This window comes from Sinohyriopsis cumingii, chromosome 8 (assembly GCF_028554795.1).
Source record: "Sinohyriopsis cumingii isolate HCF-2022 chromosome 8, ASM2855479v2, whole genome shotgun sequence".
Taxonomy (NCBI): domain Eukaryota; kingdom Metazoa; phylum Mollusca; class Bivalvia; order Unionida; family Unionidae; genus Sinohyriopsis; species Sinohyriopsis cumingii.
In genome coordinates this window covers 58,054,338-58,198,516 of record NC_142968.1, presented here as the reverse complement: position 1 = coordinate 58,198,516, position 144,179 = coordinate 58,054,338, and the positions used below count along the sequence as shown (strand labels likewise).

Below are 144,179 nucleotides of genomic sequence, written 5' to 3'. Positions count from 1 at the left end.
AAACAATCAAATTAAATTGATCCATACATTTATCTGTTTTTTGCCCTGTACTCTTCAACCAGGGGCATGCCAGTTTACTTCATTGAATCGATGAATTAGCTTTAGCAAAACGTCATCACATTTTCAAGTTGAGTTATTTGCTTAAATATTTCCATATTTTGTGCTTCAAAGTTCTATTCTTCCTTTCCATTAAATTGGTTTGTTTACTTAGAGTAAGTTGAAAACAGATCAATTTGTTTCCAAAAAAAATTTCCTTTTTGCTTACAAAACTACTTTTTTCATGAGTCAGCTTCGTTTAATTCTCTTCGAAAACGTCGTGTCTCCTAGCAGACGTTTTTTGTTTTCCGTTTCCAACCGAGCTGTGTTTTCGGAAGACGTATTTCACTGTCAAAGTATATTGGTATTTATCATTGTATTTTTTAATAAACTTTAATGTAAATAATGTCTGCTTGTTAATGTCATCCATGAGACTTAACTATATCTTTGTGCATGTAAATGTGTTTTATATCTAGTTTATAGTATAGGTAAATTGCTCAATAAACTTTAATGTAAATAATGTCTGCTTGTTAATGTCATCCATGAGACTTAACTATATCTTTGTGCATGTAAATGTGTTTTATATCTAGTTTATAGTATAGGTAAATTGCTCACTCTTTTAAGTCATCGTATTTTGTATTCTATTTTCTTGGCCACCTTGTTTCTTTTTTCTCCATAGTTGATTCGCATTTTGTAGGATACTATTTTTTAAAGTGGTATACATCGAGAGAATATCTTACGCTCAACACATTTTGGTAAGGCATGATGAATATATCAAATGGAAATCTATTGACAAATCAAACTTTATTTTCAACAAATTACAGTGTTTCTCTAACCCTTTTACATGTATATTATATCTCAGATCTGTGTCAGATATTGATGATCATGTGATTGATTGAAAAACAGTTTATTTCATATAAGACAATATGTGCTGTTTTCCATTATTCAATTTATTGAAGTTTGTAATCTTTGTAGATTGATGATGTATTAGACTTTTGGATTTTAATTTGAATTAAGTAGGATATACATGTACATATTTAACTCACTTAAGATTTGTAATTTCTTTCTTCAAACCGTACTGTTCTAACAATTATGATATATAACCATCATTACTAAATTTGATACATAAATCTACAACAACGGTATATAAAGTTTGTCAAAAGCAATAACAATAAGCAAACAGGCTCATGTGTCATTGTATTCATTGCTCCTCCATTCGGGGTATTCGCATTTTGCATTTCGATTCAGATTATTATTATTATTATTATTATTTGTTTGAAAGCACCGGTTGACGGAAAATGCTCGAAGACATGTGGTAATGGAACTCAGACCAAAAGACCTCAGTGTGATAATCCACCACCATCCTATGGCGGAAGCAACTCTTCAGGGCCCAAAGTGCAAACACGGGAATTCTCAGTTTGGGATTGTCCTGGCACAAAACTTCACCCGTTTGAATTATTCCTTGGTTCCAACAAGACATTTAAAACTCCACACATCTCAAACATATTAAAATTTCATTTATATATACATTCATTCAGTTAAATAATAATACATGTCAATATGTAAAATCTGAAACATTCCTCGATTGCATGTAATTCAAGTATTGTTAAAATCGACGTTTGTGTTTGAAGATGAACATTGATTTCTATGTACGTTTTGTGCATCAGCGTTTCAGGATTGTATGATTTGGTTTGATTTTACAAGTCTCTAACCGAGTTCTGTCTTATATTATGAAAGATGTATACCTGACCTGATATTTTGTCTCATACTGTAATATGACGTGCCCTCCAGGCAGGCATGTTAAGAAACCCATGTGCGATGTCTGTATGTACTCAAATACCAACCTCTTCGGCACAGTGACTGATTAGACAAGGAGGCCTATAGAAAATTCAAGAATGTTTTTTCAGTCCAAGCAATCCGAACATGCAGCTGCGACAGACATTGAAGGCCGATATCAAATTAGAAATATATGCATGATGGGTGTGATGAATGAAGTTAAGAAGGATGGCTATTTGAGGTCACGTATGCAGACATCTCATGTAAATGCAAGTCATTGGACTGCTTCCTTCTCAATTAAACACACAAGTAAGTATTATACATAATACATGGCCATAAACAGAACGTTACAAAGTAGAAGTGTTCCACGGTTATTGAAAGCTTTATAAGACGATAAGATTCACTAAAAATATTCAGAAATGCAAATCTTGCCTATTTTTGTTTAGTACAATAACTTCTATGTCACTTGTCACTTGTTAGATTATCATAATGAGCGTTACGCAAATTTCATAATTTGTCAGAAAAGTTACGAAAGTATTTTTACATTCTATCAGTTAGGAGTTAGATTGACTATTTATTGCAAAAGGCAAAATTTCTGATCTATTTAGGAAACGAAATAACAAAAAAAAAAAGAAATTATTTACCCACTTATATCACATTTCGAATACTTGTGATTGTAAAAATGCAATTACATCAGATATTTCACTCTGGTGTAACATACCAAGTGACGATGACATATCTAAATAATACTGAACATTGTTTACACAATGCACTGGGAATACATAGTACTAAAGGTATCACTGAGAGGAAATACTGTTTGACAAAAATATATTTCTTGAACTCATTATCAATATCAAGTGCATTGTATCAAGAACTCTTTGCACGTATTCTTCCAACAATTTAGAAGAACATTATATGACCAGTGTAGCCAAAGAGTTCTTTCGACGGATTAAAAATGATATAATATAATGAGGATTTAACCATAAGCATTAAGTCATCCAATTAAGTCATGCGAATAAATATTCTCTCTAATTTCACACTTAAGCTTTTCCTTATCTATGTTTCTTTTACTTTAGTTCCTCCTGTATTTGTTACTCACTCACAAAGCAAAATCAGATTCGCTGGACAAATCGCCCCCATTTGTTGCAATGCCACTGGAGACCCACAACCCAATTCATATGCGTCGTAATTATATCCTTTTTCTTGACTATATAAGGTAAAGTTATCATTGTATAAACCAATAACAATATAGATATCGGATTGGTTACATATGTCATAACTGTGTTACGATATTGTTTGAAAGAACATTGTTTCTATTTATAATGATATTGGAATAACCGTATTCCTAAGATTCTGTATTTCATGGGTATCTTTTTAAATATATTTTCAAGTAAGAAAACCGGTATAATTTCACATTAGAAATGCTTCGTGACACTCTCTCACTTTAAGGATTGCATATTATGCTTTATCAAATATGTGTCTTAGGGTGCATTAGACATTATCTTTTTGAATAGATTTTAAAGTGAGAAAACCGGTGTAAGTGTCTTTGTCTTCCTAATAGGTTGAAAAATAATATTGTTCTGGAAATTATTGGTGAAAATTGAATATTGGAATTTGTATCATTACTAATGTCTGATGCTTGCACATAACAATATAGCGTAGAGACAGAAGCGGGTATTTCTCTTTCTAGCACTGCGGAGTTGAAAGTTGAAGGTATTTGATATATTTATTCTAATCTTACAATATATGTAGCGAGTGTTGTTGATATAAACTGAATTTCCTTCGAATCATACCCTTGAAATTCAATGCACATCATCATCACTGTCGATTCTGCGGTAACATGTCAACAACTTAGCTTGGACATCTGTATCAAATAATATAATGAACGTCTTCTTGCCCTGAATTTCTCGTAACATTTTCTCGACCATACGCTTAATATTAATACTTTTCAACATATAAAATTAAACAGCAAATCTCCGACCCTCAAAGTGTTTGGACCCGCTTTTATTCGTGTACGTCTTAATGTTGTTACGTTTTGACTTATGTACATGTTGACTTGAATACCTGTTTGCTTGAGTGCGTTCTGACCTGCTTCCCACTTCCATATATTATTTGTTGATTAAGGCGCCATGAATTTCTTAGGACTTAAATTACATCTCGATAAATTGCCTTCTTTATTTAAACTAATTACAGTGGTCTACAAGTTTTTAGAAGTCGTCTTCTTCATTGATAAAATGTGCTATGTATTATAGACTTTAATGTGCTGAATCCAAATATAACAATTCAAACAACTGATTTGCTACTGTTTCCAAGACTTTTAAGTTTTCATATTTTACGTCTATGTATAATTTGTAGACAATAGAGCTCCAATCATAAATTTTAAACTTAGGTCTTTTCGTGTGTTTATGGTTGCTTAACATGATAATATTTCGCCTGTCCTGTTTATGTAACACTTTAAAAAACAACAAAAGGGTTATATAAATAAAATTTATTATGACTCAAAGGCAAAAACTATTATGTATATGTCAGTACACAGTTTGGTCCTTATTCAGTGTCTAATCGGCACTTCTTGGCTCGTCTCTTGTATTCATTAAATGGAGTATCCCTTATCACTGGTCAGCAGTAGTCTGCAAGTATTAATGGTCTCCATTTGCCCTAATAGCGTTTTGTTTTTCAATGTTGGAATGTTCTGGTGTTCGCCGTGCTCGTTCGGTGGAAAATAATCTAGACGAGAGTGCAAAAATGTATCATTAGTGACAAGCTGCACCCAAGGCTTTTGAATGCCTTGAGTAGGTTTTCCACCAAATCCCTGTTAATCTCTGTCATGCTATTCCAGAGAAAATTTTTTGCCACTAACTGGAACACTTTCCATGCTGTATTTTCCTTGCCACGCATCGTCTCGAAGAAGTTCATGAATATGAAGACCAACAAAGACATCTTCCTTAGTTTAGATTCACTTAACCTTAGACATTTTCCATGGAGGTACTTGAAAACTGCTTGTGTTTTGTCCATGACCTTGACAAAGTTCTTCATCAGACCCAGCTTGATGTGCAAGGGTGCTAACAAACTCTTCCTTGAATTAAAAAATGGTGGATGCTGTACACTTTTCCTTCGAATCTCCTATGACTGTCGGAGTTGTCAATCCCTCTTAATGTAGCGATAATCGCTCTCACGACTATCCATATCACAGAGAAAACAGCAGCTCTTTGTGTATGCAGTCTGCAGACCAAGCAAGAGAGCAAGAACCTTCAAATCGCCACAGAGCTTTCACTGATGATGGTCATAGTGTTTGCACTTCAAATGTTGTTTCACGTTTTCATGTTTCCTTCGTGTGGACTGCATGACCAACAGGAATTGATCGTCAAACATTGACATCATGCAGCAAAACGGATTTAAGGTTCTGAATGATTTTGAGGGCTGACATCACACCATCGATGTTGTTGCAAGCTACAAGATCATCTTCCATGAAGAATAATGGGACAAGATCCTTTTGACGGTCACGGAACATAACAACCCTAACATTACATGGCAGGAGTTTCCAATGCTGTAGTCTGGAGTCCAAAAGCTGGTCCTTACTCTTGGATAGTTCCAAATGCCTGACAAGGTCATTCTGGTTACTTTGTGTTATGAGGTGTGGTTCATAGGAGGAGGATGTCATGTGACACTGATGGTTCAAGGCTAGAAGTTTCATCCTATTCCTCATTCTCGTTTAACTCAAGTGAGAATGATTCTGGTGCATCAGGAACCGTCTGTCCTTCTCCGTGTGGTACTGGGCGTATAGATGATGAAATGTTTGGATAATAGACAGTCAACCTTTTCTTCTTTTCTTCTTTGACTCATCTTTCCCATCTGGAGAGGCACATTTAGAAGAAACAATTGCTGATATGATCTGTTGGATGTCTCCAAATCATTGGCACTGAAAGGCATGGATTTCATTTTCCAGTTCAACTACTGGCAAAGATTTGTTGTACAAGTGTTGCAGCTTATGTGTGGGGGCCCACCTCTTCTCCTGATCTCCAATTTGGCAGCCAAACTAAAGGTGATAGGCTTTCTTACCCACAATGGTTATAATGCGCTTTTATGATGCAAGAGTCACTTCGCCACAATATTGCAGATGTTATCTGCATTGTTCATAGAAGTACGAAGCATCTCTGTTCACTTTGCTAAACAGAAATGTATCCTGTTGCAAATCAGACACTGACAAGTAAGAGACCACGACACTGTCTGATTTTTAGAGCTGATATTTGGCAATTTATTCAGCAGAGTGATGTAAGGTTAGTTATAATTGCATCATCCATAACTTCTAGGAATAACATGATGCAATTCATATAATGTATTATGCAATACCAGCTTCAGATTACACCATTCTTTGTTTTGCCTGAAAAGCAAGTACTGTCCAAACCTAGTCATAGAGTTATTCATACACCCAGTCAAAGATGTATTTTAGTCATTTCTGGTTTAAATTAATATAATATATTCTTTATTAATATGCATCATGGAAATAATAAAATACTAATCAGGTGTTAAAATGCATTGTTCTATGAGTTTCAAGGTTTTATTATATCACTGCATTGTGGAGTATACACTAGCAGCAGGGAGGGCGAATCCTACAACTTTTATAGGGTTCCAAATGACGAAATAAGAACTTTATGGAGGGCGAATCCTACAGGTTCCAAATGCCGAAATGACGCTTCGTTGTAAACACAATTGTCGACGTCGTGTTGTTGGCGCCCTCCCTGCTGCTTGCGTGAAAACCCGACCGAGGAAATAAATTAAAAATTACTTATACCAAATAATGGTACACTCAGAACCTTACACAGCTAGACTAGCTAGGGAGCGAGAAGAGGCGCTTAAAAATATATTCCTGTGAAGGAAAAGTTTAAAAAAGATGTGCAACCACAGCAAGAAGCACAAGCTGAGTACGCAGCTGAGGCAAAAGAGTTATTTAGACCTCTCACTGCGATTACTGAAAAAGTTTTAACTGCTATTAGGGAACCAGAGGAAGAAGGAAAAAGTCTTTTTCAAGTATTAAGAGAATCTGTTAAAAAAAACTCTTAAAAAAATATACAACTTAGAGAAAGATTTACTGAAGCGGGTATAGAAGCAATTAAAAACTATAACACAGAATCTGCTGTCGAAGCCGCTGACTTTGGTAAATTTGCCGCCATTAGTTATCAGTGCAGAGGTGATGTTTGAAAACCTGAATATTCTAAAAATATATCCCGTAGTGTTTGGAGTGATTGGTTGTATAAAATAAATAAGGATGTTGAAAAGATAGATAAAAAAGTATTAATTATCCATACTATTTGGTTGCCGTGAAAGGATTTAATACGGCACAACAAGAACAGCAAAAAGTGATGCGTCAGCAGCAACTGGCAGAAAAACAAGAACAGCAACAAAAAAAATACGGGAGAGAACAAAGGAAAGGAGAAGGAAGAAAAAAAACAACAAAGAAAGAAACATCAGAAAGACCCTTCGCCGTCGCCGTTGCAGGGAGACCTTTCACTTCCTGCGCCGTTGCAACAGACAGAACAAAACGACGAGGAAGGCCCAAAAAAGCACCAGAAGGAATAACAGTACCACACGTAGACGAAGATGATCTACTTCTGTCATCGACTTCACCATCGGATTTCTCACTTCTTGATACGGGCCCACAACAAGAACCTTCTTCGTCTCCGATTCTTTTGCCTCCCCTGCCTCCGTCTCCGACTCCTCCCATTGCTCCAACTCTGCCAAAACAGCTCAAAAATATTCCTGCAGACAAGTTTTTCACTAGTGACCTTCGTGAACGTGTTAATACACATAACAAATTAGTTGAAGCGGCTGCACGTGGTTATGACAAAAATCATCTAACCCATGAGTTTGCTGATACGATACCTCCTAATTCTCGGGTTGATATATTATATCTTGCGTCCAAGGAGTTAAGAGTAGTCGACCCCATAGGAAAAACTCCCGTGTATTTAAAATTTGTAGAGGATGTAAAAAACTATAAATCAGGTAGTGGATTTACTTGCCCTGATAATATTTTCAATGATGTGACGCGGTTAGAAGTTCTCATAGGAGGAAGTCGTGCTGGAAACAACTCGCCAGAAATAATTAATGAAGCTGCTGATATTTGTCGGCGATTATTTCAAGGTGGTGTTATGGATGCTAACATATATCAAGAACTTGTCGATGAGCGTGTTGATTATTACAGCGATTAGATACATGACAACAAATAACATAATATGGTTATGTACAACAGTCACTACACGCCTGTGCAGGTCAGAACAGTAAACTCACGATTACCAATTTATAACGCAACTTACGGAGATGGATTTGGCGATGTAACTCAAAAATTATTTGCGGGGTTAGCGCCAAGATTGGGCCCTCTTGCAAAACAATTATGAATGAAAGCCATTAATGTTGTTGGTGAAAAAGCTCCTGGTGCAATTGTTAGCGCTGCTGGCAAAGCGCTCTCGGCAATCAAAGAAAGATTAGCGCGACTAATGAGACGCAAACCGGTAAAATTGCCAAGTACCGAAACCATGCCGGCGGATTTCAGTAAAATAATAAATCAGGCTGCAAATCAAAAACTAGTGGCGCTGGAATCTGACGCGCAAAGAAATATCAAAGCAAATTTATTAGCAGGAAGCGGACTGTCATCCCTTTGAAATTACACGCAATAGTCTAAAATAATCAAATCCATATCCGACTCAGCATTTGATATAGATGCGCCGGTTCCTAGAGATAAATCAGTGCGTGATTATCAATTTTATTCCTACGATGCACGAGAGCCAAATCAGCGAGGGCGTATTGAACTTCAAGTTCACGATACAAGTAGATATTTTTTGCCATCTCAGGCGTTTATTGAAGTAGAAAGCGACCTTATAAAGGCAAGTGGTAATAACTACAATCCCAATGACCGAGTTGGTTTTGTCAACAACGGGATTATGGCATTGTTTAGCAGCGCCACATACATGATTGATGGAAAAAATATGGAATCAATTCAGAATGATGTCGAACTTGCTACAACAATAATTGGTCTAGCGAGATATTCTGACGACTTTACAAGATCATAGGGTCCATCAATGATGTTTGCCAAGGATACTACCGACAACGCCAATCATAGTCAGTATATTAAATTACTCACGCCAAGGAGTACTTCGATTGCTAATCAATTAGAAGCTGCCAACTCCGACCGCGAAGTTAGACCAGCCGGTGATTTTGAAGTTATAAAAGATGTTAGCGCGACTTACAACTTTGGATTTCCAACACGCCGAGCAATGCTGTCAGGAAATACCAGAAATTGTTATTGTGCGATTCCACTAAATCATATCTTTGGATTTTGTAGAGATGTTAGAAGGGTCATCTTTGGAGCTAAACACACAGTTGTGCTTCATAGAAAAGTCGATGACAATGATGCGATCTGGCGAGGAGCTGGTGTTGTTGGTGCCGATGCTGGTGATGATGCTGCTTTTGCGGGTATGGTAAGAATAACGAAACTTTCACTGTGGATACCGATATTAACCCCATCGGTCACAGAAGAACCGCGACTGCTCTCTTTTATGAATCAAGGCGGTAAATCATTGCTATCGTGGCTTACAGTAGCAACAGACGCCATCCAAAGTTCCGTCAGGGATCTGTTTACTTGGCATATAGCATCACAACAAGGGGTTTCTGCAACACGACATAGTTTTATTGCGCTGCAGGATATTAGTCAGACGGGTAATCAGCGACGGTCTCATATGATATCTGACAATTTTGACGTTACTGAGGTTTCGTTGAGAATAAACGGACAGCAAGAACCATCCGAAGATATATCATTAAGTTTTGCAAATAATCATGTGGAGCGCGCATATCATCGCTGGCTGACATTCTTGTCGTGTAACACAAATATAGATACTGGGGCGCAAATATCGCAGTTTGATTTTACAAATTTGTACCTAATTTATTACTTTTCGCTGGAGCATCTTGATTTATCCAAGCAGTCTGTTGTTGATATTCACTTTCGAGCTCGTGTCGGCGCCCTACCAGTTCCCGATCCTGCTCATGCAGATGTTCACGGTCCCTATAGAGCAATCGCGGTCATTCTCAGTGATAAAGCAATGTTACTTGAAGGCATTAGTGGTCGAATGAGAATCGTTGATGCATCAGTAGAAAACATGTAGCACTAAAGGTAATGCAATTAGATCAATCACGTTAATTATAAAAATGTCATACAGTCACGTTAATGTCACTCTGACTCCTCCTCAGGCTAAGAAATTACAATCGAAAAATGCAAGCACATGCGGGACAAAAATAACTTTAAAACATGATCAAATTACTGGCGGTCCAAACAAGTTATCGTTGACTAAAACACAACTTAATCATTTTAATAAAGCAAAGCTAGCAAAGACTGGGACTCAGCTTGATTTTTCTTCAGCCGCGGTCAAGAACATGGTTAAAACCGGCGGTATCTTTCCTCTTCTCGCAGCAATACCAGCACTGATAGCTGATGCTGCTGCCGCAGTCGCAAAAGCCGCCGCGTTAGGAGCTGTTGGAACCGCTGCTGGAATGGCACTGAAAAAGGCGACAGGGAAAGCATACAAAAAAGACACGCGGGCTAAGACTTCCAGGAACTCCGCCATCGTGGTACCCAGAACGGTTCTAGACATCACAGCGATGTCCAATTTTGATTTACTCGATGCTGTTAAACAATTAAATATAAAAAATTTCAGAGGTGTCTTTATGCGAGATCAATTGCCACAACAACCAAAAAATCCAGAAACAGGAATTATTAATCTCGATAACAGCGATGGTCCAGGAACTCAGTGGGTTGCTTACGCGATCGATCCACGTGGAATTATCTATTTTGATTCGCATGGGTTAGCACCGACAGTTGAATTTCTAAAATATACAAAAGACGTCCCCCTGTCAAAGACAGGGACAAAAGTTTGGTATTCAACGCTGCCAACACAAACACTGACCGATCCTTCGATATGTGGCCGTGAAGTATTAAATGTTCTTGATGCGATATCAGCGTCAACCAAACCACCTCACAAAGTTGTGCACGAGTATACCATAGGTCGATTTAAACAGTTTCCTATCAAATAATGGTTGATATTGACGGAAGATCTCTTCTCAACAGAAAAGTGAAGCGCGTCGACGTGGATTTATCAAAATATGCGACCAAAGATGAAATCGCTAATCTTTTAAGTCTGACCGGAATAGATCCATATGAGGTTGTTATTTTTCAGGACCGACACGGAAAATTAAAAACCAGCGATATCAAATGGCATGAAATAATTAGTAGGGGTATTGGAGCTACTTCGGGTAACATCCCTGTGTTCACTGATAGCGGAAAAATCAGAGATTCGCTGATATCAATCGCGGCGCTGAGAGATGATACGCAAAAAGATGCAAGGGAACGTGTAAAAAGACCGGTGATACAATGACAGGTGAACTCAGCATGAACGGTAACAAAATAGCGGTTTTAAGAGATCCAACATCCCCGGAAGATGCCGCAAACAAACAATATGTTGACGCGTTATTTACAACCGTCGGAGACATACTCAATACTCGTTTAAGAAATACCGGCGACACAATGACAGGTGAACTCAATCTCAACGGAAATAAAATAACCGTGTTAGCGGATCCAACGTCCCCGAAAGATGCCAAGACAAAAAGTTATGTTGACGCCACTGACGGTAAACTAACCACGTTGCGGGCCTAGTATGATGTTCATGTAAACGCGTTCACAAGACTTCGAAGAAACTTTCAAATAAACGATGATGCCACGGATAAGTTCTTTGGAACTCCTCCCGTCATCGACATGAAACTTTCTGATATCAAGACCAACATTGACACGATCAAACAAACACAGCAGGATATCGTAGCGGGGATTCCTGATATCGTTAACAAAACCAGTCTGATTAAAGTCCCCAGTGGAGTTACTCCCGGGCATATTGCCAACATAGTATACACGATATCATCTGGATTTGCGACATGGTCTAAACAAAATAATACTATCAAATATACCGCAACAGTCACTGGAGTGTATAGACTGTCTGTGTTCAGTGCCGCTAAATTTGAAATTTTTACAACATACCCCTGGCGTCATTCCACCGACAAGTTTTCCGGGATTGTGACTATCATATTAAACAAGGGAACCGAAGAAACATTTATACTGGAAGCAGCCGACAAGAAATTAACCGCAACATCTTACTGGTGGTGTTTAGAATTTGTAGCTGAAACACCTCAATTGTTTACTGCGTAAAATAATAAAATGGCGTTAAAAAATAAGTCAGGATCAACGACAACACTGGATGCGCAACAATACAGATATAATCAAGTACGCGAATGGCAGTCAGAGTTAAAAATACTATTACCGAATGCACAATAAAAGTAAAAAGATACAAGCGGCGTGTAATCATCCTAGACACAATAGTGTATTCAGTGTCCGCGTTAGTTGCATGTACGGGGGTATTATTATCAGCGCTAACACCAGTGACAACTGCAATCGCGGTCACAATTACAGTTTCAACATCAACGAGAATTGCAGGAGTTGCTAATATTATCGCGAAAAAAATATCCTCGTGCGCGCTAACAAAATTGCACGAATATGAAAAGTTAAATAATGCGGTCACGAGCGCCTACTCGAAATTGTCGTCGCTGATATCATCAATTCTCGACGATACAACAATATCAAATTCCGAATTCGCGCAAATAGCAAAGATGTATAAAGACTACACCGGTCATTTGAAGCGACAAAAGATAAATAACAACAATGACGGAATTACTTCAACAGAAAGTCGAAAATACAAGCCTGAAACGAACTTCTTTAATAACAGTAATCTCGACTAAACCAGAATTCAGTATTAATTTTCCAACTGCGATTCCAGTAAACGAGATCGCGTTAGCACAATTACGAGTATATCATAGTTGGTCCAATATCAGATCAAAATCGTTTGGTGGATTGCCAGCGAATAATTCGTTTGTGTTTGCATATAAAAATAAACCCGATGGTACACAAGACTGGAACGTCATTGGATTACCAACCGGGTCTTATCAAATCGAAGAAATCAATGAAGAATTACAACGTTGAAAAAAAAAATATTACAACAAAGGAATATAAGATAACAATAACTGTTCGTGAGCCAATGCTGTTTTCTGCCATCGAAATAAGCACCCCAGACTACGCCGTGGATATATATAATAGTCTGATCAGAACAGTGTTAGGATGGCCTGAAGTCGCTCCGCCGACGCCACCGATACTATCAGAACCTAAGAGACCTGACTATGTCACAGACAACCGATCAGATGATTTAGATTCTTTTACCAATTTTCATCCTAATCCAACATCTCGCTTGTCATTTTTAGGTCATCAATTCAGAACTATAGATTTTAACGCGATAAATAAATTTAGATTTTTTGACAATAATATGAACTGGGTTTTTCGAATTGCACTTTTAGTTGAAGATTCTGATTTTTCATACAAGGTTGCTACCTTTACAAGAGATAATGATACTTGGTTTAATTTATCCCACGTTACTGATTATTTTAATATCATTAGTCGAAATCATAAAGAAACTTTGGAGGCATTATGGCGGGCCTTTCAAGAATATCTACTTGATCTATCAGAATTTACACACTGGAATATTATCTCTCTCTCTCAGAAGATTTGAATATGATTGCATCACATATGGCATATGTTCGTGCTAATTTAATGGATATAATAGATAGCTTCGCTAACCATAATGATAAACAGAGAATTTTAAATAAATATTCATTAAAACAGAAGCTGATATTTTAACATTTAAACCTCCATGGTATATTTCCCCAGCCGAACTAAAACAATCTGTGGACAATGTCATTGATGAGTTTTTTTTCCACAAATACGATAAAAACATTAAAAAAAACACTGTCCGTGCCAACTATCCTCAGACACAACAATGACCCCGAAGGGCAAGGCCGACATGTATCTCCGGGCATCGTAAATATACCTGAAGTGGTCGCGGTCAATCTTGTGTGTGATGTCATTGATGGCAGTTACAGAACGGACACGACAGTATCAAATCAAGCCCAGCAAAGATTTGTTCTTTATTCATTTACTCCGAAAGATGTACCACCTGGATTTCTGATTGTGCAAGAGCCGATCAATCCAGTCTATCTACGATGTCATAATCCGTGGCTGACCAGAATAAATTTCGCGCTGATAGACCAGAGTGTCACCTTATTGATTTTCGAGGTGAAGCACGACATATTAATTTACTTGTGAAATCGTAGAAGTCAAAGACTTCCACGATTTTCGGTCTTACAGTAAAAATATTTTATTTTATATATATATATTGTACACACCGACCAATTTCTCAATTTGGAAAGGTAATTTACTAGTAAAAATCATGCGAATTTACTAAAAAGCAAAAATATATATATATTTTTTTTGCTGAGAAATCGTTTACGATTTCACAATTAATCAAGCGAGTATTATATATGTACCACCGTGTGAAATGTTTCATACATTACAAAGAACTTCTTGATGAAGCTATCAGTACCAGAAAAGTTACCCCGGAAAAAATAATTGTTGATGAATACGGCATTGACGATTTTATACTGACTGATACGCAACTACAGCAACTAAAAAAGATCATAATGTGATCGCACATTGCAGTATACATCAAATTTTAGAGTATATACGCGTATTTAGATCTTAGATTTATAAATCTATATGTACCACCACATAAATGTTTTCGTGCATGACAAACAAGCGCTCGAGCAAGCAGTTAGGGTTGCATTTACCCAAGAAGAAATTAACGTTAAATTCATTATTGACGAATACGGAGACGAAGATTTCTTACTAGCACAGCAACAGTTAGATAGTCTCAGACGCGAGCATATTATTTCAATTGTATGCGACCGAAATCAAATTTTCAATTATGCTCACTCTTGCATTAAATCCAGCCGACTGAGGAAAATATTAATGCGTTGATAAAATCAAGGAAGTAAAAAAATATATATCATTTTTTTAACTTTCAATTTCACTTCCAAGTACTTGACTTCATTTCTAGGTATCCTTGATGATCAAATCAAGGTGAGGTATTTACTTCCTCGTCATCAAGAGACATACAATTTTTTAACTTTCTTACAGGAGTATTTATTATCTTAGTTGTTTCATATTCTTGAGTTAATTCCAACCTAATCTTTTCAATTGCACGAGACAATGAAACAAATTCATTTATTTGTGCTTCTTCTACTGTAGCCAGCGATTTATATAAATTCGTCTGAATCCTCTTTATAAATCGGTACTGAGCAGGCAGAATATAACACCCTGCGCATTTAGCTTCATGTAGTGATTCAAAATCAGACATAATTGTTTCAGGATTTTATTTTAGTTTATCTGATATATTAAATCCGCGCTCTTCTAATTTTTTAATAGCAACAATCACATCATTGATATTTTCGTAATTCATATATATATAAATAATATATATTTAAAAGAAAAAATAAACAGTAGCCATTGATGAGCGGCTATCAATCATGAGTTTTGCATTGGCTTATGGGTCTCCACGAGGTCCTTTCAGACTTGAGATATTTTACTTCCTTGATTTTATCAAGGTGATTTTTTATCTTTGAAGATTTTTTTATATCTCAGTCTTACAAAGCTTTTCTGATAGCTTCTCGACGTCCTCGTGATCGGTTCTTTTGGCCACATTCTTTTTGACCCATGTGATGTAGAGCTTTATACATCCAAGGCTACTGTTTATTTTTGGGAGCTCCATGTACATACCGTCCAGATCGAAATCCCAGGGATGAAAAACACACCACCACGATTAGACGTGGTGGAGATATGTACATAAGGCCCCTGCTGGAGCCCCCATTTTATTATAAAACCCTATAAATTTGGACTGTCAACAGTATGTCCGTGACGAGATTCGAACATGGCATTTGATAAAGTCGGGACGAGAGTCAAACGCTTTACCACTGTACCACGGTCACATCTGATAATACAGGGTTTAAAAATTATCATATAGGTAACTACTGACAGACAGTTAACAAGTTCTGAACTGAATTTAAGTTCTGAACTGGAATTTAAGTTGGATCTAAATTTTAAACACTGAATTTAAGTTCTGAACTGGATTTGTGAAAATAACACTTACTGACAAACGCAGAACTGTTATAGACTGTGACGCACTGTGTATACAATTGGCTGTAAAAAAAAAATAATTGTATACCGCGCTGGATATGTCAAGGAGTGTTGAGCAACACTTCCTGATGAAATCACCTTGACAAGGGGGAGATAATTGGAGATGTTTTACTTCCGTGTTACCTGTACATTTGTTGCACAGGGAGAAAAATCCATAACTGACTTTTACACAGTCATTGCGGAGTTATCTGCATCTACATAACGAAATAAAATCCAGCTATTAAACTTGTATGAAAAAGACGATTTTGATATTTTATCTGCAACATGTTGAACCGAACGCGATTTAATACGGAAATACTTGCCAGCCGCTTTCATCGACTGAAATATTTTCTCTTCACGGGTACTTATATTGAAAGATCTAACAAATCTGGGAATTTTTACAAATTTACCAGTACCTCCTCCTGCAGAATTTTTGCTCTGTGTGATGCCCTGTAAATTTTGAAGAGAGTTATTAAGATTTTAACCATCAATGTGATCAATTACAAGATCGTCTTTGATCTTTCCAAAGAAACACTCGAACACGAAACGATGATTGAGATACTTCTTTTTTCAAGCAACAGTAAATCTAAGATAACCAGAATTACTAACAACACCAACTGTTTTTTTTCAGCCTACAATGCCTAACTATTCCCTCACGATTCGCTTCGTAATTCTTAATGATAGTGGGAAAAATTCTTGGCTCATTTATATAATAATGTATTTGTCTAATTTATAATTTGTCTGAAATCTTAGTTATATATTCGCGCTCACATTTTAGCGCAACATCGTTATTTTTTTTTCTTATAATATCTTTTAAGTTCACGGTATCTCTTTCCTCCGCTACTTGCGCATAACTGTGTTTTACCTCTGACCCCAACATCACATCGTAGGCAGTAAATTGGTCCTAAACTTCCCCTTCGGACGCTTTGGGAATATTTCCCGCAGAATTCTTTTCTGCAGGATTTATTACAAACAGTTACAGATCCAACTTGAAGCCACTTGCATTGATTCATTATATATATAATATTTCTTATTTAAATGTTTGCCTTAAATATAATATGGAGGAGTTAAAAGAATCAAGCCCAGTGCCATCGGCACCGGGAAAGCTTCTAGATTCGATCTTGACAGACTAACCCCTGACTTGCGGAAACGAGCCCTGACTGATCTGTTTGATATTATCAGAAATGCCAAAACAGAATTTCGTAACGACGGTGCATCTCACGTATGGTCTACATTTAAAATTATACACGACACCGACGAAGTCAAGGACGCTACAATGAATGATGCACGAGCATAACAATTATCGATTATCTCTTTGATATTCAGAAATATTTTTTCTAAATAAAATTTATTGTGCAAGCAGATTCCGATACGTGGATTATCCGTGATAACAATGACCCTGTCCTTGCTAATGGAAAAAACATTCTGTTAAGTAAAGATTCCAAACCAGGAATGTTGACTGGGATTGATAAACTATATTACGCTCGAGCGAATCCTGTCACCGCGGTCATTTACGGAATCTATCCGATAAAAACACCAAAAATCAATAAACTCACCCCAATGAGATTCTCAAAGCTGAATTGTGTAGCCGAGCGAGTAATGGAACATTTTAAAAATGCGATGCGCGGAAACGGTCTAACTGATTTAAGACGTTCCAAGATAGCAGCGTGGGTTGAAAAGGTCAAGGACACAGAAGCGTCAATAAACGATGTCGCCGAGCTAGAAAAAGCACTTAGATTCCCCATAACCGTAACAACGATAAGAGAAGAAGTATTATACAAATCGAAATATAATCGGAACGGAGCTCCAATAAATATCATTGATGATAACGCTCACGCTTGGACTAACGCAGTTACGAGATTTCCGCGGGATCGTGTTGTGAAATATTATTCGGGAAATATATTTGATTGTATTAAACAGATAAGCAAAAACGACCCTGTGGCGGTGTGGCTGTTTAAAAGTTCCGAAGATGGCGAGTATGATCAATTTGTAAGCTCTAACAGTGAATTATACCGGACGGAATATCTGCAACAGGAAATGAAAAAACTCGCAGAGAAATATTCAGAAAACACTGAACAGCTATTAACTAATTGATTTACAGTTCCATCAGTTACTGCCCATACTGCCAGAGAGAGAAATTCGTGGAGACCAACCCGAAGTGAGTTTCTCGAGGATATACAATTGTGTTGTGTCGAGTATGGACACGGCGGTTTGTGGAATACCAAGTATGACAACAGCGAGATGATATCAGTTGATATGGTTGCGTGTTATCCGGGAAGCTTTCTTGGGATGGGCAAGTGTAGTGGATATTTTAAAAGATTTGGACATCCTACGAACTCGATGACGCGAGTTGCTATAAACGGTCCTTTACCCGATTTTTCCCTGACAGGATTTGCTCGTGTGACGTCGTTTGCGCTAGCTGAAAAACTTCATCCGTGCTGCTATGTTTGGTTTGGCAGACACTTCTCAGAGAAACGCTGGGCACCAATAGTGTTGTTGCGATATATGCTCGACAGCCGAATACTGGTATCGTTGACTGTCAGTGAAGCAATTATATCATATCGACCGCAGACTTTGGTTTGGTTACCAACACCGGAGCGTATCAGTCTCGATGAAGTCATTGAAGAATATGCACGAGAGTGTCCCCATCAGACCATGGATGTCATTAACAATAACGCTCCAAATATTCTTAAGATTAAACTCAGCAATAGTGAAAAAACAGCAAAGGATCTCGGGAGAAGAATACTCGGTAAATTTACTTAAGGTGGTGCATATGATCATAAACGACATCACTCACGATTGATTATGGATGATGCTGAATTAAATTTTATAATTGCTGATGCCGCTGCGAGAAATATATTTTGTAATCAGGAGTACGCTTTCTTGTCCGACGGAACACGGTTAGGCACAATTGTAAGTTATATTAATGGAGAATCACCTCAATACAAACATTTAAGATCTTCGATGCTGGCTTATGTTTCTATAAATTTGCTATCGCAAGTAAATAGATTTCCCGACACTGCAGTTAGAGTTGCAACGGATTTATTTTATTTGAATAAAAGATATTCAGAATCACTGGCTGTAAGCAACGACGAATCATGGAGATCGTGGAGAATAAAAAAGGAAATGTTACATGGATATTGTGAATCCGCTGATGTTGAAATTAAGGATAATTATCGCAAATCAGAATTATCAGAAATGTCTTCTGCACCATCTGTGTATGATCCAATCACCAGACACAAAACAGTTTATTTGAACCGACCGGGTAGTTCTGGTAGGACAACTCGAACTATTGAATAATTTCGTGGAAAATCGAAGATTTTCGATTCAGATATGATTGTGCTAACACCTACACACAGACTAGCCAGGGTATGAAACAACGAGGAGTTAATTCTTGCACATATCACAGTTTTTTCAAATACAGCGGCGGTGTATGGACTCCAGATCGAATAGGAACAAAATATATTCCGCGGAAAATTATTTGGGATGAAATAGGCACAGTGTCGTTATATATATTAAAAACATTTCTGGATTGGCTACTAACAAAATATACAGCTGTGATAATGTGTGGTGATCACGGTCAGCCACCACCTTTTGTTGGTCCATCTCCGCATTTGTGGCTAAAAGATTTTGTAGATTATTATGAAGAAGTGTCTGATGATCATAGATCTCTTGATGCAACGTTGAAGGAATTTAAAACATTAATCAGATTACAACCGAATAAAATTCAATGTGAAATTATGCGCGAGTTGATTTCAGAGACTTCAATGAGCGATTTTTGGAAAACGTGGAGACTAAACGAGTTGATAGTGGCAAGTAGAAAGATAGTCAGAGACACACTTCAGATGAAATTGTTTTCACTGCAACGAGAAAAGTTTCCAATGTTGCCAGTGCCGTTGTGTTATAGACCAGTTGATACGCGGTTACAGAATATCAACGTTGATATTCCTGGGAAAACAGAGAAACAGAATTTAGTATCAAATGATATTGTCACAGTTGATGTTAATGTTGTTGAAGATGCACTCAAAATGAACAAATCCCCGTGGACGCTAGGATACGCAATGACGATACATTCATCTCAAGGACTAACTATTTCTGATACAGTTGTTTGGATTGTTGATGATCGAATCGAGTGGTCAAACTTAGTTTACTTATCTGTGTCTCGAGTCAGAAAAATATATAAATTGCGAAGAATTGTCTTGGAAGAGTCAATAGCTGATGATAATGAAAACAACAGTGATATGATCAGAAAAAAATTAGCCGGTTACAAACAGAGTGACAAAATAAAAATAATAGCGATTTCGACCTTGATGTTGAATTTATCATGACACTGAAACAACAACAGAATAATCACTGTGCGAGCTGTAATTGTATAATGTTGTGGCAGTATTTGAGTCCAAGACAATTCACCGTAGACAGAAAAGATAATAGTCGCGGTCATACACGACAAAATGTGATGCTGACCTGTCTTGAGTGTAATCGAAGTCGTGGTGCTAGTTAAGTGATTTGGTGGTAATTGTGTGTCCTCGGGAATTACTTGTAATTGTTCACGTGTAAACCCACGTTGAGGAGCAGTTGAATCCAGCCTGTAGATTGCTGGTCTACCAGTAGATCTAGTTATGTTAGATATCTTGTGTGCGGTGATGCTACAGATAGGATCAGTCGCTCTTTTTTTACCACCTTCAAGTTCACCTGGTTCATATAAATATCTCACAGTGACATTACCCAGCATTGGTTGCGCTGGAAATCACGTCGTACGGGTATATGTTTTTTGGATATTGCGTTAATAGGTTTCATGTTGGTTGTTCCAGTAATTTCATTATTTAATGCAGGTATCACGCTTGGTAATCTTGCAACCCATTCGCGAGATCTCGTATCCTGAATGAATTCCTTCGCTCAGCAATTGCCTGATCACGGTGAATTGCAGTATGCCCTCGTCTGATGGTGACATCATGTTGCTTCATCGTTGATGATACTGCACCCTGAAATTCTTTGCCAGGATCAACCTGTAATAGATGTAGCCATCGTAAACCACCTCATTGATAAATTCGTTCAAACGCAGAAGCAACCTCAGATGCTGTTTGAGTCGTTAACGGTTCTGCATCTTTGTATCTACTTGCAACATCAACTACAGTCAACGCGTACTTGTATGTACGTCTTCGGATAGTATCATGTGGCAGAAATAATATATCAGCCTGATGAACTTCATTAGGAACACTAACATTAAAATGTGCAAAATTAATTTTTCTAGGACGCGGTAGATAAATTTGCCACATTGCTTGTTTGGATAACCAATCTGCTGCAGTATCACGTGTGATTTTTGCTGCACTGGCAAGTTTACTAATTGCTGCGCTACCTCTCCAGTATCCTCTTGGGGAATAATAAATCGACTCCATTATAATTAATTACCAGCGCCTAATACAAGCTTACATTTCATTGCGGACTTTATTAACCAACTAGCTAACTTTTCTTTGAAAGATTTGTCAGTGATGGAATTTAACGCGTGAATTAATTTCACATCCGCGAGATGCCTATCTTGTAGATTTTTACTTGTATAAGCTACATCATGGACATGACATGCTTTATCGATAGCATTTATCGGATACTCACCTGGATTGGGCTGATCTAAGGCATCAAGTCTGATATCAAGTCGGGTTCCAGGACCACAGTAATTATATCCTGGGAGATGTCCTGGGAGATGTTTTTCTCCTGGGTATTTAGCCCACGGAGACCCTGGTAATTTTCCTAACTTGGCGGCAATATCACCTCCTTTTTTTTATAGCTGACTTTGGTTTTGGCGCTGACTTTGGTGCTGACTTGCCACCTGACGGAGTCAGGGGAATAAATTTAAACTTTTTTGTACCGCATCGCTCACACTTGCCTGTAACCGCAGATCTGTTATTTTTTGTTGTAATAGTTGTCAAATCACCTGTTGGAGTGCGTACTCTACATTTCACACAATATAAATCCATATTTATATTATATTATTCTAATGGAGATCACTGACTTTTCTGCTACAAGGAAACGAGAACCAGTTAAGCATCACGCAGAACTACCAAACTCTGTTCTTATGATTATAATTGGCCCATCTGGGAGTGGTAAGACGCAGTTGTTACTTAATTTAATAATGAAGTGGATGAAGTGGGACAAGTTGTATTTGGTAGCTCCATCTGTAGACGATCAACGATGCTACGAAGTGTTAAAAGATTTTTATGAAAGCGCAAAATCATTAAATGAAAACGGCGATGATGTTGTTGAATTTATAACTGACATTAATGAAGCACCATCTGTAGAAGATATTGATGGATTTATTAATAATTTAGTCGTGTATGATGATGTGATGTTGGATAAACAATCAAATCCTGCCAGGATATTTTCAGAGGCAGGCACAGAAACACATATGTGATTTATGTAACCCAACGATATACCCAAATTCCTAAAGTGATCTGGGATAACTGTAATATTCTTGTTGTGTTTAACGGAGTTGACACCCACACGTTACGAAATATACATCAGACTTGGTGCAGCGGTGATATGGATATAAATAAGTGTAGAAATGTATTTAGTCATGCTCAATCAACCCCGCATGGGTTTGTAACAATAAATTTACATAATCCTCGAACACGGTATCGAGTCGGGTTAGATACACAGTACAGTTATTGACAAAGCATATAATAAACAAATTTTAGTACGAATGAACTAATGCGCTCTGATACTCATATTGTTATTTTTATAAGCATATTATTTTAACATATTTGTAGTAAAATGAAATAAATTATATTTTATACATTATTTTTTCGTTTGCTTCATGGTCACCGAACATTGTCATTTTGTTCTCCAACAATGTCTGTAAACTAAATTATATCCTTTGTATCGTGTCTCTTTTCTTGTTGTATGAAAATACTTTTTGTGTAATCAAACTATACATAATACAATTTAAGTTTATATTCATTGGTTCCATTGACTTGCTGTATTCAGTTTCTGTGAAAGTTAATGATTTGTATCTGCTATATATTGTTTTTGCTTTATATTTATTCGGTTCATTTTTGCTAAGATTATATACTAGAATCCTATATGATGATGTTATCCTGCATTTTAATATTTGAGCTATTGAAGCTTTCCATGCTGGCCTGTTGTTGCCATCTGAATTTGTATATGACATCCCATGTGTGTTCTTTTGAAAAATACTCCATACAAATTTATGTCACAATGCCATTGATGCACGGCGGATCATACTAAGTTGCAGAATCATCAGAATGAGTATCATCATGAGTCGCATGATCTACAGTACTATCGTCTGCAGAAACAGCGTTGGAATGTTTATACAACGTATGTGCTCTCTCTCTCTCTCTCACTCACTCTTTCTATCTCTCTGATCAAACTTTGGGATTTTTGACATTACCATAAAGGATATTAAACAGACTACAAATGACTTGTCTGCTTTTGTACCTCTAAATCCCGATTGTGCTGATGTAAAGCATCCTTCAAAATGCTGATGTGCCGACAGTAGTGATGTATCAAAATTACATTGTCCAGAATATCTTAAAAAGAATGTATAATCGTGCCAAAACGTTGGTTTAGTCCAATAGAAATAATGCTTCTCAGTACTAACACAACATTATACACATCTGCAGACTGAACATAAAAAAGAACAAAATATAAATTAATAACTATGAATGAATTGTCCAGTTATCACCTTATGTATATATATATATATATATATATATATATATATATATATATATATATATATATATATATATATATATATATATATATATATATATATATATATATATATATATAGTTGCAATTTAACCCACGTAACAAACTCCACTAATTAATCGCATTTTCACAATACATTTCTGAACCACCGAACTGTATTAGTCAACTAGAATTGGCTTTAAACTCCTAAAAGTCTGATTTTTAACATTGAAATTAAATTTTACATCAAACTTATTTGCAACTCTACCAAAAATATATTTACGTGTCAGAAGTGAAACTCGCGAAATACATGTACATAACACCTCCTATCATAAGAAACAAATTAATTATACAATACATCTTTCTTTTGTATATTAGTGAGATACAAATATGATCAAAATAGTCAAATACACAGGAAGATATGAGTGACACAAAACATATGCAAAATAAGGCACTATATTGCTTAGACACGTCAAAGTGCATCTGCATTCAGATTATCCTTTTGTTGGATGTGCCAAATTTGACGTTATACTCTTGCAACATCATTCGATCGAAGAATTTCCTAATTGTTTCTAGGTGATCTTTCAGATTTTCGCTTTATATGACGGCATCCTCTATGTATTATGAGACCAGATGGAATCATTTTATATTTGTTGAATCCATGTGGAGTTGCAATGCCTACATTTCTTATGCTCTGTCCGTGAGCGGAATTTGCTAACATCCTTTCAAAAGGTAAAACTTTGTGACATAGTTTGCAATTCCAGTTCTGTCCTTGTAGTTATTGATTCTTTGTATTAGAAATTTGGAGACACTGTACACTATAGTTAGTACATATAAGGAAAGTGTGATCTGGATTCGGTGATCTCCACTTACTTTTACTGGATTAAATAAAATCACTCTCCAACAAGTATTGAAGTTCCTTTTTACCAACATTCCAGCTTGACAGGATTTATCCTGTAAGAACGTTGATTCACAGGTGTAGAATTTACAATTCCAAGGTTATGGTAGATTTTCTCTGTTCCTGTTAAATCCTCACTGTATGGGATAGGTACAACAAATCTGGCTGACTGATTAACAGGTCTCTCTCTGCCAACATATTTCTTTAACATATTTGTATGGTAAATTTGTTTCTATTTTCGCTCCCAGGACTGTTGAGTCTATAATTTAAGTCTCTTGTTTTATTTTTAAATATATAAAAACCATACTACTTAGTCTGGAGAAAGTCAGAAGACCATGCTACTTAGTCTGGAGAAAGTCAGAACTTTATCACAAGGCTGAAATATCCTTTCTTTTGTATTCCTGTCATATTTTAATTTTATGTTTGATTCAGTAGAATGAAGATTATTTCTCGCTACTTCACGAACCGTTGACACCTTTTATGTACAAAATCAGACATATATTCATGACGATTAATTTCTGAATCTTCACATGAAAAGGTTCTCTTTTAATAACTTCAATGGTCCGCAGACAGTGTGTTCAACAACTTGTTCATAAGGACTAAAACTTCATAATTCCAGAACTGAATACCCTCTTCTCAATATGTATCGGTATCAAACCAATATGACGGAATTATATTTTTCAAAGCCTGATACAATCGTTCCAGCGCCCCTTGCCTTTCAGGGTGATAGGCAGAGGATTTAAATTGTTTGATGCCTAATTCATACATAACTTGTTGGAAAATTCCAGATATAAAATTTGACCTTTGGTCAGATTGGACAGATTTGGGGAGGCCAAAGGTGTCGACTAATAATTTATCAAAGCATTTGCTATGGTTTTAGTCTTAACATTACTTAAACAAATTGCTTATGGAAATCTTCTTGACGCAAACATTTTGGTCAAGAAGTATTGGTTACCTGACTTTGTCTTAAATACGGTACCAACACAGTCTATTAGTAATCTATCAAATGCTTCCTCATATCCAGGAATAAGTTGCGAATGCACCTTATGTATCTTGAGACTGGGTGTTCATACCATTGACAAGTGTAACAAGAGCAAAGTATTTGGAAACGTCACTTTTTAACTTTTGGCCAAAATAAATGATTCAAGATCTTGCGATAAGTATTAGCGACTCCTTAATGATCACACAACAGAGTTTCATGGGGTAAACCAAGAATGTCCTATATATGTGACTTAGGAACAACAATTTGATAGCTCACTGACCATTCGTCACCAGGAAAGCTTGTCGCCATGTTCTCATAAGGACTCCATGTTTACAAAAATATAACAAATTACTACATGTGTGGATTCAGTTTCCCTAATATCGCTCTGATACAAAAAGATCTCAGGATCTTTTTCCTTTTCCACATTGAGTAATTGTGTTTTGTCACCCTGGCTGGAATTGAGAGAATCAGAAGTAAAATGAGGAACACTGTGATCAATACCTTTTGATTGATCAGTGTCATGAGCAAATGTGGCTTCATCAAAAGACTGACCAATAGATGTGAAGCTAAAGGAATATTTCCTGAGCAAAAAATATTTAATCAAGTCTGACACACGTAACATCTACATATCAATGGCATCCATACTTCTCGACGTCTTATATATCGGAATGAGACTATATTTTACGCTAGTACTGTTGGTATATCGAACAGTCATTCGCCCATGGCGAATGAATAGGCATATAATTATGGTTTGAACACTCGACTACAGATTCTATACTCCCTAGATCATTAATTAATTCACATTTATCAATCTTTAATGAAGTATACTAGGAGCAAATAATAGTAATAATCGTCGTTTTTTAAAGAAATTAAACATGCTACACAATTTTGTAGAAACCCTCTGGTCTTCTTTTTGATTACGCCTTTCTCTTTCATGCCAAAAAGGACAAAATTACGACAAAACTTATGCAGTGAAACACAGCAAAAAATCTAAATAAATGAAAACCTTGAACCTGAACCTACGTAAAGTGACAAAAGAAACCTTAATAATTATAAAGGTATTTGTACACGTTTATATAGTGTCATAAAATACCAAAGTGACAATAGCCTCGTGAAACACGAGGGTCATACTGTACATTCCTTGACCAGACAGCACACACATAGTCGAATATGTTATATTCGTGGTTTTTGTTTTTGTCTCTAAACTATAATGTTTTACAAGAGATGATTATTAAATATTTAATACAAAAGGTCCACACTCTTTCTCTCACCTTCCTGTCTCTATGTGCTGTTACTAGTTTTATTCGGCATGTCAATTCAACCTCTCTCTCTCTCTCTCTCTCTCTCTCTGGACTTACCATTGCAATAATGACGACAGACAAACCGAAATTAAGCGAGAGGATAAAATAATAATATGGCCAGTAGCAATATTAAGAAAATCACAATAATGGCTTTGATCAACTATAAAAAATTTAAATATTTGAATTAGCTCTTGTTGGTTCCTTCTTACGTTTACATATATATATATATATATATATATATATATATATATATATATATATATATATATATATATATATTATATGGAGAGAGAGCGACAAAGCAACGTTATTTTATCATTTCAATAAATGTATGATAATAAAAAGATATTTATAAAACTTATATCCTCAATGATTAATAATAATAATAATAATAGACAAGGTTATCATTAATTATTATAATTGTGTTTTTAATGAAAATAAAGAAATTATATTATGATAATGATAATAATAATTGTAATATTATCTTATGTGAATGAAGAAATATTTTCTTTGCTGTAAAAAAACATGAGATTTTCCAGGTAATTATCATACCTATTTCTACTTACTAAAGGTTAGCTTGGAATATACTCTAGCATTATTCTATAAGGTCTATAAATGGATGATGAATTGGATGTTCGATGTACGTAACTCTATTAATTCTATACACTAAGAACGATTCTATTTTCCGCTGGTTTGCCACCAAAATCTGACAAATATAATTCTAACAAAGCGTAAAATGTAATCTTATAAGCAAGTGTTCGTGAAAGAGGTTGAAAGATCATAAATTTCGTTTCGTGAATGAGGTGTAGGACCCTACTGTAAGTTCAACTAGTTAAATTATTGATCAAGAACCTGAAGGCATATATTAGAAAACATAACGACTGTATCGTCATCCATTCGTTATCTTGTGTGTACGCGCAGGCGAACATATGTATTATCCTGCAAGGGGAGCTGAGGTAATGAATAATAATATGGCTTAACTGCATAATTTGACATTGATATGTATTGTGCGAAAACATGGATGGTTTTCATATATACCGGTTCAATTTCTAGCCCAGTAACATTCCACGAGGACACTAGCTGGGCCTAGGGTTATCTTGGATACAAAGATCTGAAGATATCAGTTTGATGCGGTGTGTCAAGTATTTAGATTGGCAACGAGGTAGAGAGCACTTGCAGTTATGAGAATGAGATGTTATTTTATTTCGTTTGTTTACGCGACCTTGTGCAACGCTAAATACGCTTTGATAAATTATCTTGTTTTGGTGTCATGTAACTGGAGTAAAGCGTCTTTCCCAGAGACACATGAAACTACTCGGGCACTTCCACTGTCAGGATTCCAATTCACTAGAAATCATTTTTCTCCAAAATTAAAAAATGATTAAAAAAAATAATAATAATATAAATCATGTGTCCAGGCGCTACAAGTGCAATATGCAAAGCAACTTTTATCCAGTATGACAGACAAACTTCCACGTCCACCAAAAAAAGAGTATATCTCAGCAAAGATCCACCCTGACCTAGGCTTCTTAATTTGTTTAATGGTTGACGGGATGGTATAACATTGTGCATTCTGTAAATGTGTTAGTTAATTCGAATAGATCAGCCTGGCTGTCTTGATCTAATTGCTACGTTTGTCCAGCCCTGTTAATGTGAAGCCACGTTTTCGTGCGAAAAGTAAATAGTTTGCTTCAAGGCTTTTGTCACAAGCGATCGTAAAATATTCACAAAATAATCGAATTTTAAGACCCATTCCGGAACATGCGGGTGCTATCAGACAGACTGTTTAAGGGCAATAAAAACCTCATAACCGCCAACTTATCATTACCTTCACGACATTATAAAATAATACTACAGTATATCCAATCTAACGCCGAATAAGAAGATTATGTATATTATTTACGTAGAACTGTTCCAGTTCCTTTCTGTTATTCAGCGAACCACACATAATAGGACTAATTATATTATTGCTACTACTGCTACTACTAATAACATTTATATATTTGTCTTTAGTTTCGTTAAATAACGATGACAACAATTATATCATCTATTATTATCATCATTATTATCGTTTTGAATGATTGTAGTTTTAATGAAAACGAAATTATAGTATATTGTTTTGCCTTTTTTACACTTATTGGAAAGATAAAAAGCTATATCTTCTCTGTATACACATAACAAAGAAATTTTGGAAGAAATTTTGGAATTTTACACGTCAATATAGTGCATTTTATTAATTATTTACAAGTTTTGAAAGTCACATTTTGAGTTGCTCGTATGTGAAAATAATCTTCATCGGGTACCAAAACACTTTCTTTCTTGCCTGATCTTGATGCACTCACGTTCTCTTTAAAAGCGAACAGGTGAACATATGCATACACTTCACATCTAGCTAAAGGCGACACAGAAAGTCATCGTCGCAATTGGCTTCTGGTTTGTAATTAGAAAGGTGTGATCATACCATACTAATTATTGAATCAAATGTGATTTGACTGGGTTACTTCTCTCCGCACGCACACACACACACGCATACATATACATATACATATATATATATATATATATATATATATATATATATATATATATATATATATATATATTGATAAAGCGTACATGCTATATATATTCATTGCAATTATATGATGGCATGCTAGCTCGTGTTGCGGATAAAGGTGAGTCATCTCAACCATTTCCAGTCACCAGTGGAGTCAATCAATGCTATGTGTTTGCCACTTACTTTTTCTCTATGGTATTCTCCGCAATGCTTACTGATGCCTTCTGTGACTATTACCCTGGAAATGACATCAGAAAGCGGTCTGAATGCAGGCGGTACAATCTGAGAAGACTACATGCAAGGACGAAATCACGGGCAGTGACTGTTCGTGATCTGCTATTTGCTGACGACTGTTCCCCGAATGCCAAATCTGAGTATGACATAACATCATATCGACCATTTCTCTTCAAACTTTCGGTCTCATAATTAGTACCAAAAAGACAGAGGTGATATACCAACCTGCATCATGAAAGCCTTATGTGCAGCCTACCAACGCCGTAAATGGCCAAACCTTCCAACCAGTTGACAAGTTCACCTATCTCGGCAGCACACTGACACGTGCAGTCCACAACAATGATATAACTACTAAGGCATTGTGTTGATGATACTGCGGTGCGCTTGTGAAACCTGAAGGGTGTACATACGCAATTTCAAAAAGCTGAACCATATTTATATGGGCTGTCTGAGGGAACGGATGAGGAAAATATGGCAGAACTGGGTTCTAGACACTGAGGTTCTCCCACGAGCAGGTATTACGAGGATTCAGGATCTACGGATGAAATCACAGCTGAGATTGGCAGGCCACATCACCAGGCTATCAAAATAGCCCTTAACGAAGAAGATATAAGACTAACTGAAAGAGGGAAAGCGATCTCAAGGTGGTCAGAAGAATGCTTTAAAGATTCCATCAAGTCATCCTTAAAATATCTTAACATTGACCATAAGTCTTGGGAAGATCTCACACAGGATCGCTCCACCTGTCGACATATCTTACCAACTGTACAACAGACAGTACAAAGCTTTATTTGGCATAATCAGTCATTCACACACTTACAGAAACCAAACCAGTCAGTAATATATTGGTTATCTTCGAACTCTAAGGGCGAATAACTCCAATAAGTTGCGTTGATTGTCTCACATCAATAATAAGAATATTGTTTAACCTTTAATTAGGATTGCTTACGTGTTCGAACTTTCCACGCCTTTACAACTTTTCTCTGTACCAGACAGTTTTCTCCGCGGTCGCGCTCAAGGATGGATTATGCTCATGTTCCCTCATATAGGCATCACACCAGATGTCAGTCATAGCCTCCTCAACTTTTCAATTTGAGCAGTGATTGCTTACCCAGCCACACCGGTCATATTGTTTTGACAGCTTGTACAATGGGAAACTCTCAGACATTGTTTTATGTCTAGAACCCTCGATATTTTAAATCATTATTTCAGATGTGGAATTGTCCATGCGCAGAGCTGCGACTGTTCCTGTCATGTAAGGCGTCTCGATTTCTATTCTAATGACGGGAAAGGGATTACTCGTGTGAGATTGAATGCAATAGCCAAGGATTACCAACCAATCATTTGCTCATCGCTTTAGCACGACGCCCATACACTAAGTTTCATGCACGACGTTTGCCACATGAAACGTATCGATACCACTAGCTGTTGGCCCCCCGGCATAGGAAAACTACAAGTGCCGTTCTTATGAAATAGAATCTCGACCAATCTCGTAAACTGGACTGGAATTATTTGTTCCCGCATTAACAGGCTTAAAATCATCACGTTCGTCATCTCTTACACCAGTCCGCCGCTTTAATGGCATCCATTACTCTTCGGACAACCGCATTTTGTTTAGGACAATCAGACAGGATGTGTTCCCATTTCTTATACGAGAAACGCTATTGTTACTGCGGCACCCTTTTCAGACTTAAACCTGAAACCTTTAGTTTCCACGGGTGCCCCGGGTGTCCGGTCTGCAGACAACTTATCTAACTTATTGTCTTTGTGAACAACATTCTGGATACCTGTCCTAGTTTTGGGAAAATTGGTACAACTCCTTAGTACAAGTGGTTGCCAATAGGTCTCTAAGTAAGGTATCTTTTAGGGCCCTCAAATGATTTTTCGACTTTTCCAACGTCAACCCATCGTTATAAATAATTACTAGTTCTAGTTACAAACTGGGTGAACATTTCCAGGTTAACTAAAATTCATGTCGTCTAACTATATTGATTACAGGTTACTTGATTCTCCTCTCTATCATCCTTTTCTCTAATTCTCTTGCCTGCTTTATTCTCTTAGTTGTGCTTCCTTTTCCGCATTCTAATGTTTTGTGTTCTGTTTTCTGTTCCACTTATATTTTCTACCCCTCCGCGTGATTTTTCAAATATGTCTTCTCTTTCTAAAACACTATATTCCTTTATTTTCGGCGGGTCTTTCTCTAATATTTCCCTTTCCATATCCCTCTGATTTAGTCTCTGTTCCCACTCCCAAGTCTGCTCCAAGAGAGAAAATTGTCTAAAGGACTGCACCACAAAACAAAGCTATTTTTACCTCTAAGATCTTCAAGTGACGACATGAATAATAAAAATGATAAAATCACTAATCCCAACGGAAGCTCCATCTGAAATATAAGATTATGGGAACGATATGCAAAACATCGTTATCCTCATCCTCAGAGGGCAACACAATGCAAACAATAAATATATATGCAGGTATTTATACTCTCAGTTATAAAAATTGAAAAGGCATTTATGTCATAAGAATGACTGTGCTGGATTAATATTACGATAACCATATCCAAGAATGAATATATATCTGAGAACAATAATCACACTGGGTTAAAAAATCTCGAACGTTTCCCATTTAATGCATACAACATTTAATTAAATTCAAATTAATTGTATGTCTGACTTAATAGAGATTTTGAATATATTCCGAAACATCTAATGCATCAAACAATTTCATCACATGTAAATAATAGCAAGAACTTATGAAGTATTACATTTCACATAACTCCACAGCTGAAGATTGCTTCCGTAAAATGGAGAGCTTCCTGTTAACATTTACATGCATTGTGATGATAGATAGATGATTAACAATACAAACACAATAATCGTGATCACATCCATGGTTTGAGAACTCCACATCATTCCCATCACTGCCGGCACTCTGAGAGTGCTGTGTAAAGTGAGTAGAAGTCAGTATTTCGAAATCGCTAAACTAAACACCATACACCCCATGGAAAGCTATGCGCGGCAATAACACCATTCAACATTTGTTTCCAAAATAATAACCATACATTTTCCTACATATTTACTCGTGACTATGGTACCTGCGACCCTTAGATTATGATTCCGTCACCCTACCAACTGGGCATTCCTGGCGACCTAAACGCATTGAAGACAGCCACTGAATACTTTGATGTTCAAACACAATCCAGCTTATGTAAATGACGATAATCAGCACCGCGACAAGGTAGCTGCATTAAATATGTCTTTTCATCGAATGTCTTTAATTTCTAAATTGTACTTTTGCAGAACCAAACTCCATCTCATAAGTCGCTGGGTTTTCGTCGTTATATTTTAGAAGTAAGTAAGATATATTTGGTCAGTATACACCAACGCTGGATTGTCTACTGCGTTCCGGTATACATCACAGTGTTGGAATGCCTTCAGGACTGCAAAAGTTTCATTCTCATTGGCAAAAAAAGTTACTTAATATTCGTGCCAACTTTGCTAGGAAAGTTACAGATGGAGGTAATTCATACCAATTTCATCCAGTATAAGAGGTGTTCCAGCAGCAATGCCACTGGCATTAGCACATAATTAGCATGCTTTGTCGAATTCGAGACTGATAGTACGAGTTCATTCTACGGCATAAGCCTTTATGTCATGGAATGTTTTCTGATGAACCATTTAGTGTTTTAAGTTTTGTTTGAAATATTTCATTTTTAAAATTTATATTTTTTTAAGTTGTTAAATTTTTAATTTTGTGTTCAGGTTGAGTTTTTTTTTTAAAAAAAGTTTGTTTAAGAATTTTGTTGCTTATTTTTAATTTTAGTTTCGTAATTGTTTTATTTGATTTTATATTTTTATCTTAATTTCCTAAATGTTTAATTTTATTGTAAAATGTTTGAATATTTTAAAATGAGCTTAGAATTTTTAAACAGTTTAATAAAATTGTACTTTTATTTGGAACTCTAAATTTTAAATTTCCTTTAATATTATTAATGTTTTCAAACTCAACGACTTTTTCATAAAATGTTTAATTTATTATAATCATATTTGTTCTTACGGTGTAATTTTGTTTTCTTTTTGTTTGCTGCTTTTAAATGGTTATCAATTACTAAATCCCCTTGAAAGGGTAGTGCGATTGTATGCGTCTATATTTGTATGTTCATATGCAAGTGAATTGTGTGTATATACTATATCCCATCCCAACCTATCAGTCATATGCGATTGCGTGTTGGTATGTATGTGTGTAGTAAAATCCTATTTCCCACTAGTTTGTTATATGAGTGGGTGTTTTTATTTAATAAATTGTGTTAGAGAACATTCCATAACCATTATCTGCCCTCATTGGTTGTTTTTATTTGTAGGTATTGTATTGCACATGTAAGTATTTGTCTTTTATTGGATGTTATTGTGTCCGTCTCTCCAAGTTATTCCTACGTACATCCTTTACAACCTGATTTTTTTTCTTTGTTCAGATTGATATCGCCTTCCTATTGTGTTCTTTCTTGCATATTTTTAATTTTAAATATTTTATTTTGTCTTCTTTTCTTCAAATGCATTGTTGTTAAATGTAGCCTTAATTTTATAATATTATATATTGGAAATTGTTTTTAAATGCATTAAGTTGCAACATTTGTTAAATTGTCTAATTTTGATACAATGTTAAAATGGGTTTTAATTTTTTTGTAGGTTACTTGGTGTAATTTAATCTAGCTCAACTTCCCTTTCTCTCTCGCTCCAAATTTCTGCGTAGTTTTTCAGTTATGCATGAGAGGGGCGAGAGGAACAGAAAGCAGAAAGGATTGCTATGAAAATGTGTACCATATTAAATTCATTTAGAAAACGGGGATTATTAATACTTCTTTTGATTGTTTCTTTCACACGTCACTAATGATTAATGTATGGAACTCCATCGTTGATCTAGAATCAACAGCACACGGTCGCGAGAATGTTTATAAAGCGTATTATTGCTCCATATGCGGCATACAATCTGATATATTAAAATCATTGGTATATCAAAGTATGTCAAATTGCTTTATGCCAACACTTTAAAAGCCATGTTATATATATATATATATATATATATATATATATATATATATATATATATATATATATATATATATATATACCGTGTCTTGATTAGCCCGCACATACATGTCTTCGTATTGTGCATAATTACATTATATACGTAGGTTCCTAACAATATTATATGCTTACAATCTGGATCAGTACCCACATAGGCATTAAAATCACTCGCTATAGTTATTTATATTCCTATCTTTGGTCTAGAAGAATAGCATCATATCTAGCCTCATCAAATACATTGGTGTGACCTTCTATTATTAACTTCACCTATTTGTAAAGAACTTTCTTTTCTTGTTCTATGGCTCTTTCCATATCGGGTGGAGGTTGGAACGAGCCTTTCTCAATCAGAATTGAACATCCCTATCTACACGCACGGTTAACTGGCCTGGAAGCTGCCGCTGTAGGTTTATTATCAGCAATAGTATTGGCTGGCTGCTTCACGGTCTTCTTTCCTTGTCTCTCTATAGCGTCGCAACACTTTCTCTTTGTCTTTATATTTGGAAAATGTGACAATCGCGGGCCTTTGGGTTTTCCTTTTGATCTCCGCCTGTTCTCTCAGAATCTAATCCAAGCACATACCTCTTATACACAATACATAGACTTTTCTGTATCATCCCATTTCTATTAGAAATTTTCAGGCTAACCATAAAATACTAAACTTTCTCGGCGGGAATAGGTCTCGTTTTGCTCTAATTATTGTTAATTTGCCTGCAATCATGTTTCCATTTCATTAACTGTCTCAGTCATGTTCGTAATTTTCTTGCAATGGATCAGTTTTAGTTTCCAACTCATCCAGGGGACATTCGGTATAAATGAATATTTCATTAAGTATTCTGACTTTATTACATAATTCTAGCATTAAGTTTCCCATGCACGAGTCCATTAATTCTGCAATCAATGTAAAGGTCTCTTCTTTCGTATGACCCCGTTCTCTCATGCCGTGTGTTGCGGCGCTGAAATTCTGCTGCGGTAGCACAGAAACACTAGCCCAAATTGCAATTGTCACATTTGGTTGAGAGTTCCCCACCCATGTAAATAATGTATTTTGCGAGTTTGTCATACGTTCTTCAGTACGATGATGTGTCTTGGTAGTAATGAGTGCACTATACGACGATTGTGTCCCTTCTTGATATCTTTTCGAGGGTCAACCCTTAGAGCTTGAGTCACTTTCTGTACAATATTACCAATTTATTGTTCTTAGAAAGCGTTATAAAATAATATTGGATTGACAGATCTGATCGTTTATAGAATATATTATGTATAATTGACGGAAAAATTGTTATGAAAACTATTTACACTGATTCCCTATTTAGAAATGAGCTTTAAAGGGTAAAAACAATACGTTAGGTGTAACTGGATTGGCTCACCTTTTGTTCTTCAAAATGCAAGACAGTTTCCAAATTAACATTAATACGGATAATTTGAAGATAAATCCATTGTGCACATTAGGCCATTGAATTGAAATCAGTGTTAACAGTGAACACAAGCAGACTAGATTAAAATTAATAGACCAATATTCAAGGTACCGAAACATACACAGAACATAACTTTTATATATCGGATCGCTTTCCTTGAAACGAATTGGTCATAAGGTGCCTAAAGGATAAGTATATTGCCCTGCTGAAATGGATTCCATCCCTTGCTTAAGACATGCCGCTGACTGTTCAAGCAGAACACTTGGGTAGAGAAGTATGAAAGTTCAGCTAACAAAGCCATGAACAAGGATCGAAAGACGCTAACAAGACTATTATCTCATACATTTTCCTTTCCATTAAACTCGTCGAGGATACGTTTGTCGGAAAATAATACTACCGTCATGCTGAAGCATATTGCATCTAGTGCTCAAGGCGGGTCATTATAAAGTCCTCTCAGAAAAGTCGAGACATGTAGTTTAAAACTTCAGCTTTACGCAAATACTAGCTTATAATCAAAATACTGTAAACTATAACGAAGCTATTCCATTACACGCTGTGATTAAAAAACAACAACACTTAAAGCATTGCAATAATGTGTGGCTGGTCAGAACCATTATCTGTCGTGTGTTGTGTCATCCTCCATAACAATATTTTACACTTTTAGTTCCATATGTCTAAAGTAACTTTTCTGCAGGTAGATATTTTAATCGTAACATAGATAAAATTTCATTTGCTTTATTTAACCATCGTAATCTGTTGTCTCAAATTAACTTGCAATCAATTACGAAAAGAATATTGCTAACCTAAATTGCCCATTCAAAAAACATGAAAATATGCAATTTGAACATTGTCAATCGTACCTTAAGCAATGTTGGGTCTTTCGAGTGCTATACATTTTAGATGTCTATATGAAAAATAAAGCGAATGTCAAATATTTAAAGATCAAAATGTACATCAGAGAATACAAACATGTTTCGTCCCTTAGCTTAAACTAGGGTGTAATTCGGGATAAAATACTGTAGACTCAATGGCACGCGTATTCAAATTGATATAAAAAAGCATTTATTATGATATTGCTCCAACGGTAAACCTCACCATATCACAGAATCTGATCAAGTTTTATATAATTACTAAATTGTAATTTCTCGAATAAACGCTGACCTTTGCGATTCATAGCTACGTCATGGACAAGTGCGTTTGCAATCGTGGTCGAAGTTTTGAATCAATTATTCGCAATGAGAAGAAAACCACGCGGATAATTTTTACAACGTTAAATAAAATATAAACATGGAATCTATTTTCGTTCAAATTAATGTCTAGAAATATGGAGCTTATTTTATTTCCAATTACCTTGTAGTTATATAATAATGAATAATGAGCTGTTACCGAATAGTTTATATATCATTCATACCCTGTGGAACAACAAACACATCACAGAAATGTACCAAGAGAGAAACTTTATTGTTTCTGGAAGCACATCGAACATGTTAACAATTCATGCAAACAACCGTACAAAATTGTTTATTTTTAGATACATCGCATTTCGTGCATCTGAATTTTCCTGTGGTATTAAATGTTTGAGTTTGCCTATAGATAAAAAAATTGAAGTTAAATCCTAAGATCAATACTGTACTCATGAGTGATTAGAGAATGTGAAGATATTTGAAGAGAGTATTTAAGCGCAAAGCATTTTGCGCCGGCTATGAGGGTGAGCAGGACAAGCATAGTTACCTTTTGTTAATATGAATCACACGCACAATAAGTACTGTGTTAGCAAATTCATTTATACCTTCCAGACGCTAAACAGGAATTTTCTCTGAGCAAAACACAGACTATGTTTTGTAATTTGATATCAAAATGCATCATATTCAAAACCAAATTCTTAAGCTGAAATTGTAAGAATTATCAAATAAATGCTACACATTGCTACGTAAACATGATTATGATATATTTAAAAATTGTTCCGGGACTATACCTATAGAAATAAAGTTACTTTGGTTACGTCGTAGAGTTATTGTTTTCAAATGATGTACAGGAAATAATCTGAAGATGAAATATGACTGAGATAAGCAAAAACGGAACATTATGTAGAAAGTGAAGTTATCAATTGTTTACATAAACAAGATTTATTCAAATACTGTCAATAGGTAAACAATTACTGAGGACAGAATTCAATCTTTAACATACCGGACTCTCAACAATGTCAACATTTAAGACATATTTTAGGAAATCAGTCTTATCATCCACTTGCTTACGTCATATTTGTATGTGAAGTATTAATATGTGCAGAACTAGCCTGAAATTTCGCTTCTGAAATTGTATTACGTAAAGCAATATTGGACACTGCTTTCGTCATATAAATAAAATCAAGGTTAAAGAGTTGAACATTTACAAATAAGTCTAAAATGTCCGAGAAAATAGCCCGGGTGATTACATACAATTAAACTCAACTGCGGGATAAAGAGTTGGTTTCATGTTGGTACCCACAGACCCAAACTCGGTTCCACTCATGCAGAAGTGTTTCACTTTATCTGCGTCTCCGTTCTTTACATAAACTCCAAAAATTGGTCCATAGTTAAAGCCAACTTCCGCAAGAAATATGAATTGCTTTCCATCAGCAACCGGGGTAATCGTGGTCAGTCTATTTCATTTTGTGCTTGAAAAGAAGAGAAGTACAATTTTAAGCATATACTAAGTATTTCAGGAAAATATGCCAACCTGAAAATACAAGAATGAACTACATCTATACTTGTTCATCATCTGTTCCTTCCTACTTATAAAATATACGCGTGGAAAATTGAATAAAATACATTATTCCCTAATAATTATCAAAGTTCTTAATGTGTGAAGTTAAAATAGCCGAAGTGTAATTTATACATATTGACTAAAAATGCACCATAAAAGATGGTTTCATCACTGCATGGGTACCTATGGACGTGTTGGACAATATTGTCATGACATCAGTTATAGCTTTTCTCTTGTACAAAAATGTCAAGACAGTAAAATTTCGAGAACTTTAACATCAATGAAATATTCGATATCTAATGAAGGGTTTGCGCTGTCCATTTACAAAGCATTTTCTTAAAATAAAATTTGGCTCCAGATAGTTTTTCATGAATCGCTGTCAAACTGTATTTAGTTAATTTCGGTTTTAGTTTTTCAGTATAAATGCAATTGTTGGCATTGTGTTTTGATATGTTTTCTTACTTGATGTTCCGGTTCCTTGTAGTAGCAATGTTTGCATTTACTATTGTATGAACATCAAATAAGTTCATGCCTTTCTCCTTTACCAATCCAGGACAGCGAAATTCAACACAAACAGCTGAATCAAAAATGGGACCTACATTGTATATTCCGTAAGCATTTTCTGGAGTAGAGTTGTTTTGATAGCTTGTAGCGATTATTTGTGAATCAAAAGTTGGTGTCTGAAAATGAGTGCTAAGCTAAAAATTTCAATTGCATACTACCCACTCTATCTCTCACTTTGAGGTTTAACAAATTACATGAAGAAAAAAAGTCCATGAAATGTGATTGTGTTCAAACGTCTATATCGAAACAATGTTAATATAATAGCTAAATGTTGCATGTTGATATAATGTAAACATACCAGTATGCAGAGGGCACTGTTCTTTCTATAAAACTTAAAATAAACAACACAAACGAAATCGTTTACACTTAGAGAAACATTGAGATGCTAAGGCTTTTTGTTTTGAGTGATGTTAAGAATTCGTGTTTTCCAAGAAGGAATAAGAGAATATTATCTTTATAGTATGCCAGTCTGGCATGTCGTTTTCTACAGCTTTAATCAAAAGAGTAGAATTAGTTAATACATCTAGATATTAAACTTAGAACGATCGGCAAGAAGGACAGTATAAACCAGTATTTCTTTACAATGTGCAAACGAACATGACGATATTTTCTATTTGTGGGCATGTCCTTGAGATAATGCATTAAGTCATTATTCATCCTATTTATTGTTTCGTCTCACATCTTGTACCATCAATTCTTGGTTTGATAATAGAACTAGCGAGGTGAAAGGATATACTGACCTTAACCAAGACTTTAATGAAGCAAGCTCTACGTCCTGACTTGTCAGCTGTAATTGGATACCACGACAACTTCTTATCATTGACATTTACTATGGCGCTCAATGTCGGTTCTTTAGTGGATGGAACGAACTTAAACGTATAGTTTTCTTGATGACAATTTATGCACAGGTTTTTGCCTTCGTCATCAGAATAAAGGACTGGGCTGTATCTACGCTTCCCAGCACTTTCTATCCATTCTCTATTTTGTGCCTCAAACTCAACGAGTGTACCATTATCTTTAGATTTAAAAGCATATCCTGTGGAAGTCAGGCGTTAGTGATGGGAAAAAGTGCTGGTCCATACGAAGTGCTGACAATCATGTTGATGGTTGACGGATATATTTTGCTCTAGCATTAAATATACTTTCGACTCTCTTTTTCAAGGCATGATTTGTCTTAGAAAAGATAAATACGCTCACCTTTTGCCTTAGTATTTTCTCTTACATCAAAGTTTGGAGAAAAGCCCATATAACTCTCCAACGTTAGGGTTTTTTCTAAACGTTGCTTAAGATTCAATACAGAATAAAAGAAGTTATACCACATTGAATTGGTCACAATAATCTGGTAAAACTTTAATAAAAAGATAACAACGCGGACATATTATAGCGCACTAGTTAAGCTCAAATAATGTTTATCATATAACCTGGGATTTCCATTCACATAATTTTAAAAGTTAGGCAAACATATAGGGGCCAAGTATCAATATTAAATGTATATCGTTCAGTATTGGCTTTAAATTAAGCAGAAAAAAGAAAGATTTATTAAGCACTTGGGTCCAAGAACCAGCTATGAAACATGAAATACATTGACATTTTATTGTGACATATTACTTACAGTATTTCTCCTTCTGTATATGACAATCAATATATATCCTTTTAGCTGTATACGATCGTCATCATCCATAGGTTGACAATTTTGCTCGCTATACCATATTCTCCAAATTCAAAGAGAAATATCCAAACACCTCCTGTAATTTAGAAATGGACATGGGCCAGACAATTTATATTTCTGAACCCATTTTTTCATTGGAATTTCGTTTTATTTCTTATCCAAAAAGCGTTTAATTTAAAGCCATTGCAGTACAGACCTGATACGGAGGCACACGTATTATATATATATATATATATATATATATATATATATATATATATATATATATATATATATATATATGGTTGTATTCAAGGATAATAGAGAACCTTCTAATGATAGAAAAGCGTCGTCGGCGTACTGCCCTATCTTGAACTCTGTTTCATTATAGAAAATGCCTATAATATTTACGTTCTTTTAGCTATGTTACAAGAAGTTTAATACCTGTTATAAATAAACAATGTGCTACATGGTCTCCCTTACAATGTAAAGCTGACTCATTGATGGTATTGCTAATGTGTTTTTAGAGAGATCTGGAAGTGGTCGAAGCTGTAATCCAAGCGTAGAGGAGAAGAAATTGTCGTATCTATGGATATATATGTACCCGTTTCCGGATGTAAATACGTCGACAACATGGTGTTATATAGACCAAAATCATGTCCGAAAATTTTATCTTCTACATTTTTGCCTCTGTCATTCATGTATTTTCATCCACATAAAATGTTATGACACTGAATTCTCCGCGTATAACATATAAGGTATGCAGCCATTAATCGACGTTATCTAATTTAATTGGTTGCAATATGTTGTTTGGTGGTATATCAATGGAATAAAATGTAATCACTAATTGAAGAGTGAAGCTTACAGCAACGGCTTGTAAATTTGTTTTAAAAGGAATAGCATGAAGATGAGCCAAAATGTCTGCAACAACGGAAAATCCTCCTGGAACGATATAAATATTTTGAGAGTAGATATTATAAAATAATTAATTTGTCTTTTTCTTTATAAAGGTTCCCTGCAGATACGGAACTGCAGAATCATGCATATGCCAGAAACAGAAGACTGTCATTTCAATTAGTTTTAAGTCGCCGAGAATTCCACTGTGAGGTGATGTTCTTCGTTATGTATTAAAGTAGAGATTGTGCATCAATTATTTAGACCTTTCAGAACGGAACACTTATATAGTCTTATTTATCAGAAGGAGGTACGGGGTTAAATATTTTGCTTTCGGGTCCGGAGCTTCTTTGACGATTTGGAGCAGTTTCTTCTGAAATAATGTATTCAAAGTCACCAGAACTATTATGTAACTTGTGTGGGGTCATCATAACCTTTGTACTGCCTGTCTGCTTGTTTTTGGCACGTTTGTGATTTTGTATTTGGAGCATTATTAAATTTTGTCTGTACGGAGATTCTGTTTTACAAAGGGTTGATTATAGAGGATATTTGAAGGAATGTGTGCATCAGGTTGACTCGTTTGGGTTCGTGCATCACATGTTACCTTTCGACTGGTCTTTACCTGGCAATGGGATTTTCCAGATTTTACTATCTTTCTGACTTCTGTAAAAGGGATATTAGAGTTGTTTTCAACATTCTTCAATTCCTTTTCTTGTTTCCAAAAATCCCAGTTAACGTGATGATCTTTCCGGCCGTTTAAACAGACCGGGCCATTCACAACCTCTCTTCTAGAAGAAGTGTTATATGTATCTATAATTTCTGTTAATTTTGTTCATAGCTGTATATTGTAGTGATTTACTTTAGCTGAAATTTCGTACGTGTATTGGTTCTATTTTAAGACATAACAAACATAACATTGCGTAGGATCTATAAATAGATGCTTAAGTACGTGTTTACAGTTACTTATAATAAAATTATCAGTACATATACTAAAAAGTTTCAGGCTATTTCCCAATAGACAGGTCGGACAGGTGGGTTCATGGAAGAATTAAGTTATTTCCTTTCGAATGGGTTGCTCTTGTAAAGTTGTTTTGCGATGTTGGAACTTTGCAATTTATCACATAGGAGTAGTGACAATATGCATAGTTAGCCTTTAGCCTGTATACAAGTTCCAAGGACAGGACAGTGCTCTCATTCTTATGTCTTGTGTTGTTGTAACATCAAGTCCGCAGACGTATTTTACGTTGTATTTAGATATTATCTGAATTTGCATTTTTGGGATTATTGAGAGGAAAAAGAAATCGCTCATTGGATTATAATATTATTCTGGGAATATTGTTAATTATTCAAAAGAGTTCTGGGCAACGCTATTTTGACAAGTCAGGATTGTAGGCGAGCCAGTATATTCGTGGATCTGAAATGCATAAGAACCTTGATTGTTTTATTTGGATTCAAATCATAATACTTTAACTTCCTCTTAAATGTTCGTTTTATGATACTTAATTTATGACCATAGAAGACTAAAGTAGTGTATTGCTTCGGGGAGCCATTCATGGGTCTCCGCTTTACTCGACTAGTAGGTTCTATTCCACCCACGACACGGGTCGCAGCTCACGGCCAACACTATGCCTCCTACTGCCAATGATATTTCAATGTTCTCGAACTGCTAAAAATGAAATAAAAAGGATTGAACGTGTATATCCAAAATATGCATGAAAAATGAGACTTGTGGTATGCCATAATTTTGAACGTCAGTGAGAGTCATGGCGCAATATAGGATTTTAAGTTGGCTTCTATTTTCATGTTGTTGGTGACCGAGCTTCGCTACTTCACGCAAACGGTTCATTCTAATTATTACTTTCAGTTGTTTCCTAGCATTGTCTGTACATATCTAGCAATCTGAGTTCATTTCTAACTTGAGAATGTCTGGACCCTCAACCGAATGAGTCAGAACGAAATTAAAATAGTGTATTTCGCCACCAACATGGCAATTGCGCCATTGGACATTGCATACCAGGTTGTAAGCGTCAGCCTTAACGTTTAGGCGCCTGAGCATATGTAATAGAAAGGGCAACGCCGTAGCCTATTAGCTTTCAGAATAACTCAATTGTTTTGTTATGCTCTTTAAATGTGTGATGTTACTTCCTTCATTAGATTGCCACTAACCTATTAATTTTGCAAATAATCCGAATAATGACTTTGTGATTTGTACGTTATCATTAATTGTCTTATTATTCATGTATTTCTAGCCCTGCGAATATTTTTCCCGTTTTTCCTTTGTTGCATAAAGAATATACGTTGCAAATAAAGCGCATATTACCGATAGATTTTAAGTTACACACTAATGACTAGTGATTGATAGAATTGTCCAGTCAGTTTCCATTGATTAGATACAGAATTGGAGAGAAAACTATAAATTTATAACAAAATTTCTTTTTAAAGAGAAAGCGAGAAATGGTCAATCAGAAAACGTAATAATTTCTTGTATCGTGGTAATGGGCGGTCCAACTTATTTTCATAATTTTGTATTACTCTACAACGAAGATTAGTTTATAAGCTGTATTGGTCATAGTAATATCCTCTAAAGAGTCTACTGAAAACATTACGTTTGAATAGTAAAGACTGCACCTATATGCTACTGGTCATTTCCGAAACTAGGTCGAATAAATCAATTGAAAGTCGCTTCATGTTGCTGGAACGAACCGTGTTTTGTTTCTGGGCATTTCGGTCCAAATGGCATAACCAAGCAGACATCCTCTCTAGAGTGGTTGTAGTAACGTGGGAGTAACAACCTATATACATAGAGATCAAAGATAAGCAGATATCACGTGTTATAAACAATCACATGCTTTAAGAATCTCGCTCTTTCTGATACGCGAGGCACTATTTTCATGTATTTGTAAATCTCACGATTTTGTGAACTGCACGTTTATTAACGGCAGCTGATAATATTCTCGATGTAAAATAACAGTATTACAAGGCATGTCTCGATAATTGCAAAGCTTTCATATAATAATATCCGACCATAAATACATAACGCGCTAGAATGACGAGACGATGCGCATTACCCCCCTTGCACTCGCTGGTCCTTAATGACAACCAACTTTACTTAAGATGGATCTTAATGAGTTGTTTCTGAAAAATTCAGAATCTGTCAAACTCGTTTTGACGGCGTTGCTCAGTCTGTTTGGTTCCATTTTAGTTTAATTAGGCGACTCGTGCGTCACAAGGAGAGCACATTTGATCTGTACATTACGTATGACGTTTGTTCAAAGCGTTCATTAAGCAAGACTATTTTGAAGAAAAAAAAATAATATTGTACACATACTTTACGTGAAACACTGTTACATCTTTTATATTCCAGACTGACATGTACGAACAGTACGTCCGGATCTTCTATGTATTATTTACCTTATGCATTGTCATCAACGTTTTAAACAATGATGTACATTGACTGAACGTGGATGTTTGAACAATCCCCGCAGGAAATGCTCATACATTCGAGATATTACTTCAAGTAACTAACTATTTACTCAGTTTTGAAAAAATGTTTTGGATGGTTTGACTGCCATACTCAGTCCAACAGATTTCGTTTATTTACATTTTATTAATTGCGGCTTTTTTCGTCGTACGTAATATGCCATGTATATGTGTGATTGGTAAGAGCCCCGGCCGAGTCATACCAAAGACTTTAAAAATGGTCCTAGCAGCTGCCTTGCTTGGCGTTCAGCATTAAGAGCCGAGTGTTTGGACTGGTCGGCAAGGTGTCAGGATAATGTGACTGGGTGGGACATGATCCTACATGTCTGCGGCATAATGTCCCAGTATTAGACATTGTCACACTGCAGACATCGTAACGATATGAATGAACATTTGTTAAAGCTACGTTAACAATCCAACACACACACACACACACACACACACACACACACACATTAGATGAACTTACGGAAAAGGTGCCGTTTTCTGCCCCACGATGATTTTGTTCTCATGATGTATATTATAGGTACGAGAGGTTTGATTTAATTTCTCAAACACGTTTTTTGTTTACCTATTGGTTGCTATGGAGACCGTGCCTTTGGAAATATGTAACAAACGTATGAAAATGATTTGTCCCGGAACAATATGATGACATTGACCAACAAAATGAAACTCAATAATCATTTTGAACTGGAAAGATTACAGATTACTCTTGGATAGTATATTGCTAAAATGTGACTGCAAGTATTGCATACTTAAATTCTTGAAACGTTTGAAGCTCAAAGTCATAATTAGAAAACTTAGATGTATTGTAACTTTGATTAAAGTGCAGTAAAATTCGAAGAACTTCCAGGACCTTCTAAACTTCGGTTCGTCTAACAGCCCGCAAAATTTCGATTACGTTGATTTCCTCCAAGTATAATATCTGAATTTTGGATTTAGAGCTCAATTTTGAGGTTCTTGCGTAACAAGGTTTGAACATATGTGGACTGGTCTTCTTTGCTGCTATGTAGTCTATATCGTATCAGAAAAACAAAGCAGAACGATTACGATTTAATGTGGAACATTAAAGTTGGATCCATAAAATAAAATGAAACATGCCCTAGTATCCTAAATCATGTAGTTTTATCAACCCCAGGATATCATACTTGCAACGCAACAAAATAATGTGACAGTTAAGAATCCTATAATTTGTACACAATCTATATCACATGAGAACTATATACCGGACATCAAAGTTCCACTTTTAACCTGTCACGTGCAAGTACTGTCGGTATCAGACAAAATGTCAACTTGAAATGTGATCACAACTAAACAGGTCTAAACCTCAATTCTTATGTTCAGGGTGCAAAAAGCATATTGCTGATATCAACACAAACACATAAAAGTTCTTAATTTTGTATACGCAGGGTTGTATTTATTTTGGGAAATCACTAAAGTTCATTCAGAACATCAAATATTACGACTTGTTTTTCGAAATTCTTGGATTATTTAGGATTTATTTCACATTCTATGGAAATAAATTATATGTTGAATTTTTTCCAAGCTCGTTTCTTCTTACTCATTTGTATTAGTTATATTAAGACCATTGATTAGTAATAATACATATTTCTCTTTAACGGATAGCATATATCTGAATTTTGCTAATATCGAAATGATGCTTGAAACATACAAAAGTGAGGCTGAACTCTTAGCTTGAACTATCAATTTGTTCGTTATATAATTTTCAGATTATTCCTCTTTCAGTCAGTAGTGGTACAGTGGAAGTCTGAGATTTGTTCCCCTTATCCGGGTCCAATCCTTCTAACTATCATGATTTTTACTGGAGGTTTTTCGCTCGCGAGTGCAGCATCTACTATTGCCCTGCGCATGCAAACGCGAGACCGCTTTGCGGACCCTCCCCTCAAGAGTCTCAACACTGTATTGATAAGCATTATCTGTAGTGTTTAATTTTGGAACATCATTGTACATGGTGTTCATCAAATATACTTGGTAGCTGTATATCTATAAATCTCGATGAAATACCAGTCCAAACGGAGACTGGTTCCTTTTGTTTGAGAATATTATATTAGATAATTACAGCGACTACATATAATGTAATCACAAGTACTGGCGTTTGACTTATCTACTATCGTCAAAGAATTTGAGTCTGTGGCTGGTGCAAAAATTAGATTGCCTGAGCAGTGAAATTTTTGTGCAGTCACAGAAAAAGTGTAATCGCTGTTTAGCCTGTATGCATCGTATCGTATTATCAAGAGGCTCAAAAGGCACTGTATGATTTTTCAAATACGTGCGGCAGCTTTGTCCAATGACAGCACATTTACGCATCAGAACTCCTTCACGGGCCACCAGGGCTGAAAGTGCACGTGGGATCGCCCATGAACAAAATAGTATCTATTTCGTAGCCGTATTGTCGCTGAGGCTAACACATATGGCCGTCAGGCAGTCCAAGTTCCTGAGTTTTAATTGCACAAGCACGTTGGTGATTTGGAAGATTACCGGACAATCTTCTTTCACATACACACACCAAGCAAAGGCATTGTTATGCTTATCTCGATCATGCGTCCGTCAATGATATCGACGTTAAGTCGGGATTCAAAGTAAACATTGTTCTTGTAGCAAGGGTTGTTATGCCGCGCACTTCCTCATTTTGTTAAATTCTCACCCGGGTGGTTTCACAGTGGTGTCCTTTTAATATTTAACAGTGGAGACACTGAGGCCATAACAAACTAAATTGACTAGGCTTTGCATGGATGCTTAGAAAGTGTATTGATTACATGCGAGAAAGTTCAAGATGGGCTATATCCGCATGACGGAAATTCATGATTGGATCTCTCAACCACAATTTTCCTTGGATCCAGGTATATACCAACGCTAGCTTGTATCCCATAGTCTATCAGGGATCAATGTGAGGAACGATGACAAACGACGTTTCTAATGGACAGTTGTGTCCGCGCAACATCCTACGAGCGATAATACTGATCAACCTTAAAATTGCAAATAACATCTAGATAAACTTGGGTTTATTAATATAGAATCCCCTGTGCAGGTTAATGCCATTAAACTGTTTGAAGAGCTCAACCCTGTCATTACCATTAATGTGTATGCTTATAACGCACGCACGCATAGCAAAGATTTATGCAGTCGGTTAACATTGATCTGTTGCTGCTGCACGATCCAAAGACATTGTACCATTGCGTGTGGATAAAAATATGTTTACCGCATGGTTTATCGGCAAAGAAAGCAGAAGACGAGAATGTTTCCACGTCGAGCCTGGCTGATTGTATTTGGCACGAAACAATGGCTTCACAGCATGAATCGACTAGTGAAGGGATTAAGTGAAAAGCTACAGAGTACGATCATTCTGGAACCTGGCAAGGACATTTTGAAATTCACCACGATGCAACAAAAGATCAGTTCCATGCGTCAAAAACGATGACTTTGAATTCTTATATAATCTCCTGACCGACCAGAGTTCTTCGGAGGAAATATCGCCATCGACGGTCCGATCAAATGCGATTTAATTTGCCGACAAAGTATCGGTGCAGGGTTTACTACACTTGTCAGGTGTGATGGAGCGAATGCACCGCTAATATAATTCAGCGGTTATGATGGTTATAATAAAACTTGAGGATACCGATAAATGGATTTAAATACAACTTTTCTTAGTCCAACGATATGATTTTGACCCGCTAAGACAGTCGCGATATTTTTCTCGCCTCGACACATTGCTGGATCTGCTGCGGAGCATTCCGCATGCCGTCAACAAATTAAACGTTTGCCATCACTATCACATTACTGGCTTGTACACAGGAGCCACACACAAAACGCATGCTATTAGCAGCTGAGAATTTACCCCAGCAAAACAAGAAGTCATGTAGTGCTCATAAGTTGTGCGGGTATGATGGTGATCAGATGATCTGGCTTTGTCAAAACGCGTTAATGGCTCCATACATTCAGATGAACATGGGTCGGAGAAAAGCTGCATCAACCGAATTTCAAAACCACTGCCTCAAGCTGATGCACATTTAAAATTTGAGGAAGCGAATTCCGTTGACCTTCCTTGTTCGGGAGAGCGAACAAGAGAAGCTTCTTAGGCTTATTGCGAACCCGGTGTTAGAGTCAAGAAAGATATTTGATAGTAGACACGTTGCCGTACACAGTAAAAATTCTAAACTGATGTTGACTAAACCTACCAAAGTTGGTTCATTCACGCTGGATTCATCAAAGCTACTTATGCTTCATTTCTACTACGACTCAATCAAACTACGGCACCGTGGCAGCATCACGATGCCGTACACATACACGAATTCACTATTGATGCACATCACCACTAATGACGTCTAGGCGAACATGGGTGAATTTGCGTGCAAGTTTAACACGAGCGAGTACCCGAAAGATGATCACAGCTGATCAGCGACGACAACAAAAAAGTCGTGGAGAAATTCAAGGATAACATCGGGAGATCGGAGAAAACGTTGGTACGTTAGCGAAAGGTACCCATGAAACGCACCTACAAATAATGCAGGACCACCACCACGAGTCTATGAGCCAATGATGCGAACACTGAAGTAATTAGTCAATGAACCAGTCCATCGGTGGACTTTTGAAAATCCTGTACTTGCTGTACTTGTCAGACCACCCAACTTGCGCGAGCTCGTATTCATGTACCAGGAAGGGTAATGGATGTAGAGATTGATGAAGTATGACCCAGGTAGACATGTCGGGAGATAACAATGTACAATGTGGGCATTCTATAATAAAATACTTGATGTATTTCAAGGCGGACACGTTGCCCAAGCAAACAAAATATTTGAAAAACAACTCGTGCAGAGAGATCTCAGGCGAAAAGTACTTGAACCCGAGTCATGTCGTCCATCTAAGCCCGAACCTCAATACGAACGTCCTCCTGAATTCGAACTCATATGGCAAGAAGGAAAACTCACTAAACAAATTAGAAAATTTCACAAGCAAACACCACCTGTGGGGAAAAGCCGTGGTGGACCACGTGACCAACAACAGGTCTGCGAACTTGTGGATCGACTAGAAACGCTCCTGTTGTTAGTTCGTGCTGGAAACGACGTACCAGAGAGAAACAATCAATCAAGCCACACCGATTTGTCAGCGCTTGCTTATATACCACATGATGGTCTCGGAGATGGTTCCCTTCTTAATTAGCTAATTCAGTGAAGACACCAATGATGTAGACAAAAGTCATTTGTCAACCAAACAGTCTTAAATGAGCAAGCACTACAAATATTTTTCGCTAACCATCGAATGACCACACACCACGAAACTCTAATGTGACACATGCACAGTGTGTCTTGTTCCACTTTTGTGTGATAGACAAGTAAGCCCTTCACGCCATGAAATATAAACCACGACCCAGAAACCTAATGCAAAGACTGATTCCTTCCTCAACTTATTAAGCATGTATCTCTGAAATATCAAGAGAATTCCCTATGTTGAAAACATAGGAAGGGTCCATGTTACGAAACTAATCCATTATGTCATAAAGTCTCGTGAATAATGTACATTATGACATTCGCTCTTAAAAATTGGCAAATTAATTTGCTTGAGAAATATCGTTCCAACACCGACTATACTTAATCAACAAGTAATCCCTCAAACTTATCAAAGCAATAATCGCTTAACATAAATACGAATATCACATATATTAGGTTTATTACAATAGTAACTGGTTAATTAGGCGGCGCTGACAAATAGATTCGTCACCATAACTCAACAGATATTTGTCTATTCAGACATGGTCACTCAAGTGGTATCAATGCAATTGGGAAATTATACTCGTTATCAATCGAAAACAAAACCATAACGATGGTGGAGTTGGAGATCGAGCTGGCGGAAATGGAAACCTTCTGACAACTTTGTGCAAAGATGCAGGACATGGGCGCTAACGCGGATAAAGAACTGTAACATGGATTTGATTTATCTCCGGTAAAGATTGAATAAACGTCAGCGGGTTATTCTGAGCTAGGTTTAGCGTAAGTAGTGAATAGGGTCACCCTAGCCTCAATGGAAATTAGCATTACAGGACCCCTTGGGTCACTCTAGCCTCAATGGAAATTTAACATGGGAAAAAATCGTGGGTCACTCTAGCCTCAAGGGGAATTTAACATGGGAAAAAGTCTTGGGTCACTCTAGCCTCAAGGGGAATTGAACATGGTGAGATTGTCTAGGGACAATGATGGTAGAGGGTCAAACACAACAGAGACAGAGACATACGTACACTAGTACAAGCGTGAGATTTATATATAAAGCATTACCAAGACCTGAAATTTTGCTGGGGTGTTCAAAAATTTGCATAATTGTAATGATGCTATAAATAGCTATAATCAAGGAAATGCTCAACGACAAAATGGATGTGACTAAAAGTAACGCCAAAATGACGAAATTGTCCCAGAATTTAAAAGAAAATAAACATATCCCCGAAAATTAACTAACAATGGTTTAGACTAAAATGGATAAAATTAGTAACCACTTACAATATCAACTTGTGTGACGATCGTGGATAAACACCCATGTATCTATTTGTAGCTATAATCAGCTAAAATTCAAATGAAATCCCACTATCTATTTATACTACAACTTGTGGGTTATTCCTTTGGAAAACCCCACTATCTTTTTATAGCCTCAGCTTGAGTGACGTTCCTGTTTATGAACTCTAGTACATATGTATAGCTGCAACCTGTGGAAATCCCCAAGTCCATATTTATAGTCTTAAAATTTCCAGCGTCAGTGACGTCACTGTACTGAACACTAGGGGATAAATGTCAACAGTGTTGCAAGTGGCTGACCTGAATACGTTCTTACACACACACACACACACACACAAACAACAGATCGAAGAATAAACCAAAATTAAAATATAGTATCCATACAAAGGTACGCTAACGCGTACAAACCCCAAATATACTATCCATACAAACGTACGCGAACGCATACAAACCGCAAATATACTATCCACACAACGTCGCTAACGCATACAAACCCCAAATATACTATCCACACAAACGTACGCGAACACATACAAACCCCAAATATACTATCCATACAAACTTACGCTAACGCATACAAACCCCAAATATACTATCCACACAAACGTACGCGAACGCATACAAACCCCAAATATACTATCCATACAAACTTACGCTAACGCATACAAACCCCAAATATACTATCCACACAACGTCGTTAACGCATACAAACCCCAAATATACTATACACAAAAACGTACGCGAACGCATACAAACCCAAATATACAATCCACACAACGTCGCTGACGCATACAAACCCGAATATACTATCGACACAACGTCGCTAACGCATACAAACCCCAAATATACTCTCCACACAACGTCGCTGACGTGTACAAACCCCAAATATACTATCCACACAAACGTACGCGAACGCATACAAACCCCAAATACACTATCCACACAATGTCGCTAACGCATACAAACCCCAAATATACTATCCACACAAACGTACGCTAACGCATACAAACCCCAAATATACTATCCACACAAACGTGCGGGAACGCATACAAACCCTAAATATACTAGCCACACAAACGTACGCGAACGCGTACAACCCCAATATACTATCCACACAACGTCGCTAAGGCGTGCAAACCCCAAATATACTAGCCACACAAACGTACGCGAACGCATACAAACCCCAAATATACAATCCACACAACGTCGCTGACGCATACAAACCCCAATATACTATCCACACAACGTCGCTAACGCATACAAACCCCAAATATACTATCAACACAACGTCGCTAACGTGTACAAACCCCAAATATACTATCCACACAAACGTACGCGAACGCATACAAACCCCAAATACACTATCCACACAATGTCGGTAACACATACAAGTATACTATCCACACAACGTTGCTGACGCATACAAACCCCAAATATACTATCCAGACAACGTCGCTAACGCATACAAACCCCAAATATACTATTCACACAACGTCGCTAACGCATACAAAACCTCAAATATACTATCCACGTTGTGTGGATTGTATATTTGGGGTTTGTATGCGTTCGCGTACGTTTGTGTGGATAGTATATTTGGGGTTTGTATGCGTTAGCGTAAGTTTGTATGGATAGTATATTTGGGGTTTGTATGTGTTCGCGTACGTTTGTGTGGATAGTATATTTGGGGTTTGTATGTGTTCGCGTACGTTTGTGTGGATAGTATATTTGGGGTTTGTATGCGTTAGCGACGTTGTGTGGATAGTATATTTCCGGTTTGTATGCGTTAGCGACGTTGTGTGGATAGTATATTTGCGGTTTGTATGCGTTCGCGTACGTTTGTATGGATAGTATATTTGGGGTTTGTACGCGTTCGCGTACCTTTGTATGGATACTATATTTTAATTTTGGTTTATTCTTCGATCTGTTTTTTGTTTGTGTGTGTGTGTGTGTGTGTGTGTGTGTGTAAGAACATCTGAATAGTATATTTGTTGGGTTTTTCCTCTTCTCTGTATGAATAGTATATTTTGGGTTTTTTTCTTCTTCCCTCTGTGGTGTGCGTGTGTGTGTGTGTGTGTGTGTGTGTATTGGTCTCTGTTTGTCCCTAGAAAACTCCATTTATCCCTATCAAATACATTCAACCTACTTACCTACAGTAGCGCGTATTCAGGTCAGCCACTTGCAACACTGTTGACATTTATCCCCTAGTGTTCAGTACAGTGACGTCACTGACGCTGGAAATTTTAAGACTATAAATATGGACTTGGGGATTTCCACAGGTTGTAGCTATACATATGTACTAGAGTTCATAAAGAGGAACGTCACTCAAGCTGAGGCTATAAAAAGATAGTGGGGTTTTCCAAAGGATTAACCCACAAGTTGTAGTATAAATAGATAGTGGGATTTCATATGAATTTTAGCTGATTATAGCTATAAATAGATACATGGGTGTTTATCCACGATCGTCACACAAGTTGATATTGTAAGTGGTTACTAATTTTATCCATTTTAGTCTAAACCATTGTTAGTTAATTTTCGGGGATATGTTTTATTTTCCTTTAAATTCTGGGACAATTTCGTCATTTTAGCGTTACTTTTAGTCACATCCATTTTGTCGTTGAGCATTTCCTTGATTATAGCTATTTATAGCATCATTACAATTATGCAAATTTTTGAACACCCCAGCAAGATTTCAGGTCTTGGTAATGCTTTATATATAAATCTCACGCTTGTACTAGTGTACGTATGTCTCTGTCTCTGTTGTGTTTGACCCTCTACCATCATTGTCCCTAGACAATCTCACCATGTTCAATTCCCCTTGAGGCTAGAGTGACCCAAAAACTTTTTCCCATGTTAAATTCCCCTTGAGGCTAGAGTGACCCACGATTTTTTCCCATGTTAAATTTCCATTGAGGCTAGAGTGACCCAAGGGGTCCTGTAATGCTAATTTCCATTGAGGTTAGGGTGACCCTATTCACTACTAGCGTAGTACGTGCGAACCCGTGTCGTCGCTTGGCGCGTGTGTGTGTGGGGCCTCATGCAGGTAAATTTTGAAACTATGCGGGTTTAGGTACATGCACTACCACTCTTGTGCTGGTAAGGAACCGTGATTGCGTGGGCAATACACAATGTTGTATGCGCGAGTGACGAAAAAGTACAGTCATGAGGACGGGGTTGGAAAGAGAAGGCTCGGACGCGAATCAAGTAAAATATCTCATACCTTCACTATACCAGCGAAATCAAGTTGGTTACTTATTCCTTATTCCTTATTCCCGATTCAATAAGGAATAAGTAACCAGTTACCGATTCAATAAGGAATAAGTAACCAGTTACTTATTCCCGATTCAAATATTTTCACATACATTTTAATACTTATTCCTTATTCGCACGATTTTTTTTCAATTTTCTTATTCATTATTCCCAATTCAGTGTGTATTTGGTTAGAAATTAGTTAATGTGATGAAAGCTTTTTAGAGCATGCAGTGGTGTAATTCTAACCTGATTGGAGAGTGCTATATGAACCTAAATATAGACACATCACTGACTATATGTAGGAATCTTGTAGGATATTGATAGGAACACGTGTATTTTGTAATTTGATATAGGATTAATTAGTTGTGTTAGGCATTTGGGTCGTGTCTTGTGTTGCATAGCGTTAAGTATTAGTATTCGGGGTCGAAAAGCTTACTAATAACTCAAGTAAAAGGGAAACCACAAAAAACCATACAAGTGTGAACTTTGAGATTTCTCGTGTGTGGTCGCCATGTATTAGAGGAGAATTATGTGAAGTATTTACGAGTTTAAGAAGTCTTCAGTTGACTTGAATATTGTTTTGAAGTCCTTGGAACTGGGGAACTTAGCATACTTGTAACCGATTTCCAGAAATTGGGGTTGTAAAGGGGAGTGGAGGGCAGGTAAAGCACATGACGCAAGAAGATGATATCTTACTTATACAGTTTGGTCGTTAAGTATCATCATTAAAGAGAGTTGACGAGGACCCTTCATGAGATGTTATCTCTAGAAGATAGTGTAGTAACGAAAGAAGTCCTGAGAAATTTCGTTGAGCCGATTTCGAGAAATCAGCTAAATAACGGAGGTCTCGTACGACACGTACCGTAAGATTATAACATAGACCCTTCTTTGACATTTTATCTCTAGGGGATAGAGATCCGTCCACAAAAAAATGTCCTAACGAATTTCGTAGAGAGGAACAGCATAATAAGGGACGCCCTATGGGTATCTGGTATTACCCCACCCCCACCCCCGAAAAAACCCAACAAAAACAACAACACGCAAATATTAATATACTGCATCGATAGTTTGTACTAATTGAACACCTCCTAAGAGGATTTTGATTCCAACGTTTCCTGCATATTATCTTACTAGGTACACGTTGTAAAAGTTTTTTTTTTGTATTTATAAAAATTGGTGCTGACGACTTTGAGAAATCTACTGCTAGATGAAAGTCGAGTAAGACACATAAATAGTATATGGGGACGATTCAGCGACAAAGGGACTTTAATGTTAAAATAGTGAGTTTGCCCTTTGGCGACAATGGGAATTTAACATGGGGAGCACAGGATAGGCATTATAGCGACAAGGTGAACTTAACATGGGGAGCACATGATATGCATTATATCGACAAGGGAATTTTAGTGTTAAAATAAGAGGCTTTACTTTGTTGAAACAAATTTTGAGTGATGTAAATGACACTGGCATTACGACGATGCACTTTGCGCGTAAACCACTGTTTAATTTCTTCTTCGTATTCGAGACTAACATGTCGTAGAAAATGACCAGATGGGTTTGACGGTGATAAGACACGATTCCGTCGTCTTCGTTAGGAATGCCTTCCACAAACACGATGGAATCGCCTTGACTTTCTCGCAAGAGGTGTACGCTGATTGCCACTCTTTGTAACACCACACGATTCGTTGAGGTGGACGATCAGTCAAATGATGTTCATGTTTGATCAAACGTTTAACAAATTCGGTTTTGCCTGAACCACCAGATTCAGCAATGAGCACGTTAAAAGGATGACGAAGATACAAAGCCTCCCAATTGCCAAGATCTAAGTGTTCGTCGATGTCTTTGAAAGTGGAGGAAGAAGGAGCAGAGACAGTAGAGGTAGCCATAGTGCCAAGAATGTCACATTTGACACGAAGACAGAAAAGACAAGAATTTATATGCTTTTTCCGGACACGTTTATTGATTTTTAAAAATAAAAACGAACAATCTGGTTTCATAAACGACATGGAGGACACTTTAATGACTCGGTCCCACTAAAGGTAGGTAGTGACAATTCGGAGTCCATCGAGCGTGTTCCAGGTAGGATGAATCTTGTTGTTCCCACTGGTGTAGTGACACACCGCAACTGAAGCACTTGACTTTATCCCCTTCGCCCAAGTAGACAAATCCGGCTCTGGCTAATTCTTCAGGGGTCGGTCCTCCCAGATACTTTGAAGACCATTTTCAAAGTCGCAGTATTCAGGCAAACGCACAGGGAACGAATATTCGTCTTTCACAGCTTCGATCCGATGAGGGTAGGGTGACATCGACAGGCGTTTGCTCAGGGCTGGATGACATCCGTAGGGTGGTAGCCGTGAAGGTTGACATCCACAATGAAAACCAGTAAAGAGTTCACTATCACGAGTGGCATCGCTTTTGCATCCATCAGGTTTGACACGCACTTCATCACTTTCCATGATAGGTGTAGTGGTAGTGAGAACAAAGTTCACATGATGCTTTACTGCATCGCTCGCAATGCAAGGCACATCATCGCAATCCACTTGAGAATCACCGAACTTGAATTGTGCCCGTCTGAACTTGTTTTGTGTTTCTCTGAAGGTATTCATCTTTCTCACTTGGTCTTGGTAGTCACAATGAACTATCGATCTTGGGCATTGTCCTTTTTTATATGCTGATCAATATCGATGTGACCGTCCGGCAAAGTGAGTTGGTTGGGAAGCCTCACACGCTTCTGGTACACAATTTGATACAGCTTTTCCAAGGGTCGACGGACGATTTGATGAGTGGGCAAACGTACAATCTTGTTCGGTTGGTAGGTGGTCACTTTGAAGTTTCCATCCTCTCCATACTGCAAAGCTTCTTTCAATATGTCAAAGTTCACCACTTGACTGGTATGATAACTGAGAGTCAATCCTTTCACTTTACACTCGGTGTGCACTTCTCCTTGTGGGTCCCGATATTCGTAGTCGTAATGTTTTGAACCGCCACTAGCGAAACTTAGAATCTTGTCGTCAGGGTGTTCGTCTGTTGAGGCTTCTAAACTGTCTCCTTCGATGTCATGGTGTTGCTGACCCGGGCAATCGATGTAGATGCAACTGTCCGTGTCAAAGTACAGAACACGATCCCCTAACAGTTCTAAAGCTTCGTACAATTTTAAGCGAGCAGGACTGTCACGTAAGTCGTAATGATGACATTTTCAAATTCGTCGCCTTGTACAAAGTCCAGATCTTCTTCCTAGTTGACTAAGATGAAATCCTCACGTACGACGTCCACGTGTTTCATGTACTTGGTTTTTAATTATCTGTCAAGTAATCTGTCTTTAGGAAACACGGTCGTTGTGCCATTTTACCCCACGAACACTTTAACATCACTTTGGCAAACGATCGCCTTCCTTCGTTTTTCTCGATGTGGTCTAAAGTGAAGCCTTCCTGCTCCAGGTATTTCTCTTTGAATGTCTTTTGGTCTTCGAGAGTGTGACACCAGGAAGGATAGCCGCTGGCTTCTTGTTTCAGTTTCAAGAAAGCATCCACGTAGTCTGCGTAAATGCCTTTCTGAGTTGGTTACCCTTATGGTATTTCTGTGTCTTGGGAAAGTGGTAAATTTCGTACACTTCTAACAGTTGGTATCCCATGTCCAGAGCTTTGAACAATTCCACGCTGACCCACGTTCCCGTCAAGGCGCGTTCTTCCTGGCTGTGCTGACAAGGTTGGTCTTGGTTACACGTTTCGGTACAAGTACGGCACAAGGGAAACATAAGTTTTCCATGGTAATGGTGAGGTAACACGGAATGGTACAAGTCGGTGGGAGGCAAAACTTTACACTTGATCAAGCCTTCGTATTGTCGAATGTGGTCCAGGTCAATGTGTTCCGTCAATAGTTGTGGGTGCCCTGCAGGAAAGTGACAATATTTGCATACGTAAGGATACAGCGAACACACGTCCAAGTATTTTGATTTCTTCTCCTTTCTCTTCTTTAGCATGGTACAGCAAACAGGTGGTATTTGTCCATCCTACGTACAAACTATCCCTCGGGTTCAGGGGGTCCATCAACCTGTAACTTTCTGCGATGATTTTAGACTCGGGATCGGTTTTCAAACGGTGATCGTACTCGTGTTCCCACATTCACATCACTTGGTATCCTTGCTGTTTTAACTTCAAGCGTCGCTGACAAGTGGCCTGGTACAAGTCTTCCATGGTTCGTTGTAAAAACGGATTTTTAGTGCCACGTTCAGGGTAGCAGACGGGACATCCGTGAAATAAGCAACCGTTAAATTCGTACACGATCTTGGGTTTTCTATGTCCTATCCATCTACCGAATACGTTCCGATGGTCTTTTCGCTCCCTCCGTAGCGGGCATGCTGAATCCATTTGTCTTCCTTATCGCACAAGTAATGTAACCAGCGTAGGGCTTTGACCGAGTATTGACGTTTGACAAAGTTGGTCGTTTGAGGACTGATGACAGCCAATGTGGTTTCAGGCATGAATCGTTGACGGTACACTAACGAACACGCTTTGGCAATGGTGGAGGCTTCTTTCAAAGGATCGACCCCTCCGTGTTCCATGAACAGTTCTCGACATTTTCCACAGCAACGCCGTAAAAATTCCACGTCGAAACGACAATACTTTAACATTTATTCCTGAAAGTCGAAGGGGTCAGAGGCGTGAGCCTGGTACCAAGCGTAGAAAACTTCTCGTTGTTCGGTGTTGAAAAAGTGTGGAATGTAGCCTTTGGTCATTTCTGCCATTCCAAACATTTTAGGCATTCGACTCAAAGGCATGGCCAAGAAACTCGTCGAATCTTTAAACAGTACTTGTACCACTTGCATGACAATGATTTTGGCTCCGTTCAAAGTCACTTTAGGATTTTCGGTGCCTTGTTCCGTATAGTATCTGAGAAGAAACTGTCCATCGTATCCGGAGAAATTATAGGCCATCACCGTGGCATGGCGATGACAATCTCCATAACGTTCGATATCCATTTGTCTTCCTTGTCGCACAAGTAATGTAACCAGCGTAGGGCTTTGACCGAGTATTGACGTTTGACAAAATTGGTCGTTTGAGGACTGATGACAGCCAGTGTGTTTTCAGGCATAAATCGTTGACGGTACACTAACGAACACGCTTTGGCAATGGTGGAGGCTTCTTTCAAAGGATCGACCCCTCCGTGTTCCATGAACAGTTGGCTCCATGTCTGGTCGATGGGGTCTAAGATCCATCGGGCGAATTCGGCTAGCGTGCTTGATCCTCGAAATATTTTTTCACGTCCTCCAGGAATCTTACTGCAGTGAGGGCAATGACTAAAGATAGGTTCTTGAATGCGCTTCTAGCACGCTCGATGAGCCTCGCAGAAATTAGGAAGATGAAATTCCCTTTCTTCTTGTGATCATCATCTTCGTCTTGTTGGGGTTGGTATTTTTTGAATTTAACATTGATGTTCCAAATCCATGATTTGGTGACAAATGTGACATCGTTTCTTTCCTGATCATACGTGTGCCTTGGCATTATTGATACATATGCCTTGTCTGCAGCACATTTCTGTTGTGAACCTTGCGTCTTTAGACGTTGTTGGTAACAGGCAGGGCTGACAAAAGTGCGCTGACAAGCAGGACAATACACTCGTTCTTGTCCTTCGTCCAGACAGGGTTGAGAGGCCAAACATCCTAAGCATTTCGTTCCACAATGATTGTGTTGCTCTCGTTTGTTATAGCCATAGTCACATTCCTCACAGTAATAACTGTATCCCAGGAATGCGGTGATACTGGTAATGGTATCGAAATGCTCGTCGTGATGATAGACGTGAATGTATTTTACATCCTTAAAGTCTTGGCCTCGAAACAACAGAGACCCGCGCACTTCTCGAGGGTGCATTTTCAATGTGTAGCGTGGAGCTAGGACATCATGCAATGTTTGCATTTCAGGAACGCCACATGGTGTGTCTTTGGACAGGCCAGCTTTTTGTAACAGGAGTTCTGCTTTGTTTCGTTGTTTGGCTCGGTCCGATTGTTAAACAGTTTTCCAGGCTCTTTTCCATTCTGCCGTGCCGTTCTTGTACTCATACGTTCGTCCCAAAACGATGGCTCGGGCTAAACATATCTGGTCTTGAGGGCTGTTAATTCGGATGAGGCTCTTTTTGGTGCTACGAAGGTGGTCCACCGATAATACCTTTTTGCGTCTAGTCCCTTGGGGAAGAGAGACGTGGGTCATGGTCAGTGTCGCTTTTCCATCGGTGATGTGAAACTGATCATTGGATTATTGCATGTGTTGTATTTTGTCGATGACTTTGGAAGGTATCAGTTCTGCCCGGCTGCTAAACTCGATCCAAACAGGGGATTTCAAGCTGTCGTGATGAATGGAAAGTCTCAAGCTATCGTCTTCTTTGGCTTGATATTGTCGTTTCAATGAATCCCACACCTCGGTGATGAACCCTTCTGCTTTCTCCAACGGTACGTCGGACTTGAAATCTTTAAACTTCATCGTCCAGGTGTAAGCTGTGGTTCTAAATTTCTAGAGGAGCGCTTTTCCGTCTCTCGAATGTGATATTACTTTTCAGGGTTTACTGGTGAACTTTGGTTAGGTGAAGACTCTCTGGGTCTGGATTTTGGTTCACTCATGTCATTTTCAAAATCACTGGCATGAATTAGTTCCATGACTTCAGCTAATGTACGAGGCGATAAATCATGTTTCTGCCTCTTACTTTCTTCTCCTTTCTTCACAAATTGATGCTGCAAAAAGTCAAATGACTACATGTTAAACACCATGGGCCACTTTATATCCATGACAGACCAGCGGATATAAAAGGAAGTGTGTCTTGATTTTCATTATTCGTTTCACCCTCCAACCTAGCAGAACGATGGAAGAGCCTACACAGATTGAGCTTTTGATCAGAGCTTTGTAAGGCGTCATCAGAAAATTTTCATCAGAAAAGCCGACTGACTACTCACCCACCTTTCGAGATAAAATCAAAATACTTGCTATATCTGTAAGAAGAAACGACATTGGTCTTCAGAGTGTCCCCACCGTCATAAAAGCAAAACAGGTGCTAGAAGAGACAAAAGTCAAGATACCTGTTATCATTGTCAAGAAAAAGAACATTGATTTTCAGATTGCCCTAAGAAACAACAGGAGCAAAAAAAAGAAGAGAGGGGTTATGGACTGGAAGAATAAGAGGTACCGTACCCCAAGGAAGAACCCAGACATGTGCAGAAAGAGAAACATGTGAATAAAAGAAGAAGAGTAGAAAGTGAGGAAGAAGTGGAGGAAAAAACTATTTAAGTGAAGAAATTTAAAAAACAGAGATACTGAAAACAGACATAGAAGAAGCCTAAGAACTTTTTAAAGTTTGATGTTGTGAATTGGATTGTACAATTTGGATCAGAATAGACCAGGCATAAAACGTGATTCCTGGTTTTGAGTTTTAGAATAAGAACCTACACTCATGCACTCATACATTCACACATACAATAGGGGTAAAAATGGTTTTTGAGTTTTAATTGATGTTGTCAATTGATATACTATCTCTTCTCGAGAGAAATGGGTGGCATTAATAAGGGCCGTTGGGAATTTGTTTATTTAAATCAACTTTATCTGACTTCAGCCTTTGCCACGGCCAAGGCCTACTTCTGGTTTCCCTCCTGTCGATGATGATTTGGTAGAAATCACTAAGGGTGGTACGACAGGCGTAGTCACAGGGTTGGGTTGTTTAGCTCGGGAAGGTCTTATTCTCTTCGGTCGTAATAAAGAAGTCTGATACATTTGTTTCAGAATTCTTAACTCTGCTAAAATGTCGAAAATTACCGTGACCATTTGACTTTCACTACCTTGTTTCTTCGCTGCTTCTTCTTCCTCTCGTTTCCTTCTTGTCTCTTCTTCTCGCTGTTGTTGAAGAAGAAAAGCTTGTTCTGCTTCCTTTTGCCGCTGCATAAATTTCTCCAATTCTTCTTTCTGTCTCTATGTGAAATGATCAGCGAGTGGTAAAGAAGGAGAAGGTACTGGCAAAGGTACTGGTACCGGAACAAATTCTTTCGAGGTAAGAAAATTCACAAAATCCCAATTAAAAGTAGCCTCTTCTGGAAGTAGGTCTGTGTTAGTTTCCGTCATGATTAAAAAACGGTGTCGCATGGACTGACTGCGCACAGACGCTAACGCCCCTGTATAGGCGATGTGACGTCGCAGACTGCTCTCTTCGGATTGGACGAATGACTCCGTGTGGTGACTGAATTTTGTAACTCGTGTTTGGATTGGTGAATGAACTCAATCAGTTTCGATCTTCTCTTCCCCTATAAATAACCGCAATTCGCTGCATTTCTTCACCTGTTCTCGTCATAAATATGTGGACCGACGTAGAATCCTCTATTCTCGTATCGTCAATGCTGTTCTGTACGGACTTACCCATGTATGTCAGATCATCGTGGACCATTGTCAGGATGACGGAGACAAGGCTGTTTAAAGAGAGCTATGATCTATGGACCAGAAGTCAAACAAAGTTTGAGGAAAAGAAGAAGACCAATGATATGCCCCCTTTGTTAACGAAATGATGTTAACATAAACCCAAAGGCCCTTTTCAGAGCCCCTCATAGGCCTCGAAAAGAAATTGCTTTCTTGCCTCCCCCCAACAATTTTTTTTTGTTTTATATTGTGTTAGTCTTTGTCTCTTCTCTGTGTTATATCAATCTACGTCCCCTCGAAGCCAAACAACCCCAGTGGGTTTTGTAATGATAATTCCCATAGACACTAAACAGGCCCAGTATGCTTACTTGAAATTTCTGTGTTAAATTCCCCTTGACGCCAAAGTACCTGGACCCTCTCTGTAATGCCAGTTCCCATTGACGCTATCGCGCCGGTCCTGTAGTTCCCATGTTCAAATTCCCCATGTTAAATTCCCCTTGACGCCAAAGTGCTAGGACCCTCTATGTAATGCTAATTCAAATTGACGCTAGGGTGCCCCACTTAATTATTGATGTTTGTCGAGATTTTGTGGTCACCCATCTTGTGACCCCTCCCCCCCCCTTCAATTTCCCTTTGAAAGATAAAATTCTCTCCCATTACAGTCTCGATTGGACCGCGACAAGTACATACAAGTATTGTTGGTGTAGGCGTCTCCCCAATATACGTTGAAGTTCGAGATCTTGGGACATAATCTGATCAGGAGCTAAGGATATCGGTATGACTATAAAATGTAAGATGCGCTACAGTAGAAACATCACTACAAGTCAACGGGCCACGCTGCTTTATCATCCGAGGCCCCTGTTCGGAAATTTGCACGTTTCTCATCAATATGCATTCACCTGCTTAACCAGTCACTTCGAGCGCGTGTAAATTGTTCTCTTCATTGTGACCCAACCTGATATTTCACGCTGATTGAATGAGTGAATCAATGTTTATCTTCAACGGCAGTCAATTATTGTTTACTTTCATTACTGAACTGTGTTATTGATAACGTATTTTAGTCTTATGCGTACTAATGAAAAACGAGGAAATCTTAGCACAGGCAGCCGCGGGTGATAAAAGCTCAACGGATTATCGCCCGTGGCCTCTGACAATGCAGCGAGGGCTGGACTGATTCAGGCTATGATATAACTTAAGTAAATACAACTAAACAAATTGTGAAAGGAAGAGAACTTACCTGTATATTTTATCAACATGTATATATGGGGCAGATGGAAGTAATATTATTTAGTGTGTATTTGCCTTGCAAAAACATAATCTTCTCCAGTGTCATTTGAAGGGTGAACTGACACGATCCTCAAACTATTTTTACTAATGACATGTACAAATATAACTTGGAATAGATGCCCGACTGTAAGTTCAAAGATGCAGTCAGAATTGTCAAAATTACATGATTTGACGTAAAACGAAAAAGCATGACTTAACGTTCTACTCATAGGTGTGATGTCACTGGAGTAGGACACAAGGGCTGTTGTTGTATACAGAGCATTAAGAAAGGCAACATCTAATAGTGTATACTCTCTTAATTGTTTGCAAAATACATTAGGATAGCACTTAAGTCAATTTAACTAATAGGTCGAAACTAACGTATTCAAAGACCACGAGGGCTTTGTTGTACATTTTCAAGGAAGATAACTCCAATAGACTTGCGCGATGAATCGCTGCATAAGACTAACAGATTTGTCTCCATCTAAATAATGACATCATTAAGGTTTATGTGTAGTAAATGAATCCATATGCTGATAACCAAATTATATATTACTTTTACTGAACGGTTCATTAAAAATTGAAAAAGATGCTGCTTTTCTAATAAATATCTTTGAACTTTTGCATCAAGAATCCGGCTCATAAGGAGATCAACGAACTCTTTAGGAACATTTTTGAAACACATATAAACTGTACCTGTACGAAATTTGTCAACCAGAGTCGTATGTAAATATGTTATCCATCCTTCAGGAAATTCACGTGTCACATCAGGGGATACTGTTATAACGAATCACCTTTAGATTTAGTTTCTTCCCTCAGTTTGTTGGTATGGGCATGAAACTTACGCATGATATGGGACAAAATAGTGACCTGATTACGCATGGCATTGCACAGTTTGGGGATTCGTACGTGTATGCGGACAGGGAGGATTCTTTATTAGATGTGTCGTAAGCGCCCATTAGACAGACATGCATACATTTAGATAGATAGATAGATAGATAGACGGATATATCAGAATTATTCTAATTTATTCTTTTCCCAGTTGTATGTTTGAATGGAAACATAAGAATGGTTGAAATCCAGTTTAATGCAAATCATGTCAACATTATTATACAGTAATAGTAAGATACTGACATGGGAGATTTTGATGGCTAATAAAGGGGAAATATATATATATATATATATATATATATATATATATATATATATATATATATATATATATATATATATATATATATATATTTATATAAGAATACTATTTTGAAGCAATTAGTTATTCGTCTGGAGATTTTAACAATGAAGCTACATTTCACTAGTATAATACATCAGTCTTGAATCAACCACACAAATAAATACATGTGTTATATTGGTAACTGGGCTGGGATAAAAAGAGCATTTATTAATGTTCAAACCAAAAGGTCTATAAAATGTAAGTGTTGCTTAAACATTGAGAAGAGCAGTATTTACATCTATGAGCTAATTTTACAGGTTAGGTTAAATTTTCTTAACACATTCTACGCATTGATCGTACACAAAATTATATCATGGTATGTCTGCTTCATTTTGAAAGATGGCTACAGCCTCTTCCCCTGGAAAAAGAAATAATAAAAAAACAGCAGAAAACAAGTTTCTTTCATGGTTTATACTGTATTCCGTTTAATAATATTATCATTTCGTCAGATTAATGAGTTTACATACATGTTGTATAACAAAAAGTACAACTGTTTCATATACAGCAATTTTTACAACACTTTTGGAAAGACACATGTTGTCCAGTTTCAACTACTTATAATAATAATTTTTGGACCTAATGTTAATGCGCATAGATATTTCTCTAACTTTTTATGTTTTCATGATATAGAGCCAACAAAATCATCACAAAAGAATTTGTCTTCCGTTTGTAAATGATTAATTGTTGATAGAAGTTTGATATTATAAATGAAATACTGCATACTTATTTTACACATACATATTTTCACGCAAGTCTGTATGCCATTAAAGTAACAATACTCTCATATTTCAAACCTTTTTAGTCTTTCAGGATGCACAGACACGTGTAAAATAATTTGGAAATGTTTATGTTGTATCAACCTGGGAAATGTTTGCCTCTTTGTCGGATTATTTCAGTTCCTGGAAAGTTGATAATGTTTGCGGTAGTTTCGTTGGGGATCGAAGTGTGCGATGTAAATCATTCTGTTCAAGCATCATTGCTTGGAAACAAACACACACAAAAAAAACAAAAAAACAAACACACGCACGTTCACTCCAAACTTAATGCATTTATTTCACTAAATGGTATCCACTGTTTACCATAACTGTCTGTTCCTACCTTCAACATTGGCCAGGGTAAATTTTAAGTGGATTCGTACTACCATTTTTTTAAAAGTATTACGTTTTTTTTTGTTCGTCTTTAAATTCATACAAGACATGAATGGATAACATTTAAACGTATTTTATATGGTTATCTTTTATTGTTTGCACAGTACTAGCTCTTAGCTACACAACAAAATAAAATCTGAAGCTTAAATATTTTCCTTTTAAAATATGCATGCATGTATATTGACATGCAAACTAAACCATTTCTTTTACATTCTAACCTCTCTATTTATTTTGCTTTGTGGTCATACAAATAGAGAAAGCAACTTGAAATTCCAAAAGTGTACGGAAATTGAATTTTCTTCAAACAGGTTTTATAACATCATAAAATAAAGTCATCTATCGTCCTTAGAAAAACAGCCACTTTAATGGGCCGAGTGTAAAAGCAGATATGCTATTGAAATAATGAGCCAATTTTCTCAGAATTTAAATAACGGGAAAAAGAATGCATTTTCATTTTGCACCGGCTATCTTGACATATGCTTTCAAGAACTAACCTTAGTTTTGCTCGGAAAATAATGTTCTTTAAAACAACAGCTTTCTATTTCTGGTCAAGATCAGTTGTACTGCTTGACTACTCCCCTCTCTCTAACTACCATCGTGGTGTATTAATTTAATACTTTACTGGAAATGTCGATTATTGTCGAATTGGTTCGGTCTTGAACCCAAAATGTATTCATATCAGATCCATTATTTAATCATAAATGGATATACGTCACTGTCAACAAACGACTGTTAGAGAAAAAGGTTTAGGTAGTTAATTGGCTGCAAGCCATCCGCTGTCATTGCTGTATAATGCAGCATATACCAATTAAATTACAGTGACATCGTTCTTTTGCCATTCCGTCCGTTTCTTATGACCACAGAAAAATCACATAAAGCTGCGAATTGCCAAAAAGTATGGCCGTTAAACTACTCTCGCTTATAAAAACAAGAAGAAAAAATTATAATGCAAACTAGTTTTCTGATACTTTCTCTGTGTGGTACGAATTGTGCCTAGAAATTGCATCAGAGGTGAAGATAGAATTAAGAAAGAAGAAATAATTGCCTTTTTTATTTTGAGACCAAAAATAATGCATCATAATATTTATGATAGTATGTGGATATGAAATTATATGCTTTAACGTATCAATGATGGCTCCTTGAGATACCGTTCATTAATGGCGAAGTAAATATATTTCAAATTTAGTCTAATATTGCAACAGTATTTTAAATCGTTCGTGGTTGTAGAACGTTAAAATAGCTTCTAAACATAGGATGCAGTTTTGCTGCTGACGCTTCTGGATTATTTTCAATAATCACTATTAACACATTAGAAAGCAACAACTCAAAAATATGGTTTTAGGAAAAATAAGCTAATAAAACACTGAAAAAATATAAACGTGGATAACAAACATTCTTTACTCATGTAAGTTAGATGTTTCTAAAGCAGAGTCCCACGGGCCTCATTTACCAGCCATGCAGTTCTTTAATATATGGGATATATTAGCGATTTAAGTAACACTTTGAAAATCGTAGCACACTATTTTGTCCCGTTTACACTGATTGCTTCTTAATACATTACTCGCCAAGGCTGTCTCTAGATAACGTCTTCTTAATAATGATTTACGTCATCAATATCAACCAAATTTATGACTGCTTACATTGAAAAGAGCAGACAGGGTTAAATACTGGATTTTTAATACGATACATTATATATTCTTTTCATGTCCAAATATGCTATTGACAAGTAAACAAAGTTCAAACTCTTCTTCATTCTTGGAAATATAACATTATTCCTTAATTAATTTCACAGTCAACATATTTCTAACGTATTCAAAGCCCATCGTCCAATACGACGCTTTTGAATACTAACGTGAAATTGCAGTCAAGAAGTAATTCAGAGTAACATAAAGACTGCACATTTGAAGAAAATAAAAGATATTTTTTCAAAAACAAAGATAGAGTTATAAATCAGGGTTCATTATAAAATCAATTCAAAACTTTATAATATGAATTGAAAAAACACTAATCTAGAAAATTAAATTATAGTCGTTAATGGTTATATGTCATTTATAGAAGGATAAAGGCACCAAACAGTTACACAGTTATACATGTTAATAAATATAGCGTTTAATGGGAACAGCTGCAAAAAAATATATTTTCAAGTTTCCTTCATATTTTAATTATTTAGACTATTCCATCTGCCTAATCTTCGACAGACCAAATTGTATATTCGGAACTCTTAGCATAATCAAAACCTGTATAATTGTGTGTCTTCTTTGGAAAATTTCTTAAGGTATTACAGTGTATTAGACAAATCCTATGGATATAGGAAGTAATAGTTCCTTCTCAAACAGACCATTTGACAAATGTTTCTAAGCTTTCACCGTGTGAAATGATATATATTATATATACTTGAATATCTTCCAACTAGTATCAACTAGTATATGTTTCAACAAAATGTAGTCTGACCATGGAAGTCAATGATAGTACATTAATACAAGATCATGTGTCTTGTTACATATTGCATAGTGTAAGCCCCATCAAAATAAATGGGAACTGAAACTGTAAGATGTTAATTTTTGGAGCAAGAGAAAATATTTAAATTACAGAATAATTATAGCTAATATCATTTAAGTGTCATTATTACTTGTTTAATACTGTCTTTGACTTCTCAGAAGTAATTCGAAGAAAGGTGTAACATTATACATGGAAACCCGTTGTTTACATATGGAAACCCGTTGTTGGATTTCCTTTCATGGACATGATTTCCACCGATGTATAGTTCTCGCCAGCTCTTATGAGGCATTATTTAAGAGCCTGTATTAAATAAATGACAGTGAAAAGTGCACCATTATTAATCTACTTTTAAAAGCAGCGAGCGGTGCTCCTGAAGATAAAAAAGACCTATCAAATTGATAACTATTTTGGGAGAAATACATGAACGGCGTTTGGGGGTGGCAAGGGGTGCGGCCGCCTCAGGCCCCAATCTTGAGGGGCCCAGCGCTTGAAAAATGACAATAATAATCAGTTTATTAGGCCAAAGGCATTGTCATGTTATTATTTCGATTAGAAAAACCTTTGTCCACAAACAAGATTTAAAAAAAAAATGAATAATGAAAAAACTAAATTGTGCGCCAAATCGCGAAAGTTGATCTAGTCTAGACAATTAATGTTTGCAGTAGCATACCAATCGAGATACCGATACTCTGGCCCCGATTGGTCATGGCCGGCCCTAGGTCCCGCGTACTCCTAACGCCGCCTCTGGAGAAATAGTTTCAAAATGGGCCTAAACGAAAATAGGGCATAATGGCTCAGTCTTGAACAGCCGGCTAGTTTTCTCTATTACTGGATAGTCATAAGATGGGCTTCCACAACATAATATTACTAAAGGGAGTGACATAACAAAAACAACCGACTAACAATACCATGATACGGATCGGAAAGGTATCAGAAGAACACGGAAAGACAGTTAATATTTGGCCATTCCCTATGTTTTGCAGGCAGAAAAACAAATATTATCCCAAAAAAATTGTCAGATATGAATACATGCCTGAACAAAAGTCAAGATCGTTAGTTTCTAAATGTTTATTTTTTTCAAACCCAGGATATAGGATATATTTGGACATAATTCTAGACAAATTTCATTTTTTCTGGTTTGTTTTCTTTCCTTCGTTCTTTCGCTAGTTTGAAAAGCAAAAGTTTTAATTCTATTAGGTACAAGTATAAATGGCAGCTACTTTCTGCAAAGGCAGAATCTCGCTTTTGTCCACATAGTTAGCTCCTCTGAAACAGGACTGTCTCGCTGCATATTCTGCAACGTCCCGCCTACCCGTGCTGATGTATACACCGTAGTCTGGACCATAATTATCGTCTGATTCAATGGAGAAATCGAGCGTATCGTTGCTCTTCAACCATGTTGTGACCACACTGGGCATCAACTGGTTGCGTTTACTATGTAAAAAAATGACAAACGAGAACCGATATTGTGAATGAATTCAAAACAATATATCCAAGAGAGAGAGAGAGAGAGAGAGAGAGAGAGAGAGAGAGAGAGAGAGAGAGTCTATGTGTATTTGATTTGGAATATTAACATAGCGTAAAAAGCATTTTCAGTCATATCGCTACAATGTCTGCAGTGTGACAGTTTATAGTGATGTCTAGCATTGGGGCATCATGCCGCAGACATGTAGCATCCTGTTCCACCCAGCCACATTATTTTGACACCAGTCCAACCAGTCCTACCACTAATCTCTTAATGCTGAGCGAGCAGCAGAGGGGGCGAACAGACCACTTGTCTAAAACCTAATTTGCTTAAAATATAAGCTTCTTCTGAAATAAAAAAATGAGGTCACTACGTACCTGACCGAGAGTTGTGTTTACATACCGGAGGTTCCCGCCCCCTCTGCTGCTATCAATTTATCCAAAACTTTTTATCAAGTCCAATACGATATCTTGTTCTAGGATCATGTAAATTTATTCTTATAATTAATTTATCCAAAATTTTATCGAGTCCAATACGATATCTTGTTCTAGGATCATGTAAATTTATTGTTATAAACCCGTGCTGGGTTGATTGTGCATGTGAAAATAAATTTCTGAATTTAATTATATCCATGTCACCGCTACACCAAGTTTGATGAATATTTCGCAACGTGTGCGTATCAACTCCATTAAACATAACTAAAATATTACAGTTATCTCCGATTACTTTTGGTATTTGTATGTATCGCTGAGTAACATAAATCACATCAGTGTTTTTATGTCTGCCACGTGAAAAATTCTGGCAGGGTTTGATTGTTTGTCCAGCATCACATCATCATATACAACTAAATTATTAATAAATCTGCCTAAAACATCAACGCTAGGCGCTTCATCAATGTCGGTTATAAACTCTATAATATCCTTATCTTCGTCCAGCAATCTGGCGTTTTCATTGAAATCTCTAAGTACATCATAACATCGTTGATCATCAACTGATGGTGCTACCAAATACAATTTATCCCACTTTAACCATCTCATTATCAGATAAAGTAATAATTGCGTCTTAGCCGATCCAGATGGACCTATTATTATCATTCTGATCGAATTTGGCAACGCAGGATGGTGTTTAACTGGCTCTTGTTTTTGTGTCGCTGAGAAATCAATTATATCCATATATAAATAATATGAATTTATATTGTTTACGTTGCAAAGTTAAGACTCCAACTATTGATCTATCTACAGTTACAGCAAAAAAATGCGAGAATAGCATACGGTGGAAAGTGCGCAGTATGTAACAGAAGATTTTTTCGTTTTTACCCACAAAAGATGGTGGTGATATTGCTAAATTAATGTCAAAGTTCCGAGGAACTCCATGGGCTAAATATCCTGGAGAAAAACATCTACCAGGATATAATTATTGTGGTCCTGGTACTCGACTTGATATCAGGGTTGATAATCAGGATCAACCAAAACCAGGTGAATATCCCATAAATGATATTGACAAAGCATGTCACGTTCATGAAGTGGCTTATAAAAATAAAGATCTACAACATAGGCATATTGCAGATGTGAAATTGATTCATTTGCTAGATTCCACAAAAAATAAAAATATCAGAGAATCATTATCTAATTGGTTAATAAAATCTGCTATGAAAGGTAAACTCGTATTAGGGGCTGGTAATTAATTATAAATTGAATCAATTTATTATAGTCCAGGGGGATATTGGAGGGGTAAAGCAGCAATTAATAAACTCGCTGATGCAGCAAAAGTCAAGCAATCTACTGCTAAAGCGTGGTTATCCAAACAAGCAATATGGCACATTTACCTACCATCACCGAAACGAATTCAGTACGCGTATTTCGATGTTAGTGTTCCTAATGAAGTTCATCAAGCAGATATTCTGTTTTTACCACATGATACGATTAAAGTACGTAGACGTCAAATAACATACAAATACGCGTTAACTGTCATTGACGTTGCAAGTAGATATAAAGAGGTAGAACCATTATCAACGAAAACATCATCTGAAGTAGCCGATGCGCTTGAACGAATTTATCAACGAGGACCTCTACGATGGCCAAATCTATTACAAGTTGATCCTGGCAAAGAATTTCTTGGTCCAGTATCATCGTTGATGAAGCAACATAATGTCAAAATTAGACGAGGACACACTGCAATTCATCGTGATCAGGCAATTGTTGAACGATTTAATCGAACTCTTGCTGAGTCGTTATTTAGATATCAATTCGCGAAGGAATTCATTCAAGTTAAAAGATCTCGCGAATGGGTTGCAAGATTACCAAGTGTGATAGCCGCATTAAATAATGAGATTACTCGAACGACCAACATGAAACCTATTAACGCAATTACCAAAAGAAAAGTATACCTGCACAACGACGTGATTTTTCAACACAGCCAGTATTAGGTAATGTGACCGTAAGATATTTATATGAACGAGGTGAACTTGAAGGTGGTAAAAAAAGAGCGACTGATCCTATTTGGAGTATTACGACACACAAGATATCTAGCGTAACAAGATCCACTGGTAGACCAGCAATCTACAGACTAGATTCAACTGCTCCTCAACGTGGATTTGTTGTGCGTGAACAACTACAAATAATTCCCAAGGACACTCAATTACCACAGCAATAACTTAACTAGCACCCCTACGTCGATTACACTCAAGACAGGTCAACATCGTGTCTTCTCGTGTATGGCCAAGATGGTTATCTTTTCTATCTACGGTAAATTGTCTTGGATCATTTTTCAGATACCGCCATAGCATTATGCAATTACAACTCGCACAGTGATTATTCTGCTGCTGTTTCAGCGTATTAATAAATTCAACGTCAAGATCAAAATCACGTTTATTTTTTTTATCACACTGTTTATAACCAGCTAATTTTTTTCTTATTATGTCACCGTCAACATCATCATCAATGATCACTGACTCGTTCGGGATAATCCTTCGTAGTTGAGATATTCTTCTAACTCTAGATACTGCGAGATAAACCAAATTTGACCACTCGATATGATCATCGACGATCCAAATAACTATATCAGTAATAGTTAATACTTGAGATAAATGAATCGTCATCGCGTATCCTAGAGTCCACGGGGATTTATTTGTTTTTAGTGCATCTTCAACAACATTGATATCAACTGCAACAATATCATTCAACACTAAATTCTATTTCTCGGTCTGTCCTGGTATATCAACGTCAATATTCTGCCCCCGTGTATCAGCTGGTCGGTAACATAACGGAACTGGTAATGTTGGAAACTTTTCTCGTTGTAACTGAAACAACCGCTGCTGAAGTGTGTCTCTATCTTTCTACTTGCAACTATCAAATCATTTGGTCTCCACACGCGCAAAAAGTCGTTCATGGGTGTTTCTGAAATCACTTCACGCATTACTTCACATTGAATTGTATTCGACTGTAGTCTGATTAATTTTTTAAACTCCCTTAATGCTGGATCAAGTGCTCTATGATCATCAGTCACTTCTTCAGCGTGGTCAACAAAATCTTTCAGCCATCCATGTGGAGATGGTCCAACAAAAGGTGGTGGTTGACCGTGATCGCCACACATTATCACAGCAGCATTTCTTGTTAATAGCCAGTCAAGAAACGTTTTTAATCTTTCTAACGGTACTGTACATATTTCATCCCAAATGATATTCCGAGGAATATATTTCTCACCCATCCTCGAAGAAGTCCATGCGTCACCCTTCCATCGAAAGAAGCTGTGACAAGTACACGATTGTACTCCTCGTTGTTTCATCTCTCGCGCGAGTCTATGTGTAGGAGTTAAAACGATCATATCTGAGTTCTGAAATAATTCAATTGCTCGGGTCGTCTTATCAGAACCACCTGGTCCGTTCAGATAAACCGTTTTATTTCTGGTTATTGGATCGTACACCGATGGTGCAGAAGATAGCTTTAATGTTTGATATTTTTTTACAATAAATATCTTTAATCGCAACATCAGCGGTTTCGGAATAATCGAGTATGTTTTCTTTTTTTATTCTCCACGAACCCCACTGTGCACAAGTATCGATATGTAGTTGTTCTAACAATCCTGAATATTTTTTATTGATATAAAACTAGTCCGTGGCAACTCTGACAGCAAGTTTAGAAACTTTATGCATCATCGATAATAGATTTATCGAAACATATGCGAGCATCGATGATCTTAAATGAGTATACTGAGGTGACTCACCGTCCATGTAGCTCACGATTGTGCCTAGTTTAGTTCCATTTGACAAGAAAGTTATTTCTCGACTTATAAACGTGTTTTTCTTCGTTATATCAGCGATTATAAAATCTAACTCAGCATCGTCCATGATCAATCTTGTACAATGTCGTTTATGATCGTATGATCCTCCTTGAGTGAACTTGCCAATTATTTTTGTGCCAAGATCTTTCGTAATTTCATTCTCGCAATCTGTTTTATCCGGGTTTTCATCATCAGAATACTGTTTTTGTTGTGGTAACCAAACTTCCGTTTTGTTTCCGATATGATATAATTGCTTCGCTGATCGTCAACGATATTAACATCGCACAATCAAGTATGTACCGTAATAGAACTATTGGTGCCCACATTTTTTCTGAAAAATGTTTTCCAAACCAAACATAACAAATTGGATGAAGTCCCATAACAATCTCGAATGACTCGATACGAGCGAATCCAGTCAGATCAAAATCCGGTAATGGTCCATTTATTGATACTCGTGTCATCTCGTGCGTCGGATGACCGAATCGCTCAAAATACACAGAACAATCTCCGTACCCGAGAAAACTTCCGGGATAACACACGACCATATCAACGGAAATAACATCTCTGTGATCGTATTTAGTATTCCATAATCCACCATGTCCGTATTCGACACAACTGGATATTATGTCATTGAGAAAATCAAATCTAGTTGGCTTCCACGAATTTTTCCTTCTAGCAAAATGAGCCGCAACTGACGGAACAGTAAAACAGTTACTCAATAGTTCGTCAGTATCATCAGTATATTGCAGTGCAAGATTTTTCATTTTCTCGTGGAGAGAACCTTCTCTATAAATAACGCCATTAGGTCGTACAAACTGATCAAATTTATTTTTTCTTCCACGTATGAACTCTGAAATAACCATACTGACACAGGATCGTCTTTACTTATTTCGTTAATAAAATCAAACATATCTTCGCGTTAAATTTTAACAGTTCGATTTCGTGGAAACACTGTTACTGCGGTAGTCCATGCGTGTGCGTTATGATCAATAATTTCGATCGAAGCACCTTTTGATTTATATTTTGATTAAAACAATATTTCTCCTGTTATCGTCGCTACGTTTATTGGGAACGTTAGCTTTTTCCCTAGTTCAGCCACATCTTTGATTGACGCCCCGGTATCTCTAACCATTTCTCCCCGCGTGTTTATTATTTTACGTCTTTTATCCGTTAAGCCGTTTCCACGAGTCGAAACTGTAAAATGTTCTATTACTCGTTCAGCCACAGTTTATTTTTGAAAATTTCATCGGCGCCAGTTTATCAACGCTGGGTTTTTCATTTATCACATAGATTCCATAAATAACTGCTGTTACAGGATACGCTCGCTCATAATACGTTTTGTCAATGCCAGTCAGTAGACCTGGTTTAGCATTTTTACTTAGTCCGACAGTTTTCTCACCCTTGTGCACAGGATCATATTTGTCACGGATAATCCAATTACCTGTTTCTGTTAGCACGACAAATTTTATTCTGAAAAGATATTTGCGATTATCAATGTATTTAATGATAGTTTCTGCTCGTTCGTCATTCATCGTAGCGTCGATGACATCGTCGTGTATAATCTTGAACGTTGACCATACATGAGATGCACCATCTGTGTGAAATTCTTTCTTGGCGCCGTGAATTTTATTAATCAAACTTTCATTTTTCGGATCAATCAGATCTCGCATCGGTAGGTCGGGAGATACTCTGTCGAGATTAAATTTATCTGCGCCCCAGGGCTTGATTTGGACAATCTATCGAACTCGCTCATATTATATTTCAAACAAGTATTTAAATGAAAAGTATTATATATATTGTCTCAATGCAAATGGCTGATGATCGGTTCATTGACTCGCTGTAATAAATCCTGTAAAAACGAATTCTGCCGACAGCATTCACAATCTGTTCGTAATGGTAGTTTAGGACCAATACCGTGCCTGCGATGTGGTGCTGGAGTGCGAAGAAAAACACAATTATGTGCTCGCTGTGGTGGTAAGCGATACAGAGAACGTAAAAGATATTATGATAAAAAATAAAGACAGTGACAGATCTATAAAATCCGTAGAGGACTATCTAACTAAGTTTTCAGACAAATTATGATTTAAACAAATACTGTCATTATATAAATGAAGCAAAATATGAACGAGTTTGTGAAGCATCCTATCATCAAGAATTACGAATCAAATCGTAATGATATTATCAGACACTACCGGATTAAAAATAACCAGTTGGTACTGTTGATAATGCTGGTTATCTAAGGTTCAATGCTGGAAATAAAAGATATCTTTGTCATCGTTTCGTATTCGAATGTTTCTTTGGGGTGATTAAAGACGGTCTTGTGATCGATTATATTGACGGAGATCCTCAAAACAATTCCCTGCACAACCTTCAGGCTATTAAGCAAAGCAAGAACTCTGCACGGGGAAGAACGGGTAAACACCCAAAAATCCCTAGAGCGATTAAATCTGTTAATGTGGAGACCGGCGAAGAGATAATATTTCAGTCAATATGCGCGGTGGTAAGTACTTCGGTATTCACGCAAATTCAGTACAGCACGTTGCAGATAAGAGAACGAAATCATCATTTTCATACCGGTTTGGAAACTGGATTTCGTTCTCTTATATTTCATTGGTGTTAGATACAGATAACTCTGCCGCAATTGTAAAAGTCAGCGCCGTGATAGGCGGGAAGAAGAACAACTAAAAAAGGACGAAGAAGAAATTGCGAAGTTGGAAACGCAGTTGAAATTATTGCAACTAATATTTATATGAGTTTTGTGTTGTAATGACCGGGTTCTGGCGTGAATGTTGAATGAGTAGCCTCCGAATCCCAATCTTCCGTCGATGGTATTATGACGTTCACAACCGTAGAATCTTCCGTCGCTGTTAAATCTTCTGCCGGTACAACCTTTTTTCTGCCACTGTTAGTTTATTCAGTATTAATTTCGCGTATTCCAGGTGAAGTGAGGATCTGTTAATTTCGCCAGCAATACAATCAACGATAAATATTTTTTCTTTTTGTGTTATTGCGGCCCAGTCAGCGTAGATTATTTCTTCACCCATATATAAGTAATTATTTTATTTAAATCGTAGTCGGCGCCATATAATGACTTTGTTTTATAATAGTGAATGATTTTGATAGCGTTGTCTGAGGGTTATTTTCACGACAAAATGATTATCGATGATTACCATGTACATTATTTATTGCCACTTGATATGATATTGACTTTTACAGTTCGTGATGGTAAAATTATACCTGTAATTGAATTACCTCGAATTATATTTATTAACTATTTGGGTCTGATACTACTTACCTGAAGAAGGGGGATGACTCCATTGAGCATAACCATGTAATTGAGTTACTTCCCTTTGACCGTGTTTACGATCGTAAGCGGAAGTTTGCTGTAATACATCTATTTCAAATTTGCGATGTATTTTAACCATCTACGTCGTAATTATTACTTGCACAAGGATATGTATGGTTTCTAACTTACAAACAGAAAAAAATAACTCAGTTACATTGTATGCGTTGCAGAGATATACATATCATTTTGATGAAATGCGGAAAACCCCCAGAAAAATCCTCCAATTATGGGTCTTTCCGGGTGTTTCCTCTATATATACTGGCTTATACGCTGTGTTTTTGCCTCTAAACTTGCTAGGCTGCGGTGGCAATCTAGGAGTTATGGGGCCGCCTCTAAACTTGCTAGGCTGCGGTGGCAGTCTAGAAGTTATGGGGTTCAATGTTGTGTTTTGCCTTTAAACTTACTAGACTGCGGTGGCAGACTAGGAGTTATGGGGTTTATATGTATCCTTGAACTTGCTAGGCTGCGGTGGCAGACTAGGAGTTATGGGATTTATATGTATCCTTGAACTTACTAGAATGCGATGGCAATCTAGGAGTTTATATGGGGATTTTATGCCCTTGAACTCGTAGAATGCGGTGGCAAGCTACGAGTTCTGGGTTGTATTGTCCTTTGTGCCCTTGAACTCGTAGAATGCGGTGGCAAGCTACGAGTTCTGAGCTACACCCTCTTGAGCCTCTAGGCCGTTGTTTGACGGGTTAGGGGCTCTCATAGGGGGTTGTGTTTCGTGTGCCCACTGAACTCGTTCTACGAGTTCTGGGTTGTGCTGTCCTTGTGTATCCTAGAATATGATGGCAAACTAGAAGTTTATTTTGTTTTTGTTAATATAAAATAGAATATCAGAATAAAAAAATATTTCTGAATATAATAATTATTGCAATTTGCATAATTTTACGCACCAACCACCCCATCAAAATCAACAGACTGATTGATTTATATGATTTTAAGTACCAACCACCCATCAATTTCTGAATAAATAAAATATTTCAGATTAAAATAATTATTTCAAAATAAAATATTTCAGATTATGATAATTATTGCAATTTGCATAATTTTAAGTACCAACCACCCCATCAAAATCAACAAACTGATTGATTTATATGATTTTAAGTACCAACCACCCCATCAGAATTAACAAACTGATCAATTCACATGATTTTGAGTACCAACCAACCCATCAGAATTAACAAACCGATCGATTTTGTACCAAACCACCCCATCAATTTCTGAATAAATAAAATATTTCAGAATAAAATATTTCTGACTAAATACAATATTTCAGAATAAAATATTATGAATAAATAAAATATTTCTGAATAAAATATTTCTGAATAAATAAAATATTTCTGAATAAATAAAATATTTCAGAAAAATCATTAAGATTTCACATACAGATTCACTATCAATTCCTATACCCGTAGGTCAATTAAGTGTCCAAGGTGGTCAATTAGTTTAAAATTTATTCGTGTTAACATATTATTATGACACCGCAGATAAACAGGATTGGTTGGTACTTGCACGATCATATCTCCAGTGGGTACTTGTGGTGTGAACGTGTATAAAATGTATCCTTGTTGAGCCTGATTTGATTTTCCAAGATTTATTTGATAGCTGAAACATATCTGCAGCCGCCGTATGGATCATTGTCATGTTTGAGAACAAGCGGAGATGGTGCTATTTTTCTCCATGATTCGATGATTTTAGGAAAGTTTTCTGTGATAAGATCGTTCAGTGATTTTACTAGTTCGTCGGCATTAATCCCTGGTATTACAAATGTTGGTAATTGTTGTTCAGTTATTTTGTAATGATTGAGAAACCATTGTCTAGCGTTATAATTACCAACAATTTCACCACCGTGTTTAACCATATTCCAAATTATAATTTTATTAACGTGTCTAAGATCTGATATAACCTGATTTAGATGTTTTATCGTCTCAATGATTTGTTGTTTCATATCATCGCTGTAGCTGTCAGAAAACAAATTTCGTAGTTTGCTGATTGATTGTTTAAATTCAAAATTAACAGGATCGGAATATGACCGAATAAATTCTTCATCGACGATTGGATTTACTCTAACATCTTCGATAGTACGCAAATCATTTATTATTTTAGGAAGATGTTCACCATCAGGAGCAGTAGTAATTAAGATAATTCCAGTCTGTCTCCACGGGTATTTATCTCGATATTTTGGAGTTGTTATAAATTTCATTTCATCTGTGATAAAATCATCCCGACGTGGTTCTGGTGGTCCCTGATATTCTGGCCGGATTTCAGGCCAACCTAGCACTGATCTTATCGATTATTGATAAATATCAACGGCATAATCAGGAGAATGTATCTCAACCGCAGAAGATTGCCTCGGCTCATGAACTTTAATTGATATTTTTGCTTCTTTTCCCGTTATTGATTTTATTCTACTCGCAAATTCTTCATTGATCTCTTCAATCTCATAACTGCCAGTTGGTATCCCAACAACGTTCCAGTCAGGTGTTTTGGCCAACTATGGTATACTCGTAATTGAGCTAGTGCAATTTCTTTTACTGCGATCATCGCTGTTTTCAGCGGAGTTGTGTTTGTCACGATCTGCTGAAGTAGCTCTAGTGATGTCATTATTTAATATATTTGTGCCTTTAATACCAGCACAGTTGTATACACTAATCATTTCTGTAAACTCAAAATCAGATATAATTCCATCATTAAGACCCCTCGATAACAACGAAGATAACTTCGAGTATGCTACCATCACCGTGTGCAACTTTATTATGTAATCGGATAATTTTTTATTCGTGCAGGTATTTATCTTTTTTGTAATGATATTTAACACAGCTGCAATTGATGTTGTAGCTGAAATACAGATTGTTACGGCTACTGGCGCCATCATTGTTATCATTGATAATAATACGCCTGTGGACACAACAGCAGTGGATACTGAATAAACGATTACGTCAACAATAACTAGTCGTCGTCGATATTTCTTTATTTTTACCGTATATTGTTCGACTCGATTTTTTAAGTTCGTTTGCCATTCACGTGCTTGATTATACCTGTACATGCCTGAGGTATTCATTATATTTTATGCAGTAAATAACTGAGGTGTTTCAGCTACAAATTCTAGACACCACCAGAAAGATGTTGCGTTTAATTTCTTATCAGCTGTTTTCAGAATAAATACTTCTTCGTTTCCGCTGTTTAATATGATAGACACAACTCCAAAAACCAGTCGGTGGAATGACGCCATGGGTACGTTGTAAAAATCTCGAATTTTGCAGCACTGAACACAGACAGCCTGTACACGCCAGTGACCGTTGCGGTATATTTGATAGTTTTATTTTGCTGTGACCATGTTGCGAATCCAGATGACACCGTGTATACGATATTGGTAATATGCCCGGGAGTTATCCCGGCTGGAATTTTAATCAGACTAATTTTATTAACGATATCAGGAATTCCACGCACGACATCTTCTAATGTTTTTTTAGTTGTGTCTAGGTTACTTTTGATATCAACGAGTTTTATGTCAACGGTGTGCGGAGTGCCGAATAATTTATCTATGGATTCTTCGAAATCTTCCAAAAACGCCCACGTGCACATCATACTCTGCCCGCAACGTGGATAATTTACCGTCAACGGTATTGTAGTTGACGTCGACGTATTTTTTTGTTGCGGCATCTTCATCGGATGTTGGATCTCTTAACACTACTATCTTGTTTCCGTTCATGCTGAGTTCACCTGTCATTGTGTCGCCGGTGTTTCTTACACGATTAGCAACACTTTTTATAATTTCATCTCTGATGGTTTTAAACGATATACTTGAATCCCTGATTCTACCGCCGTCAGTAAACACAGGAATGTTATCAATGACCGCACCGAGTACTCGTCGAATTATATCATTCCATTTGATGTTGCTTGTTTTTAGTTTTCCGTATTGGTCCTGAAAAAGAACAACCTCATCTGGGTCAACTCCAGCCAGGTTCATAATATCAGCGAGGTCATCTTTAGTGGCGTACTTCGACAAATCAATGTCGGATTTTTTTTCTTACTGGTAGAAGAAGATCTTCCGTAAATTTCAACCATTATAATTTAAGATCTGTTCAAAACGAAGCGGTTACTTGTATAATCATGCACGACTTTATGAGGTGCCGCGGAGGACTTTGATATAGCGTCGACTACATTAATTACCTCACTGCCACATATTGGCGGATCCATCATCGTTTGTGTTTGTAGCGTTGAATACCAAACCGCTGCGTGAAGTGGTGCGACATACTTGATAAACTCACGAGGTGGAGCTAACCCGTACAAATCAAAATAAACAATTCCACGTGGATCAATTGCGTATGCGGTCCAAGGAGTACCAGGTCCAGAACGTTCATCGAGATTAATAATACCTGTTTCAGTGCTGTTTGGTCGGTCCGGCAATTGATCTCGCATAAAAACACCTCTGAAGTTTTTTTTAATTTTTAGTTGTTTAACAGCATCGAGTAAATCAAAATTTGATGCTGGAATCAACGAAGTGATCCTGGAACCCTCAGACCTCTTCCCCAACGAGATCCAGGTAATCTTAATCCGGTCCCTCTTGTTTTTAATCCTCGCCCTGTTGCTTTCTTTAATGCCATTCCAGCAGCGGTTGCAACAGCACCTAATGCGGCTGCTTATGCTAGGGCAGGTGCCGCTGCGGGAATTAATGCTGGAATATCCGCGAGAAGTGGAAAAATACCGCCTGTTTTAATTAAGTCTTTAACCGCACCCATAGAGAGATTAAGTTTGACGCCTGTCTTTGATTGTTTAGCGCTGTTGAAATGCTTAAGTTGACGTTCTGATAATGATAATTTATTTTGACCACCCGTGATCTGATCTCGCTTTAGTGATAATTTCATTCCGCAGTTCTTAGCTGAATTTGATTGAAGGTTTTTGATCTGACCAGGAGTCAGACTGACAATAACTTGATGATATGGCATTTTATGATAATACTTGTGTTTTTAAATAACGTGATTAAAAATTTCCACTGGTGCATCAATAACCATCATTCGTCCACTACCACCTTCAAGTAACATCGCTTTGTCACTGAGTATGACCGCGATTGCTCTGTAGAAGGCACCACCAGTTGGCGGGTCATTAACACGAGCTCGAAAGTGTATATCAACGACAGATTGCTTGGATAAATCAAGACGCTCCAGCGAAAAGTAATAAATCGGATATAATGTTATAAAATCTAACTGTGATATTTGCAGCCCAGTACCCACGTTTTGATCACGTCCCATAAATTACATCAAACGATGATATGCACGCGCTACGTGATTTTGACCAAAATTTAACAATATATCTTCAGCTGGTTCTTGATGTCCATTTATCCGCAAGGAAACTTCATCAACTCCAAGTTTGTCAAATGTCATATGTGAACGTTCTTGACTATTCATCCGATCACTATTTTGCAGCGCAATAAGAATATATCGTGGCGCAGACACACGTTGCTGTGATGCTATATTCCATGTGAATAAACCATTGACATTACTTTGAGCAGTATCTGTGGTTACTGTTAACCATGATAGCAATAATTTACCACCTTGGTCCGTAAAAGAGAGTAATTTTTGTTCTTCAGTAATAGATGGCATAATTACTGGCATCCACAATGAAAGCTTCGTTATATTTACTTTACCAGCATCAGCAACACCAACACCTCGCCAGATTGCATCATTATCATCAGTTTTTCTTACGAGCACAACTGTGTGTTTAGCTCCATAGATGACCTTTCTAACATTTCTGCAAAATCCAAAGATATGAGACAATGGAATTGCACATGAAAAATTTCTACGATCACCTTTTAACATCGATCGTCGTGTTGCAAATCCTAAGTTGTAAGTTTCATTAATACTTTTTATAATATCAAAAGCAGCACCTGGTCTATCTGTATATTCAGGACCATCAGCAACTGGTTGTGGATCGTGGTGTTTGTAATTTAATATACTGAACATGATCAGCGTGATTGGTAATATCCTTGGCAAACATCATTGTTGGACCGGCTGATCTTGTGTAATCATCAGAATATCTCGCTAGACCAATTATTGTTGAAGCAACATCAACATCATTCTGAATCCATTCGATATTTTTTCCATCAGTCATGTATGTGGCGCTACTAAACAATGCCATAATCCCATTATTGACAAAATCAACTCGCAAATTGGCATCATATGGCGTATTAGCCGCAACATTCGTTACAAGTTCACCTTCTACTTCAATAAATGCCTCAGCGGGCAAGAAATATCTACTTGTATCTTGAACCTGTAATTCGATTCTCCCACGCTGATTTGGTTGTTTTGCGTCATAGGAATAAAATTGATAATCACGTACTGATTCATCTTTGAGGACCGGTGCATCCATGTCAAATGCTGGGTCGGACATACGCTTGAACATTTTATTATAATTATCAATTTTCCAAATGGTGATCTAAATTATCGTTGAAGACCACTTCCCGCCATTAAATTTGTTGTTATATTTCTTTCTGCTTCTTCAGATAATTCCGCTAGTTTTTGATTTGCGGCTTGATTTATTATTTTACTGACATTTGCGGGCATAACTTCAGTGCTGGCCAGTTTTATTGGTTGCTGCTGTTTTCTTCGTACTAATCGAGCTAGTCTGTCCTTGACAGTCGAGAACGCTTTACTGGCAAGATTACCAATAGCACCAGGAATTTTATCAAGAACAGCCTCAATAGCCTTCACCCCTAATTGTTTTGCAATCGGTATTGCTTTTGGAGCCATCCTTCTAAATAAACCCTGAACAATATCACCAAGTCCATCTCCGTAAATTGTTTTGTAATTTGGCAGTCGTGGGTTTACTACCCTAACCATGATCGGTCCACGTCGAGTAGTGTGTATAATCATTTTTATATACTGATTAGTTTAGTCGCTGTGATAATCATCAGCAATTTCATCAATAAGAGAACGATAAATACTGCGATCCATAATACCGCCTTGAAATAATCTTCGACAAATATCAGATATTTCATTAACAATTTCTGAAGAATTGTTTCCAGCTCGTTTTCCTCCAATCAGTATTTCTAGTCGTTCTACGTCAGAAAGAACACTGTTAGGACAGGCAATAAGACCACTCCCTTGAGTAACCAAAGGAAAACCGCTTCCAGTGGCACCCGATTCTTCTGGAGGTTTTGATGATTTTGCCGTTCTTTTTACATCCTGTACAAAATCTTTATACTCTGGATCATCAGTATTAATACTTGATTTTTTAGATGCAAAATATAATGTAGGAACCCAAAGTTTAGGAGCTATTGATTTAACATATTCAGGTTTCACATATTTTTCTCTGTTTTTATAATGAGACACAGCAATATTAACTAATTTATCTCGGTCAGTAAAAGTTTTAAGAGCTTCATCGGTAAATATATCTGCAGGCTGAATATCTTTTTTTGGTTTTTCTGTCCGTTGCAGAGGTGGAGGAAGTTGATAAGAAGATTCTGGCCGTGGGGATTGCGGTGGAGAAGATTGTTGTTGTTCTGCTTGTTTCAGTTTCTCTCTATAAAGTGTTTATACTCTTTCATCAAGACTTCTATATTCTAAATCATCATCTCTGGCATGTTTTTGTTTTTATATACACGATATATCCATTTAATAAGATTATCATCACTTACACTTTCATATCCGGGTTTTAAAATTCTATATTTATTAAACATGCCAATTAATATTTTTCCAGGTAGTTCTTCATTTTTAGTATTTCTAATATCCTCGACAATCCCTTCCCTAAATTTGTTAATCAATTTTATGTTTTCTTTTATTGGTTTAGACGTAAGTTCTTTTTTCACATCGGCGATTTCAGTACGAACTTTACCAATACCTTAAAGTATTTCTTCATCAGGTAGAGGTTAAGCTGCAGCTATATCAATTGGAAGATCTCGTAAAATCTTTTTTGTTTTCTTGGTTCTTTCTGCTATTTTTTTTAGTTTGCGCAGCGGTTTGTTTTAATACTTTAAGAATACCTTCTTCTTTTTCTTCTCCTCGTCGTCGTCATCCTCATCATCCTCATCATCCTTGAAATCTCCCCATACAGCTTTTTTAGTAATTGTTGTAATGGGTTTAAATAACTCTTCTGTGCCTTCTGTAAATTCAACTTGGGCTTCTTGACGTTCTTGCAATTTTTGTCTAACAGAATCACGAACAGGAAGAAATGTTTTGATTGCTTTTAGTCTCTCTCGAGCTAATCTAGCAGTGTGAGATTCCTTAGCTGGTGGCATTATTAATACGATAATTTTTAAATGATGGCAGCAGAGGGGGCGGGAACCTTTGGTGTGTAAACATAACTCTCAGTCAGGTATGTAGTGACCTTATTTTTTTTATTTCAGAAGAAGCTTATACTTTAAGCAAATTAGGTTTCAGACAAGTGGTCTGTTCGCCCCCTTTGCTGCTGAGCGCCTAGCGAAGCAGCTGCTAGTACAATTTATATAAGTCTTTGGTATGAATCAGCCGGGATTCAAACCAGCGACCTCTTGCAACCAAGGTCTACGCTCTAACCACTTAGGCCACCGAAGAGGTCGAGATCGAGATCGAGAGAGAGAGTTCATGTGTGACTTGGATTTGTATCGTAGCTTCAACAATTATTCAGTCAAATCGCTACTATGTCTGCATTGCGGCACTTTATAGTGTTGTCTAGCACTTGGGCATCATGCCATATACATGTAGCATCATGTCCCATCCAGTCACATTATCTTGACACCAGGGAGACCAGTCCTAACACTAACCTCTTAATGCTGAGCGCCACGTGAGACAGCTGATAGTACCATTTTCATAAGTCACTGGCATGACACTCCCGGGTTCGAACCAGCGACCTCTCGCATCCGAGGTGGACGCTTTAACCACTAAGTCCACCGGAGTTGAGAGAGAGAGAGAGAAACAGAGAGATACATTTCAACGGATGATTAGCTGAGAGTTGAGGTAGCATGACATCTGTCCTATTAGAGAGTTTAATACATTTTTGTATGATTTTATTTCATACACGAGGAAGAATTATTTTAATATCGGAATAAGGGTGTTAATCCAACATTATGCTGTGGTACGTTGATACTATTTGCCAGATAAGTTTTTTTGTGATATAAGATGTTCGACATATAATTACTGAATTTAAACAGTATCACCGACATGAACAATCAAAGTACTTGATCTCCATTACCGAGCGAAGGAATCATGTTTGAAAATCGATATAAGATACGTAGACTATTGCAATTAACACAAACAAAATATTGCCGAAGGACGCATTAGAACAATCTACAACTGTTGTAAATCCCACAGACGTCTCATGTCAATCTTAATCATCCCCCCGATTTCAATTCATTATTGGAACACACCCAAATATCACCATCGCACTCAGCTACAATGCGGAGTGCACGTAGATTTTAACAGTGGTTTCATTCCAATCGGAACAATCATTGGAAACTTAGTAAAGAAAACCAGTTGAGATAAATGTCCACTAATTAAGTGCGTTTGCTGAGCATTCCTCGCTTTTGGGAAAGATTGCTTTGAATCGGAAACCACCATCTTGAACAACACGTCAGATTCGAGATAATGGTTTGCATTTAATATTGATGGTAGTGATCGTTTGTGGAAATGGTGTTGGGCACCCAAACAATTAAATTAGCATCGTTTTGTACGAGTTGATTTCTTGTCTGAAGGGCTTTGATTTCTTCAACCAATTCGATGAGTTATTTAAAGCTCACTCAGAAAAATCGGAATTGATCTCAAATGGCAGTGATGTAAGATGGTGAGATTATCGCCTTTAATAAATCGTGTTAAAAACAATTTCTCTTCCATCTGTGGGAAAATATACCCTAAACGACGTTCCTATAGTGACTGGGCTTCAAATACAATGGTTTTAAAGTGACACTTGGAGTTTTACTGGGCTTTCCTCCTATAATAAATATATTACGAAAAGTGTTATTGTATTTCTATTTCAAAAATGTTTTGAATTATTTTATAGAATCTAGCTTTAGGAGTATGCATTGCAATACTCTGACAGTTATATGCCTTAAAGATGTTTGTGACCCTCATAACATGACTTTAGGAAGAATTGTTTCAATACAACATGTACATTTCGGTTCAGAATATCGTACTGTAATACAGCAATTAGCATCAGGTAGTAGGTATTGTTCATATGTGGAGGTCAATTGAGATAGAGAGAAGACATGAGTAAATCTTGTTAGGACCCATTAGGGTCACCTTTGCATTTTTAAAAGTTAAATATTACAAATTTTCAGACAGAGCTTAGGATCTTCAATCAATAATTAGAGTACTTCTGTTATGTTTAAACTTTTTTAGCACCAAAAATTACTTAGAAATAATGATATAATCAAGAACATAATTGTACGCCGTCAGAATCACCAAGAAAGTAAGATAGGGGGAACTCGGTGAACAAATTATATACTTATGAACATGAATTGATTTTATCTATAACTATGCAAAATTTCCTTCACAAATAAACATGATATATAAGATAATGGAAGAATGTTCAATTGGTATTGAATTACACATCATCACATGAAAGACTATTAAGAGATGTGGTAATGAGAATAAAGAGCCTTGGCAATAGATAGACCATGGCAGCTGACCGGGTGGCTTAGGCAAGATTTGAACTCATAAGCCAGTAACTGTCAATCAAGCAGTAGCCACTGAATTACCACGGACCACTTTTGCTGGAGGTGAAGGAAACACAGGTGATAATTTATTATTTCGAAGAATTCACAGCACTTGATATCAGGACTGCGTCTCCATTTCTGGAAAGTTATATAATAAACATATGCAATTTACTTTTAAATGAGAGATTTAGGAAATAAGTTGGAACATTACGTTACCTTACATGACAATTTGGAGATCTACTGTCTATAATGACCTTGACATTTGTATTGATGGATCCATCACCGAGTAGCACAACAGGACATCGAAACTCTAGGCATGCAACTCTGTCACTTTTGGTTATGCCTGCATCCACGTCCAAAGCACCTGTGGTGAAGTTCCCATAATATGTCATTGATGGCCCTGTGCTGACAGCAGTTATGAATGTTTCTGGTGGTGCACCCTGAAAAGTTTCAACAGTCTAGGACTTTACACAAATTGGTTCTTTCTGAAGTCAAATTAAGGTATCGTGTCCTTGGAAAGGTGAGCAGATAAAATTTTGAGACTAAATGTCTTATTCTATTTTAAAAATACATCCATGACAGTTTTTTCAGTCTGCTAAAGTGCGAGAAATAAAGACACTCTGATTCTGGAGGAGACTACTGACCGTGACTAGGCGACCATCTACTTTGTTGCAGTCGGAACCAGAGATCGAACCCCGGGCTACTAAGGTGCACAAGAAATGTTTTGCCGTTGCGCTTTTTCAGCGCTATATATCCTTTATAATATGTTGATTTATCATTGTCAAGTAATGATTTTACCAGAGATGAGAGTTTAGTATTTCTCGTTTTAAATTTCCTTTTCGCTCATTAATATTTCAGCATTCGAATAATGTTTCTTTCTGTACCTTTCATTTCTGAGTATTGTTAATGAAATTGCTATTTTTATAAACTATTTTCATCTTGTAAAATAAACCTGCATACAAATCTGAGATATCGTCCTTATCTTGTAATTTGCGTGCTGCAAATGAGTCAATTAAAGCTTTGTCCATTGTCTATTGTCACTTGCTAACGGTGTGTCCTGTAACCTTGATAATGCTTCTCTCAGGAGATGGAAAATATAATTTCGTTTATGACTTCTTAGCGACTGATTGGAAAGGAGCCATCATGGTGAGAATGAAACAATGACATGATATTCTTCCAGGATATTGCATTTCAGAAAAGAAAATATTCTTAAAATAAAAAGGGCAAAGATTATGTATATGCGAAGCTCAAAGTGCAATTATCACGTAAATTAAAGGTAAAAGTAAGAGGGTTAATTGTGTAAAAGTTTGTGTTTAAGAATCTTACCTTAACATCGGAAAATATGTTCATTATATCAAAGATCTACGCACGATGTTTGCACCAGAGATGTAGAACAAGGCCGAAAAAAATAACATTTAACATTTTTAAAAATCTTGTCTTTTACTTAATGACTCTCTTAGATGTTCGTCCTAGATATGCTGATGCACTCACCGAAACACCAATTTTCAAGAAGCACACTTTCCCATCTTCTAAGATTTCTGGCATTGCGTACCATGACAACAATCTGAATGGCAGAGTTTCGACAGCATGCAAGTTAGGTTGCAAGTATGTGTCTATGCTCCCACCTAAAAAAAGAAATGAACATTTCAGGTAGAAACCCACAACGTTATTACATTTGTAGTCTATGTGTTTTACAGGCAATTACTTTGAATTCTAGCTGACTACTCCTTCCGGTCTTCGATGAAAACTAAACGATTTATTTCTTTGGGGACCATTTTCTAATATACAATCTGCATTTCACTTTTAATAATGAACTGTTCTAGAAGTTCGCTTTCGTTCAATATAGAAAAGCTCATTGGGTGAGGATATATCTCTTAAACTACACTCCTAGCATATTCATGGATGAACTGAACTCCTTTGGCTTAAAGACTTTCAAGATGCATATACTACATCTGAGTAAGAGTTAAAGTGTATATTTATTTGTTTAAAGCACATCAAAATATACTAATAGGATATCTGTCTTGCGAGTAAATATAGGGAATTATTATATGCTCATTTTTGTCTCCCAAACATTTACATTGTCAGAACAGTGCAGTATCTTAGGATAATGTACACCTTGATATTGCACGCACGTGCACAACACGTGTGCTTAAAGTTAATGTAGTGTATTTGGATGTACGTTGCAAACAAACCATGTACACTCATGTAGTAGGCGATTTAGGTTTTGGTTGATTAGATTTGTTTTTGAATGAAAAAAGCAATCTGTTTCATCCATTTGAATGTATAGATGATAAAGTTAACGATGTGAACGAGTTCGCTGAGTCAGAAACGAAACTTTCAAAAAGCACACCAATGAACATGATATTCGCAGTGTCAACAACAAACGTGAGAGATGCAGTAATTGAAAATACTGTTTTTATCATTGAGACAGTTATTTAGGAGAATATTCGTATCTTTTCGCAAACAGAATGGTTCAGACTATGACCAGTGCTCCCTATGGTCCATAAAAAATATAGCATAGAAAAGAACATTGAGGCCAAGTGATACCGCATATTTATCAAAGACGTACCATTTTACAAGTCCGACAAAATACTAGATTCGAGAAACAAATGCATCTGAAGGTTTTGGTAGAAAGCTAAGAGCCTCAGTGCCAATAAGCCAAGACGAAGAAAAAGTATTATTTTCAAATAATATACTTATATTTATGCATCTTGAATTTCCTCAAAATGTACTTTTTTTAGTGAGTTCTGTAAATCCATGTGACATGTCCTGCAAACCCTTACACACATCGATATTGTACTGGAATTTCGAGTATATTTCCAATTGATCACATTCTGCGTACTGCACTGAATTAACCCAAGAATCCTGTCCATCATGATCATAAAAGCATAATTGACTTGGATTAACATAAAAACCAAATCCACCCATTCCAGACCAAATGCAAAAGGTGTTGCAATGCGCATTCATTCACAGTATGCTCTAAATTTAAATTTTAACAAAACGAAAAAAGAACAAATCGTTTTTAAACAAGCATGCGACGCAGTTCAAAGGTCGCTGGGCGATGCTATGTGCGCATTGCATTATATTGTTATTGTCTATTGATGAATCTACGGTTGTGTATTTATTTTTAAATACAGCATACATTCGATTCCTTTGTTTCTTATAGTGTATATTTTTTTCATTATTAAGCCTTAGGTAGAACAAGAAAATGTGTAAATAATAACCTACTAAAAGGTTACGAATATATGGTCACAAACCAAGCAACATAAAGAAGCAAAACGAACAAGTTTTGTAGAGCTTAACAAATAATACAATTCTCTAAGTTATAGAATAAACATTTAAGAGGAACTTACAGTATTATGAATTCAATCCCAAATAATCCTTAAAAGTTCTATCAAAACTCCAAAAGAATAGAGTGTTCCGAATGAATTTTAGGTCTTGAACGTGCTGATGTAATGAAGATGCTAGAGCGCTAATAGTCTTGATCTATCACATTGGCATTGTCCAAAATTTCTTTGAATAAATTCACAATAATCCCACAATAATATTTTAATCAAAAGTCAATAAACACTTTGTTATTCCAACAAATAATCCAAACAAATAAGTCCTTTCAAAAATTCATATACAAAAACAACATTAAGCACACCTGCATACTGATTTTAAAACAAGAACATAGGAACTAGGAATCAATTCATTTTTCACTTCATCGCTCTTATATACACTTACGGCTCCATGTCGCAATATTTCATACTGGATCAAGATCGTAGTACTTCCACGTGACATATTTGTCAATACATCCTCACGTCGAAACAGAACCCACCTGGCTTAATCATCTATTTGGAAATTACCTCGAACTTGTAAAGCAAAGAGGTTCATTATTACAACTGATTGAAAACCCGGTCAATATCTGTTTACAGCTTGTTGCCATCTACAGTCATGCACAAGAAGTAAAGACACAGCAAAGATATACATAATAATACCATAGTCGTAGCAATTTAAGAATTGTTTTCATCCTCTGTGTGTGTGAGAGAGAGAGAGAGAGAGAGAGAGAGAGCAGAAGAAGAAAAAAAGACATAGGGCTCAGTACGGAAATTAAGTTTCAATTACATACAGAATGGCAGATATTTTCCTCAAAAGTCATATCGCTAATCCTGATATATAAGTTTTCTCCCACTGATACGTTTCAATATCACATTATGAAGTATGTAAAAAGAAAAGCTTTTAACTTGCCGATAAAATTTCAATAAAGATAAAGTCATATTTCCCGAGATATCCTACCGCAGCAGATACAGTCTGGTTTGGGCATGTTTTGAATGTGTACCCTTCTGATTTGGAATTCGTACTAACCACTAAGAGAGAGAGAGAGAGAGAGAGAGAGAGAGAGAGGGAAAGAGAGAGAGAGAGTTTATGTTGGGAAGAACTGTGAAAATTCTCTTCATCATGATACTTCATTAATGTGATAACGGGCGAACTTGAGAGAAACAAAACGCTATCACGGCATGCATGGAGACATTCATTATCAATGTTGAATCCATTGATATCTTTGCTAGTGAAAATTCTTACGCGTCTGCATTAGCACTTGCATTCCACGTGTTAATTTCATTCCAGAACTGCGTCGTCTGTAGTCAGAAGGTTGAATATTTCCTCACTGATACTAAATTGTTATAATGTGAATCCAGTAAAGGATAGTTCCGAGTTGCGAAAAAGATGATCAACATTAATTTTGGAGCCATCTACAACTTCTTTTAGGACCTTTTACTAAACCTTAGAATAACAGATTATGGCACTCGACAATAACACAATGGATATTCCATAGAGTCTACCCTTTTCTCCGTAGATAGAGTGGAAGATGTTGACCGCTGGACAATGATAGCATCAATAGTTCACATCAAACTTACCTTTTTCACACAAGTCTCCGAGATATCCGGATGGGCAGCTGCACACATCAACCCCTACGCAAGTCCCGTTATTCATACATGACGGTTTGCAAATGGCTATGATAAACGATAAACAAATTAAATAATCCCGGAAAACTACAATATATTTTTTACATTTGCGTCTGAAAGTTGTAGTCTAATAATTAAGTTTCATAAGAATGAGCACGCGAATATAATTCTTTGAAGAACGTTGCTTCTTTCTACTTCAAATCAAAGAATAAATAACTTCCAACTGGGTTTAGGAAAGAGTCTATATTCCTTGATGTACCTGCTGTAAGAATTATAAATGATAGAGAATGATAATGTCATAACAAACTAGAAGTAGATGCAATTTAATCAAAAACAAACTTAGCCTACGAATTGACATTGTTCTTATATATGTGCAATAAAGTTACCCATTGTAAGGATTCCCCATGTTGTTTTACAGTTTTCTGAAATTATCAAATTCCGGTAGGATCTAATGAGTCCCACATCGGGTCATAAAGCATTTTTTCAAACATAGATTTTTGTACATATGGTCCAACTCACAAATTCTTTCAATATGAATATTTATAACAATCACACGATAATAGAATCTTCACTGTCATATGTGTTCTATTTTGCACCTAAACGTATTTGTGTTTAAAATTACCATGGCAGAGGGTGCTGTTAATAATTTTTCTCATTCTTTAGCAATGACTTTTTTAATAATTAAGTATGCGACACATCCTTTCCGATTATAGTGTCCAGCTTTCATCCAGATGTATCTACCATGTTGCCACGTCATTTTTGGATTATAAAGCATAAGTATATTTATGACTTTTTACTTATACGTTTCCTATAATAACATCGATTGTACTATATGAACACATATTCTGATTATATGTTCCGATTAGCTTTAGTTCAAATTGGTTACCTTATCTACATTAACGTATACTTACGTTTCTCACATGTGTCTCCTGCATATGTCGACAAGCACGTACATCTATTATGAGCAAGGCATGTCCCGCCATGTTTACAAGGAGGATCGCAGACAGCTGAAAGCCAGGCAGAAGCGAAGAAATAAAAATAACTTTGGTCCTTCTATCCATCAGCAAGACATTCGAAAATCATGTTAATAAACGGTTACTGTATGTTTCAGCTAAACCGTATATGATGTGTCATGAACTCACTATGATCTTCATTTATGATTTTTGACTTTTTGACACACACACACACACATCTATCTATCTATCTCTCTCTTTATGTGTACATATATATATATATATATATATATATATATATATATATATATATATATATATATATACAGATAGATAGATAGATAGATAGATAGATAGATAGATAGATATAGATACCCGAGGACTCGGGTTCCAATCTCCATATAATACAAATTAAAAATTCTCTAACCTGTATGATAATACTATTTATTCATGTTTGTAATAATTATGTTAGTATTATCAAGCACTCTCCTGTAGAATCCAGATATAACGCTTTTCGTTGTATTTGGTGTATATTTGTAATCCTCTATAATTATTTATATATACTCTGCTTACTGTTCACGGAATCTTGAATGATAATGTACCTAGATAAGAATTAAATACTAGGTCGACATGCGGGTGTATCTGCTACGCGCGGATGCTTATGCTACCGCCGATTGGGTGACATCATTTTTAGGTGACGTGTGCATGGTCGAGATAGTATGGGGGTTGGTGCTTACAGTCAAGGCGATGGGAGCCGCTTACTAGCGGCCCCGTGTTCGAATGTCCGTAGAGTACGAATTAAAAATTCTCTAACCTGATTGATAATACTAGTTATTCGTATATAAGTGTGTGTGTGTGTGTGTGTGTGTGTGTGTGTGTGTGTGTGTGTTTGCATCGATTCCATAACATATTTAACAATGCTACATTGAATACCATAAACAGCAAAGTTGTTTGCGTTCAATGGTGTGTTGGGTGAGGAAGATCGGAACATCCTTAATAAAAAGTACCGTCCATGTTGTAGCCCATGGAATTCTGCTTTTACGCCACAGGAAACATATATGTGGATGTTATGATGCTAGTTAAATACCAGGAATATTCTATTTGACGAAACTCGGGGTTCATATTTATTCAGCACCAGATTTTGGTATCATAAGAATGATTCATATCAAAATTTCCCCATTTATTATAGTTTGGTAGCAGGGAAGTTTTAAGATAAGGTGGTCAAAGGACGTGATCTTTTAAACGTAGGCTTCAGTACAAAAAGCCTGCTCTGTCTGTTATCAAGTTGAGCCTTATGCATTTACACTGTATATCTATTTATGTATATGCAAGCTAGTCTGTTTCGATCTCATCCATTAGTAAAGCAGTTGAAACCTTTAACTCAGTCTCATTATTTTAGATGAATAATAACGTCTTCCTTTAGAAAACGATGCTCCCTATTCATTATTCATTCAACCTTTAAACCGTACTATTATCTTAAGACATCAATAGAACATCCACACAAGGATCTAGGGTGGCATGCACGGGCACGGCAAAACGTCTTCAGGTAATATTGACTATAGAAATGGGTGGTGTAATTGCTAATAATATTGCATTGATATGGTACCATTCCCACAATTCATTTAAGTCCTATATACGCACCGTATTGTCTACATATATTTTCTAACATTTCATCCAGTAGTTTATTTATAAAATAAATAATTCAAACTAAAATGATTGCCTGTATTCACAGAATTCCAGTTAGTTTTTGAAACTGTTTCGCTTTTTATCATCTTCAAGAGCACAAACTTATCAAATTCACAATGCATTTACTTCTTGCAATCGGCCGTAAAGAATAATGTTTCTTTTGCGAATCGATGTACGTGAATATCTTGTAAAGGGTGATGTGATGTGATTTGGAATTTTAACGTAGGTTTAAAAATTTTCCAGTCATATCGCTACGATGTCTGCAATGTGGCAGTTTATAGTGATGTCTAGCACTGGGGCATCATGCCGCAGACATGTAGCATGATGTCCCACCCAGTCACATTATCCTGACGCCGGGCCGACCAGTCCTAACACTAACCTCTTATTGCTGGGCGCCAAGCGAGGCAGCTGTTAGTACCATTTTTGTAAGTCTTTGGTATGACTCGGCCGGGGATCGAACCCACGACCTCCCGCATCCGAGGCGGACGCTCTAACCACTAGGCCACCGGAGCGGTTCTTGTAAAGGGAATAGACAATCAATAAATAAATAAATAAATAAATATATATATATATATATATATATATATATATATATATATATATATATATATATATATATATATATAAGCTCTTCAAACATTTAGATAGATAGATAACGCATGCGCGATACACTTTGAGATACGGTAATGAAATATAAAGATCAGTTGCTCATCAGTGCTGTATCTTAGAAGTTTTAGATCTTAATATAATTAGTAGTTTTTATTTAATTAATAAATGGACGACATGGTCAAGGATTACAACATTCTGACATCGTTTTGATACCATCATAGTTCTGGTTGTGCTCTAATATGCCCAACCTCCGAAAACTGAAAACATCAAACAGCATCAGTTTGCAGTATTATTTTGATTAGTGAGGTTTTGTTCAATTGATCAAAGTGCAGCTTGCTCAAATTTATATATTAGTATACTGCTTGGCTCTTATGAAACGAACAATTCCTAACGTATTTAATATCACAGTGGAAAAGTGATTGCTGTCGTGAAATGTAATTTCAGACAGGTGTATATCTCAATGAAAAAAGACGAGTATTATAATTTACTGCAATACTCAAGATGACACAACGTATATTGAAGGACACTCTGAAGACCAAATATAAGTTTTGCCTTCACAATGGAGAAACTGGATTGGCATATCAGACTTTAAGGATACTAATTTGTATTAATTAGGATTCATGTGAAAGTGACTTAGAAAAGTGTACAATACTCGGCGACCCATTGAGATAACGTTTGACAGACTCTTCTCTCAGTCATTAATATCTTTAATTATTTCCGGAAGGTTGGGGGAGGATTGTTTCACGTCTTCAAAAATGGGATACTAAGTTTGGCTCAAGCTTGTATATGTGTCTTTCTAATGTGTACGAAAAATAGTGATGATAAGAAGGCTGCGAACAATATAACACACATTGCTGCACAATATTATCCTCTGTGCCGAATTAAATACATGTTTAAACAAACTATGCGGGATTTACGTAAGGATGGATATTTTGCAACGATATATGTAGTAAAAATACAAGTATTATGTCCAGCAACGCCAACATTATTTTCAAGCAAACAGCACAAATAGTTCTTTGCTCCCTTATTTACACCCTACATATTATGGGAAGGACCACATCTTTGAACTGATACTGAACTTTATGAAATTAGATTGCAATCGGAGTTTGATTCTGCCATTTTAAGGTGGAATCCATGATGATATATAAGATATTTGGCTCACAGAATACACAAGTATGTAATGTTCAACTTTCTAATATGTATTCAGTCAGACAAATGATGAACTTGAAAGCATTCAATCTATTGCTGTCAATTTAAAGGTTAATGAGATTTACAAAGAATTTCTTCTGCAAGCTTAAAATGGACACGACAGAAATCTTTATACTTACGTGTTTCACACCCAACTCCTGTATATTGTGACGTACAAGCACATATTTGAGAAGGAAGACATGTACCACCATTATTACAGGAAGGATTACACAGATCTGAAAGAAAACCCATTGACGTTTATATATATATATATATATATATATATATATATATATATATATATATATATATATATATATATTAACATATGATGCTGTATTTTGTGATTATTTGCACAGAAAGTATCAACAATGACATAATTCTCCTTCACAATTCCAAGTATAATATCATATAGACAAAAACACGTAATTTGCGCATTTTTAGATTTGAATTCGAATCGTGTTTAACAGGAGCGGGCCATGTGTACAAATCGACTTCGCAAGCGTCATAGAATAACCTCAAATTTCACGGTTATAATTGTATTCGTGTCTATTGAATACCATTGAAAAAATATATTTTTTCCCTCCAGAGAAAAATAAAGATTATTTCTCTCAGAAAATCCAGTAATTCACTGCCTAGTTAAAAACAAAAGTGGAAACGTTCTATTGTCACAAATACCGAAGTCATGAGCAAGGTCGGATAAAAGGGGAAGGAAATCGAACTGTTGCTCCAGGCCCCCACCCGGCCTAAGGCTGGCGGTGGACCAAGCAATCTGCTGAAATGGTAACTAATATATACTTGGTTGAGGAGGGTGGGCGCTTTTTTGAATTGCTTCAGGGTCTCCTACCATCTTAATCTGGTAGTGACAGTGTAAATTGTTTTCTACTTCTCGAATCAAGTATCTCCTTATTTCTATTAAAGCCGTATAGTTTTAGTTATATACATTTGAAAGCAATCAACGTCGACTTTTTTGGCGTGGATTGTGTTTACATTCCCTGGTTTGAAATCTGAGCTCATCCATCCTTGATTTAACCTTGCGGTGCCCAGATTGGGTGTTAGACGTAAACACGCCAGTCACTGAATTAAGAATTTAAAGATGTCGACCAGTCAATTAAAATCTTATTAAAAGTTATTTTTACTTGAGTGACGAATTCCTGTCTAGGCCTTTAAGCGTTTATGCATTGACTTAGTTAAATTGTTGGAATAATTACTTCAATTTATGAAACTTGGGCGTATGTGTGTTTTATTAACTGTAGAAAAGGCCATTCGCAACGTATGTCTTCCAATGGGCTAGAGTAGACTCTGTTGCGTTATTCACGCGCAGACCTCTATTTGTACTCGACGTTTCGGAGGCTAAATACATAACCGTTGTGTACTGATAATATATGCTAGCATTCAACTTTAAACGACAAAGTAATTTTACCTTTATATACTGATTAATATAAAAGAAGTATTAAAGATGAACTTACATGATTCACATCTTGACCCCGTAAACCTCGAAGCGCAAGCGCATCTGTTAGACGAATAGCACACACCTCCGTTTTGGCATGAGGGACTGCAATCTGAAAATAGGCATGCTTAAATTCTCAATATGTATGAATTGCATAAAAATGAATAAAATGTCCAATTTTATTCATTGCATAGAAAAATGTTATTTACTTCTGTGGAAGCGTGCCTTCCATCTATGAAGATTTTTCTTAATTGATGGGATTCGAAAGCTTTGTTTAAAAGTCTGATTTTAGATTCGCATATACTTGATGATTCTTTAGTGTTCTCTCTCTCTCTGTTTTTGTTTTAGAAATGTTTTTTTAATGATTTAATTTCACATGCCAAATTAACTTGTTCTATGCCTATCTTCAGAAAACAATCGCTGAAAGATTTTTTTCGAATGAGCTTATGACATTATGCATAAATAACGATGTACCAAACATAATGTATTAAAATAAAAGATGATTACACTGAAGGTATGCAATCGACTGAAGATATTTTACAATATACTATGAAAAGTAGCAATTCAGTTATTCTTGTAATATGAACTATATGACAAACAGCTCGAAGATTATGCAAATATTTAAACCTTTTAGCTTCATAAAACCATTCTCTGTCCATAAACTTACGGAATAAGAAATATATCTTAAAGTCGTAAAACGGACCTAGTATTGTGTCGAAGAAAGACTAGGCATGTAATTAATAAACATGTTAGAGGAAAAGACGAAAAGACGAAAATTCATTTGCAAGAAATCATTAATCGAACTAAGCAAAGTATATGCAATGATGTGAGGGTATAAAGAATGTTAGAATTGAAAAGAACACATGTCGGAAATATTGAATCACAACATTATATATATATATATATATATATATATATATATATATATATATATATATATATATATATATATATATATATATATATATATATATCTATGTCTCAATCTAGGAAGTTTTATGAATAAAAAGCAGGACGAGATCACCTTTCAATATTTCTATATAGCTGTTTAAATTAGAGGTCTCACCTGAGCTACAGTATACACCAGCATCCAAATCATGCGTACAACTAAAATTTCCCCAAGAATTGTGTGTTTGTTCACATGATGCCAATGAGAGTTCAGAGCCAGAACATGCAAGGTTTGTCATCCATATTTGACCGGTTCCTTTTCCATACATAGCATTTGCTATAGCGGACCCATTACTAAAGAATACAGAAACGTATTTCGTCAGCTAGAAATTAATATTTGTTTCCTTGATCGCTTATCTTCCTACGTAAGGGATATAGAATGTTTCTAACATGCCTCTAATCATTTTACAATATTTACTGATAAATACTGACATGAACAATACAGTATGACTTTTATTTGTTCGAAACAGAAAGTATACATTTATTTTATAAATATCTTCCATCACACACACACACACACACACACACACACACACATATATATATATATATATATATATATATATATATATATATATATATATATATATATATATATATATATATATATATATATATATATATATATATATGTATGTATGTATGTATGTATGTATGTATGTATACGGCCTTTTTTTGCGTTGCAATCCCACATTCTTCAAAAATTGTAAAGCAACTCAATGAACGGGAGTGAGCAGAAATAATTTCCACTCAAATCTGAGGATAATACGAAGCATTTGTAGCTATATTGCTAACCTTAATGTTATTTACACATCTCCGTTCAAAATAAGAATGTAGACATTTAACAAAGCGCCATGTTTTTTTGTTCTACCGGCAGAGTTCTTAAATTGAAAAATACGTTTACATATGATTCTGTAATTTTTCTCTAAGATACCCATGCTGAGAAGGAATAAAGAGTACATATAACAACATTCTGTACTCAAGGTTTAAAAAACAAAAACAGTGACAAGAACAAGAATAACAATAATAAAAATGCAACGAAACAATGGGGGACCGTGGTTTATAACTTCCCTTCCAGTCTCATAGAAACAAAGGAAAGAATCTCTTCTTGTTTGATCTGTACTTTTTTTTTCTTTGCTTTTCCAATTTTTTTGTCTCTTATCTTTTATGGTTCGGATATAGTACATTTTCTTTAAACGTGAACTATTCAGGTATATAATTATCACTTGAAAATTTCATATTTTGCAAACAAAAGCAATTATTTATAATAGTTTAAATGGTGCATTTCTAGGCACAGCTTCTGCGTGCTATATAACTTATGTACAAATGATGTTTCTATCTCTTTTTTCTCAACTATTTGAAAACGTTTTGTTTTGATCGTTGATACTAAATCAGAAAGTACGAAATGCTTAATATTGTGTATCAAATATGTTTTCTTGGATATTAACTATTGATGGCATATATAATTTTAATAATAATAATATTAATAATAAAGATAATAATAATAATAATTATAATAATAAAAACTAATCATCATTACTATTTGTTTTCATCGTGATCTTAATATTACTCTTGCTGTTTGTTTATTCATTCAGTTCTCTGTCGTTGTTATTATAAGCATTGCTGATGATCCGAATCTTCATTACGAATGTGAATACTGATGATCATTTTGTTCTATTCATTTTCACAATCCTAGGAAAAAAAAGCTAAGTTCGACCAGCTTATATGAGGAACGTTTTCCTGAGGTTAGAAGTTATATATTCAGAAAATCCATTATTTTAATCATTTGATTTTCTATTTTGTGTACCTTTTTTCTGTTATAATATTCTATCAAATAATTCTTCAACATAAAGAGTGAACAATAAAATTCGAATCCTACATAAGTATCATTATGCATTAATGTTAAATTCAAATTTATAGTTGTTCAAAAGTAAGAAGTGAAAATAAGCATCTGAAATTAAATCATTGTTGAAATCAGTACTTAAATTGGATCTGCTTGCTACAACAGTTTTATTTTTGAATTATTGGCACAGTCATGATTAATAAATGAAGGATTTGCAATTTAAAAGGAAAATATTATGATATTATTAGAGCTAATTGGAATGACGAGGATCTGCAAAATGCCATCCCGCATGGTGTTGAATTGTATTCTTGTAAAGTTACTGTCTTTATTAAATTATGTATGCTTGAATATTACAACAATGCTTGTTCTTCGTTTGACCATATTTTTCCAATGAATTTGTAACCAGTTACTGAAGATACATACCTTTTAGTTTTTGAACCAGTATATCTAGTACTTTAAATTTTATGGGGGATAAATATTGTTTTCCCGTCAGTATTAACGCAAAAATCGTTTGAATGACAAATCCAAACGAAACTGACCCCGAGGTCAATCGGTCTGTGCAGAAAGTGGCATTGTTTATCAACTTCGTCTGGTGAGCTATTTGGAGGACATCTGAACGGTAAATAAATGAATATCTAAAACTCATGCCTCTGTAATAAGGAGAATCTGTTAAACAATGATTCATTTTGTATAGCGAAGAACATCAAAATAATGTTGCGTTGATCTCGTAATATAATGAAGGGATGCATTTCATCACAATTTGTAATTTCTTCTGGATAATTTATACATTTGTACAGGATTTAAAACATTGCAGCTGAAAACAGAAGCCGGCAACATCAAACAGAATCAACCAATAGATATCATTCGTGACATTTAACTGCTCTAACATATGTTTTCACAATTTTTCGCTATGTTTTGTGTTTCTGATAAGTGAAAATAAAGCCAACACTTAACTGGAAGAACTTGTGGTCTAATTCTTTTATCGTTATGATCAATACAATGTTTTTAAACAAGAAACAAAAAGTTGATTGCTATTTATTTTTCCGGAATCGCGTGTAGAACGAAGCAAGTTATGTCAGGGTGACATAATCATGTACAGAGTCAAACAATACTTATAATTAACGTTTCGAGTTTCATTTTTGGAATCATTTCGATGATCCTAAAAGTGATGTTTGTGGCCACTAGTTTCTGAAAGTAACCCGTCTTATTTTATAAAATGTATGTACAAAGGGTCCTTGCATGTACTATTAATTTGTATCGCAAGGAAAATTCTGAGAGAAATCACATTCGAATGCAGAATATTATTCGATATACATACGTTTAATACCATGATACAGGCATACTTTCAATAAAGACGTTATCAAATTGTCTGGAACACTGTGAGCAAACGTTGTGAAGGATGGTTTTACTTTTACTGAACACTACTGCATTTAATAACGAATCGGCATTATTGGTACAAACGTAAAAGGTCTTGTTACGAGGTTGCCTCTGCTGAAGTGTAAAATTCTTTTGAACGATTTGGTTTTCTTAATTTTATTTTCGATTTATTGGCAGGTTTGTATAGTATGAATACTTTGAAAGGACTTGATGCCAGTATTTTTTCAGTCAATTTTAGCTGAGCAATGTTGAATAGCCCTAAAGCAAACGTTTTATCTTTCAATTAACGCGTCACAATACTGATACACTGGCAAAGAATGCCAATGTATTTGATGCACGAATACCTCTTGCACAAATTTTCAAATCTATGTTTTTAAAGACGAGGTTTGATATGTTTAAGTTTTGTTTGTCCTGGCAATATATTTTGCAAATCGGGTTCATATTTCCAAACATGAGAGGCTTTATTTCAAGAAAATGTAGATTAGAATGGTTCAAGAAAATTTAAATCACCTTTTGCATTATCCTCAAATCGAAATAATTACAGTTATTAAGGTAGACATCTGCATCTAGTGGTTCTTACGCACTTATTTACGCTTTGGTTGAGGATTATTAATGGTAAAAATGTTTTGGGGAACTAAGGCTTCTGAAAACAACAGGGAATTTATAATGCAGCCACATACACTTCATTTCATTATGTTTTGCCCATGCAATATATACATAGGTTGTCAGTCTTAACTCAAGAGCATGGTCAAGCACAAACACTGACCTCAGACATTGGACTCTGAATTTATAAACCATACGTAAACTAACAGAAAGAAGCAAAACCAAGTTTTGTAAAACTTAACAAACACTTTAATTGTCATCATCATAAATGAAACTGTGAGAGGAACTTAAAGTACTATGAGATGAATCCAAACTAATCCTGATAAAGGTCTTTGAAGGTCATAAATAAATAAAAATTTAATTATAAATTTCAAGACCGGAAATATACTGGTCCTCCAAGAACAGTGATATTGTCAAAATGGCGTTGTCCAGAAATTTTTTCAAATAAAATATCACATTTACAGAATAATATTATAGTCCAAAATGAGAACTTTCTATTTCCACAGAACTGTCCAAACAAAAATATTTTCTGTCGAATAATATATAAGTGCATCATAAAACACGTCTGCAGACTTATTACAGTAGCACAAAAAGTGATAATGACATCCAAAATAGGAATACACTCATTACTCAGTTCTCTCTTTATATATCCATTACGAATATATTTCGCAATAAACCCCACGTGACGGACATTACTACTCATTTTGCGTTGACTTTGTCTACTCACGTTACCCAGCCCAACGTACGGGAAGTTAATGAAGTCTTCCAGAATCTTCGAAAGCCCATCAGCCAAAGATAAATTAATTCAAAGTCGCCATTATCTATCATTATTAAGATGATTATTAATAACTGTCAACACATACGTAAAAATCTATTTTTAGATCCTAGGTAATTTGCGTTCTTAAGAGAGTCAGGTAACGTAGACAAAATATAACAAAAAAAATTTGTACAAGTTAGAACCATGAATACAAATTTAAAAATAAATAAATCACACCATGTACCAGGAGTTACAAAAATATAGATACACATCACACATATAGGTCTTATAGATAAGACCAAATTAGTTATGTAGAACGAACATTACTCATGTGATTCTGATATGGCTATTTTTCTTTGTTTATGCGAAATGTATCAACAATACAAATTTTAGAATATCGTGTCTCAAAAAAACTATTGTCCACAAGACGTTTTACGACTATGGACTCTGGTCTTAAATTTATGTATTTGATCTATGCAATCTCCGGGAGAGCTTGTCGTAGTTAGAAATGAGTGGACATAATAATGTACACTAAGTATGCAAATGTACATTAAGTATGCCAGAGTTTTGCAAGAAAGTTGCGTTTGCCTATTTGATAATTCATAGGGAGGGGAATAATATTTCACTTGTTATCACTGTTTATGGGTGTAAAATGTCTATAATTGAACTCAGAAGATAATGATCATCTTCCTCAAGAAGAATACGTTTCCCCCTGTAAGCTGGTTTCGCTCTAAAAATACAAAAAACATTTAAAAATCTTTTAACAAAATATGTAAAACCTTCATATTTATTTTACATACTACCACCCTCTACTTTCAAAGATAGTGTAGCAGGAGAGGTTGAGGATCCATCTCGACAGCCAGGCATACATACCAATAGACTAAAGGATCCAGACTGAATAGACTGGTTAGTAAGTATTCTAATGCAGTTTAAACATATGCCAAACATTTAAGTTTGCAATTAAAGCAACATTCTAACAATGCGAGGAGTATATAACTGTTATGATACCAACCTAAAACCCAGCATTTGACACGCCACTTTGGCATCAGCATTATCCCAATTGCTACCACATATCGTTCCCCACTGACTATTGTGAAAGACCTCCACAGTTCCGATGGCGGTATTTGGTCCCCCACTGAGTCGAATTGGGAGAACTAAGCCAAAAGAGGTGAAAGCATCAATCTAGCTGAACATGATATTAACGTGCACTGGCTTAAGCATGAAACACAAATATTAAATTTACAAAAGGCCTGAAAGGTTGTAAATATTAAATGCATTACATGGTTTACCATACTGTTATATATAATTATTAATTTGCAGCAAAATAATGACATCTAAATAACTAATAGGACATATGTTGACTTTTATTAAGCAGTCGCAACATTGCGATCTCTTCAACACACACACACACACACACACACACACACATATATATATATATATATATATATATATATATATATATATATATATATATATATATATATATATATATATATATATTATAGTTTATTAGATTGAAGATGTCATCATTGTCATACCGAGCCTTTTCAATTTTTATCTAGTATCAGAGACTTTCTATACATTTTGTGCTTTTGTCCGACGAATGACCTTACTTAGAGCATATTTCATGTCATGCGATAATTTGATTTGCATTTATCTAATATTCATCATTTGAGTAAAACCTTTGTGTCTATGTACTTCAGAAATAAAAGGGTCAGTTTGTTCTATTTCAGCGTGTATTATAATTTTCGGAACCATAATCGTATTAAAATTATTATACAACTAGTTATTATAACTATTTGTGGTAAATAGTTTTTAAAGCCTTTATTTTCTTGTTGGCTGACAGATAGAGCAATCCTAAATGCACATCCACGTTGCATACACGTTTTACGCTCGAGCGTCTGTTGCGACAAGATGTATAGTGGTTTAACTTCTGTGGGGAATATCACATGTATGCAGCTCTATGATAAACATTCCCAAACTCACCTATAAAATCTTAACTAACACCAAAGTCGTACCTGCGGGGTGGGTGAAGGATAACTACGACTGGAAAGATATCGAATGTTCGCACCTACAGCCACTTTGTATTGCTTTTAAGCATCATTATGTGACGACGAATATCCTGTAACCTCTAACATAGATGTTAAATTCCAATCAAGAGAACAAAACAGAAACAGCAGATTTACTATTAAGCCCCAAGATTGTCTCCCTACCATCAATGCAAATGGACATTTTGAGCTACGCTCATATGGTCGGAGTTTCCAGGTGATGCTTGCTTATCTTTGTTACATGGTAATACTATAATTAATGTTCGTCACCATTGTTATGCTGTTGATACAAACACAAGTCGTGCACCGAACATAGTTAACAAATCTGCAAATCGGCAGCAATTTCCAAAAGAAATCACGATTAATTTAGATTCACGATAACTGATAGTTATTTCCTGGCCCGGGGCGGTAAAGTAGGTAAATGTCGTTGTCTGTCCTTTGCCAAAAAAGTCTCAACAAATATAGTTTAACCGATTTTGTCACAGTGACGTAGAAAACTCCACTTAGTGACTCATGGTTTATGTTGTAAATAATAATGATAACTGGCAGCCAGCTCGTATCAAAGGCTTTCTTTTCATATATTCAAGAGGAAAAAACTTTGTTCTTGACGCATTCTCATTTCTGTGTCTTTGTACAAGGACAAGGCTCTTGACATGAATATTATCATCCTGTGGTCATTCGCGTCATAACGCCAAGACTTTCTAGGGTTGGGGACCCACACCACCACTAAAGCGTTACTATGACAATAACAAAATATGTCCCAACATGCCTAACGTTCATCCGCCATGGTTTTGTTCCAAGATCATAAGCTCAATTTGTTGGGTCGAGCACAGGAAATTTTAGAACCAATGAGAACGTGTTCTTTGTATTTGAGCCAATTTTCAAAGCACGACGATCCTGAATTGTTACGAAAAGCCAGATATGCTTTGGTTGGCTAAAGGGGTTTCTTCTAAACGCATTCCAGGACAGAAATTTGAGAGCAGAAGTTGCCTCACGGCAACAAAGTTTTAGACAGGTGACGTCTACTCTTTTTAACCTCATGCAATACGAAAAATCTTGCCATATAGTCAAACATATCGTAACTGTACCAAGCGTCCCGCGGTCACCTGGTCCCAACTGTCAGTCTATTTTAACCTGCAACTTTCCTATATGAATGCCCTGTATATCATGGTCACCTGTGTTCTGTGTCAATCTCCTTGGTATTTCATAACCAAACAATGGTTTCAATCTATCAGAAGAGGTCATTGAAGCAGAACAGTAGTGACCACTCCAAGTGTGCAAATTAAACACTTATTTTATTTGATGATGAAGTCATTGTTTAGATAAAGGTACATCATGTGAAGCAATGCTTCATATCTCGATTGTACTTAACGTGCTCCAGCCACAATATTAGTCAAACGCAGAGGTATCAACATGTCAGCATCGAAAGCTAGATGGGTTTTATCCTTGGAGGAGATTATCTAAGCAATTGGTTTGCTGGACGATGGGAAAAGTAGCTGTGTTATTGCAGCACACATGAAAGTCACCTTTTGTGCCAGTGTGACACGTATAGCTAGATATCTTCCTGTGAATTAAAGCTATCTCTGAAGTGAAAATGCTCGTCTTTTAGAAAAGATACAATTACATACATTCTCATTAGGATGAGGAGTCATTCAGTATTTAAAACCTGTCTGTGAACTCAGGTGAAGTCCTGGTTCATGGGTCACAACGAATATGGCCTCTTTTGATTTTCGGTTAATTACAGGCTTCTCACATAAGCTGACTATCTTTTGACCTTGGCGGGTTAAAGAAATGAGTAATCCATATATTGTTTTCATACTGTGAATTATCTTAGGTGCATAATTTTAAGTCGATGATGATTTCGTTTATAGGATGGATTAACCTGAGCTGGATAGGTAATAATGCGTGGAACATAATGTTGGGAGAGGACTAAATATATTTTTAATTAAGTGTTCGGTGTATCGTTGCATATAAAAATGTTTAGATAACAGAAACAAGACAATGCTACAATACTACTACTACTACTACTACTACTAATAATAATAATAATAATAATAACAATAATAGTAATTTTCGATGCAGGTTATTTGTTCAAAAATCAATAATTAAAAAATTAACATGTGGGAAATGGCCACTTGTTGCAACGGCGAGTTTCGCCTTTACCCTTGAGTGAGGTGTAATAGAAAATGAAGACTATTATTATCACTACTAAATAATGTTATGTTCACATATTCACTAAGGTTTGTTCACAGAGGACCGCAATACAATGAGCAGCAATAAAGTATAAATAATCTAATTTTGATGTTTAAAAACAATTTTAACTTTGCGTAGAAACATGCTTGTTCGAGTACAAAAAATCTGTAATATATCTTCATAATCTGACCGATCGTACTTTAAAATATGACCCAATTATTTATGAATGTAAGGGCATGTCTGTTAAGATGGACAGAGAGAAGAGATGGTAATTTGGAAGAAGTTGACTGAATGACCATGCATATCGCTTTTTGTGTATTATAGATGATATCATTTTCAAATGCATATTGTTCGCATACCTTTAATAATTGCATTAAACATATCACAAGCACAACTAAATTTGTTAATAAATAACACACATGGTGTCAACTTTATCCCCACGTGATATTTAACCGGCCTGTGATTTAACTCGTCGTCTATGTATATATTAAATAACGACGGCAAATGAATGCCTCCATGCCTTAACCCATTTCGTTACATGTAAGGCGCTGGATATTAGACTTCCTCAACGCACATAGTATAACTGTTTGCCGTACCAGTTAACTAGAGTATAAGCTATATAGACGGGTATTTGAATACCAAACAACGTTTTAAAGAGTGTCCAATGGTTGACCCTATCAAATGCCTTACTAGAGTCTAAAATCATGCAAGCTCAGGGCTGCCATGTTCTACATAATAGTTGACAGTTTCCTAAAATGGTATAGGGGGTGGGGTAATTGTAACTTTTGTTAAATCATTTTGAACAATGTTATGTACAAACATAAAATTATATAAAATCAACAAAAGGACATGAAGTCTACCATCTGAAAATTTAAAATGTTCTACATATAAAAATCTGATAATGGACATTTACCCACTATATTTTAGCTATGGCACGTTGAATCTCAGATAATGTTATCAGTTCAATATGACTAAAAGTGGCCTTGAATAGTGAAAGAACATACATCTTATACGAACGTTTGTAACACTACTGAGTTAGGAATCAATGATTTTTTCCACATGCTGAATATGTTATTATTGTCATGATTCCCATCAATGCAAATTGGTAGCCTACTGGAAATTGCCGTATTATTTTGCTTAACTTGCTCCCAGAATTCACGTTGGTTTAAATATTCAAATTTATTTGCAAGCATGTCTGCTCTATGTTTTTCTTCTTCCTTCTTACATAATCTAAGAGCATACTTAAAGTGAGCTCTAATTTTGGAGCACTTGGTTATTTAGCGGTCCATAAAGGTTTGCGGTTATCATGCCACTCACATAAGATAGGCAAGGTAGGCAAGGTAAGCATTTCGTGCATAGTCATGCATTTCTTCAACACAGTCATTCCAGCCTGTTATAACCCGATGTTACAACACACACACACACACACACACACACATGTATGTTTGTGTCAAAAGAGAATATTATAATAAGGGTTAGTGTGTGTGTGATTTGGATTTTTAATGTAGCTTTAACAATGTTTCGGTCATATCGCTACGATGTCTGCAGTGCGACAGTTTATAGTGATGCCTAGCACTGGGACATCATGCCGCAGACATGTAGCATGATGTCCCACCCAGTCACATTATCCTGACACCGGGCCGACCAGTCATAATAACCTCTTAATACTGAGTTTCAAGCGAGGCAGCTGTTAGTACCATTTTTGCAAGTCTTTGGTATGACTCGGCCGGGGATCGAACTCACTACCTCCCGTATCCGAGGCGAACGCTCTAACCACTAGGCCACCGGAGCGGTTATAATAATAATAATAATAATAATAATAATAATAACATAAAGAAAATTATAATTCGTCCTCCTCTAAGAATCAGACCATAAAACAATGGAACCTATATGCAACTAGTTTCTAGATTAGAATTTAATAGAGAACTTAGAAGAGCGCTTTGCTTTTGTGGCGTTTTAACTCTAACCATTGAAAGTTCCAGAGCTTCAGAACTGGGGCCGCCAGTGAGCCGGCCAGACAAGGTTTCCGTGACAACCAAATAAGGAAATTAGACCGTTGGAAATTAGAAGCATTTAACGCATATTTAAAGTTAGGCAAAATGTTCTCTGCTTTGTAAGACGTTTCTGCCATTTCACAAAGATTGATAGTCTGCCGTTTGTACTAATTTCTCTTTCAGGTCATGTGAGACCAACAGGCATACTGGAAGTACGAGGATCTGCTTCAAAGTTTCCGCCTTCACCTTCAGTACATATAAGATACAGAGCAATTTCCAAGGCGTGTGGGGGTACTCTACTGAACCGGCCCTACAAAATTCCCTCTTGAATCCAACTGGGCTCTACTATGTGACATGCTGTCCATCTCGAGATAAGATCACCTTAGATTAGTCTCATTAGGAAAACATTCTTTTGATTCTTTAGTTGTAGGCGACTGCCCCCTTACCTGTACATATTGCTTCGTATAGGGGCTCATTTTTCAGTGCATGTATTCTTGAACACAATAGGACCAGTTTTTGAAACCTCAAATATAATCACTTTACTATTGACCAGTATGAACAATTTTCTGTTTTTGATATAGGCCATTTTTTGTTCTTTGTCCTCATCCACCCCTTTTTGAGCTGCCAGAAATACACCATGGTCTATTTCCTGTATTTCTGTTTATGGCGGTTACACTATCCCCCCCCCGCCAATCCTTTATAATGCAATATGTCACATTGTTAAATTTGTTAGCACGTTTACTCAATAGAATTTATCGAGTTTGCAAGGCATTAAAAGTTTACTTTTTATTGATTTATGCCTTTAAATTGTAAAATAAATTAAAATCTTGAACTAAATACATATTGCTTTTTACTTGAACCGTTCGTAACAATAGGCCCTGTATTCGTCGATTACAAAGATCACAATGCAAATATTGGACACTGATGAGTTGTTATTTTATGATTTTGTGTGTGTGCGAACTGTTCTGTGCATTAGTAGTGGCTTGTAACCACTATATTAAATTCAGATGACATTTGCATGATTAATAGCTGCAACCAGTATGTTACACGTTGTTACTTTTGCCAAAAAATCCCTCGCTTACTTGAAAGAATAAACGTGACTTACGTGGATTACAGATTATGTTACTGCATTTAGTGGCACCAATATCGCACACTGGAAAGCAAGTGTCTAAAACCAAGCAATGTCAGTTAAATTATATTGTATACGTAAACATCATTATTTGATTATATATCAGATTTGTCTTGTAATAATGAAAAACATTATATTCAAAGTGTCAACTTTCACTGAAAAAAGCAATACAATTCATATATCTGATTGTAGTAAAGTTAGTCTCTGTGGCATGTAGATACACAAAAGATTTCCTGAATTGTCAGGTTTGATATTAGATAATCATTAGAAGTGTTTATATACATTCATAAAATGTTGGTTGGCACGGGTGATTAACTAAATGCACTAATATCTGTGTTAATCATTAAACAAATGTATGTACAAAATATATAGGCTCTCATACGTGTACATTAAGAGCAAGATTTGTAATATTGAGAATTACAACAAATGAGGGTTGAAGTTAGAACAGTGCTGTCATTTGATGCAACTTTAATTTTGTTAGTAGTATAATATACTATAAATGTTTGAAAGAAGTTGATTTTACAATGACAGTATAGTAATTCATTCAATACAGGAATTTTGCGCATTTGCATACTTACAATCGGAGCAATAAACACCTGCATCTTCGTAATGACCACAGTTATGAGTTCCCCACGAACTGTGGGAACAAGAATCAATTGAAGATTCTGTTCCTCTACAATTCACGTCATCTAGCCATATTTTACCGGTTCCTTGGGTATAGAAAGCGCTTGGCAAAGCAATGCCTGTTCTGAAGAAACAAATGTTATAACCAATTTGAATATAATTAATACGCTAGTAGTATAGAAAACATGTATACTAATTCATCAACCCAATTTTCAAATTCTTAAAATTTTAGTTACAAGGAATTCAGTGAAACCGCAGAGGATGCTTAATAAACTACAATATAAATGAAATATACTAGCGATACAAACATACTAGTCGTTTAATATAAATATGGTCTGTGCTACTGTTACCAGTTCCAAGAAATACTTTTCATACGTCATGAAAGGTTGGGCGTATACAAAAAGGTATTGATAGTAATACGATGAATTCAGCATGATATATAAACAGAAAATATACTTAAGAGAGTGCATGAAATATTACAGGGAAATCTGTTTTACATATTAGCTGAGACACTGGTTAATACATTAGCCGACGAGGTAGCTAATATATTGTCTGAAAATGATGTTGCAGAATCGCTGTCTAATCCACTATCGTAAGTGAAATAATGATTTCATCCATAGCTAATCTGTATGAATAATTGAGCCTACAGCTGTAACTAACTGAAACGATAACTGAAACCATATCTAAACAAATCACAAATACGTCAGTTTGTGCCTAAAATAGTAATACGTATACCAAATGATCTTAAAATTACAAAGGTTAAAAATGCGCACACTGTGATAAAGAAGAATTGTCAGCCAACATTAGGAAACAATAGTGGTAAAATGATAACAATAACTGACAAATGTCACCACCCAATGCAACCGCCAAATTTTCTGTTGACGCTAACGCAACAAAATAGTTTTTAGATCTAAACACCAAATGTCAGCATTTCTAAAACATTGCACAACAGTATTTAGAGCCTATAAAGACAAATATGCATCAAATGTTTGGGTTTCTTTTTGCATTTTATTTTCCAAGACTTTAACTTCGCGTCATACCTTAATGCCATTTATATTTGTAACAACCACTCATCAGAGCCTACACACATATAAATAATGGAACAAAAGTAACAAATAACAGAGACCATTTCTTCAAACGATTATTGGTTTGATCACAATATAACCCATTTCAAATAGCTCTACTTATTGACAATAAAAGCCACGGGCAAAGAAACTTATTTTTAGAAAATGCTACATTATGAGAGTGGTGTGGTGTTTGCAGTACATATGCATTTTGCGACAGAAAAATCGATCACAGTATGATACTCACCAATTTATCATAGCCTTGGTGAACAATTACCCTAATGGAGAATTATCGATCATTCCAACAACAAATATGATGTAATGTATATATCATTTTCACAACATTTCATGCTAGAAAGATGTTAAAAATGATAGAAAAGAGGTTAAAATCAGATGGAAAATATGATTCTCTCTCTGTGAAATATATATATATATATATATATATATATATATATATATATATATATATATATATATATATATATATATATATATATATATATATATATATATATATATATATATATATACGGAATCCTGCACAAATAGTGGCACATGCCGCTTCTCTACAAGTTATCAGAGATAGAATAGTTAACTGATTATGATATATTTCGCATGATAAAAGTCGGAATAATAGGTGAAATTTCCATTCTACATATTTGCAGAGGCTAACCATACATCGTATGTGTTGACCATATAGATAAATTAAAAGATGACCCACCTTATGACAATCAACGGTCAAGATTATTTGTTAAACTTTATGGAGCAGCAGGGAAGTTCTACAGACCAGACCCCCAGACCAAAATAAAGCTTCCTACGAGAACTTTCTCCGTAGAAGCCTCAGATTTCAAAAATAAGCCTTCCTACGAAAATTAATTTGCGTAAATTCACTCCCGACTGCAATTTTTTGTGTGCAAAATCAATGATTCTGGACAAGTAAAAAACGAAGATTTGGGGGGGGGGGAATTTATTCCGTCGATGAAGTTTGCAAAGTTTGGCTGCAAATTTATGAATAAATTTTATCGAGACCGATTCGATATCTACTAAGCGGATCATGAAGATTAATCGTGATAAAACCGTGCGGTGTTGCCTGGGCGCGGCTGAAGAAATTTTTGAATTTGTTTATGTCCATATCGCCGTTGCACCAGGTCTGATGAATATTTCTCAGTGTGTGAGTATCAACGCCATTGAAAACCGACAAAATGTTACAATTGTCCCTAATTACCTTTGGAATTTGTGTATATCGCTGCGTCACGTAAATAACATCGGTGTTCTTGTGTCGGCCACGCGAGAATATCCTAGCCGGATTAGTTTGCTTATCCAGCATAACATCATCGAATACGACAAGATTATTAACATCGCCATCTAAATTTTCCACGGATGGGGTTTCATTGATGTCTGTGATGAATTCTATCGTGCCTTCGTCGGTATTGTCGCTAAATTCTTTTAGTACTTGATAGCAACGCTGATCATCAACGGACGGTGCAACCAAATACAATTTATCCCATTTTAGCCATCGCATTATCAAATTTAGCAACAACTGCGTCTTTCCAGAACCGGACGGGCCAATAATTATCATCCTTATCGAATTTGGTAACACCGCGTTGTGTTTCACCTGCTCGCGTCGCTTCGTGGCCGAAAAATCAATTACATTCATGTTACTAGAATATATGGATCTATATTGTGTTAAATGTCGCACGCGCACAGCTACGATAAATCCAACCGAAATCGTCACACGCAACAACAGGAACGCAATTGCAGGAGAATGCGAAGTTTGTAAGACGCGCAAGTTCAAATTTGTAAAAAAAAAAAATAGAAGAACCGGAGGAGACATTACCGCCTCCATGAAAAATCTACCCGGGTTGCCTTGGGCGAAATATCCCGGAGAAAAGCATCTGCCAGGATACAATTACTGCGGACCCGGCACAAGGCTCGATATAAGACTCAACGATAATAATCAACCAAATCCCGGCGAAGATCCAGTAAACGCCATCGATAACGCGTGTTACTATCACGATCTTGCGTATCGTAGCGGGGATTTACAACAAAGACATCTCGCTGATATTAGGCTAATTCATGCAATAGACGCGATTCCTGACAAAAAATTCAAAGAAAAATTGGCAACCTGGTTGATAAAAGGCGCGATGAAAGGTAAATTAGTACTCGGCGCTGGTAAATAATAATGGAGCAAATATATTATTCTCCGCGAGGTTTTTGGCGAGGAAAATCAGCAATATCCAAACTCGCCAAGGCAGCAAAAGTAAAACAATCCGTTGCTGAATCGTGGCTATCGAAACAGGCAGTCTGGCAAATATATCTTCCCCCGCCTAAGAAAATATCATATGCGAGTTTCTCCGTCAGTGTCCCTAATGAAGTCCATCAGGCTGATCTTATGTTTCTTCCTCACGATACCGTCGACGGAGTCACATACAAGTATGTGTTGACGGTTGTTGATATCGCTAGCAGATACAAGGAAGCGGAACCGTTATCGAATAAAACAGCAACAGAGATTGCTAAGGCGTTTAGCGAAATTTATTCACGATCTCCATTAACATGGCCGAAGCTTCTCCAGGTTGATCCAGGTCGAGAATTTCTCGGCGCGGTTACTTCATTGATGAAAAAGAATAATGTTAAAATCCGTCGCGGTATTGTAGGTGTTCATCACAATCAGGCTATCGTCGAAAGATTCAATAAAACTCTTGCAGAACGATTATTCGGATATCAGTACGCGCGCGAATTTATTCAAGATAATCGATCTCATGATTGGGTATCAAGATTGCCTCATGTGATTAACGCACTAAATAACGAGACAACGAGAACAATAGCAATGAAGCCTGCAATTGCGATTACAAAAATGAAAATACCCCTAAAGCGAGATTCTACTATTCCGCCTGTGCTAGGTAGCGTCACGGTCAGGTATTTATATAAAGAAGGCGAGGCTGAAGGAGGAAGAAAAAGAGCAACCGATCCAACCTGGAGCGTAACAACACATAAAATATCAGCCGTAACAAGATCGTCAGGAAGACCAGCAATTTATTTTCTAGATTCACTAGCGCCACAGCGCGGATTTACCAAGGAAGAATTACAAATAATACCGAAAGATACTCAACTACCGCCAGCGTCATTAATGTGAAACCGAATTCTACCTAACTGAGATAATTTTCTTACTCTTGACACGGCTAAATAAACTAAATTTGACCAGGAAATTCTATCATCGACGATCCAAACTTGGCCATCCACGGTTAATCCCTGCGATGAATGTATCGTTGTTGCGTAGCCTAATTTCCATGGTGATCTTTCTGCGTTTATCGCGTCATTGACAAGATTAATATCAACGAGAATAATGTCATTCAAGACCAAGATCTTTTCCTCTCCGCAGGGTAAAGTAACACTGATATTTTGTTTCCTGGTATCAGCGGGCCTGTAACACAACGGCACCTGCAATGTTGGAAATTTCTCGTAATGAAGCTTGAATAATATTTCCTGAATAACATCACGAACAATTTTCCTACTAGCAACAATCAGATGATCGGGACGCCACAAATTAAGAAAAATATCCATCGGAGTCTCGTCGATTATTCTTCTCATCACATCGCATTGAATTTTATTCGGTTGTAATCGAATTAATTTCTTAAATTCGGTCAGTAAAATATCATCGGATCTGTAATCGGCGTCGATTTCCTCATAATAGTCAACGAAATTCCTGAGCCATTCGTGAGGAGATTCACCATCAATCGGATCAGGTTGGCCATGATCTCCGCACATTATCACGGCTGTATTTTTCTCCTCCAGCCAGGTCAGGAAAGATTTTAATACAACTAAATTTACCGTGCAAATTTCATCAAATATTATAATTTTGTTGATATATTTATTTCCCATGCGAGCCGAATCCCATAATCCACCGCTGTATTTGAAATAACTGTGATACGTGCAAGAATCAACGCCGCGTTGCCTTATTTCTCGCGCTAATCTGTGAGTTGGAGTCAACACGATCATATCAGATTTCGCAAATAAATTTATCGCTCGCGTTGTTTTACCGCTACCACCAGGACCATTCATGTAAACGAATTTGTTACGTGAAATCGGGTCAAATGCAGATGCAGCCATCGATATTTCCTCGCATTTATCTCGATGAAATTTATCGCAATCTTCGACATCGGCGTCCTCACAGTAATCTAGGATATCCTCGTTTTTTATCCTCCAAGTTCCCCAAGAACCATCGGAGATTAAATTATCCAGCCTATACTGGTATTTCTTATCGATATAAAACGAGTCCGTTGCGACCCTTACCGCGATATCAGAAAATTTATTTATCATCGACAGTAAATTTATACTCACATAAGCGAGCATCGATGATCTCAAATGCGTATACTGCGCTGATTCTCCGTCAAGGTAACTAATTACGGTACCTAATTTTTCTCCGTCAATGATAATATTCTCTCTGTTGCAGAATATTCCTCGCGATACCGTATCGGCTATAATAAAGTCCATTTCGGCATCGTTGATAAATAACCTAGCGTGTCGGTGTTTATGATCAACGGATCCTCCTTGAGTAAATTTGCCAATTATTTTTCTTCCAATATCTTTCGCGTTTTCACAATCCGTCGGCAACCACACCTTAGTTTGTTTTCTGTAGGATATAATCGCCTCGCTAACCGTCAACGATATTAACATTGACGAATCCAGCATATACCTCAACAACACCGTGGGAACCCATCTGCGTTGAGATAAATGCCGACCAAACCAAATATAACAAATTTTATGTAAATTTTCAGCAAACTCGAATGAAGTAACATAAGCGAATCCGGTCATGACAAAATCAGGTAACGGTCCGTTAATTGCTACCCTTGTCATTTCGTTGGTGGGATGGCCAAATTTAGCAAAATAATCCGCACAATCGCCATATCCGAGGAAACTTCCAGGATAGCACGCGCTCATATCAACGGATATCATGTCTTCGAAATAATATTTGGTATTCCACAATCCGCCATGGCCGTATTCGATACAGCTAAGTTGAATATCAGTGAGAAATTCATTCCTTGTGGGTTTCCACGAATTTCTCTCTCTAGCAGCGTGAGCAGCAACAGACGGAACCGTAAAACAATTCGTTAATAACTGATCAGGATTTGACGAATATTTCACCGCGATATTTTTCATAGATTCATGTAATTTTTCATCACGGTAAATATCTCCTCGCGGCAAGATAAACTGATCATACCTTTCTTCGCTCGAGAATAACCAAACCGATATCGGATCAGACGCGGCTAATATTTTGATATATCGGAACATGGCATCAGCGCCATCCACGGGATAAAATTTAACAACCCTATCTCGCGGGAATATCATTACCGATTGCGACCACGCATGTGAATTATGATCAACAATTTCGACTGGTACTCCTCGAGATTTATATGGCGACGAATATAATATTTCTCCCGATAGCGTTTTCACCGTGATAGGAAATTTAAGTTTCTTGCTCAACACAGCAACATCGTCAATCGATGCGCCATCAACAACTGTCTTTGCCCATGAATTAATTTTATTCAACCTCAACTGAGTCAGACCAGATCCACGACGAGCGTTTTTCATGTGCTCGATAACGCGCTCAGCCACGCAGTTTATCATCGGTGATTCTTTCATCGCGGGTAGATTTTTCACATCCGGGTTGTTATTTAGCCGATAAATTCCATAGACAACAGCGCTAGAAGGATACGCCCTGGCATAATAAGGACCATCGATTCCCAATAATAATCCTGGCTTCGAATTTTTATCAAGAACGACGTTTTTCTTACCGCCACGCACGGGATCTCGTTTATCGCGAATAATCCAAGTGTCGTCAGGCATTTGTGCAATAAATTTTATTCCAAAGATAAATCGTTCTTCCTTATGTTCGGATTTTATGTGCTCGATTATTTTTTTCGCCCGATCCAGATTCATCGTAGCATCAACAGCGTTAGTTTTCCACGTCGACCAAACATGAATCGCCCCATCATCGAAAAATTCTTTTTTAGCGCGATCGACCTCAGGAATGATATATTCTGCCTCATCAAGATCAAATGTATCCATTATTATATTTTAGACAAATGTTTAAATTATATAATGCAATGCAAATGGATACCAATCGGATCAACAAAATCATGCGACAAATCCTGCAGAGGCGATTATTGTGGTGCTCACATATATGCGATTCGACGAGGCAGTAAAGGACCACAACGGTGTTTAGTTTGTCAAGTTGGTACTCGAGGAAAGACCCGATTGTGTTTGTCCTGTGGAGGAAAGAATTATCGGGAATTGCTCAGATATTACAAAAAGAAATCTTCCTCGGTGATAACATGCGAAGAAGATTATATTAATCGATTCAAGGCAAATTATGATTTAAACAAATGGAATATTGTATATGGAAATGAAATCGACGATTCCTGCAATGAAAATCACATGCGAGTATAGATCTCATCCTACGATCAAGGGTTACGAGGCTTCATCAGATGGTATTGTCAGAAATATCAGAACGAAGAAAAATGCTGGTAAGGTTGGTAATTCGGGTTATCTCAGATTTACTGTCAGTGAGAATAAAAAAACGAATTATTTCTGTCACAGATTTGTGTTCGAATGTCACAAAGGACCTATCAGGGATGGTCTTGTTATCGACCACATTGACGGAAATAAACTTAACAACAAAATATCTAACCTTCGCGCAGTAACTCCAAGTGAAAATTGTAAATTTAATGGCGGATACAGAATACCAAAGGCAGTTAAATCAGTAAATAGAGAAACAAATGAAGAAATTATATTCACGTCGATGAGCGCCGCTGCAAAATATTATAATATTAATCCAGCATCGGTGCATCGTGCGGCAGAAAAAATAACTAGCGCAGCATTTTCCTACAAATTTGGCGAGTGGATCGAGTTTTACTATATTCCGATAATATCCGAAGAAAATTAATTAAATATTACAAAATTAATATAACATGAATGAACAAACCATAAATAACATCATCGAAGCCATCGATGATCTGAGAAAGAAAAAAATAAATCTTCCCTCGGAGTTGGACGCGAATAAAATCCGATCCGAATTCGAGACGATTGTTCAGGGGAAACTTGAATACAAATACACGCTGCCGTCAGAGTACAAATTAATAAAGAAAATCCAGATTGCGATGTATCAATCACTTGCGACAGTCAGCGATGATCGCGTCGAGGATTTTGTTAAATTATCGACGCTGGTAGAAAAAGCTAGGTTGATTTTATCAGAAGCATACGAGTCAAAAAAAATTACAAGTTCACGCATCAGACAGCTGAAAAAACTTGTCGATGAGAGCAAGGCCAAGGAAATCGCAGACTCTTGAATTTTCCTGAATATTTTCCGCAAACAACAAAAAAAAACAAAAATTAAAAAAATATATTAATTTTGAAAATTTCCCTGGATTTTATTTATTTTTTTGGCCCGTTTTTCCCTGGCAGATGGATTTACGATCTTACCAGCAGATTGATACTTATCGTTTCCCCGCGTATATCAAGCAAATTTCCTTTCTGATCCGTTAGTTTGAAATTTATCTTCGACAATAATCGATTATGACATCGCAGATAAAACGGATTCACCGGCTCCTTTATTATCAAATAACCCGGAGAAGCGCTAGGTGAAAACGAATACAAGATAAAACCCTGCTGCGCTTGATTTGACTCTGACGAATCAACATTGTAACTGCCCTCGACAACATCCGCGTGAAGATAAATCGCGATAACTTCCGTTATATTAACGATACCTGGCGAGATATGCCGCCCTTGCCCGGCGGGATCGTTATTGTGTTTGAGAATCAATTCCAATTGTACTTTTTTAGTCCACGCGGCATGTAACTTCGGAAATAAATCATCGATGGTATCAGTGACGGATTTTCTCATTTTATCAACGTCATAATCAGGAAATTTGAAATTTGGTAGCGTTTCCTCGGTTAATCCAAATACTCTCATGAATTTTTGTTTTTCTCCTGAATTTCTGATCAACTCGAATTTGCTAATAGGAAGAACATAATCGGCAATTGATATATCGTCGACTATCGCCTGAATAAACATTCCATGATAATATTCAACATCATTCGCGAGTTGATTTAAAATTTTCACGCGTTTGATAATTTCGCTACATGAGCCTGATTTATTTAAGATGCATTCATGAAAGGATTCCCGCAATAAATTTAATTGTATTGTATGTTCTTGAATAAATTCGTCGAGGGTTCTTCTTACCAAGATACCGTCTATGGGGGCTATTATCTTAATGTGGGTAGCGTCGAAGATTTCCACGCCGGGGGGAATTTTAGGAAGAGGCAACCACGAGAGAATTCTTTCGTTAATAAAAGTAAAAGCGAATATTACCAGGTTAAATTTGTGGTTATTCATGAGGTTGATGGCGCTATCGATCAGAAGTTTGTGTTTGATATCTCCATACCATCCTTCGTCGGTGGTAAAATCTTCTTTTTTTGGTTCCGGTAGTTCTGGAGGAGCTTCCTCGTACCAACCTGGAATAATAAAATCTGATTTTTTTGGTTTTGCTAGAGGTGCGATTTCAGGCCAACCTAATATGGTCCTAATCGATGATTGGTAAATATCTACCATGTACGGCGATTTCACCTCTATCATCGATGACAGTGTTGGTTCATGCGCAGATATTTTTATTCCCGGAGTAGCATCGCCGGTTATATTTGATATTCTGGTGGTAAATTCCTTATCCAGCTGATCAATTTCGTAACTGCCTGTTGGTATGCCAACGACGATCCAATCTGGCGTTCCATCGGGTTTGTTTTTGTTGGCAAAAACAAGCGAATTATTTGATAATAATCTGCCAAATGATTTCGATCTAACATTAGGCCAACTATTGTAGACACGCAATTGTGTTAACGCAATTTCTTTGACGCTGATTGGTGTTGGAAAATTAATACTAAATTCAGGTTTGGTTGAGCTTAACGATATTAGCGTCGTTGTCAGCGGTGTCGTGTTTGTCACTATCTGGGCTAGCTCGGACATTATTAATATTCATTTGTTCAATCTCCGAGTAAATACCGATCATTACCGAAAATTCTAGATCGGAGATAACGCCATCATTGAGACTCTCCGAAAGCAACGATGATAATTTCGAATACGCGTCATTGATTTTAGTTAGTTTGTTTTTGTACAATGATAACTTTTCACTCGTGCACGAGGAGATTTTTTTCGCTACGATATTGAGAACTCCAGCGATTGTCGTTGTTGACGAGATTATTATCGTTGCTACGATCGGCGCGATTGTTGTTACCGCGGATAAAATTATTCCAGCACCAGCGACTACCGCGGATACCGCGTACACGGCGACGTCAATGGTAACTAATCTACGCTGGTACTTTTTTATTTTTGTTTGATATTCGTCGAGGAGTTTTTTTAGCGAATCCTGCCATGATCGCGCCTGATTGTAACGGTAATCCGATGCGGTCATTTATTAAATTATTTACCTGACTAATTCTTGGTAAGTCAGTTTTCCGTTTTCAAATGGTTGGGGTTTCCCTATCTCGACAACTACAACCGGCTCGGGTTGACCAATTACGGTCCAAACCGATAAATATTCGAAAATGACAAAATAATACACTGGTCCCATGGTGGTTCTGTCTTGTGGTTCTAGTGTGAAATTTACGATGTTATTTTCATCTATGGAAATAACGAAAAATCCAGGATAGTATTCATAAATTTCATGATTATCGGCCGTCACGTTAAATTTTATTGACTTCGAAATAATATATACTCGATATACACCCTGAATTGGCGCGGTAAAGTTAAAAGAATCATTATCAGGTGTCCAGGTAATATTTTGTGTCCTCAGCACAAATGATACATTGCAGGAAAGATCTTTTGATTCTACCTGATCTGGTATCGAAATACGCATCAACGCAGGAATATCCAACGATGATATTTCTAAGTTAATATCACTAATTTTTGTAGTTGCGTCGAGAAGTTTCGCGTTGATATTTTGAATTTCTCCGTCGTAAACTGATGTATCGACTTTTTTATTTGCTAATTCTCGTACCACGTTAATTTCCTCGGATATTTTAGTAACATCTTCGCTGATTTTTTTTGTTTTCTCGTGGAGATCATCGTGTGATGTTTTATCGACTTTTTCGTTTACGATTTGGCGTACCGCGTTAATATCATCGTTGATGGATTTTGTTTTCTCGTCGTGTGATGTTTTATCGATTTTTTCGTTTACGATTTGGCGTACCGCGTTAATATCATCGTTAATTTTAGTAATATCCTCGTCGATTTTTCTTGTTTTCTCGCTGAGATCGTTATGTGATGTTTTATCGGTTTTTTGAAATATTAGTGCACGTGCCGATTCAATATCTTTGTTGATTTGGGCGATATCCTCATTGATGGATTTTATTTTCTCGCTGAGATCGCTGTGTGATGTTCTATCGGCTTTTTGAAATATTAATGCACGTGCCGCTTCAATATCTTTGTTGATTTGGGCGATATCTTCGTTTATTTTCTTTGTTTTCTCGGTAAGATCGTTATGTGATGTTCTATCGATTTTCTGACCCATCGCGGTATTTATTTTGGTAATTTCCTCGTTGATGGATTTTACTTTCTCGCTGAGATCGTTATGTGATGTTCTATCGGTTTTTTGAAATATTAGTGCACGTGCCGATTCAATATCTTTGTTGATTTGGGCGATATCTTCGTTGATTTTTCTTGTTTTCTCGGTAAGATCGTTATGTGATGTTCTATCGGCTTTTTGAAATATTAATGCACGTGCCGATTCAATCTCTCTGTTGATTTGGGCAATATCTTCGTTTATTTTTCTTGTTTTCTCGTTGAGGTCGTTATGTGTAGTTGAAGAGGTATCGATGATTTTTTTTATATCCTCGTCGAGTTTTTTACTGAGATTTTTTGATGTATCGTCTAGTTTTTTAAGATCGTTAGTTAGCTTGGTAAATCTTTTTGTCACTCTATCCTGAAGATCGTCGTGTGATGCTTTATCAGCCTTTAGAAGCATCGCCGCTGATAGCTCTTTGTCGGATTTTTCCACATCCGCGATATTGGCCTTCAGGGGTAACTTCGCTATAATATCGGCGATATCAGCAATAGATTTTAATACCATCTCCGATTGACGAGTAAACTGACTAATATGATCGCGGTATTCGTCTCGCTTGATTATATCAGTTATTTTGACGTTGCTGGTTTGTAATCTTCCTTCGGTATTTTGAAAAACAGCAACTTCGCCAGGGTCCACCTCTGACAGCGATAGAAGATTGTTAATATCGCTCTTGGTTGCGAACTTTGATAGATCGACGTCAGTCACTTCTGCCTTTTCCTTCCTGTAGATAAATCTACCGTAAATATCAACCATGATATTTATCTACGGCGTATTCAAATACAATTTTGTGATACGGACCGGATGATTTTGAAATTGCGTCAAGAACATTAATTGACTCCGGACCGCATATTGGTGGATCCGCTAATGTCTGCGTTGGAAGTGTCGAATACCAAATCGGAAGATTTAGTTTTGACACATAGCTGATAAATTCATTTGGCGGTGCTAATCCATAAGAGTCAAAATAAACGACTTCGCGAGGATTAATCGCGTATGCAACCCAGTGTGTGCCAGGGCCGGTATTTTTATCGAGATTAATTATTCCCGTCTCGGTAGGGTTTGGTTTGTTTGGTAGTTGATCTCGCATAAATACGCCTCTGAAAAATTTTATTTTTTTATTCTTTGCTTCGTTGATCAAATCTAAATTTGAGGCTGGTAGACTCGTCTTAGGCCGGATCCGTATGGGGGGCGTCTTAGATAAAGGCCGGATCCTTTTTGTTGTTTTTGCAACATTTTCGCGATTAAGGGAGAGAGGACGGGAAGTAACCCTCCCTTTTTTTTACGGTATCCACTTCCTGTAATTTTACTTGTTAATGCGGAACCTATTTGGGAACCTATGCCTGTTAGCGCGCCTAATCCTAATGTCTTTCCAATCACCGGAAGAGCCATTTTTATCAGAGGAAGAAAAGGAAGAATTCCGCCTGTTTTGACCATGTCTCTGATTGCGCCTATTGAGAGATTCACATGAACACCGGAATTCGCCGATTTGGCCTTGGTAAATCGTTCACGTTGACCTCTAGTTAGCGACAGTTTGTTAGGTCCACCGTGAATCTGATCGTTTTTCAGTGTTAATTTCATACCGCATCGCTTTGATATCGCTGATTGGAGCTTTTTTATCTGACCCGGGGTCAGAGTTACACTGACGTGTTCGTATGGCATATTAATAATCACTTAATCTAAATTTAGAAATCTTTGATTTTAAGGTTACATTTTCTCGACAGGAGCGTCGATGATTCTCATTCTGCCACTGATGCCTTCCAAGATCATTGTTCTATCGCTGAGAATTACCGCGATCACTTTGTGATTAAGTCCAGCTGTGTTAATTCTGGCTTTGAAATGGATATCAACGACGGATTGTTTTACCAGGTCGAGATGCTCCAGGGAAAAGTAATAGATAGGATAAAATTTATTAAAATCTAGCTGCGATATTTGCAATCCTGTATCGATATTTTGATCGCGACCCATGAAACTTAATAAGCGATGATATGCACGAGCCGTCGAATGATTTTCAAAATCAATTGATATTTCCTCGGATGGTTCTTGTTGGCCGTTTATTCTCAACGACACATTTGTCGCTCCAATGTGATCAAATATCATATGACTGTATAATTGATGATATCTATCGGTACGCAAAAACGCGATAAAGATATGCCTAGGTGCAGAGGTACCTTGCTGCGATGCAATACGCCAGGTAAAATCACCATTAATATTGGTAGTTGTGGAATCTGTTGTTGTTGTCAGCCATGACATGACAGATTTACCGCCTTGATTCATGAATGATAATAATTTTTCTTCCTCAATTATCGATGGGGTTATCGCTGGCATCCACAAGGTAAATTTTAGTAATCTTACTATGCCGTTATTATTCGCGGCATCATTGGGACCTATCACGCCAGTAGCGTAATCGACAGCACCTTCTCGCCAGATAGCATCGTTGCTATTTTCCTTTCTAATAAACGTAACAGTGTGTTTTGCTCCGTAGATAATTTTCCTGAAATGTCTGCAAAATCCGAATATATGGGATAACGGGATAGCACAAGCGAATCTTCTGTTACCTGGTGATAGCATGGACTTTCGCGTGGTAAATCCGAGATTATAATCAGTATAAGGTTTAATGATCATATCTTCGATACCAGCGGGAGCAGCAGGATTGGCGCGATCGTTTGGTTGTCTGATGTCAAACGGCCTACTTTCGGGACGATTAGTATTATCCTTGGCAAACATCATACTAGGGCCAGCTGATCTAGTAAAATCATCCGAGTATCTAGCTAGGCCTATTATCGTTGTTGCTAAGTCAATATCATTAGTAATTGACTCAATCTCTCTTCCGTCGATCATGTAAGTGGCGCTCTTGAATAATGCCATAATACCGTTATTGACGAATCCGACTCTAAAATCTGCCCCATAATTGGTACCATCCGTTTTAACAACTTCCCCAATAACTTCGATATATGCCTCAGATGGAAGAAAATATCTTGTTGTATCGTGAACTTGAATTTCCAAGCGATTAGGTGTATTTGGTTCAACTGCATCGTACGAGAAATACTGGAAATCTCGCACGGATGTGTCCCTACCTACAGGCTCGTCCATGTCAAATACTTCATTTGACACTTGTGCGAACATTTATTATTAAGAATATCATCTAAAACGAAGACCACTGCCTGAAATAAAACTTGTATTAGCAACTTCATTTGCGAGATTTGTCTTAGCAACTTCCTGCGCTATATTTGTCTTAGCAACTTCCTTTGCGAGATCATTTATTTTTTTATTTGCTGCGTCGTTTATGGCTTTACTGACTTCGGGTGGCATTTCTCTGGTGCTAGGTAATTTGACGGGTTGTTTTTTGCGCATTAAATTTAATATTTTACTTTTGACAACATTGAAGCCTTTACTGGCCAAATTACCGATACCAGAGAGAGCAGTCTCGCCGATCTTTCCTATTGCTTTTAACCCGAACTGTTTGACCACGGGTCCAATTTTAGGTATTATTCGCGTAACGAGACTTCCAATGATATCACCGAATCCATTGCCGTGGATATATTTGTACACGGGCAATCTAGAGTTTACTATGCGGACCTGTTTGGGTCTGCGCTGATGTTTGTGAACAATCATGTTATTTCAATTGTGTTGTTTTAATCGATGAGCTCATCGACAAGTTCCTTGTAAATGTGAGAGTTAATGACGCCACCGCGGAATAATCGCTGACAAATATCTGAGGCCTCGTTGATTATTTCACGAGAGTTATTTCCGGCTCGTTTTCCTCCGATTAATATTTCGAGGCGAGATACATCATTGACGACGCTGTCAGGGCAAATAGTATATCCGCTTCCTGTCTTTGGTTCTGTTTCATCTGACGATGGACCTGGCGAATCAGACGACATTGGCGAATAGATTTGTGGAGATGAAGGGGGGGAACCCTTAAAAAACCAACCCTCTGCTGGATCAATACCCCATCTTATTTTGGGGGTAGGTAAGGGACCCTTCCAGTTTGTCAGTTCGGGGTCGAAGGGGGGTAATGGTTCGGGGGGGCGGATGTAGGGCCTGACTAACGTATAAACATCTCTAGTAGATGGTGGACTTTTTGTCGCTGTCGCTATTTCTCTAGTAGATGGTGGACTTTTTGCCGCTGCCGCTTTTGTTGATTTGTATTGATTAACCTTCAATAAACATTTTGCAAAATTTTCATCATTGTAAACTATCGGTTTTCCTAAACTACCAAATCAAATTATCGCCTGCCAATCAATTTCTCCGACTTTATCAGCAATATCTTTTCTCAAAATTAAATTTTTAATTTCCTGAGAATCATCCGCAGCAACTACCATTTTTTTAATATCGTCATCGATTAAATCCATATATTCTTTGTTCAAATAAATATCTGCGGGTAATTTAGGATCAATTATTAATGAGCCATTGTACACAGATGGTTTATATTCGCTTGGTTGAGTTACTGATTCCTGATCACTCTGATCTTTTTTCTTTTTTGATTTTCTCTCCTTTTTCTGAGGTGGAGTTCTTTCTTTTGGTCTAGCTCCTAATTCCTGTGGTTGAAAAACTTCTTCCTGTGGTTGAATATCCTCTTCCTGTGGTATTACTTTTCTTCTCCGTGTTTTAGCTTTTTCTTCCTTCTCCTGTTGTCTTCTTTCTTTCGCTTTCTTCTTTTCTTCCTTCTCCAGTTGTTTTCTTTCTTCTGCTACTTGCTTATTATATCTTTGTGTGTCTCTTGCTGCTTCTAAAAATCTCCTGTAACGCGGATCCGTTACCATACTCACATGTGTTTTTCCCGAGTAAACTTTATATACCATATTGTACCAATTATCACGAGTTCCGTATCTTTTTTTTCCTATTGCAGTCAAATATTCATTTCGATCTCTAAAATAATTTTCTGCAAAATCGCCAATTTGATCTATGGTATACAGTGACGAGAGCGGTCGTGATATCATATCCCATCCCTCATCGGTGAAATTTTCTCTTAAATTCTCGATATTAAACTTCCCTTTTATCATTACAGGTTTTCCCTTATCTGCTCCAGAATCAATTGCAAGTTGTTGCCCCTGTTGTGCTGCTGCTATTGCTAATCGCTCGGGTAATGTTCGTGATTGTTCCTCAATACCCTTCAACATAGGAAAAATTCCCCTTTTCTTCGTATCTGGATCTTTTTCGTCGCCAAATACAACCTGCTCGATTGCTCCAGTGACTGGACTCAACCATTTCGATGATGCCTCGGCAATTCCATGTTGTGCATCTTCGTAACCACGAACATTTCTCTTGAATAATTGTTTTGTCGGGATAAGCTTCTTTAATGCCGCTAATTGCTCTCGCGCTAATCTGGCAGAATGAGGCTCTCCAACTGTACTAGCTTTCGGACTCATATTATTTTCAACTATATTGTTTTAATGCGAGGTAAAATTAGGATTAGCAGCCAAACTTTGCAAACTTCATCGACGGAATAAATTCCCCCCCCCCCCCCAAAATCCTTGTCCAGAATCATTGATTTTGCACACAAAAAATTGCAGTCGGGAGTGAATTTACGCAAATTAATTTTCGTAGGAAGGCTTATTTTTGAAATCTGAGGCTTCTACGGAGAAAGTTCTCGTAGGAAGCTTTATTTTGGTCTGGGGGTCTGGTCTGTAGAACTTCCCTGCTGCTTTATGGTCAGACAATTATACAATATATGCTTATTAACATTTTAAATGGGCAACATGAAAACTGTTTACATTGATACATGATAATTTGATGATATGAATTGGTAAAGGTACGTTTGCTAGCATATTGGCATTTGATTTGAAAGTGCCCATTCATACACATTATTCTTTCAGTGACTACTAATTGGCGTATGAAAGGTCAATACCACAAGCTGAAAAATTGTCATCGTTGCAGACGAAAATGATAGACCATTGAAAAACTGCCATACCATCAGTAAACAAACTATTATGTACATTACACAACACAAAACCTTATATGATTCATTACCGTATCCTTAAACTATACGCTTAAACGATATGTTAAACTGGGCTTAAAATTGACTAAAATTCATAGAGCTTTCCTATCCTACCAAGAATCATGGGTACGCCCTGCATTGTGCTAAATAGGCCGTTAACGACAAAGGTACAAAACAGCTTGAAAATAATATCTTCGAATTCATGAATATTGATTTATTTTATAACAGATGGAGCACTGAAGAAAAAGAAATAAGGTCACATATGAGCAGATGAGACATGTATGTATGTATGTATGTATGTATGTATTTGCTTATTTATTTCGGATGTGGAATGTCGTGGGTTCGATCCCCGGCTGAGTCATATCAAAGAATTACAAAAATGGTAATAACAGCTGCCTCGCTTGGCACTCAGCATTAAGAGTTTAGTGTTAGCACTGGTCGGCCTGGTGTCAGGATAATGTGACTGGATGGGACATCATGCTACATGTCTGCGACATGATGCGCCAGTGTGGGACATCACTATAAACTGCCACACTGCAGAATCGTAGCGATATGACTGAAAAATTGTTAAAGCTACGTTATAAAACCAAATCACACACACGCTTATTTATTTATGTATTTTGACTACTCTATGGTCACAAACTAAGTAATAGAAAAGAGCAAAAACAGACAAGTGTGTAAAACTTAGGAAACAATTTATTCATCAAAGTTATAAAATAAAAATTTAAGAGGAACGTACAGTATTATGAATTGAATCCAAAACAAATCCCGAAAAAATTATATTAAAGTACAAACGAATGAAAAGTTACGTACAAGTTTCAGATCCATTAATATACTGGTCCGCCAACAGTTTTGACAAAATGTCTTTGTCTAGAACTCCATTGAATAATTCGCAATAGTTCCAAAATAAAATTAAAATCCAATGAACACTTTCTATGTCCACTGAATAATCCGAAATAATGCTTTGTGTCTCAAATAATATTGAAGTACAACATAAAAATTCTCTGAAAACGTGATATTACAACCAGAACATAATCAATAAGAACAAGAACAATGTCCAGTCTTAGCTACTTTTATACAGATGTGAAGGGAAACACGCATATTGTCGCTACTATGTTCCTGATGAATTGCCAATTTCCAACAGCGTAGAAGAACTCGATCATTTTAAAACCAGCCAATGGAATTAACTTATCCTTCTGAAATACCACCTGACCGACCTGTCCAATGAAAAAAAACCACGAAACTTATAAACATATTTGCTTATAATTTTATTATTAATAACTATCAACAGTTACGTAAGCATCTATTCACAGATCCTATGCAATTTAAATAGATCACGTGCCCGTACACCCAAATGCAGCTATCCATGATCACTACAATTTACAGTCAAGAATATATAAAAAAATGATAAATATACACAAAGCTTCCCTTCATAAGGAAAAGAAACATTTATTCAATAAAGCTTTCTTTTTCCATATCAATCAACACAAAAATGATACTAACAATGAAATCACACAGGAAGATGTCATCTGTAATGAATGTCTAACAATACAGAACTTCTCTACACTTCGACGATTAATTTTTTTCCCTTGATGTGAAGAATGTCGACTTTGTATTCTTGCAACAGCAACATCAAACTCCATATATATATATATATATATATATATATATATATATATATATATATATATATATATATATATATATATATATATATATATATATATATATAATTTAAACTATATTCCTTATTTATTTCGTTCTTCCGTTTGTCTCTCTCTCTTTAAACTGGCATCTGTATTTTTATCTTCAGTATCGATATTGTTTAATAACACATCAGACTTATGAAAATCTTCTTCATAACAAAATTAACATGGACGGTGTTTGAAAACAATAAAGGTTACATTTATGGTTTGATAATCTTTTTGTGATGTTCATTTTAGTTCTGAATCCTATTTACTATTGGAAAACGAAAGGAAAAGGGACACTTTGAAGATATTACTGGTATCTTCTCCTTATTTCCATCCAGCTGTGGGATTATAAAAAATTCTGAATTCAGGATGCAAAGGTAAAAAAGCCGAAGACTTAAAATAGAGTGTCTCCTCTCCTTGCTACTTAAAAGGACACCGATTAAAACGTACACAACTACTACATATTTTTGTACTTCTGATACTTCAGCAGGAGTCTCAGGTAAGAATAACTGGAATTGTGTGTATGTATGTGTGTGTGTTTTTCTTCATTCTGAAATGAAAGACCAACTTGTATGGTAAATAAAAGAAGAATTTCTTTTCAGGCTGGTTATCTCATTTTATTTACATGTGTGCATGAATAGGTAGATAACTACTAAATAATGAATACACAATAATAAATAACAATGTGATAAGAGATGATCGTTGTGGTGATTTTAGTAACAATTATGAAGATAATGATCATCTAAATTGTTTGTGTTAAAATAGAAGATAGTGTTCCATTCGATAGCTTGCCTGCATACGATAACTATATTTTTCAACTCATCGTAGACACGATTGTATTTAAGTATATCTAGTTTGTATACATTTTCTCTAGAAAGGAAGTTAATGCTTTGCAAGTTTGCCAATGTAAATGTGTGGATATTTTGTGGATGATAATATCGATATTGGTTGGTCTTGGTGAGCATGACAATGGAACGTGATATTATGACCAGTCCGCTCTCTTACAAGAACTGTAAGTTTTCGTATGCTGAATTCAGCGAGATATTCAAGAAAGAACAAATATTTTCATTAAACTTTGCTGCGCCGCGCGAGGGCACTATTTCTTCTCGCCATCTAAATTGTTAATTGAAATTATAATAATTTTTAGCCTCATTTATGGACTTCTCTTGCACAAATGTATGAATGCAACAACTTGTTAACGGATTAGCGTCGCCAGCTTGCATTCCTTTAAGATGTAACATTTCTGAGAATCTGTTGTTTGTACCCAGGACAAACGTTTTCACTGGTACTTTTCAATGGGTTCAAGACTAAAATATATCGCAGAAAAGCAAAAACATGTTTGGACAGAATTTAGCGTTATTATCAAAGATCACTGTGAATATTTTGCAATGAAACTATGTCTATATATGAAATCTCTCTCTCTCTCTCTCTCTCTCAGTCGAACGAACATATAACCTAATGTGAAACATTACAAAATTACGAAACAGTATTTTACATGTATAAGGGAACCTGATTAAGGCGATAAATTTGTATAAATATAACATACAGATGAGACAAAGTTGAAAACAATGAAACATACTGTATTAAGTGTAAAAGTATGAAATCTGGAAACTATTTGTTTTAAAACAATTTCGCTTTTTGTAGGTTCTTACCCTTGGCTCACTTATTTATACTTTTTACAACAATTTTGAGAAAAATACATTTCATTCATATCACACAATGGGACAAAATCAGATATTATTGCGACAAAATTGTAGTTTTAGCTATGTAATACATGCCCAAAATTGACGATAGGTTAAATAACGACCCCCTCTTGCCAAAACAAGAAGAATACACAAAACTACAATACCTGTAGCCTAGCATTCTACATACAACTTGAGCGTCCTTGTCATCCCAGGAATCATCACAAACTGTCCCCCATAAACCATTGTAGAATACTTCGACGGTCCCAGCTTCTCTTACTGGACCTCCAGAAAGCCTGATACTTTGTGCTGTAATTCGATAATGACAGATATTTAAACTTTCTGACAAGTCAGACTAAAAAAGCGTTATTTGATAACTTTCATTATAAATAATCCTAATGTTTTGGAATAAGAGAAACTTTCACCAAGTTTTAGAACTATGGTGGTGATTTCAGTTTAACTCTACGCTATCGACCGAGAGTATGGATATTCTTTTAGTCATCTGCTACAAGACATCGTGGACCAAACAAATGCGAGGTGAATAACGGACATAGTGCTTTGGTAGTAACGTAGTTATATTTGTAGTTTTCATTTGTTCCATGAACAAATGTTTTAGGTTCATCTTGAGGAAGAGAAGAAACATTTAATATTCAATAGATAAAATCTCTCAGGAAGAATACGAATTTGTGTTCAACATTCCAGCTTTGTTTGGCACATAGTCTATTTTAGGAATACATTTCAGGTCTGAGACCGCTCCGGTGGCCTAGTGGTTAGAGCGTCCGCCTCGGATGCGCGATGTCGTGGGTTCGTTCCCCGGCTGAGTCATACCAAAGGCTTACAATAATGGTACTAACAGCTGTCTCGCTTGGCGCTCAGCATTAAGAGGTTAGTGTTAGGACTGGTCAGCCTGGTGACAGGATAATGTGACTGGGCGGGACATCATGCTACATGTCTGCGGCATGATGCCCCAGTGCTAGACATCACTATAAACTGTCATACTGCAGACATTGTAGCGATATGGCTAAAAATTGTTAAAGCTACGTTAAAATCCAAATCACACACACACACACACACACAGGTCTAAAGCATGACCATGCTTTTCTCAATAACATTATCGAAAAATGCACGCAAAAGATTATCATTTCAACATTAAACATATTTGAATATCGTAATTTTAATTTTGCCATAGAAGACAAATATGCTTGGTTTAGACTTGAATCAACCTATGTCAAAGGACATGAAGTTGAGGAAACAGAAAAAAGACGATAAAATGTAATTAGGTCAGTATTGATACTTCCCTGATACAGGGTATCCATAAATGAGTATCGCAGAAAATACGCTGATGCAGGCGGCAAAATGTTTCCCGTCCATAATCTATTGTGCTGCAATAATAACAATAATAATAACAATACCGTAACATGACAGAAACATACTCAAAAGCATATTGTTTTGTTCGATCCTGCAGAAATGATAGTCCTGCACACATCTCCCCGTTTATTATAGTTCGTGCTTGATGTTTTCTTTCATAAAATAAGATAGATGTCTTAAATATATTGTAAATGATTCAAATATACTTCCGATCAAGACATTACATGTATTATTACGTTAATTAATACTTTAAGTTATATATGTGACCAAATGTAAAGTTTTAAAATAATTATTATAAAATTAGGTTTGGCCATATTTGGAATACGAGTATCGCTAAAATGCTTATCATTAGGAATTTATATTCATAATTATTAAAGTGTTCTTGTAAAATTCAAGTAAATATTTGGAAATTTAAAATATGTATCTTTGCTTGTCTTGACTCGTTTTCCTTATAACCAAAAACTGCATACAATTGAATCTGTAACGTAAGAAAATGTTCCTTAATTTTTAGTTGAGTTTAAAATCAGGCTTATTCTTATGTTAAGCGGCTCCGAAATATAAACTTGGGGCGACATTGTACGTCTCTGTTCATTTATATGGGTTCACATGTACACATTTGTATACCAAAAACCTATTTCTTAAATAATGATGTCTCTATACCTACCTTATGTTGGATAGCCCAAGTGTTCAGTGCTTTTATCAGATAGACGCAATGCACTTTTGTACATGAGAAAATACCATCTTATCATCATCGAAGTCAAAGATTAAGACTTCTCTGGCAGTTTCAGGACAACGTACAATTGTGATAAAGTCTCAAAAACCTTTAGTATTCATTTCTAGTGAGTGGTGCTATGTGTTATGTATTCTGATAGGAATGATATCTTACTTAATAATTTTAAAGCACGCGTTTCATTTAATTCATAGCCTAGCTTGTTTAATCTACAGAAAGCCATGGTATGTTTAGCTCTTTACCTTGCTCAGTGACACACCATTATAAGATAACCAGTATTTGCTAGAAACAAGCTGCACATTATTGAATTGTTTTGATGATGGTTTTATTTTTGTCTTTATATCACGTTAAAAGATATATCCATTGCATCAACTACACGAGACAGTCTTGCAAGTTAGATAGGCAATCATATCACTCAGCTGGTTCAATGTACAATCAAATATGAATAGCGATTTTGATGGGCTTCATTCCAGTTGGTCTTATCACTGCTGCAGGATTGGACAAGAGGCGTCCAGAGTACAGTTTTTGTAGAAGATCGCATTCACACATTCAAGTAGCAAGTCAATATTTTCTCACTACCTCAAACAGCTGAGCAGGATATATTTGAAATAAATATATAGATAACCCATATCTAACTTTGCGACGGTGTATGCTGGAGAATATTCTACAACATGTCAGCTTAGTGGATGTAAAAAAGGATCACATAGGAATACATCTTATTGTTTTGACAACTACTTTATTTTTCCTTAACATATATCCTAGTATTTGATCTTGCATTCAAGGTCGCAAATGTACTCGAAATATTTGTAAATATAACGGTCGCGTGTTTCAGACCTACCTAAAATGGAAAATTCAAGCCATCATGCTTAAAGAAACTAGATAAAATTTAAGCTATTCTATTTTCCAATTGTCTTACGTCAGTTTCAAATTTACATTTAAGAAGTTTGAACTCAACGTTATAAATTCAACGTGTAGTGTTATGTGAGGTTAACATTTTTTCTATGCAAAATCTTTATAATATTAGATTTTTCTACTCGTAAAATAAGGATATATAATATTGGCTTCCGCTATGCTTTTAATATGTTTAATAACGGGTGAAAATACTGTCGTCTTCATGTGATACAGTAGAGTAGTGCGTTCAGAATATTAACGTGATAATTTATATTGTGGATTCTAATACTTTACGAATAAAGCGTGCTCGTAATGGTCTACCGTTCATTTTAGCAATATTACTAGCTATTAGATCTTTAGAAAGAATCAGTACACTAAACAAAGATTATGCAATACAACAACATGACAAGAAGCACTTACAACATTTAAGATGACACACATAATAATACATGAAACATAACACAGAAGTTCAAATAATGTACATTTGTAAAATAAGACTTAATTACAAATAATTCCTCTATCAGCCGGTTCCCATTCTTTCTCAAAAGCTCGAAGCAATCCCTTTCCGTTTAGTCTAATACGCTGGAACTAGAATTAAATGCAAACAGATAAACACCGTAAATTGATATCATGCTCTCACTATAGTGAGAGCCACATCTCTTTGAATATGGTTGCTTTGCAAAAGTATCGCTTTATTTTTTTTTATTTGTGCCTAATGTTGTGTTTGCTTTTACAATATTATGTATGCTAAATGGCGTCTAATATTTATAGAAAAGATATATATGTTTAACAGAGTTAAGAACACCTAGAATAGTTCCACAGAGTAAATAATTAAAAACCAAGCAATCTTATTAATTGGTATGAATTCACTTAATTATTATCTGCTTACATTAATTGTTAGCAACTTAGGGAACAAAAGGGAGCAAGCAGGAAAGTCGAAGAAGAAATTATACTTCCCATTAATATGTGAAATTCAGGATAACGTGGTTTTATGCGAGATATGTTCTAATGACACGTATGGATGCACATCAGATAAAACTATTTTAAGACGAAGCTTACAATAATAGATATGTTGGAAGTGATGCTATCAATAAACATGTTATTGTACATATGTGAAGCTTGCAATACGAGATTTATTAAGACGGTAAGACCAAATGATTACATACCGTAGAGTAATTATTAAAATGTTAAAATGCTTGGTTTTGAATTAATGTACAGAATACGCAAAGAACACATACAGAATACGCAATGAACACACATACAATATATATATATATATATATATATATATATATATATATATATATATATATATATATATATATATATATATATATATATATATATATATATATATATATATATATATAATAATGAGGACCTTGTATAGCGCCTAATCTTTAAAAACTCTAAGCGCTTTACGATATTAGACAACACCTATAAGATAAAAACCATATAATGATATGATTACAAAAACAAACACCATCAAGTTAGAAAACATTAAAAACATGCTGAGAATATTTAAGGTAGAAACATTATTAGGTCTTTAAGTTTGTTCTTGCAGTCGAAATAAGTGAATTTGGAGAGCACTCTTGAATGTGATCATTGTGTCTTTGTGTCTAAGTTCAGTGGGCAATTCATTCCACGTTGCTGGGCCCTGTGTGTACATTTGTGTGTGTGTGTGTGTGTGTGTGTGTGTGTGTGTGTGTGTTTGTGGATCAATCGACAGAAGCAGATCGCCATGTTTAGAAAGTGTAGTTATATAAATTTAAATTTAACGAATTTAAACCGAATATAATTTTAGAATGATATTTGCAACAGCTAAGGCGCCGAGAGCTGCAATAGCAATTGTTTTAAAATAAATCAATAAATTACGTAGTTTTTGAGGAATATTAATAATAAAATCATGAACAAGCATTGATAACTAAAACTAAATTTAGACGAATATATATATGATGTTTGTAAAACTAGGAAGTGAAAATCAATCTTCATATAAACTAGAAATTAATGTAACAGTAACTGATTGAAATAACCCAATAGAGATATCGTTGGACTTGTAAACCTAAGGTTGGCGTATTAAACGCTGGTATAGGAGTAAAATATTTTGAGTATATAATTGAGTACTACCTTTTAAAGCAAAGTTATCTGCATACAAATCAGATCAAAAGCAAGTTTTATAAATATGAAATAAAACATGCAATAGAAGATGTTATGGAAGTGCAAAAAGGACCAGTCCAGGTGAACCAGAGAGGTACTGGGAATAGATGGTGTTGTGCAAAATGCATGCACAGGGAGCCTTGTAACTCAGTGTAGTTTGAATAACCTCTGAAATGTTTAGCCCCTTGGTTTAAACTACAATCTTCAGCAGGGGTTATAGTCAAAGAAGTAGATAAAGCCAACATGAGCCACAACGTGTACAAATGAAGCAACCCAGGTCAACAAGAAATGAGCTGGGGAGGAGTTGTTCTGATGCATGACTCGCACGTAAGAAACTAGGAACACAAAAATCTGAATTGAGGATAAATTAAAATCGTACAGGAAACAAGATCTGCACAGATAATATGGCTTCCTCCTGTTGGTGTTAAATGATTTTTTTTTCTATGTACGATCCACAAGTAGAGAAGCTGCAGGTGCTTAAGTACACATAATAATAGCTGTTACGCAGTCTGTATCTATCGTACAATATATTGTAAAACAATTAATTGAAAATGAAACTTTAAGCCAGGCAGGTTATGATTCAATTATTACAAGAGTGCTTTTGTAATTTTAGTTATAACCATAATATCTTTTATAATTTCGTTCCTGAAATTATAATCTATCTCACTTTATGTGTATCCTTTCAGTTGTGCTCTATCTATCTTTGATTATAATTACTAACAATTAGTCAGTCACGACAACATAAAGATAAACAATATAATCATATGGCAAATAAATGAATCGTCAATCTAAGTTTAAAATCCAGCTCATTGCACTGACAATAAATACCAAGGAATTCTGAGGCTGCTTTCTCAACTAACCCAATCAAATATTATGCAATATTTTTAATTATTTTTCTAGTTAGTCAAGAAATTTATCCATAGATTTTTTTTGTCTCAAAAACATTTTCCACCTCGAGTCCACAAATAGGTTGCTTTCCCCATGTTAAACTACTTCCAAATTTGCTAATGCGAGATCATTAGGTTTAGTAATCATACTTTTATTTACTGAAATAGTAGCAAACTGTGCATCTTTATCTTTAAACAATTGTTTTAACATTTTTACCAAATAGCACCTTTTTTCTAACGTTTAAGTTCATATTGTTGGTATATTCTTAAACATTTGGTTTTCTAAATCTCTTAAATGCCGACCTATTTATGCCCTTTTAAACTGAATAGTTGGTATTGGTTTTTTTAAATTTAGCTTTTTAATGCATCTGTTTCTCTTGAAATGTCATTTGTTATATCTCGCTTTTACTTTAATAATATAGTTGAAGGCAATATTCTAATTTTGCTACATTGGCAGCATCAGTTATAATCTTAGAATAATCCTTCTTCTTCTAGAGAAAAAAAAACAGTAGGTACATTATTCTTATCCATTATAATCTCTCGCTTAGAAATTTGTAACCTTTGCTTTTTAAAGTGTTTCCTGTCTAATTCATACATATTTACTACTAGCTGGCACGGATTAGCCGTAGGTGCGACATATCGCAAGTTCCTGTGTGTCATATTCTTTAGGTGTTTTCCATTTATTTTATTTTCTCAGTGAAATCATAATAACCAAAAATATTCCCTTTCCTTCTTTATGCTCAGCTATACAGCTGTGAGTATAATGTTTTAATGAATTTCCTTATATAAGAAATACATAATTAATATTTATTCCTTCTATTATGCTCGTTAGTTTTATCCTTTGAAAATGAGATTTAATTAATGTATACATATATTCATATATTTACAAACCATGCTTAGGTGACAAATATAAAAATTAGATTTTGAGACTAGTTTTAGGGTAGTTAGTTTAAAGGGGATTTCTAAGCCACACCCCTATTTTGTATCACGACGACAGCAATGACAACTCCCTCCCTGACCCACCGTGTTAGTGTAAACAAAATACGAAAACAACTTTGTTGAGGCAGCAACGTCGATTTCATTATTGATTACTTGTCAATGACCTATCACTGAATCATCATCGTCGTCATACTAGTTTGTGTTGGCTTAGAAACGCTTCTTTAAGCCAACTTATGTGGATTTTACTTGAAATCAATAGCGATCTATATTTACATTTTAAACACAATTTATCTGTAAGCAGTTTGCGCCTTTTTTACACTTAACCTAACATTCACATAAAATTTACATGAATTTCTTTACTGTCATAACCAAACTAAACATCCACCTGGCTAAAATCAATGCTATCATACATTTTATATCCTAAATGTATTGATCCCATCAGAGCAGTATCTTTTATCATCAAAATTACAAAGAACAGATTTGATAGTAACATCATTCTCAATTTTATGACAATTTGATCTTAATGCCATTATCTCAACATGACTAGAAAATCTATCTAGTGTAGCCTAATAAATATTGAATTCTTTTCCCTTATCTACCACATTCCTTTTTAATTCCTTAGGTCGTTTCTTTACTTTGTTATCAGCTAGTTTTAGACAGTGCGTTTTACTACGCAATCCGATGAACTCTAGGATAGGAACACAAATTGTCTCATCCTTAAATTTTCCTATTACTTTTTTCTTATCATCACAGTGAAATCCGCTGTGTTTTGGATAATCTAAAAGATCAAATATCTCTCGGTTATCATATAACTCTTGATAAATATCGTCAGATTCTATCTTGTACATTAGCAAGTCAGTATCTGTAAATAAGAGCTCTGCATCATGCCACTTTACCTTAACAAAATCGTAATGAAATTGATACATTAGCCACAGTGATATTTCAAATACTGCCATACCGATATGAATTGGCTTGTTCAATTTAAATTTTTCATTCTTCGTTAAATGGCTACTAAATTTTCGTTAAATATTTTCATACTAACAACATCATCAGATGCTACAAGTTTATTAGTACGTTCTACGTTATTAACGATCTCAATATTGACTGTCTTTCTGATGTTTTCCATGGTCTTGCCAAAGACGCTGGTATTCATAAGCTATTTTGGTGGCTGCTCGTCGTGCTGTGTTTGAGTCTATATACCTTTTCATCCACGGCGATTGCTAAAGTTTTAGCACACAATGAACTTTTCTTAATTGTAGCTCATTACAATTATCAGAGTTATTTTCTGCTACTTGCACTGGAAGTATAATAGACTCGAAATATGAGAATATTATAAAGGCACATTCATCTTATGTCTGTAATTTGTAAATTATTATGTTTTCGTCTTCACAAGGCCTATATATTCTTTGTACATTATAACAATATTCGACATGTCGATCGAGAACCATTTTAATTGTGCGTGTTATATTGCCCTCCGACTAGCCCGTTAAATTTCTTGATCCACAAGTAATGATTTTATAAAATAGTAAATTTACTGTCTGATGACATACTCGATCGCTGAAATATCTTGGATATATATTTTGTTTATCATCAACACCAAATACATTAATACCTCTTGATAACAGGTGTGTATTTTGTTTCTCAAATTTTGAACTTTTATTTTTAGACACAGGAAAGTCAATACCCCTAACGTTTAGATTGTTAAGATAACCAGTAGACTTTGATACTCGATAAAGATGATCTCGTACTGGAAATAACACATATAGTATGGCCCATTGAAAACAATATTTCACTATTCTGGATATTTACACAACATTTTGAGGTTTTTGTTATCTTAATTGGCAGCTCGACATATGAACTACCTCGCAATGAATTTTATTTCATAGTATGAATCAATTTCTCTGTTATTTTGTCAAAGTTCCAGCTAGAACCAGATGTAGTGTAGTCATCGAGTTTCATCCATATCCCCAGAAGTATATTATCTGAGAGCGATAATAAATCTCTCCCTGTTAGAATTTGACAAGATTTTGATGTAATATAAGGAGAGGCAAATTCCTCACGTTGCTGAGCAGCAAACTGCACTGACGTAGGCGTCTGATTGGCGGGCCCATCCTCGGCTTTCTGTTGGGCTTCCGTAGATATATTTAGCTGAGAAAGCTTAACAATGTACTTAGACTTAAAACTAAGGCTTAATTTTTTTATTCGAACTCCGGCTGGTTATAGGATAAAAGTGAAGGGTGCTGACGATACCAAGTATACTGAAATGCTAACCAAGGACTTCATTTATTAGCTGTTTTCTGACGTGATTCCAACTGGGATGAGAGTCTATCAGGTAAATAGGAGTATTCATGACAATAATATCACCAACTTGTCATTACAAGACGAGTTTCAATC

At 36.3% G+C, this 144,179-nt stretch overlaps 1 protein-coding gene across 1 annotated transcript; it reads right to left on the bottom strand.

The window, feature by feature from the left end:
* Positions 1–70,842: 70,842 nt before the first annotated feature.
* On the bottom strand, positions 70,843–136,894 carry LOC149793602 (uncharacterized). Its single transcript, XM_089967564.1, has 14 exons — positions 136,846–136,894; positions 136,115–136,195; positions 134,981–135,125; positions 113,784–113,953; positions 113,182–113,244; positions 106,851–106,992; positions 101,377–101,552; positions 100,330–100,422; positions 99,001–99,096; positions 95,336–95,431; positions 94,377–94,472; positions 90,970–91,103; positions 89,695–89,918; positions 70,843–71,190 (listed from the first exon to the last, which is right to left on the bottom strand). Exons 2-14 carry the CDS (start codon positions 136,182–136,184, stop codon positions 70,950–70,952), a joined length of 1,746 nt encoding a protein of 581 aa, XP_089823690.1. The 5' UTR covers positions 136,185–136,195; positions 136,846–136,894; the 3' UTR covers positions 70,843–70,949.
* Between the last annotated feature and the right edge of the window lie 7,285 nt (positions 136,895–144,179).

Coding starts and splice junctions, on each gene's coding strand:
- LOC149793602 (XM_089967564.1), bottom strand. CDS start 136,184: ATGGACGGGAAACATTTTGCCGCCTGCATCAGCGTATTTTCTGCGATA. Junction 113,245..113,783: donor AGGTGTTTATTGCTCCGATT/GTAAGTATGCAA, acceptor GCTTGGTTTTAG/ACACTTGCTTTCCAGTGTGC. Junction 94,473..95,335: donor AGGAGACACATGTGAGAAAC/GTAAGTATACGT, acceptor CGTTTATCATAG/CCATTTGCAAACCGTCATGT.